We start from the raw sequence: 104,423 nt of genomic DNA on the forward strand, positions 1-104,423 counted from the left end.
AGCATATTAATCTCAAAGAAGTTGTTCCTCCCCGTTGTTATCTGTTTCTGTAAAAGCCAACTGTGTTCAAATACATTCACAAGGTAGAAATCCCAGAATCCACCTTAATTCCCTTTCTTCCCTGGATATATTCCTTTCACTGAACTTTTCCCTATGAAAACTTAAAATCTAGTAGGAGCTCTTACAAGGCATATCTACTAATTTATGCTGTTGATAAGTGAATAAGAATAGCCATGTTTATGATAGACAAATACAGAATGACATAATGATCACAAACTTCTCAATATTATTTTCATATCCATCCTTGTAATTCCTTTGTCTGGATAATTAGTCATTAGGGTGTTTAACTTATTAACTATCATATCCTCTGTAATAACACAATGATTCTCCAAAATCCCTCCATGTTTTTTCTAAAAATATTTGTTGAGTGAGTGAATGAAATAAATACCGAATTAAGTTTCATATTTCTAGTTATTCTAGTTATTCTAGTTATTGTTCACTAGCACATATAATTTATACAAATGTAATTACATTTACATAAATGTAATTATATGTGTCCAATTTTATATAAACATTTGTTTTTTGCTTATAATATTATATGTCCCCACAAAATAACCTTCAGTGCATATGGCTTTCTTACTCATTCTAAGATGAACATGTCTGTATAGTGGAGTTAAGTACTAGAGAAATGTATGAATCACCCAGCAAAATACCTGGCAAAAGTTTATATTCAGGAAGTTCAAGCACTCATAGAGTGTTCAGTATCTGCTTATTTTATTTAGCTGCTATTAATTCCTATAATTATTCAATTAAATAAGTTTAGATTTTCAGGTAAACAATTGTATCTGTACAGATGCAATCTCCTCAGTGATAACTCATGTGCAATTTAAGTTAGTGTGTTGTAGAAGGTTTCTTGGTTTTACATCACATATCATTGAGAATACTTCAATAATTTCATAATTATTCTTTCTCTTCTTCTTGAAACATCATCTTCTAGTTTCCCTAACAATAAAATCCCCAGTTTTACTCCTTATACCTAGTCTTTCTTATTCTCACTTTATATCTTCTATTTCTCTGTCTCTGTTCTCAATGGTAGCCTTGAAATGGTGTGACTATTCTTCCTTTATCTTCCAAGACCTATTATCCTTAACTTTCTTTTCTAGTTATGGGTCTCAGGGGGCTAATCTCTGTGGACTATATCATGTGAATTACTCTGCTGTGTGGCATCTGGTTGGATTCAGGTAGTGGTGGAAGAGAGCAATTATAGTTTTTGCAGTTCCCTTCCTGGCTTGGGACCTTGTTTTAAGCAACTGCTTTGTCCTTCCATTACTACATCTCTTGCCATTGGTTTCTTACTCCACAGTTCCTATTTTTACCAGTCTCTGAGAACATTACTGCTTTCCTTTATATCATAGCCTAATAGGTTAGTAATGGCCTACACTGTTCTTAGTCTGGGGGTTTCACCATTCCATTTAATTCCCTTCATACTGTCCAGATACTTGCTAAGTATTCTTTTCATTAAAATGTCTTTGTTTGCAATGAAATACCACCTCACACCAGTCAAAATGGCTAAAATTAACCATTCAGGAAACAACAGATATTGGTGAGGATGTGGAGAATGAGGAACCCTCTTATACTGTTGGTAGGAAGGCAAGCTGGTGCAGTCACTCTGGAAAACAGTATGAAGGCTCCCCAAAAAGTTAAAAATAGAGCTATCCTATGACCCAGCAATTGTACTACTGGGTATTTACCCCAAAGATACAAATGTAGTGATCTAAAGGGGCACATGCACCCAAATGTTTACAGCAGCAATGTCCACAATAGCCAAACTATGGAAAGAACCTAGATGTCCATCAACAGATGGATGGATAAAGAAGATGTGGTATACTCAGCTATCAAAAAATGAAACTTTGCCATTTGCAATGATGTGGATGTAACTAGAAGATATTATGCTAAGTGAAATAAGTCAAACAGAGAAAGGCAATTATCATATGATCTCACTAATATGTGGAATTCAAGAAACAAGGCAGAGTATCATAGGGGAAGAGAGGGTAAAAATGAAACAAGGTGAAGTCAGAGGGGGAAACAAACCATAAGAGACTCTTAATCATAGGAAATAAACTGAGAGTTGCTGGAGGGGATGGGGTGCGGGGATGGGGCAATGGATAATGGATATTCAAGAGTGTATATGTTGTAATGAGCACTGTGTATTATATAAGACTGATGAATCACAGACATGTACCCATGAAACAAGTAATACATTATATGTTAATTAATTGAATTTAAGTTTAAAAATTTTAAAAAATAAAATGTCCCTGTTGAAACAATTTAGGTGACTTTTGTTATCCATATGGAAACTGAGTGATTGAATCTGATTTAAAAATGGGCAGAAGATCTGAATAAACATTTCTCCAAAGAAGATGGCCAACATGTATATGAAAAGATTCTCAGCATAATTAATCATCAGGAAAATGCAAATCAAAACCACAACGAGACATCACCTCACACTTGTTAGAATGGCCATTATTAAAAAAAAAAAAAAAGAAGCAGCAGCAGCAGCAGCACTGGCAAAGATGTGGAGATATTGAAATCCTTGAGCACTGTTGTAATGTAAATGTATGTAATATAATACATAGGAAAAGGAAAATGGTGCACCCACTATTGAAAGTAGTATGGATCTTCTTCAAAAAATTAAAAATTAATTTTTAAATATAATACAGCAATTCTTTTTCTGGATGTTTATCCAAAAGTATTGAAATCACTATCTCAAAGAGATATCTGTATTCCCATGTTCATTGTAGGATTATTCACAATAAACCAGATGTGGAAGAAACCTAAATGTCTATTGATAGATGAATGGATAAAGAAAATGTGGTATATGGGGGCGCCTGGGTGGCTCAGTGGGTTAAGCCGCTGCCTTCGGCTCAGGTCATGATCCCAGGTCCTGGGTTCGAGCCCCACATCGGGCTTTCTGCTCAGCGGGGAGCCTGCTTCCTCCTCTCTCTCTGCCTGCCTCTCTGCTTACTTGTGATTTCTCTCTGTCAAATAAATAAATAAAATCTTTAAAAAAAAAAAAAGAAAGAAAATGTGGTATATGAATATTATTCAGCATTAAAAAAGACAGAAATCCTGTCATTTAGTACAACATGGAAGAAACTTAAGGACATTATGCTAAGTGAAATAAGTCAGACATAGAAGGGAAAATACTGCATGATTCCACTTACAATGAGACATCTAAAGTAATCAAACTCAATGAAATAAAAGGCAGAGTGGTAGATGCCAGAGGCTGGAAGGATATCAATGGGATTTGCTGTTCAAGAAGTATAATATTTTGCTTATACAAGATGAACAAATTCTAGAGATCTGTTGTACAACATTGTGCTTCTAATTAATAACACTGTACTGTATACTTAAAATTTTGTTAAGAAGGTAGATCTCATGTGTTGTTTTCAAATTACCACAAAAAAAAAAAAAGAAAAGAAAATCCAAGGGTAGCTTCCATGCTATAGCAGATAGCAATGTTAAATATACTTTTGACAAACTCCAAAAAGAGAATCCTAAGATTTTGAAACAAAACTATGACCTATTTTCTTGGTATCTCTCATCCACAGAAAAGACAGCCCCTGGCTTGTTAATTGAGCCCTGGCTGAGACTGAATACCTAACCATAGGCACCAAATAACCATGCTACTTGTGATGGTCTATGCTGTGGTAACAACAAAAATATGACAGAACATTAGGAGCAACATTCTACAATTAAACAGATATAATATAGTGAGAATAGGTCAGAGCAATTCCAGAAATACACATAAATTGTCTCTGCAGGTGGCTTAGACTTCCATGTAACCTACCAGTATTTTTAAATAAACCTGTCAATCCCCACTTTCAGACTCACAAGAGGATTCCAAAATGAAAATAGGGAAAACATTCTCATACATCCCAATTTATGTGTGAGTACACATATTCTCACAGCAGCAGAAAGTAGCCATTGTTACAGCTCCCCTCAAGGTGGTCTCTGAATGTTAGTGGTGGAACATAATCTTTACAATCGGTAGAATATCAATATGCTTCCATTTTTATGGAGAAAAAGGGTGGTCTGCTTTACAGATCTATAGATTCATAGGCAAAGACTAATGGATTGACTGGTTTGTCAAAGATTTGGAAATAATTAGAGGGAAGTTTAAATGTAAGAAGGTTTGAGGTAGAAGTATGTGAATAAACCTTTTGGAGGTTGCATAGATTATGAATATATTCATATTCTTTGGAAATTCCCTCCAGAATCCATGTGCTATAGACAAACTGTCTCAATAATAATGTGACTTGGGGGTGCTTGGGTGGCTCAGTCAGTTAAGCATCTGCCTTAGGCTTGGGTCACGGTGTCAGGGTCCTGTGGTAGAGCCCTGTTTCAGGCTTCCTGCTCAGTGGGGAGTCTGCTTCTCCCTCTCCTTCTCTCTCTACCATCCTTGTACACTCTCCTTCAAATAAATAAACACAATCTCTTTAAAAAATAATAATAATAAGGTGGTTTGGATAAGCAGTCCTGCAAATGTTGGTCTTTTTCCAGACCCTTCAGAATTTGATCTTAAAGCTCATGCACAAAGGAGTAGTGGAGACTGGGGTGGAAACTACATACGAATACACGGCACAGACTTCACCTCACCAGAGCTCATTTGGTTACTCCACCTTAATTTGTTAATAACAGGGATCACCCCCACTTCCTTCCCAATATAGTAAACTCCCAAGGGTTCTAGCTAGCCAAAAAGTAGAAAAATTGTTTTGGTTACCTTCCATCCTAGATGACACACCATTTTTTTCTTCATAGAAGTAGTTAGAATTTCCAAATAACAGATTTCCCTCTCACCTTCTCTGCAGTATTTTTGCCAGATCACAAACTGTGCACATGAAACCTTAGTAAAAATGTTGGTATTGATATTAACATTGTGCATGACCAGGGAACATATTTACAATGAAGGAAATGCAACAGTCTAAGATTCATAGAATTTGCTGATTTTTACCAAATTCTCCCTTAGCTAATGAGAGCTTTTCAGGGTTTTAGCTGGAAGACAATATCCTATATATTTTAGGTCTTGTATTAAAGGATGCAGTGTATGCTTCAAATCATTAACCTAATATATAGGCCTTTTGTATTTTATTTTGAATACATGGGTTCAGATCTCAAGGGGTTGAAAGTGGGAAAGAGTCCCTTAACAAGTATGCCTCACTGTTTCCCTTAGACAAGTTTGTTTTCCATTATTACAACCTGGAGACAGGTGGTTTGGAAGTTGCATTTCCAAGGGAGGAATGATTCCCCCCAGGGACAGATCCATGATTTACTTAGATTACTAACTGTGAATTATTTTGAGCTTGATTATTTTAAGTTCCTCTGCTTCAGAATTCAGTCAAAGAAGGATTTACTCTCTTGTCTGTGGTCACGGGTTCAAAATACCAAAGATAAATTTGGCTGCTGACATTAATTTGGAGTGCTTGAAGTTTTGGATCATTCTGTCAGGTAAAGAATCCTAACCAGAGGAGATGCTGCCAGAAGATAAGGGGAACAAGGAATGTCTATGAACAAAATAAGTAAAAGTATTAAGTGCAGTCTCCTGATTAGCTCCAAGACCTGAGAATGTGAGAGCTATGTAACAGTCCTCCGGTTTATGAGACTTGGTTTCTGCTTATTAAGGATGAGAGTTTCTTCATCTGAACAGTTTTGCAAATGACTGCTAATGAAAGTCCATTCTCACTGTGTATATACATATGTGTATATTATTTTTATTTATTTCTTTTTTTGTTTATTATCCAAATATATGCTGCAGTTAGGCTGACTAATGCAGTTGGTATCACCCAGGAATTTTTGCCAGCTGCCTTCTGGTGTTATTCAGGCAAAGGAAGAAAACTGTAGATAATCAGCAGGAGGGAAGAAAGCAGGTGAGCAGGGACTATATCTGTGCAGAAACAAATCTCTGTGTTGTGGGTAGCCAGTCTCAGAAACCAAATGGATGCATGAACTTGGGTGGTGCTCAACACCATGAATGGCTAGTCCTCCTCTCACTGGATCTTAAGCCATTTGCTGTGTTCCAGTACAAAATATACTAGGGGAGCACATTGGTGGCTCAGTGGGTTAAAGCCTCTGCCTTCGGCTCAGGTCATGATCCCAGGATCCTGGGATGGAACCCTGCATCAGGCTCTCTGCTCCACAGGGAGCCTGCTTCCTCCTCTCTCTCTCTCTCTGCCTGCTTCTCTGCCTGCTTGTGATCTCTGTCTGTCAAATAAGTAAATAAAATCTTAAAAAAAAAAGGAAAATATACTAGGGATAAAGCAAAGATAAACAACTCTTCTAAGGACATAATCAAATCGTAAAAGTCAAAACACATCAACATGAATCACCTTTTAAAAATGTTAACATTTAACAAATACATTTTTAACCTTCACAAAAAATTTAAGAATTTATTTGCATTTTTGGTAATGTACATATTCAAAAACAAATACATATTATATATGTCATGCAGTTATTTTTAAATTGAAAGTAATTTTCAATATGCCATACTAACATGAATATGAATTTCAAAATTTTCTGTAAGCCAATAGATGTCATTTATCACCTCAATTATACAAGAAATACTGAAATTAAAACTTTTATTACAATATGTCATTAAGTTTATAAGGGGTAAAGTAAGCACAGCCTTCATTTGTTAAATTAATGCAGAGCTGATTCAAACATGGATTTTAATTAGTGTTTTCCATGATAAATATTTACTAAAGCATGCCATTAGTCAAGCAAATCTGCTAATATCTTACATCCTTGGCATAATACTTAATTGATAAATTTAAATTTGTAAATGATACAGACTGAAAAATAATACAATGATCTTATATTCCAAGTAATTATTTGTTTTTGTTAGAAAACTAAAACTTTGATTATAAAGAGTGATTATAGATTATAGACATTAGTGATTTTTCAATATAATAAATTGACATTTCACTTTAATGTTATCAATGTGAATTAAAATTTCATGTAATTTTTTCTTTATTTCTTAATTATTTCTTCTATAAATGATCTGATCACCTTTAAGATATTGCTGACATTCTCTGTCCCTGAGAAAAAATAATACTCAATTAATCTCTTTTGTTTGAGGGCAGTCCCCAGACCCTTGCATTAAAAGACACACAAGAGTGTTAGTTGATTGCAGGCAGGTACACAGGCCATAATTATCTATGTATTGAATGGAATTTGTAGACCTTCCCTACTTTGATGCACTATAACAGTTATTATCAATTTAGGCTCTAACCCCAATAACTTTGGACAAGCAGAAGGGCTTGTTTTCTATGAAAAAAAGAAATAATCACTCTTCTTATAGCATACTAATCTTCTATGGTGGTTCCTTGATTTGTATATTCTTGGGGAAGTTGTGAATTTTATTCTTCTATATTCCCTACATCCATCACATTCAACTAACATTTCGTGCACTCCTCAGGATTCAGCATATTGTTAGTCAGCATATTCTTAAGGTTAAGCATAAAGAAATAGAAGATTCATGAAATCATTAGTGTCCCTGTGTCATAAAAATAAGAGGGTATAGGCATCTGGGAAAAGACAAAGGAACACTGGGACATGTTCACTAGTTGATGATTGTGCTGAATTCTAGGCTTTATCTCTAGGCTAAGGTAGAGGAATGGGAATTTTGAAAATGGGATGGAAATAATCTGTTTTCATTAAGGTCACTGTGGCTAGAATGAACAGGATTGCCCATCAAGGCCTTTGCCACACTTAGAAAGATCTATTCCCTCTTTTTCTTCTTTCCTGTTTTACCAAATTTTCGATAAGAAAATAAAAAACATTTTGTGACCAAGAAGATAGCAGTTGCCACACAGGCCAATAGGAACCCAATCACATCCAAAGAGTGGTACTGGAACCAGGTGAGGTTGTGAGCCGCTGGCCGCAGGTGCTTGGCTCCTTTGTGGCGCATGACAAACTCAATCCAGAAGACTGCTCGATCCAGGGGCTTTACAGGTTGATCATGGTGAATCCTTGATAACCTTGTTGCATTCTCTTTATAACTGGTAGGCAAAAATAGAGAAATTAGAGAGTTTTTGTTTTCATTATGGGTAATACCTGATACATGTTATATGTTATATAAGCCAAAGACCATAGATAGTAATTGAGAAAAAATTCACTCTTGCTGAGACATGAAATTTGTTGGTTACATAGCATCTTAAGAATTGTGAAAGGAGGATGTAGAAGAAATACATTCTTAACTGAATGTGGTGAAATGCAGACATAAAAAATGAAATGGGTGTGTTGCACATGTATGGCGTAATTTTTCCAAGGAGAACTTTTGATATTGAGTATAGTTTCCAGGATCGTTCCAAAATCAAGACTGAATAACCCAATATTGTACAGAAATATACATAGGAAGTTCCATAAACATGGTTTTTAAGCTCTGGCTACTTCATGATGACAGACAAGAAGCTGATAATTGACATTAGTAAACCATTTCTGCAGGGTCTAATATCTTGGCACTGTGATAATTCCCCCATTGCACATATTGTGTCTTTGTAATGCAAAGGACAGTGTCTATATTGGTAATATCAAGATTGGTAAAGATACTAGAGTAATTTTGGAAATGGCAAGGATATGGAACTTTGAATTTTTAAGATGAATAGAAATATTTTACTAGAATTAGAGTCCCCAATCAATGAGGCATCAAAGTAGCAGTGGTTGTATGGAGTTAATTCTAATCTCTCAAACAATAATGGTTATGGTATGTTTTGAAAGGCAGGTTTTATCTTCACTTGACATTTCCTAGTTAATGAGCCAGAATTAGTGTATTTCCTTTTGGTTTTGTTATAAATAAGCCTTCCAGCTTGGGAACATGAAGATGAGGGAATGTAAGTGATTTGTGAAGAGATGTCCTGGTGTGAGTTAGCCATTTTTGGGACTGGAGAAGAAGTGTGGTCATCATTCACCAGTGAACATGGTATGCTAGATCCAGTAGGAGGGAATAATTTATTTGTGTTCTTTTATGCATGCAATGAGGAATAATAGTTATACTCTTTTAATTGGATTGAAATATAGGTAGGGTTAAAGCAGTAATTTCACCTGATTCACCCTAAAACATTCCAGGCAAACTACAGTAGCAGTAAAAACCTGTCTTTCCAAATCATATTTTTGTTCAAGTTTTTCTCCTTTTATAGTTAGAGATTTAAAATCTGAAATACATATATATTAGCTAGATAAACTTTTACTTGTGAATCTAAATAAAAATAAAGTATGCTTTCCTATAAATAAGAAAGGTCTATGCTTATATTTAAAATGACTATTTAACATTTTATTATACACTAATGTTATATGCCTTTTATCTTAAAATATAAGTAATTAAAATTACTATGGTTTATGTTTTTAAGTGTAATCTTTTATGTTCCTGAATTCCATTAAGGAGTAATAAATGGAACACAAATACATCCAGATATACACTCTATACTAAACTCTATTGTTCCCAGATGATTTCTGAGTTAGAATTAGTTTTACAGTTAATGTTAAGATTTTTTTAAAGATTTTATTTATTTATTTGTCAGAGAGAGAGAGCGAGCGAGCACAGGCAGACAGAGTGGCAGCCAGAGGCAGAGGGAGAAGCAGGCTCCCTGCTGAGCAAGGAGCCCGATGTGGGACTCGATCCCAGGATGCTGGGATCATGACCTGAGCTGAAGGCAGCCGCTTAACCAACTGAGCCACCCAGGTGTCCCAAGATTTTTTAAAAATAAATAATTTTAGGTATTTTCTTGGAAAATCCTGAGTCTTTATGGTTCTGTCTTTTGCATCAATAGTTTTCAAATCAACAATAAAATTTAATGGCATTCCATGAAATAAGGTAGAGTTCTGAAAAATTACAGAACTTACTCTTATTTAGTAAAATGAACCAAATTATCAGCAGTAACAAACCAATAATAGTCTAATGCATTAGCTATCAAGATCATCATTTACGAGAAACTGAAAATCATAGTCAGCCTAATTGAAGCTCTTAACACTAGTTCCAGCTCCTGAAATAATGGTATCTATAATATTTTGAAAATTATGACTTAAACATTCATTTTTTAAAAGATATTTATTTATTTGACACAGAGAGATATTTATTTATTCGACAAGTAGGCAGAGAGGCAGGCAGAGAGAGAGGAAGGGAAGCAGGCTCCCTGCTGAGCAGAGAGCCCGATGTGGGCCTCCATCCCAGCCCCCTGGGATCATGACCTGAGCTGAAGGAAGAGGCTTTAACCCACTGAGCCACACAGGTGCCCCTTAAACATTCATCTTAATAAAAGTCACTTGATTGGAATGTGTGTGAGAGGCAGCAACAGACTACTAGCATTGAATTTTTAGTTTGGAATCAAGGCAAAGATTCCCTTTTGGAGAGCAATACATTGACCCTTTTGTCTAAAATACTCTGCAAGTAGGGCTTAGAATAGATGGTTTTACATCGATTAGTTTCACCAAAAAAAGCTACACAAATTGCATTTGAGTTGACCTTCTTATCTACCTCCTGAATTTCAGCATTAGGCCATACAAATGGGATGTTTGAACTATCCTTTGAGTTTTGCCTCTCAATGAAAATAATTGAGTCTGAGATAACGTGGAAACAAATTTAAATATAAGGCACTTATACACATTCGGAGTAAATACTGGGAAATCTAGATGAAAAATATGCCTTGATAACATATGATATTAGGAAAGAACTATAAAAATGATTGGCTTAGAATGTAATTAGGCATAATACATAGTTCAAAAAAGAGGAGAGTTGAAATAAAATAACAATGCAGGGGTTTGGGGTGCCTGGGTGACTCAGTGGGTTAAAGCCTCTGCCTTCAGCTCAGGTCATGATCCCAGGGTCCTGGGATCCAGCCCCACATCTTAGGATCCAGCTCCCCGTAGGGCTCTCTGCTCAGCAGGGAGTCTGCTTCCTCCTCTCTCTCTGCCAGCCTCTCTGCCTACTTGTGATCTCTGTCTGTCAAATAAATAAATAAAATCTTTTAAAAAAAGAATGCAGGGGTTATGAATAAAAGATTTAAAAATTAGGTTATAAAACAAAAACTGATGATAAAGGGTACAGGTGAGCTGTTGAAATAAATTGGCAAAAATACCTCTTAAAGGATTAATAATGAAATTAGAAACTGTAATTTTCTAATGTCAAAGAATAAATTTACTAATTAATGGATTGAGGAAATCCCAGCGAATTAAGAAAAGTAGAAAATGATTAGGACACTTAGAAAATGATAGAGAACAAGAACCAAAATATTTTAACATATAGAATGCTGAAATTTGGTGTCTCTGAAATAGACATAAAAAGTGAAACCAACAAACATTTTGATAAATAACAAAAAAATTTTCTGAGAAGAAAAATAATTTTTAGTCCAAATTAACAGTATTGAAAAAACATACTATAACCCAAGGGAAATATAGAAAATAACTTATCAATATACATCATTAATTAGGTTTCTACACTTTAAAAAAAATTATTTTTTCCAGACTGAAAAAAAAACAAACATAAATGATCAGACAGGCTTCAAATTCCTATAGAAGGATTTAAAGCCAGAAGACCATGAGTCATATTTGCACAATTCTGAAGAAAAGAGAGCTAAATATCTTAGATTCAGAGAGGTGAGATATCTTCCTTTTCATTATTTTAAGATTTTATTTATTTATTTGACAGAGAGAGAGCGAACAAAAGCAGGGAGAGCAGCAGGCAGAGGTAGACTGGAGAAGCAGGCTCATGGAGCAGGGAGCCCGACACAGGGCTTGGTCCTGAGCTAAAGGCAGACGCTTAATGACTGAGCCACCTAGGTGCCCTGAGATATCATTCTTATATTAAGGCAATCAGAAAATATTGTTAAACTTGATCTCAGGAAATTTGATATCCATGAGTCTTTATTGAAAGGAAATTTCATACATTATATTCAGTTAAGAATGATTCTAAAATATTTTAGAATAAAGAATCTCAGAATTAATGGCAAATGTTGATTCCTTTAAGATAAAGCAAAAAGGCTAAATTTGAGGAAAATAAGCGGCTAAATATTGACAAATTAAAATCTTAAGTAGTACATATTAGAGATGAGATTATTTCTATTTTTTGGAAATGAGATTATTTCTATGGCAGTTCAACTGTTTCTAAAATCAAAAATGCGTAAAAATGAAAACTTAAAACTCGATTCATGTATTAATTATTAATCTTAATGAGATTTTTCAGAGAAAAAAAAGATATAATGATATGTACCTAAAGTTAAATATAGTTTATAGATTCATTTCAATTAATCTTTAACTAAGACAAAATTCAAAATTTTGTTTAAGAATTCATATATAGTAATAACCAGTATTTATAAAGTTATTACCTACTCAGTATCTCTCCTCCCTGTGTATATGCATATAATGCATGATGAATGATATATAGCCAATGTTAATGATGGCCATTTTTGAATGATAAATGAATTATCATTATCAAAGTGAATTGTCACTTCCAATTTTGTACTTACTGAATGGTTATAATATTTAAATAGGTATATATATTTGTGTCTATATGAACAAGCAGATTGCTCAAAAAATGTCTAAGAATTTATGTGATCATTAAAATGATTGATTTTGAAAAAAAAGGGTTGATAAAATATTTGAAGTAATAGTATTTTTTTCCCAATTTCAGCAAATTACTTCAATGTTTGGAAAATGAAATAATAAAGTGGTTTTCATATTGGTCATGTTATAGTTGTTACTTGAAATTAAATCTGTTAACAAAATCATGAGACATTGAACACGTCCAAGTATGATGGGTAGCATAATCAATGGTAAGGCTTTAAAAACAGTAATACTTACGAAGGTTCATTAATGACTGTTCTCAAGGCATTGAGCAGATCTTCACTGGTCATTGTGTTTATGTCCACCTCCACAGCCGCTCCTTTGGCCTTCATGTGAGCGATGTTATCAGGTTGATCAGCAAACATAGGAAGTCCCACCATAGGAATCCCATGGTAAATAGCTTCATAGATCCCATTGGTTCCACCGTGAGTGATAAAAGCTTTTGTTTTGGGATGACCTAGTTTAGGAATTGGGTGAGGATTTCATTATAATAAGGTAACAGAATTTTAGGGAGAGATAGGGGAAAATTACAGATTAACTCAACAAAGAAAGCATTTTGTTTTGAGAGCACATGGACTCTTGTTATCTCAGAAAACTATGACCCCAGGAAACTAGGGAGGAATTAGCTTCCTTTGCCTTGTCTGGAAGAACTTTACTGAGGAGGAAATATCTGAACTGAGACTGAAACTTGAAGAGTAATGAGAGTCTTAACTGAAATGCTCTTTTGTGAATCAAAGAAAGCATTGAGTCTATAAAATTAACTGTCAATTCTCAAATTATTTCTGCTTTAAAACTGCAAGTAAAATGTGATATTTTATTTTTTTCTAGCTTTATTTATTTTTTTAATTTTATTTTAAATTCCAGTATAGTTAACATACAGTGTTATATTAGTTTCAGGCATACACTATAGTGATTCAACACTTCCATACATCACCCAGTGCTCATCACAAGTGCACTTCTTAATCCCCATTGCCTATTTTATCCATCCCCCCATGCACATCCCCTCTGATGACCATCATTTTGTTCTCTAAAGTTAAGAGTATGTTTCCTGATTTATCTTTCTCTCTCTTTTATTTTTCTTTTGCTCTGTCTTTTGTTGTTATTCCTTAAATTCATATTAGTGAAATTATGTAGTATTTATCTTTCTGACTTATTTCTCTTACCATTATACTCTAGCTTCATACATTTCCTCGCATATGCAAAGTTTTGATGGCTGAATAATATTATTTACATATACAGATCAATCAATAGATTTATATATCTATTATCTATCTATCCATCTATCTAATCTATCGTCTATCTATCTATATCACTTCTTTATTCATTCATCAGTCAATGGACATGAGCTGTTTCCATATCTTGGCTATTGCAAATAATGCTGCTGTTATATAGGGGTGCCTATATACCTTTGAATTAGTGTTTTTGTATTCTTTGGATAAATACCCAGCAGTGTGATTACTGGATCGTGGGGTAGTTCTATTTTTTTTTTTTTTAACTTTTTGAGGAAACTCCATACTGTTTTCCACAGTGGTTGCACCAGTTTTCATTCCCACCAACAATGCAAGAGAGTTCTTTTTTTCATATCCTCTACAACATTTGTTGTTTTTTGTTTTTAATTTTAACTTAAAATGTGACATTTTAAACTATTAAATATTTATTGAATTATTTGCTGTTGAACAGTTGCTTTACTTGTCCATTATCCAAAAGTACAGTTTTCTTTCCCTCAGTCTTACCAAGAAGATCATTTTGGGGTATCCAATCATAGAGACGAGTGTTGTGTCCTAATGTGGCTGGTTTCTTTCCTTTGTATCTCCATAAAACCTGTCAAAGACAGTGCTTTAATTTTGCAAGTGAAAACACATAGTGAGGTCATCTTAATGCTGTGGAGTTTATAAATCATGTAGCCTGCTACTGCTTTATGTGATAGTGAGAGAAATGAACATAAGGGTTAGTTTGCAAACACGGAGATATAGTAGGTCTGTTTATATCAACCCTGTCAAAAAGGGCTTGAACTAATCTATTATGTATAGTTTTATCATTTTTATATTTATTACTTACAAGTTTTGAGGTATGAGATTATAAGTGAAGGTATATAAAATAGAAAGACTAGTTTCATCAATCAGAGCATGGGGGTTTAAAAAGCATTAAAATAAACATGAATATTGTGTGAATTTACTAATGTCATAAGGCTATCCTAACTTTCATGTTTCAATTATAATGCTTTCCAAAACTATAATTAGTTTTAAATTTTTGTTGTCTGGTTGTTGAATGATTGTCTTTCCTTCTTTCTTTCCTCTCTCCTTCCCTCTACTTCCCTCTCCTTCCTCCCTCCCTTCCCCCCTTCCTTCCTACCTCTTTCTTTCTCTAGCACTTTCTATAGTTTTCGAGGGAGGAAATAAATTTGCTTTATTTCATTTTTTAATGAAGTATCATGTTAGGATGTTAGCCTTTTGTTATATACTTTTTGAAGGTGGGGGGACCTCTGTAAGACTAAGTTCAGATTAAATATTAATAGATGGCAAACTTATTTTTAATTGTTTATTTTATTCAACAATTCCATACCTCATCCACTGATCATCATGACAATGCACTCCTTAATCCCCATCACCTGTTTAACCCATCCCCCCACCCACCTCGCCTCTAATAACCATCATTTTGTTCTCTATAATTGAGTATGTTTCTTGTTTTTTTTTCTCCCTTTTTCCCTCGTGCTCATTTGTTTTGTTTCTTTTTTTTTTAATTTTTTTTTAAGATTTATTTATTTATTTGACAGACAGAAATCACAAGGAGGCAGAGAGGCAGGCAGAGAGAGAGAGGAGGAAGCAGGCTCCCCGCGGAGCAGAGAGCCCGATGTGGGGCTCGATCCCAGGACCCTGGGATCATGACCTGAGCCGAAGGCAGAGGCTTAACCCACTGAGCCACCCAGGTGCCCCATTTGTTTTGTTTCTTAAATTCTACATATGAGTGAAATCATATGGAATCTGTCTTTCTTTGACTTATTTTGCTTAGCATTATACTCTTTAGCTCCATTCATGTCTTGGCAAATGGCAAGATTTCATTCTTTTTTATGGTTGAAAAAATATTCTATTGTGTATGTTTACCACACCTTTTTTTTTTCAAATTTTTATTTACATTTTCATTAGTTAACATATAGTGTAGTGTAATATTGGTTTCAGTAGAATTTAGTGGTTCATCACTTACATAATACCATATCTTCTTTATCCATTCATCTGTCCATGGATAAATATAATGCTTCCATAATTTGGCTATTGTAAAGCTGCTATAAACATTGGGGTGCATGTTTCCCTTTGCATTAGTATTTTTGCATCTTTTGGGTAAATACCCAGTAGCACAATTACTGAATCATAGAGTAGTTCTGTTTTTAACTTTTTGAGGAATCTCTGTACTCTTTTCCACAGGGGCTGCACCAGTTTGCATCCCCAACAGTGCAAGAGAGTTCCCTTTTCTCCATATTCTCAGGTGGCAAACTTTAAAAAAAAAAAAGTTTAGAAATGAAAATTCATAGGTTTAACAGACCTAATTAGTATGCTTATCTTTATGGAGTTTTATATATTTGAACTAATATACCAACATGAAAAGTTCTGGAGTATTCCATAAATAGGTGTATATAAAGAGTAGAAATCTGGAACTATAATGACAGCAAAGTTAAAGTAAATTGAATATCATAAATCAGAAAATATATATTATTTGATAATAATAATATTAGGATTTTTAACTGTTTTTAACTGTAGAAATTCCAATTTAGAAAATCTAGGCTTCTACTTCTAAATCAACTAGATCTTGATATATTGTCAATAAAACTTAAAAATAGAAATATACCCTTGAACATAATTCCTATCTACTCTGTGTATAACATCTCTCTTTTCCTGGACCTTGGATCTAACACACTTGAGAATTTGGGGGAGTACTCAATGCAGGTCATAAGATTTCAAATAGCAAAAAGTTATTGGGATCTTAACATTTTCATCTCTATTTCACTGAAAATAAATGATTGTATAAGCAGATGTATTTCCATAATAATGCAAAGGCTTACTAGGCAAATGATTACATGTGCCTCAATAGACCATTTTAATGTTTTAAGGAATTTGTATTTGAAGGTGGTACCAGTTATGCTCAGTGCTTCAGCTCTGATCTAGAAAAAGTACTGTTAGTCACATTTTCACTCCAATTGGCAAAACAGCTATTCACCAGGACCCAAAGTTGTACTAACCTTCTGTGGAATCTGGGCAAGGGCTGAGGCAATGAGATTGGCTTTTTCATCTGTGAGGTTTTTGACCATTGATCCCAGAGAAAACACCACAACACCATCTTCACCTGAACTTTGGACAAATTCTTCCATTTCCTACAACGATAAAATTCTCTTTATCACAAACATGTAGGATCACGGCGGGGGCGGGGGAGAGTTCACCTATTCTTCTAAATAGCAGAGTCAAGAGAAGTGTCAGAAATGTTAGACTGGTTCTGTTTTCTGCCACAGAGAACCATCTAGTATCTTTTTTTTTTTTTTTAGATTTTATTTATTTGACAGAGAGCGAGATCACAAGTAGGCAGAGAGGCAGGCAGAGAGAGAGGAGGAAGCAGGCTCCCTGCAGAGCAGAGAGCCCGATGCGGGGCTCGAACCCAGGACCCTGAGATCATGACCTGAGCCGAAGGCAGAGGCTTTAACCCGCTGAGCCACCCAGGCGTCCCCCATCTAGTATCTTTAAGAGGAAATATGTTTCTGGAAAACTGTGGCTTAAATATATAATAAGTGATCACAAATAAAGGCAAAGAGGCAAACCATTATACAAAGTGAATAAGCAATAAGAGACAGCTCTTCTTGTGATTCATGGAAATCTTGCCCTCAAGGCTTAATTTTATGAACCAGCAGAGATGTTTGCAAACTCAAAAATATTCCTTGTAAGGAAACCCAAAAAAGGGTCCTAACTAGGCTTTTAAAATGTGTATCATGTCAGTTTATAGCCAATAAATTATGAATAAATCAATCTAACTCCCTGTTAGGCATTCAGGATATTTTTCTCGTGTTTATTCTTTCATGATTAATGAGGCTAAAAATGATTTTTTTTAAAGATCTTATTTATTTATTTGACAGACCGAGATCACAAGTAGGCAGAGAGGCAGGCAGAGAGAGAGGAGGAAGCAGGCTCCCTGCGGAGCAGAGAGCCCAATGCGGGGCTCGATCTCAGGACCCTAGGATCATGACCTTAGCCGAAGGCAGAGGCTTTAACCCACTGAGCCACCCAGGTGCCCCCTAAAAATGATTTTTTAAAGAACTGAGATATATAGTAATACATGTTAAAAGTAAACTTCTATTTTTTAAATCATGATAACATTTATGAAACAGTGCTTCTCTACCTTCCCACAAGTAGTTGAAGCACCTTAATTTGAAACTTCTCTACAAATAAACTTCTCTACAAATAAAATCCCCTGGGTCTCCCCCTAGTTATAGTTGTGCAAGTTGGGCACTGCAAAGTCTGGTCTGAGGTCTTTTACATTCTAATTTATGTGAATATCAACTTCTAGAGATGTGTCATGCATTTCCTGTGCAATTATTTGTGGCTTCCCTGCAATATTTCTCAACATATTTATTCATTTCTCAATTATATTTATTTATTTATCAATGTATTTCTCAATTTAAGGCTAATAAAATTACTAGGAGGATGATGTCATAAATAAAAGCTGACTGCTCCTTTAGTTTAGATAATGTTAGGAGACTATCTTTGAAGTCCCAGGAACTGGTATTTTACCATTTTGATTCCTCTCCCTAAGAGAGTGATTTAATAAACACACACACACACACGTACATATATGAAGACTTACACATCTAAAAGTTGGATCCTTGTTTTGGCTATCTTTCATTGCTTTTTTTTCTGTGTGTGCAGTGACTGGCATAATTTTTTCATCAGAGGGATAAGCTGTGATTGATGTTCATATTGCCCAAATGTTTGTATTAGTAACAGGGTTTGGAATGGAATAATTTCCCCCCTCTTGTAAAACATGTTTGAATTGTTTTGTGAAATTGTGTAAATGAAAAGTGAAGATGGGAAGATGAATATAATAGTGTGGCATGGGGTATTATCCACTGAACCAAAGAATATGCCCTCTTTCTATACCTTTGTTTAGATATTGGTTTATTTTTTGCCATAATAACACTCAATAGAGCTGACCTGCAGCTATAACTTCACTGGTAAGAAAAGCATATTCAGAATCATAAAATAAAATTTAAACTTAAATATACATCTTACCCTAAATAGAAATCAAAAACTATCCTGAGAACACTATTTAACCTACAGACTTCTACAGAGGTTATGTTCGCTTATCTACAACCCAAGCAAATGAGTGTCCGCCTCCTCAATCCCTTGATAACAGTAGTTAATGATAAAGATAGTTAAATACAATATTCCAATATTTTTTGCCATGTTTATCTATTTTCTTCTACTTCTCAATATGGCCTCTTCAAACATTTTTGGTTGTCCGTATTTATTTGTTGGTGACTTTGGAATGTGGTACCATTTTCATTTCAGAAAAACCAGACATCATGATCTTAAAGAAAGAATTCAGTGTTTGGGTCTCTAAGTCCTATGACTTCTTTATTTTTATGACTCCTAATCTGTTTCTAATGCTCTTTGCTAAAACCTAGACCTTGTATTACCCAAATGATTACTAGAAATATTCACTTGAAAATTTCTTTGGCTCCTTAAAGTGAATAGGTCCAAAACTGAATTCATCATTCTCATCTCAAAAAAGTTTTTTCCTTAAATTAATTTTTATCTTGGTAACAATTACTATTTCCAAGAAGTGCTACCTGATTTCATGTTTCTGTCAACACTTACGAAACTCTGGAATCTATGTGAGAGTTCTCATGAAAGCATCTTTATCACTTAAGCAATCATAGTAACTTTCCCAATTCATAACTCCATCATTCTTGTTAGGAAAACTATAGGAATCTCCTAAGTAATTTCGAAGACTTTGCTTCCTGTTGCTTCAGTCTAGTACCCAAACTGTAGACACACTGATATTTTAACTTGCCCCTTGAATCACTTCTTCCTTTAGCCAAAATATCAAAGTGAAGTCCAAAAAAGGTAATATCAGTCATAAGAGACCCCTATGATTTGTAGAGTTGGAGTAATAAATAGCATTTCTCTGTTACTGAGGCAGTACACTTTAAAGAAAAATCAACATTATATCATAAGGTACAAAAGAAATCCTCCACGTAATAGACCTACCTTAGGTAATGGTTTGGCAGGTTTACAATGCAGCCCTCCTACAAACTCAAAGTTAGGTAAGTATGGACGAGGAAACTCAAAATCCCAGTATGTCCTAATTAGCCAAATTTCTGCTTTTCCCATAATCTCACATAATGTAGTGGGTCTTCCTGAAGAAAATGAAAAAAATTGTGTGGAGGTTATTAGTACATATGCTTTTGGGGATACAATTTATACTAATTTACTGACAAGCTATTAAGAACAAAATAAATCTAAGTCTTCTAGATTATTTATCACATCTAGCTGTTAAAAGGAAGGGAAAATTAACATGTTAAGGAGGGGAAAAAAAGAGAATGAATGAAGAAAGGAAGAGAGGGAGGGAGGGAGGGAAGTAAAAAAAGAAAGAAAAAAAGGAAGAGAGAGAGGGAAGAATAGAGGGAAGGAGGGAGAGAGGGAGGGAGGGAAGAAAAAGGAAGAGAAGAAGGATGAAAAGTGACAAAGAGGAAGGTTGAGAGGATTTTTGGGTAGGGAAAGTAATGTGCAAGTGTAGTTTGACAAGAACAAATTCAATAAAATTTTAACCAGAACTCCATTTACTGATGAACTTAATACTCATTGTTTCTCTCCAATTAAATGACAGATAATAGGTTAGCCCCACTGTATCAACATCAAATTCCCTCTCAATGGTTTCTAACTTCTAATTAGGAATGTATCTCCACCTTCTGGCTTGTTATAGTCTCTGGTTCACTCATAATGTTAAAGAACCCCACCAGCATTTGTTTGCTTCATCTTCCTGAATCAAGTCCCATCACTTTCTACCACAATTGATTTGCCACTATTTTCTTAGTTGAAATTCCCTGAATAATTCATACCCAATACAACCCCCTTTGGAATGTGAAATATACATATGCATACCATCAATGTCATAGTTATTTCAGTGTTACCTTTAAATGATGTTTTTTGAAAGGGAGATTCTAAGTATTAACTTTAGAAGATTTACAGAGGGGAAGAATGAATATTTGCAAGTGACCAAGTCAACAATATTTGGACACAGAAAACATGTTTTGCATCTAAATAAATAAAAACTCGTATAAGAATTCTCCTTTCTTAAAGATTACAACCAAAATTGGTGATCATATACAACTCAGACTGGATAGCTTCTTTTTAGAGTCATTGCTTTGTAGTGTTTGAATTTACATCTGAGGTTATAAATGCAAATGTCTTAATTTGATGATGAGGAAGAATTTCTCAAGGACACTCAAGTTGAAATTGCCAGAGACTGGATAAAAACACCACTTCACAGCTTCTACATCAATATATTTAAGTACTTTAGAGGTTTGTCCCATGTGTGTGATGTCCTTTCTTGATTATCAATGCCTTAGATGAAATTATTGTGTATAACTTATAGACCACATTTTGAGAAATACTTAAAGTATTTACCAAAATTCTATATTTGAAGCAGTGATGCATGGTTACAAATATAAGGTCAATGAAAAGTAAAGAGAATAAAATTGAACAAAAGTATACAAATATCGGCAAATAATTTCATAAGACAATTTAAATGTTATATTGAGGGATTATAAAACAAAATATAGAATTAAATTTTACCACCAAGCTTTTCCTATAATTAAATGATTCACACAAGCCATATTATGAACACAGTGGAGAATTATATAAATGAGGTATTAAATTTGAGTTACCATGTAAATATTATTAATGTTTTAATATAGTGTTATAAACCTACATGATGAGTCTACTAAGGTGATTTTTAATTTCAAAGAGTTCTTAGAGGTAACCTGACTTTATAGCAAAATGCTTTACAGTAAGCCAGATAGATAGGAGTGAATTTCAGTAGAGGACATTTACCAGTTTCTCAGAGATAAGTCATGTTAGCTGGGTAAATATCTAGAGAAAACCTTTCAAGGCTAAAGTTATTAATTTCTTTTTGAAGATGTGTGAGGAAACTAACATATATAATTTCTGGATCATTGTTTAAAAATTAATACTTTACTTTTTCAGAACAGTTTTTGGATCAGAGTAAAATTAAAGGAAAGGTTGAGATGTTTCATATCCCCTTGTCTTCACACATGCATAGACTCTCCATTATTAAAATCCCCAAACAGAGTGATTCATTTGTTATAATTAATGAACTTACACTGGCACATTGTATCATCTGAAGTCCATAGTTTACATTATAGTTAACTCCTGGTGTTGTTAATTTTATGAGTTTGTACAAATGTATAATATATAATGATATTTTCACTGCCCTAGAAGTCCTCTCTGTTCTGCCTATTCATTTTTCTTCCCACCCTACTCCTGAAAATCATTAATTTTTTTTGTTGTCTTCATAGTTTTGCCTTTTCCAGAATGTCATATAGTTGGATTTATATAGTAGTAGTCTTTTCAGATGGCATTCTTTCACTTAGTAATATGCATTTAAGGTTTTTCAATGTCTTTTTATGGTGTGATACCTCATTTATTCTCAGCATCAAGTGATGTTTCATTGTGTAGATCTACCAGTTTATCCCTTCACCTACCAAAAGACATCTTGATTGCTTCCAAGTTTGGGCAAATATGAGTAAAACTGCTATAAATATCCATGGGCTCATTTTTCTGTGGACATAAGTTTTCAGCTCATTTGGGTAAATACCAATGACTATGATAGTATGGTAAGAGTATGCTTAGTTTTGTAAGAAACCAACAAAGTGTCTTCCAAAGTGGCTGTACCATTTTGCATTCTCATTAGCAGTAAATGAGTTCTTTTCCCACAACTTGCTAGCATTTAGTATTTGTCACTATTCTGCATTTTGGCCATTCTAACAGATGTGTAGTGTTACTCATTATTTTAATTTACATTTCCCTCATGACACATGATATAGAGCATCTTTTTGTATGCTTGATTGCCAACTATATATTTTCCTTGATGAAATGCCTGGCTTTGCCCCATTTTTGATGGTGATATATGTTTTCTTACAGAGTTTTAAGATCACACACACACACGCAAACACACACACACACATACACATCAGAGGGAGAGAGAGAGAGAGAGAAAGAAAATCTTAAGCAGGTTTTATGCCCAGTGTGGAGCCTGACACAGGACTCAGTCTTACAACCCTGAGATTATGACTTGAGCTGAAATCAAGAGTTGGTTGCTTAACTGACTGAGCCACTCAGGCACCCTTAAAAATATTTTAGATAACAGTCTTTATCAGATGCACCTTTTGCAAATATGTTCTGTCAATCAATGTCTTATCTTTAAATTTTCTTAACATTGTCCTTTATACAGTGGAAGTTTTTAATTTTAGTGAAGCCCAGCCATATTCATTATTTCTATTGTGTGCCTTTGGTGTTGTGTATAAAAAATCATTATTATACCCAAGATAATCTAGAGTTTTCCCTAGGTTATCTTCTAGGAGTTTTATAGTTTTGCATTTTACCTTTAGATCTATGATTCATTTTCAGTTAAATTTTGTGAAAGGTGCAAAGTCTGTACCTACATTCTTTTTTTGCATGTGAATGTCCAGTTGTTCCACCATCATTTCTTGAAAAGACTATCCATTGTACTAGTTTTGTTTCTTTGTCAGTAATCAATTGACTACTTTGTTTGGGTCTATTTTTGACCTCTGTATTATTTCCTTTTCTTGTCTTATTCCTTAGCTAGAACATTCAGTATTATGTTGACAAGGTGTAGAGAGAGATGACATCTTGCCTTTATCTAATCTTGGAAGAAAAGCTTTCCGTGCCCCATTATTAAAGATGATTTTAGCTGTAGGTTTTTTGTTTCGTTCTGTTGTGCATTTCTAGCTATAGGTTTTTGTTTTGTTTTGTTTTTCTAGTTGTGGATATAATTTATCAAGTTGAAGAAGGTCCTTTATATGCCTAATTTACTGAAAGTTTTAAACATGAGTGGTTTTTGGATTTTGTCAAATAATGACAAATTTATTCATCAGCAACATTCTGAAACATTAGTTAAAGCTCAGGACAGCTATGACTCTCAATTCTGTGTTTAGGTTTTACTGCTGGCAGAGGCAAACAGGGATTTTCTTGCAGTTTTAGGTTGGCTAATAGACCATCGGCCTCCTTCCACTGGCATCAAGGTATTTACATAAAAATGACCCATCTGAGGGGGAATCTAAGCAGTAAAATCAAGTAAAAATGAAGATTACTGAATGTTGAACCAGTCTCGTATACCCAGGATAAATCCTACTTGATGGTGGTATATTTTTTATACACATTGTTGGATTCAATTTGTTAACATTTTGTTAAGGACTTTTAGATTTATGCTTATGAGAAATATTGGTATATACTTTTCTTTTATTGTAATGTATTCATCTGGTTTTGATATTTGAGTAATGTTGGCCCCATAGAATGAGTTAAGAAGTATTCTTTCTGCTTCTATGTTCTAAAAATGATTGTAGAAAATTAGTATAATTTGTTATTAAATATTTGGTAGAGTTCACCAACAAACATACCTGAGCCCAATGCTTTCTGTTTTGAAAGGGTAATTATTAATTCAGTTTAGTAGATATAAGCCTTTATAGATTGTCTACTTCTTGTATGAGATTTGGCAGATTATGTATTTTAAGGAATTGAATTTTTCAAGGAATTTGTATTTGCATTGATTTGTAATACATATTTAAGTGTTAGTTACAGGTCAGTAAGATAAACAGACCTAAAGAAAATGGAATTGCTATTCACCTCAGAAAAGGTCTGAGGATAAAGGCTAAATGATTCATCAGTTTTAGAGAACATTATGGCAAGGATATAAGTGCAAAAAATTTAGCACAACATGTTTTGTAATACCAAAGTTGGAACAACCCAAGTAGCTCTAATGACTAGACCAGTTCAAAGATTTGTTACATCCATTAAAATGAATACTACTATATGAATGTAAAGAACAATGTAAATTTCAAAGTATTTTATAGACAGATGTAAAATCTAGATTTGGTGAAAAGAAAGGCAAAAATGAATATTTAGGGGGAAGAGGCAAAATGGCAGAGAAGTAGCAGACTGAAATGACATCAGGTCACAGGAGTTCAGCTAGATAGATATCAAATCATTCTGAACACCTACAAACTTAACAGGATATCAAAGAGAAGAAGAGCAGCAATTCTAGGAACAGAAAATTGACCTCTTTCTGAAAGGTAGGGCCTGCAGAGAAGTGAATCTGAAGCAATGGGAAGATAGCCCACAGGGGGATGAGCCAGCTCCCAGCAAGCAGTGAAGAAGTGGAGCACAAAATCAGAACTTTTAGAAATCTGTTTCACTCAAGAGGGACATCACTTGAGAGGCTAAGCAGGGGTGGAGCCTTCATGGGGACAGTGTGGTCTCAGGTCCCACAGGGTCACAGAAAGATCGGGGGTGTCTGAGTGTGATAGAGCTCCCAGGTATAAGAGCAGGGAAGCCAACTACAAAGATAGAGCCAAGGAGTGAGCTCTCAGCTCAGGGTTACCTTAAACTGTGATCTGCTGCATACTCGGGCCACTGCTCTTTGAGCAGGGACTCCACAAGTGGTAGATCTGGGGAGACTCACCTTCCTCCTCTGGAGGAGCAGCATAGCAGGAATCCGCTGTGTTTGGAGACTCCAAATGGGGTTGTGCACCAAAGATAGAAACACTCAGTAACAGGCCAGGTGAGCTCAGAGCACAGCCAGAGAACAGGGAGACAGGAGTGATTGACTGCCTTTCTCTGAGGTCACATGGAGGAGTGGGGCCCTGAGTTTTTGGCTCCTCTGGGCCAAAGATTGGGAGCCACCATTTTCATTCCTGTCCTCCAGAGCTTCACAGAAAAAATTCAGGTAACAAAAGCTCCCGAGAGCGAATCCGAGCAGATTTCTTAGCCTGGACCCTGGCAAGGGTGATGCAATTCCACCTCAGGCAAAGACACTTGAGAATCACTGCACCAGAACCCTCCCCCAGAAGATCAGCAAGAACATCCAGCCAAGACCAAGCTCACTGATCAAGGAGAACAGCAGAACTCCAGAGCTAGAGGAAAGCAATTCATGGAATTCATGGCTTTCTCCCCAAGATCCTTTAGTCTTGCAAAGTTAAATTGAATTTTTTCCACTTATTTTTTTCTTATTCTTTTTTTTAACTTTTCTTCTTTCCTCCTTTAATGTTTTTTAACTAGTTCATCTTAACAATACCTTAATTTAAAAAAAAAAAAACCTTTTTAAACCTTTCTTATTATAGTCATATTTTATCCTTCATTGTATATAACCTTATTTTTTTGTATACATACAGGTTTTTTTTTTCTTAAAATTTTTGGAATATAATTTCTTCTAATAGATCAAAGTATACCCTAAATCTAGCACAGGGTTTTGTTCTAGTCTCCAGCCTGAGCACATTCTCTCCTCTTTTTTTATTTTTTCTTTCTTTTTCCAAGCAACTTAACATATCAATTAGTTTTTTTAGAATTTTTTTTTTAGTTTTCATCTTTACAGTCATATTCCATCCCTTCATCATGTTTATCCTTATTTTTGTATATACATAAGTTTTTCTTTTTAAATTTTGGGAGGTAGTTTCCTCTAAGAGATCAGAGTACACCCAAAATCAAGTGGGTGGCTCTGTTTGCTTCACTAGTCTAACACATATATATTTTTTATTTTTTTAATTTCTTTTAAAAATTTCTCCTCCCCTCACTTGGAATCTCTTCTATTTGGTTAGCATACATTTTTCAGGGGTCTTTGCCACCCTTTTAGTATTTTATTCTCTCATTCATATATTCTTATCTGGATAAAATGACAAGGTAGAAAAACTTATCACAAAAAAAAAAAGAAGAAGAAGAAGAACAAGAACAAGAGGCAGTACCGACAGCTAGGTACCTAATCAATATAGACATTGGTAATATGTCAGATCTAGAATTTAGAATGATGATTCTTAAGGTGCTAGCTGGGCTCAAAAAAGGCATGGAATATATTAGTGAAATCCTGTCTGGGGAAATAAAATCCCCTGCTTGATAAATAAAAGACCTAAAATCAAACCAAGTTGAAATAAAAAAAGCTATTAATGAGGTGCAATAAAAAATAGAGGCTCTTACTGCTAAGATAAATGAGGCAGAGAGAGAATTAGTGATATAGAAGACAAATGACAGAGAATAAAGAAACTGAGCAAAAGAGAGACAAACAACTACTAGACCATGAGGGGAGAATTTGAGAGATAAATGATACCATAAGATGAAACAATATTAGAATAATTGGGATTCTAGAAGAAAAAGAAAGAGAGACAGGGGCAGAAGGTATATTGGAGAAAATTATAGTAGAGAATTTCCCTAATATGGCAAAGGGAACAAGCATCAAAAACCAGAAGACACTGAGAGCCCAACCTCAAAATCAACAAAAATAGGTCCATACTCTATCATTTAATACTAAAATTTACAAGTATTAGTGACAAAGAGAAAATCCTGAAAGAAGCTTGGGACAAGAAGTATGTAACTTACAATGGTAGAAATATGAGATTGGCAGCAGACCTATCCACAGAGACCTGGCAGGCCAGAAAGGACTGGCATGATATATTCCCACCACTAAATGAAGAAAACATGCAGCCAAGAATACTTATCCAGCTAGGCTATCATTGAAAATAGAAGGAGAGAGAAAAAGCTTCCAGGACAAACAAAAATTTTTAAAAATTATAAACACCAAACCAGCCCTACAGGAAATATTGAAAGGGGTCCTGAAGCAAAAAGAAGCCTAAAAGTAGTAGACCAGAAAGAAACAGGGACAATATACAGTAATAGTTACCTTATAGGCAATACAATGGCACTAAATTCATGTCTTTCAATAGTTACCCTGAATGTGAATGGGCTAAATGCCCAAGACACTGGGTATCAGAATGGATAAAAAAGCAAGACCCATCGATATGCTATTTACAAGAAACTCATTTTAGACCCAAAGACACCTCCAGATTTAAAGTGAGAGGGGTGGAAAACCATTTACTATGCTAACAGACATCAAAAGAAAGATGGGACAGCAATCCTTACATCAGATAAATTAAATTTTAAGCCAAAGACTATATTAAGAGATGAGGAAGGGCACTATATTTTACTGAAAGTGTTTGTCCAACAAGAAGATCTAACAATTTTAAATATCTATGCCCCTAACATGGGAGCAGCCAATATATAAACCCATTAATAACAAAATCAAAGAAAACACACCAACAGTAATACAATAATAGTAGGGGACTTTAGCACCTCCCTTACTGATATGGACAGATCATCCAAGCAAAAGATCAACAAGGAAATAAAGGCCTTCAATGACACACTAGACCAGATGGACATCACAGATATATTCAGAACATTGCATCCCAAAGCAACAGAATACACATTCTTCCTTAGTGCACATGGAACATCCTCCAGAACAGATCACATCCTGGGTCACAAATCAGGTTTCAACCAGTACTAAAAGATTGGGATCATTCTCTGCATATTTTCAAACCATTATGCTCAAAATTAGAACTCAATCACAAGGGGAAATCTGGAAAAAACCTCAAATACATGGAGGCTAAAGAGCATCCTACTAAAGAATGAATGGGTCAACCAGGAAATTAAAGAAGAATTGAAAAAATTCATGGAAACAAATGAAAATGAAAACAAAACTGTTCCACATCTTTGAGTCACAGCAAAGGCGTCCCTTAGAGGAAAGTATATAGCGATACAAGATTTCTCAAGAAACAAGGAAGGTCTCAAGTATAGAACTTAACACTACACCTAAAGGAGCAGGTGAAAAAACAGTAAAGAAAAGAAAGTAAAGAAAGCCTAAGCCCAGTGGGGGAAAAGAAATAGTAAAGACCAGAATAGAAATCAATGAAATAGAAAGCAGAAGAACAGTAGAACAAATCAATGAAACTAGGAGCTGGTTCTTTGAAAGAATTAATAAGATTGATAACCCTGGCCAGACTTATCCAAAAGAAAAGAGAAAGGACCCAAATAAGTAAAATCATGAATGAAAGAGGAGAGATCACAACCAACATCAAAGAAATACAAGCAATTGTAAGAGCATATTATGAGCAACTAACTATACGGCAGCAAATTTGACAGTCTGGAAGAAATGGATGCCTTCCTAGAGACATATAAACTACCAAAACTGAGCCAGGAAGAAATAGAAAACTCGAACAGACCCATAACCTGTAAGGAGATTAGAAGCAGTCATCAAAAATCTCCCAGCAAACAAGAGCCCAGGGCCAGACAGCTTCCCAGGGGAATTCGACTAAACATTTAAAGAAGAATCAATACCTATTCTCCTGAAACTCTTCCAAAAAATAGAAATGGAAAGAAAACTTCCAAACTCATTCTATTTGGTTAGCATTATCTTGATCTCCAAAACCAGACAAAGACCCCAACAAAAAGGAGAATTACAGACCAATATCCTTGAGGAATACAGATGTGTAAATTCTCACCAAAATACTAGGCAATAGGATCCAACAGTACATTAAAAGGATTATTCACCACGACCAAGTGGGATTTTTTCCAGGGCTGCAAGGTTGGTTCAACATCTGCAAATCAGTCAATATGATGCAATACATTAATAAAAGAAAGAACAAGAAACATATGATCTTCTCAATAGATGCTGAAAAAAAATTTGACAAAGTGGGGCATCCTTTCTTGATCAAAACTCTTCAATGTGTAGGGATACAGTGTACATACCTTAATATCACCAAAGCCATCTATGAAAAACCCACAGCAAATATCATTCTCAATGGGGAAAAACTGAGAGCTTTTCCGCTAAGGTCAGGAACACAGCAGAGAGGCCCACTATCACCACTGTTATTCAACATAGTACTAGAAGTCCTAGCATCAGCAATCAGACAAGAAAAAGAAATTAAAGACAGCCAAATCAGCAAAAAAGAAGTCAAACTCTCCCCCTTTGCAGGTGATATGATACTTTATGTGGAAAACCCAAAAGACTCCACTCCAGAACTGCTAGAACTCATATAGGAATTCAGTCAATTGCCAGGATATAAAATCAATGCACAGAAATCAGTTGCATTTCTATATACCAACAGCAAGACAGAGAAAGAGAAATTAAGGAGTCAATCCCATTTACAATTGCACCCAAAACAATAAGATACTTAGAAATAAACCTAACCAAAGAGGCAAAGAATCTGTACTCAGAAAAGTACTAAATACTCATGAAAGAAATTGAGGAAGATATAAAGAAATGGAAAAACGTCCCATGCTCATGGATTGTAAGAAGAAATATTGTGAAAATGTCTATGCTACCTAAAGTAATCTACACATTTAATGCAATCCCTATCAAAATACCATAATTTTTTTTCAAAGAACTGGAACAAATAACCCTAAAATTTACATGGAATCATAAAAGAGCCCAAATAGCCAGAGGAATGTTGAAAAAGAACGCCAAAGTTGGTGGCATAACAATTTCAGACTTTGAGCTGTATTTCAAAGCTGTCATCATCAAGAGAGTATGGTTCTGGCACAAAAACAGACACATAGACCAATTGAACAGAATAAGGAGCCCAGAAATGGACCCTCACCTCTATGCTCAACTAATCTTTGACAAGCAGGAAAGAATGTCCAATGGAAAAAAAGAGAGTCTCTTCAACAAATGATGTTGGGAAAATTGGACAGCCACATGCAGAAGAATAAAAATGGATCATTTCCTTACACCACACACAAAAATAGACTCCAAATGGATGAAAGACATCAATGTGAGAAAGGAATCCATCAAAATCCTTGAGGAGAACACAGGCAGCAACCTCTTTGACCTCAGCCACAGCAATTTTTTCCTAGAAACATAGCCAAAGGCAAGGGAAGCAAGGGCAAAAGTGAACTATTGGGACTTCATCCAGATCAAAAGCTTTTGCACAGCAAAGGAAATAGTCAACAAAACCAAAAGACAACTGACAGAATGTTAAATGATACTTGCAAATGACATATCAGATAAAGGGTTAGTATCTAAAATCTATAAAGAAGTTATCAATCAAACTCAGCACCCAAAGAACAAATAACCCAATCAAGAAATGGCAGAAGACATGAACAGACATTTCTGCAAAGAAGACATCTAGATGACCAACAGACACATATCCCTTGGCATCAGGGAAATCAAATCAAAACCACAAGGAGATACCACCTCACACCTGTCAGAATGGCTAAAATTAACAAGTCAGGAAATGACAGATGTTGGAGAGGATGCAGTGAAAAGGAAACCCTCCTACACTGCTGGTGGGAATGCAATCTGGTGCAGCCACTCCGGAAAACAGTATAAAGGTTCCTCAAAAAGTTGAAAATAGAACTATCCTATGACCCAGCAATTGCACTACTGGGTATTTACCCTACAGATGCAAACGTAGTGATCTGAAGGGTCACGTGCACCTGAATGTTTATAGCAGCAATGTCCACAATAGCGAAACTATGGAAAGAACCTAGAAGTCCATCAACAGATGAGTGGATAAAGAAGATGTGATATATATATATAGGAATACTATACAGCCATCAAAAGAAATGAAATCTTGGCTCTTGCAACAACGTGGGTGGAACGAGAGGATATTATGCTGAGCGCAATAAGTCAATCAGAGAAAGTCAGTTTTTATATGATCTCCCTGATATGAGGATTAGAGAGACAGAGTGGGAGTTGAGGAGGGTAGGGAATATAAAATGAAACAAGATGGGATCAGGAGGGAGACAAACCATAAGAGACTCCTAATCTCACAAAACAAACTGAAGTTTGCTGAGGCAAGGGGGAGAATGGAGAGGGTGGTTGGGTTATGGACACTGGGGAGAGTGTGTGATATGGTGAGTGCTGTGAAGTGTGTCAGCCTGGCAATTCACAGACCTGTATCTCTGGGGCAAATAATACATTATATGTTAAAAAATTATTAATAAAAATGAATATTTATTAATCCCTCCTATTGACAAAGAAAAAAGTTGTATATAAATACTTTTATTTAGTAATGCATAGATAATGTCTTGATGTAAATACAAGCATAGTTAATATTACTTACATAGGAAAAATATGAAGCCCATTATCATTCATTATATATAGTTTTGTTCTGTTTCCATTTTTTAGCCATTTGTACTAGTTATTTTTATTTTTATTTTTTTTTTAAGATTTTTTTTTTTATTTGTCAGAGAGAGAGGGAGAGAGAGCAAGCACAGGCAGACAGAATGGCAGGCAGAGGCAGAGGGAGAAGCAGGCTCCCCGCCAAGCAAGGAGCCCGATGTGGGACTCGATCCCAGGATGCTGGGATCATGACCTGAGCCGAAGGCAGCTGCTTAACCAACTGAGCCACCCAGGCATCCCGCATACTAGTTATTTTTATTATGAAATTGAGAATGAAGTTATACTCATGATGATTCAGAATTCTCTGATAAAGAACAGGTGGGAATGCAGGATTGAAAATCAAGAAAAGTACATACAGCAAATAAACAAACAAACAAACCTGTTAATGATGATAAAATTAAAAATTTGCCATAGATCCTAAGGACTACATTTATTTCGTAATATTTAAATACAGAATCTTATACCTTTCCCCTATTTATGCATACCATGACAAATGGCCTGAAAATTTATTGATTAGAACTCAAATTATTAGTATATATTTATCTTTCTAGGTCTTGCATTTATTTCTGAGAATAGAATTGATGCCAAAACCCTGTCTTCTTTATTTTAAATCCATTCAGCACTACACACTGCTTACACTCAGGTAGTGCTTTCTGGTTCTTAAATTATTTATGGTGAAATCAGAATAGTATAAATTTAAATCATGTATAAAGCTAAGGATTTTAAAAATGGATTCTTTTGAATATTAGCTTGTGAAATAAAGCATCTATTGGAAAGTCAGTGTTATGGACTGACTTGTGCTCCTCTAACATTCATATGTTGAAATCTGATTATATTTTGAGATAGGTCCTTTAAAGTCAGAGTAAACTCTTAAATTCAAATGAGGTCCTAAGAGTAGGCCCTAATCCAATATCACTGGTCTCCTCATAAGAAGAGGAAGAGACACTGGGTTTATGCATGCACAGAGGGAAGACCATGAAAAGATATAGCAAAAAAAAAAAAAAAAGAGAGAGAGAGAGAGAGAGAGAAAGAAAGGCAGACCATGTACAAGCTAGGAGCATGGGCCTCCAGAGAAACCACCACCTCTGGCAACACATTCCTTGGTCTTAGACTTCTAGCATCCAGAACTATGAGAAAACAAATTTTTGTTGTTCATAACACTTAGTCTGTGGTATTTAGTTGTGGCAGACAGCAAACTAATATAATCAGGGAGTTAAGTTAGTCAATATTTCTAATACCCAACTTTTGCTTGTCAGTTCATGTTTCTTCATGATTCTCAAAAACAATTGGAGTAGAAGCCAGCCTCAGTTGATGGAATCAAATGAGAGTTATATATATAAAACTTGCAAAGCAAAACCATTCTTTATTAGAAAAAGCAAGCAATTAAAAATAGAATATGTATTGTATAATTAGTGAAGTAAAAAAATGCTGTCTTTCAACAACTCAAGCTATAAACTTTTTTAGTTTTCTATTTAATTTTTCAGGTGTCTGTGTAGTACTCCCTTAGGAAGTATAAAACATCTAGAAAGCTTTTCAGTATGACCAGCTATGATGAAAGAGTTCACATAAGACTTAGTGAAGTTTCATCCCACATTTATGAAAGAGATAAGAATGGCAGGGACTCTGGTCCAACAGAAGAATAATATACATTTTAAATAATAATCCATGAATCTCAAAATTCATGGGTCAAAATTCCAAGTAAACCATATGCCAAAGCTAATCCCATAACTAATGTAGTTCAGGTTTCAGCTTATTACTGGAATCAGGCAAGGATATTATCTTACCCTTACAACAAACATTACACTTTTTTTGATTAATAAAAAGTCAAATCTCCTCCGCTATGAAAACTCAGTATACAAGACTTATTTGTGATATCCTATATCTGATTTAAAAAAATAATCTTCCATTAGACTGGCATTTATTAATGTGTTTTATATTTTGTTTTGCTTTGATAAGTCTATTATGTATTGAGGTATCTTACAAAATTGTTAGATGACTGTAAAAAAAAGGGTGAACATGACAATATCTTTCTTGCCTCTCCCTCCCAATTAGTTATTGATAATAATAGTTCATTGCCATCACCTACAAAGTTTTATGTGGGCCTGAAATTTTTAAGACTTTACATTTTCCTAGACTTTTCTTAAACTGCCTAAGTTTCTTTACAAAACTACTTTTAATGAAAAGCTGTCTCTTACCTAATGCTTCACTGTAAAACTGGTCCCAAACCTGAGTGTCCAGTTGGTAGATCCAGAAGTTAATGAAGATGGAAAACATTACATTTTTTACCCTTTGCAGAAAGGTCATTCTGTCTGTTAGTCCTGCCATGGAAACAGGCACATAGGAAAGTGGAGCTAGAAGTTTCCCACAGTATTTCTCCACAGTGTCACCTATAGAAAACCTTAGTGTGTACACAAAAGGGACTTTTAGTAACTCAGCAATCAGCTCTCCACAGGGTAATGCAGGATCTATGACCATTACATCATAGTTGGTTTCCTGGAGTTTCTTCATGAATGACTTGTTGTAGACTACACTCTCACACTGAAGTTTTAATATTCCAGTTACCTGAACAAAGAATTCTTGCAGTTTTATGGCTGACTGCCATCGTGACAATGTTGGCATAACATTAGCAGCCATGTCTAAAAAAGCATTCAATGTTTCTTCAGCCTCCTCTTTGTTATGTGGTATAGGGATTACCTCAAATTTCAATGTGGAAGGCTTGCTGTAGTCAATGATGAAACTCTCTGGAGAAACCAACACAGTCACCTTGTGGCCCCTTTCCGTGAGCTTCTCCAGAGTAATCCTCATATTGAGCCAATGGCTCATGTCACAGGGCCACACCAGGACCTCCCCACAAAATCCACAGCTAGCACAGCAGAGCTGCAGCAGTACAATTGCTGAAATCCATTTCTTAGACACCATAACAGCAGTTCCCTCACACACTGCTCTACAGAGGTTAAATGTTTGCTGGGCATGGAAGGGAAGAGGCAGTTTAGATACAGATCAAGTTAAAAATTAATTTCTATGGACTCTGAAAAACAATCTGAAGGGTTTGAAGAGGTGGGGGGGTGGGAGGTTGGGGGAACCAGGTGGTGGGTATTAGAGAGGGCACGGATTGCATGGAGCACTGGGTGTGGTACAAAAACAATGAATACTGTTATGCTGAAAATAAATTTTAAAAATGATAAAAAAAATAATTTCTAGAGTTAGGAAATGACTATGCATAGAGGACTTTGTCAATGTTGTTGACAGGGCAGAGTACTATAGAATATTTGTTCAGGAGAAGATATGAAATATTTAAATATTTTGGAGGAAGTGACTGCAGCATTGTAGGAGTTAGTTTTAAATATATTAAAATAAAAATGATATATTTTAATTGACAATTTTTAAATATAATAGAAGAACCCATTTAATTAAGTCTAGTATATAATATGGTAAATCTTGTGGAACATGGATGACTGATAATTTGGGGAAACAAAAATGTAGGTCTTGACATAAAGTTGGTCACATACTAGTATATAGATAAGAGGCATGCATCACATAATAACAGGAAGAATATGCTAAATATATTAAGGTACAGCATTTCAGGGCCGCAGATGTTGTCACTCCAACGTGAAAAAAAAAAATCACACAAAACTTCAGGATGTAGGATGCATTTTACCTGAGACCAGAAACAAAGGTGACAGAAGGAGCATTTTGAAAGAGAATGGAAGAAAAGGAGAAAATGAATGCTGATATGGAAATAATGGCCATTTACATATGCAGTTATCAGTTCAGTATGTTTAGAGTGAAGGCTTACACAGAACAATACAGACAAGGAAAATACTAGTTAAAACAGAACAGTTTGGAGAGTCTTGAATGCTATATTTTGGGATCAATTTTAATTTCCACAAAGAGATATAATAAGATTTACAAATCAGGTTTGAAAAATGATCATATGTGTCCTCTAAGCAAACTATTCTAGCTTCTAAATGGGATTTGAGTGGTAGAGAAAAAACAATGTGTAAGGGGCTAAAAGTAAATATTAAGAAAGCAAGGTCTGATGAGAGTATCAGGAAGACTATAATATTGGTTTGTGAATGGAAAGCATAGAATGATGGCCTTATGATTGATGAGAAGTGAGAGATGACTGGTAATTAAACAATGAGGAAGTGCTCAGTTTATAGTTTGAGCAACCCGAGTATGATAATGACTAAGCAAAACCATGGTGTTCTAAATGAATAGTAGCTATGGAATGATTTTTGACCTGCAGTGTATGAGTTTGATTGGACATGTCTGTGGAAATACTGATTTTTTTTCTGTGAACACTAAAATCTGAAGGGGAGGATAAAATTTAGAAATACAGATTTTGCTTGCAGTCATCCATCTATATTTAACCCAGTTTCAATTCCTCTACAAATCCTTTAATACTTCATACTTTCAAGAAGCAATTTTTATGAAATGATCTCACTGATATGTGGAATTTAAGAAACAAGGCAGAGAGGATCATAGGGTGAGAGAGGAAAAAATGAAACAAGATGAAACCAGAGAGGGAGACAAACCATAAGAGACTCTTAATCTGGGAAAACAAACTGAGAGTTATTGGAGGGGAGGAGAGAGAGGAGGAGAGGTGGTGGGTGATGGACATTGAGGGTGGTATATGTTGTGGTGAGCACTATGTGTTGTGTGAGACTGATGAATCACAGACCTGTACCGCTGAAACAAATAATACATTAAATATTAATTAAAAACAAACAAAAAAACAAAAAGAAACAAACAAAAAACAATTTTTAACACACAGTTTATGCCAGTTTCTGTACTGTGCACAGGGCATAAACAAGAAAGATCACTTCCAGTTCAAAATGACTTCACAGATTACTGCAGAAAACATCAGTTAAACTAGTACATATTCTACAAACATGAGGGAGATGGATCTTAGATGGTCAGGATGAATCGAGGAGGGCAAGCACAGGAAGGAGGTTACTTGGTGGAGGAAGAAAATGATGAATTGATGCTTTAGCTAAATCTTTAAGAGCGGTATTTAGCAAGTTGAAAAATATCACTAGGAAGTAAAAAAGAACACTAATATATCTGTGTTCTAAAAAGTATGACAAAGTTATATCAATATTATGTTCAATTACATAATTATATCAAAATACTTGACAGGGACATATTGAAATTTTAAATGCCTTGAAAGTTTTTCTGTGTGCTAAAGAGAAGATCCAAAGTAGAATTGTTTAGAAGATGCAAAGATAAATCCAGGGTCAAATCTCCAATCAGCCCTGAACAATTAGAATTTGTTTATAAGGAAACAAGTCCTATGACTGCGAACCAACAAAACCAACAGCAACCACAGATATTACCACAGTGATTTGAAATATTACTATTATTTGAAATAAAATATAAAATTATTTTGTTTAATACATTTGAGTATGAAAGCAAAACCTGAAAACATAAGCAAGGAACAAGAGTTTAAAAAGAATAATTGTGAAAATTTGCTAAAGAGCCAAAGAGAATTTCTAGAAATTACAAATTCAACAAATGAAATTTAAAGAGTAAATTAGACACAACTATAGAAATAAACAGTAACCCTGAAGATAAATCTAAAGATATTATTCAGAATTAAGTTCTGAATAAAAAACATAGAATAGGCAATATGATAGAACAGTTAAGAGACATGGAGAATAGACTAATACCCAAATCCAGTTGTTGGTTTGACCTACCTGGTGTCTCCTTTCTCAACTCCCTATACCACATAACAAAGAGGAGGCTGAAGAAACATTGAATGTTTTTTTAGACATGGCTGCTAATGTTATGCCAACATTGTCACAATGGCAGTCAGCCATAAAACTGCAAGAATTCTTTGTTCAGGTAACTGGAATATTAAAACTTCAGTGTGAGAGTGTAGTCTACAACAAGTCATTCATGAAGAAACTCCAGGAAACCAACTACGATGGTTGGTGTTTACCAAAGAATCCATGACTAAGTGACAGAATACTACCTAAACACTATTAATAACTGGCATGGGCTTTCTGTTTGGGATCCCTCACTCCACAGTTATAGAAAAACAATATAACTTTCTCTACTGTTTGCTTTTGAAGGAATTTATTATCATTTTCCACTCAGGAAAAGAAAATCAGTGTTACCTGATTCAATATCAAATGATTTTTTTTTTTTTTGGTCTTCCCATTGACTTCCTTTTTTAAAAACAGGGAACTAAGGCTTGAGTTAATCCTAGAACCACAAGGATTTCTATAAGATATTTAGTGAAATTAGTTGTGTGTACTTTGGGAATAAATAGACCTATGTTTATGTATTGTGCAAAATGATGTTTATGAATAAGACACTTAATTTTTCAGCTTGTATTTCATTATCCATAAAATGGAGTTAATAATATTTTGTTAGAGTACTGTGAAAATCACAATAATAACAAATGTTTAGAAAGGTGCTTCAGTGGAAGGTTAAATAAATCATCATAGATTTAAATACTAAACTGAAGGTTGTGCCACAAGAAACCCATCCACAGGTTAACCACTTGGACATTGATTTTGAGAAATAGATGAATGACATTTACACATTTCAAAGTATAACAGAATTCATAATATTATTTCAAACAATAGTATTATTAACATAATCACAAAATCAAAAATTGATGAGTAAGAAAAATGTGCTTAGTATGGAAAAAAGAAATTAAGACTGAAAGCTAGATGTTGATTTTTATTTAGCTGGCTGAGTTTGGAAAGATGTGGAGAGAAAAATCTAGAAAAATGCAAACCTTAGAGTTTAAAAGGAACAGTACATATAAGATGATTTTTAAATTTTTCTCAAAAATTAAGTTTTTATTCAATTCTAGTTAGTTAAAAGTGTAATATTAATTTCACCTGTACAATATAGTGACTCAACCATTCAATGCAACACACAGAGCTCATCACAAGTGCCCTCCTTAATCCCCAGCACCTATTTTACCGGTTCCCCCAGCCACCTCCCCTTTAGTAACACTCAGTTTGTTCTCTATAGTCAAGAGTCTGTTTCTTGGTTTGTCTCTTTTTTTTTTCTTCTTGCTCATTTGTTTTGCTTCTTAAATTCAACATATGAGTGAAATCATATAGCATTTGTCTTTAACTTATTTCACTTAGCATAGTACTCTCTAGCTCCATCCATGTCTTTGCAAATGGCAAAATCCCATTCCTTTTTATGACTGAGTAATATCCTATTGTATAGATAGACCATATCTTCTTTATCTATTCATCAGTTGATAGACATTTGATTTGGCTATTATAAGCAATGCTGCTATGAATATCAGGGTGCATGTATCCCTTTGAATTAGGATTTTGTTGTTGTTCTTTGGGTAAATACCTAGAAGTGTAATTGCTGGATTATAGGGTAGTTCTATTTTTAACTTTTTGAGGAACATCCATGCTGTTTTCCAGAGTGGCTGCACCAGTTTGGATTCCCACCAAAAGTGCAAGAGTGTTCCCTTCTCCCTATCCTTGCCAACTCCTGATGTTTGTTGTGTTGTTGATGTTAGCCTTTCTGACAGGTGTGAGGTGGTATCTCATTGATTTCTGATTTGTATTTCCCTGATCATCAGTGATGTTGAGCATCTTTTCATTATGTCTGTTGCCCATTTATATGTCTTTGGGAAAATAATCTATTCATGTCTTCTGCCCATTTTTTAATTGGATTAATCATTTTTTGGGTACTGAGTTTTAAAGTTCTTCATGTATTTTGAATACTAACCTTTTATCGGATACATCCTTTGCAAATATCTTTTCTCATTCCATAGGTTGTCTTTTAGTTTTATGCATCATTTCCTTCACTTTGAAGAAGCTTTTTATTTTGATGAATGCTAATAGTTTATTTTTGCTTTTGTCTCCCTTGTCTCAAAAGATATATCTAATAAGAAGTTGGTATGGCCAATGTCAAAGAGGTTACTGCCTATGTTCTCCTCTAGGATTTTTGTGGTTTTCTGTCTCATATTTGGGTCTTTAATCCACTCTGAACTTATTTTTGTGTTTGATGTAAGAAAGTAGCCCAGTTTCATTCTTTTGCAGGTTGCTGTCCTGTTTTCCTTACACCTCTTGTTGAAGAGACCTTCTTTTTTCCATTGGATATTCTTTCCTGCTTTGTCACAGATTAATTGACTATATAGTTGTGGGTTCATTTATGGGTTTTCTATTCTGTTCCATTGATCTATGTGTCTATTTTTGTGTGAGTGCCATGCTGTATTGATCTTCCATTGTATCATACAGAATCATTTCATTGCTTTAAAAATCCCCTGTGCTCTATCTATTCATCCTCTCCTCCCCCAATCATTGACAGCCACTAAAACTTTACTGTCTCTGTTCTTTACCTTTTCCTTGATATCATATAGTTGGAATCATACCATATGTAGTCTTTCCAGGTTGGCTTCTTTCACTTACTCATATACCTTTACAGTTCCTCCATGTATTTTCACAACTTGATATCTCATTTCTTTTTGGTATTGAATAATAATTCATTTTTTCCTGGATCTACCACAGTGTATCTATGCACTCACCTACTGAAGAACATGGTGGTTGCTTCCAGTTTGGGCAATTATGCATAAATATGTTAACACATTAGTATGCAGGGTTTCCTGTGAACATTAGCTTAAACCCTCCTGGGGGAAGTGCCAAGGATCATAATTCCTAGATCATATAGTAAGATTGTTTAGTTTTGTAAGAAAATGCCAAACATCCTCCAAAGTGACTGTACCATATTGCACTCCTACTAACAATGAATGAGAGTTCCTGTTATTCCACATTCTCACCAGCATTTGCTGTAGTCTGTGTTCCAGATTTTGGCCATTCTAATCAGTGTGTAGTTGTAGCTTATTATTGTTTTAATTTACACTTCTCTAATGACAAACAATGTGGAGCATCATTTTATGCATTTATTTGCCATCTGTCTATCTTCTTTGACAAGGTGTCTGTTAATGTCTTTGGCCCATATTTTAATTGGGCTATATGTTTTCTTATGTTGAGTTTTAATAGTTCTTTTTACACTTATAACTGTTCTTTTTTTTTTAAAGATTTTATTTATTTATTTGACAGAGAGAGATCACAAGTAGGCGGAGAGGCAGGCAGAGAGAGAGAGGGAAGCAGGCTTCTTGCTGAGCAGAGAGCCCGATGTGGGACTCGATCCCAGGACCCTGAGATCATGACCTGAGCCGAAGGCAGCGGCTTAACCCACTGAGCCACCCAGGCGCCCCGCTTATAACTGTTCTTTATCAAACATGTCCTTTGCAAATATTTTCTCCTAGTCTACAGATTGTTTTCTTATTCTCTTGACATTGTCCATCACAATGGGGATTTTTAATTTCAATGAAGTCCAGCTTAAAAATTATTTCTTTCATGGATTTTGTCAGAAGGGAAGACAGCATATTACAAAGTTAAAAAGAACTACGTTTGTCAGGTTAATGAGGCACATGTAATTAAAGTGTAGAATTTTTCCCTCATATAGAGGAATTCCTTCCTAATCTATAAGTGGCATCATTCTAACATTGCACCATTAAACTGACAAGTGGATCAAAAATTTTTTTCAAATTTCTGTTTGAAGTATTATTTTCATGAAACATATAGCATGGGCAGGTATCTAATTTCTATTATCTTTACTAAGGGCTAGAAAACTAGGGATCCAGTATTTCTTTGGAGGCCCCATTGTCAAAAGTTAATAAAAAGCACGCCAATGGGGCATCTCGGTGGCCCAGTTGGTTAATTGTCATGATTATGTCCCACTCCCTCTGCCTTTATTCCCCCATCTTTCTCCCTCAAAACAAAAACAGATTGCCTTTGTGTTTTCCATTTTTCATAGTGTCCAAATGGTCTGAAATTTCATATTTAGTGCACATTTATTTAATCAGTGAAATATATAAGCAGTAAAAGGCCTGAGCTATACAGAATAGTTGGCCTGATCTAAAAATACTAAATTCTAAAACCAATTACTAATTTTTAAAGAAATTCATGAATACTACATGAGATACTCAATTATTAATTTTCATTTTCTTTTTTTCTCTTTTATATAGGTATCCAGTGCAGAAGAGGCATTTTATTGAAATTTCAAGCATCTTGTTGCAGTATTTACGATTATTAGATGGAATATTATTTTCCTAGAGAATGATCTTCTCTAGAAAGTAAACTTTTTAGTAGTATCTTGGAAGATGTTGGGAAAGGAGAGCTAGTCTATTCATTTGACTTTTCAGAAATATTTAAAAGGTAACAATTTTCCTGAAGAGTAAAAAATCATGTATGTTGGAAATGCATATATAGATAATATATATAAGTGGAGACAGGAATGTTGTAGCTATAAAAATGAACTACAGAGGAGGGAATGAATTTATTGCTCAAGATTTCTCTTGGGCAATAGATTTCTCCAAGAGAGAGAGGTTTCTGCTTTACTAAGCAAAGAATTTGTTTATGTTTGTATTTGTATCTGGGTATAATATTTACAGGCCTAGATACTACTCTGCAGCATGTGTTGGAGTGTATAATATTTTCCTCATGATAAACTTGTGTCCATGAACTTTGGACATATTAATCAATCAAAGCTGATGTCATAAGCAGATCTGCCAGAGGACCTAACTATTACAGGCTCATGAAAGTTAATTGTTAATTTCTATGTATCTTTCCAAGCTGGTTATTATATTACCGATAGCTTGAAATTAGTCAAGGTGGAAGGAATTACACCACAGATATTAATAAATGCTATACAAAAGTGTTGTTTTTTTCTTTTTATACCACAGAAAGCCAATTGTTAAACATTTACGGCCTATCACTGGATACAAACATGCAAAAAAGAAAGTGCATATGTAGAGGTAGAAGCAAATTAGAGATCCAAGATTTAACAAATGGATTACCTCAAAACTAGAAGTCTTTTTATTAGTTATCTATTATCAAATGACTAACTATCCAAAGCCTTATCATCTTAAAACAACAACTTTCTATTTACCTCTGATTCTGCTCACAATTCTAGTCTACATAGAGCTGTTATGGGCTGACCTTTTTCATGCACATGTGAATCTGAGTCATCAAAGGGCTAGCTGATACTTGAGGTCATCACATGAGTGTTTTGCAGTTGTTTTTGTGGGTAAATATCCTGAGTTGTGAATCCCTTGCCATTCAGCATGCTAGAAGGTTAAATCACAGGACAAAAAGTTCACAGCAAAATGTGTTGACTTTGAGGACATCGTGCTAAGTAAAACAGGTTAGGGAAAAATAAATACCATATGATCTCACTTATATGTAGAATCTAACAACAAGAAAGAAAAAAAAACAAGCTTATGTATACAGAGTACAGTTGCTGGTTGCTGGAGATAGAGGTGGGTGATATAGGTAAAAGGAGTCAAAAGCTCCAAACTTCCAGTTATGTAATATGCAATACAGTATAATTAATTATAGTCACCATGCTGCATGCCCCATGCATGCTGTAATGTACAGCTTGGTAACTATAATTAATAATACTGTATTGCATATTTGAAACTTGCTAGGAAAATAAATCTTAAAAGTTTTCATCACACAAAGAAATTCTGTAACTATGTATAGTGATAGATGTTAATTAGACTTACTGTGGTGATTATTTTGTAATATATGCAAATATTAGATCATTATGTTGTATACCTGAAAATAACATAATGTTGTATGCTAATTATACCTCAATTAAAAAAATAAAAATGAAAATTTTTAAAAATTTAAAAATTATGCAGGGCCAGAATTTGGTCTATGGAATGTTCTTTCAAACCTTATAACTCTTTTAAAGGAAACTTGACAGAGATTTTCTCAAATTTGGCAATAATCTTGAAAGTTTACCTGACATGACCCAAAAGCAAGTTATAAAGCAGAAAATTTTTTTTCTTTAATTATCAACAGTAAAAAATAAATTTTGATCAAACATGCTAGAGAGCAGGTAGAATTATCCTTATTCTCTATAGAATATAGAATTATATAAAATGTCATGTGAATAAGGCAATCAAAAAATATTCAGCCAAATAAGTTATGAGAAAAGGTCATAAAGAAATGCCAGGAAGTAAATTTAAAATATTATTGTTTTGGATTTTGTGATGCTTATGGTATTTGTCAGTTTTTATAAAATCAATATCTTGTAATGGTTTCTTATTCTAAGTAAGTATTTCCATTAATGTATAGATTTTTAAAATGTCACAGAGCAGTGAGAGTAAGTTGCTTGGAAGAGGCCACTTGTATTACATTCACTAAAGTCACATTGGCCAAAGCAAGACAAATAGCCAAGACCAGAGTCAGCATGAGAGATGACTTCATATGGGAATGCATTACAGGGAAAGCAGAAAAATCATAATAAAAAGGACCTTTAAAAATGAAAAAGAGTAGCTATAAAGAAGATACTTAAGGGGCATCTTGTGGTTCAGCCAGTTGAGCAACCGTCTCTTGATTTCACCTCAGGCATGGTCTCATGGTCATGAGATGGAACCTTGCATAGGTCTCTGAAGGGAGTCTGCTTGAGATTCCTTCCCTCTCCCGCATCCTCTCCCTCTACCCCTCCCCTGGCTCGTATGATCTTTCTTTCTCTCTCTCTCTCAAATAAATAAATAAATCTAAAAAAAAAAAAAAAAGACACTTAAAAAGTCATTTACCAGAACTCTAAGTAAATACATTTGACAACTTAAGGGTGGATAAAATTATATTATCTATCTATCTATCTATCTATCTATCATCTATCTATTTCTATCTATCTATCATCTATTTAACAATAGCCAAAATTGACAGAAGTCAAAAAAGAAAGTGTCTAAATTTTAAGAAGTATATATATTGCCAAACACTCTCCTGAAATAAATCCCTCAACTCAAGATATTTTACAGAAAAGTATAACAAGCCCATACTAACATCATCCACAATGGTGAAAGATTGAAAGTTTTTCCTCTAAGACTAGAAAGCACAAGGATACCAACTCTCATCCTTATTAGCATTCCTGTTCAACATAGTATTGGAAGACCTAGTAAAAGCAGTCAGAGAAGAAAAAGAAATAAAAGACATCTGCATTAGAAAAGAAGTAGTAAAATTTTCTCTGAAATCTCAATGAAGATGACATTTTATACATAGAAAATTTTAAAGACTCCACCAAAAATCTGTTAGAACTAATAAATGAATTTAGTAAAGATGCAGGATACAAAATCAACATACAAACTAAGTTGTTTTCATACACTAACAACAAAATAGTAGTAAAATTAATTTTAAAAATTATTTTTATCCTATTTACAAAACAGCACCAAAGATAATAAAATACTTGGAATAAATTTAACTAATAAAATGAAAGATTTGTACATGGACAACTTTATTATTTTTTAATTTTAATTCCAGTATAGTTAACATACAATGTTGTATTAGTTTTAGGAGTACAATATAGTTATTGAACAATTCTATATATTACTTAGTGCTCATCATGATAAATGTACTTTTAATTCCCTTCACATATTACATCCATCTTCCCATTAATCCTCTCTAGTAACCATCAGTTTGTTCTCTATAGTTAAAAATCTCTTTTTTCTTTTTTCTCCTTTTTCTTTCTTACTTTGTTTTGTTTTTTTTAAATTCTACATGCAAGTGAAATCATATTGTATTTGTCCTCTGATTAACTTATTTCACTTAGCAAAAACAAAAAAAACTTATTTCACTTAGAATTATACCTTCTAGATCCATCCAGATTTTTGCAAATGGCAAGATTTCATTCTTTTTCATGGCTGCATAACATTCTAGTGTGTGTGTATGTGTGTGTGTGCGCGCACATGCGCACATGTGCGCTTGCACATGCATGTGCACGTGCCCGTGCCCACACATGTATGCCACATCTTTTTTATCCATTCATTTATTAATGAACACCTGGGTTGCTTACATAATTTACTATTATAAACAATGCTTCAATAAACATAGGGGTGCATATATTTTTTTGAATTAGTGTTTCCATATTTTTTGAGTAAATACCCAGTAGTGGAATTATGGGATCATATGGTAATTCTACTTTTAATTTTTGGGAGTCTTCCATTCTGTTTTCTACAGTGGTTACACCAGTTTGCTTTCTTATTAAAGCAAGAGTTCCTTTTTGTCTACATCCTTATCAACAATTTTTTTCTTGTGGTTTTGATTTTAGCCATTCTGACACCTATGAAATGATATGTCACCTAACCTGGTTTTGATTTTCATTTCTTTGATGATGAGTGATGTTGAACATCTTTTTATATGTCTGTTGACCATCTGTATGTCTTCTTATTTAACATTAGCCAAAATTGACGGAAGTCAAAAAAGACATATTCATATTCATGAATATGTCTAATCATGCCTTCTGCCCATTTATTAATTGGATAATTTGTTTCAGGGGTGTTGAGTAGTATAAGGGCTTCCTATATTTTGGATACTAACCCTTTACTGGATATATCACTTGCAAATACCTTCTCCCGTTCAATAAGTTGTCTTTTAGTTTTGTTGATTGCTTCCTTCACTGTTCAGAAGCTTTTTAATTTGATGTAGTCCCAATAGTTTATTTTTGCTTTTGTTTCCATTGTCTTAGGAGACATACTTAGAAAAATGTTGCTATGACCAATGTCAGATAAATTACTACCTGTGCTCTCCTCTAGGATTGTTATGGTTTCAGGTCTCACATTTGGACCTTTAATTGTACATGGAAAACTTTAATACACTGATGAAAGAAATTAAAGTAGACACAAATAAAGGGAAAGATATCTTGTGTCCAGGATCATACAAATTAATATTGTTAAAATGTCCATAATACCCAAAACAATCTATAGATTCAGTCTAACCCTTATTAAGGTTCCAATGGCATTTTTTACAGAAATAGAAAAAAAAAATTCCCTAAAATTTTTATGGAACCACAAAAAATCCCGAATAATCAAAATAATCCCAAGAAAAAAGATCAAAGCTGGAGGCCACACACTTCCTGATTTTAAACTATATTTAAAAGGTACAGTAACTAAAATAATATGACACTGACATAAAACAGACACATAGATCAATAGATCAGAATTGAGAACTCAGAAATAAACCCATGCATATATGGTTAACTAGTATTTGGCAAGGAAATGGAGAATACTCAATAGAGAAAAGATAGTTTCTTCAATAAATGAAGTTAGGAAAACTGGATATTCTTATGCCAAAGAATGAAATTGGATCTCTATCTTACACCACTCACAAAATGGTAAAGACAAATATACGACCTGAAACCATAAAATTCCTAGAAGAAAACATAGAATCAAAGTGTCTTAATAACCCATTGGTTTGACAATGATTTTATGAATGTGACACCCCAACCACAAAACACAAGGGCAAAAATAAACAAGTGTTACTATATCAAACTCAAAAGCTCCTACACAGAAAAAGAAACAAAGTGAAAATTTAACCTACAGAATGGGAGAAGATATTTGCAAACCACATATCTGATAAGGTTAATATTCAAAATAAGTATGAGACTCACAGCAGAAGACCCCAAATAATCTAATTAAAAATGGGAAGAGGACCCAAAGAGATGTTTTTCCAAAGGAAACATAAAAATGGCCAACAAGGACATGAAAAGGTGCTCAACATCACTAATCACCAGGAAATGCAAATCAAAACCACAATGAGTTATCATCTCACACTTGTTAAAATGGTTGTTATAAAATGGTTGTTATAATGGTTAAAATGGTTGTTATAAAAAAGACAAGTGATAAGTGTTGGCAAAGCTGTGGAGGAAAGTGTTGGTAAAGCTATGCACTGTTGATGGGAATGTAAACTGGTGCAGCCATTGTGGAAAACAGTATAGAGGTTCCTCAGAAAATTAAAGGTATGATACTGTATGATCCAGCAATTTCACTTCTGGGTATATATCCAAAGGAAATTATACTGTCTTGGAAAGACATTTACACTCGCATGGTTATTGCAGCATTCTTACAACAGAATGGAAACAACTGAAGTGTCCATTGACAGATGAATGAAAAAGTTGTGATAAATGTATCACACAATGGGACAGAAATTAGCTATGAGAAATAAGGGAAACTTCCCATTTTCAACAACATGGATGAACCTTGGGAGTGTTATGCTAAGTGAAGCAAGTCAAATAGAGAAAGACAAATTCTGTCTGATCTCACCTGTATATGGAAACTAAAAAATGCTGAACTTATCAGAGAGTAAAATGGTGGTTGCCAGGAGTGGAAGTTGAGAGGTGGAGGAAATGGGTGAAGGTGATCAAAGTGTAAAAAATTCCAGTTACAAGATAAATAAGTTCTGGAGATATACTGTACAACATCATGGCTATAGTTAACAGAACTCTATATCTGAAAGTTGCTAAAACAGTAAATTCTACCACACACACAACACACACACACACACACACACAAAACTGTAGCTATATGAGGTGATAGAAGTGCTAACCAACTTTATTGTTGTAGTCATTTCACAATATATTCATCTATCAAATGATTACTTTGTACACAAATTTGCACAGTATTATATGTCAATTATATCTAAGTAAATCTGGAGAACAAAGAACAGAAAATTGTACTAAACCTTAAATATCAAAAATAAAAAAGTTTTAGAAGTGCTACAAGCACAAAAAAGAAGGGAAACAAAGGTTATTTTCATGAACTGTCTATAATATGGGTCTAAAATCTTCAAGAGATTGTACAAAAGTATGATATTTTTTATTCTACTTCTATCCAGCCTTTCATCTATGAATAAAAATGTATCCAACAAAATATTAATGATTTATGCAAAAATGATTCCAGAAATAATTATTCCAGAAATAATAATTATTCCAGAAATAATTCAGTAATAGGAAATCTATTCATATAATTCATCTATTAACTTGCCTAGAAAATCAAATAATTCTTGCCATAGGTGGAAAAAGAAGTTGACAAAACTTGACACAGTTCTGATTTACAAAAGAAAATGCAAAGTGTAATAGTAATTAAGTAATTGATATTTTCTTCACATGGTTCATAAATAAGCAAGTTAATTAATGAATAAAATTTAGTCATTTCAACTAAATTTGAAAATAAAAGATGAAGGCAACTATCTTCATTATTATTAATTAAGTCTGATTTTATCAGAAGTAAAATTAGACAAGAAAAGGTGACCAGTGACATAAGAATTATAAAGGGAGATGTAACTTATTTCTAGTATCAGTTTAATGAACATGTGTCTGGATAACTACTGTAAAGCATAGGATAATATGGACAAATACCAGGATATGAAATTGAAATTGAATGGTAACTAAAATTTATGTATACAAGCTATGACTAATGGAAAAGAAAAGGAAGAGGGAACACATTTATAAGGCCAACAACAAAACAAATCAGTTGGCTGAAATTTAACAACAAATATGTAAAACATATTTATATAAGAAACATTGGTAAACACTCCAAAAGACGCACAGATGATTTTTTAAAATAATAATATATCCTTGGAATGGTGACAATTAAAATTTAAAATTTAAATTTAAAATTGGTCAGTTTAAACCAAATTTTAACTTTAAATTAAAATTAAAATTTGGTCAGTTTAAACCAAATAGTTGCACTTAACTGTATGCCAATGCAAATAACACTAGTTTTTTCCTCCTCAAGATCTAGTTAAGATTATTTCTATAATACCATAAGCAAGCAGGAGAGGCCAAGGGTACTCAGGACCTGTATGTCATTGCCTAAAGACAAAACTCAGGACCACACAATTCTCTGTGACAAAAAAGACAGTTTGCACCAAAATATTTAAAGATTTTTTAACTTGAAAAACAAAAAATAAAGTCTATAAAGTTGAAATAATGTCACAGCAGTGCCCTCAAGAAAGTTGGGTGAGAGCATGCTCACAGGAAACACCAGCTTACCAAGCAAACAATGGGAGCTGAGCAGACTTGTTTTTTTTCTTTTCCCTATCTGTGACTTCTCAAATTAAAATCCTGGAAATTATGGACTGGTCATTATTGCTGGGAATGTGAATTTCTTTATGTAGTGGATTCAATATACATAGGGTCTTCTCTGGTTCAGTTACATATTTGGTGATTTTAGCAAAGTCGCTTAATCTTTCTGAATTTTGACGGCTCCAAGGTAAGAGATAAAGATCATTCTCGGCTTGTGTATTGGATTAGTAATAATGTATGCATTGTACCAATGAAAGCTCTTGATAGGTGTATAGTTAAGAGTAGCTATTTATTAAGTTAATAGCAAAAATGGTGCAATTAGCAAGGGCATTAGCTGCAGAATCACTGAGTAGAGCTAGATCAGAGCTGCTTGATGGAGCACAAACTGAACATGAGTGACAATGTAATCATGTTACTTTTAGAGTTAAATTTATTAGAGAATGAATCTTAAAAGCCCACAAAAGGAAAATGGAAAGAATCAGAATGAAGAGCGAAAACTAAGTGGTAGGAATTACTGACTCGGAAAAGGTCTGGAGAGCAGCTTTCTTAGAAAAGGGATCCCAGAAATTGTTTGATGTGCTGGTTAAAGAAATATATACATTTGACAAAGCAAATCACACTGTATACTTAGTGCACTTCCTTTTACCATGTATAAATTAGCTCCTAATCTTTTTCTAAAAATGAGATGACCCTACACATCAATAGCATGGTTAGAATTTTTTCAAAATGCAAAAAGATAATAAATACGAAGTGTTAGTGAGAATGAAGAACGATGGGAATCCTTGTAAATGGCTGATGGGATTATTGATTGGCACAAGCAACTTGAGAAACTGGATGTTAGCAGTGTGTACTAAAACTAAACAAATGCATACTCTATCACCTAATATGACGCAAGCATATTTACCAAAAGACATGTACAAGAATGTTCATAGCAATGCTTATCATAAATAGCCAAGACCAGGATAGTCTACACATTTATCAACAGCAAAATGGATAAATAAAATGTAGTATGTTAATTCAATAGAATCTACATAACTCTGAGAATGAACCTCTATATACCTCTATATATACCTCTATGCAACAACTTGGGTGAATATAAAAACCATTCGCAAAAGAAACAAAATACACAAGAGTACACAACGTGTGGTTCATTTATACAAAGTTTAAAATCAGGCAAAATTAATCTGTAGTGCTAGAAGTCAAGTGATTATTTTTAGGAATTGTAGGGACTGGTGTGAGGAGAAAGAGGCACTATGGGAATAATTTTTTGCTTCTTGATTTGGGTGCTGGTTGCATGGGTAGGTTCACGCTGTGAAACTTCAGTAAACTGTAAAATTAGGATTTAGGTCTTACTTCAAAAGATAGGTTACACAGAATTTTAAAAACCTTACAGCACTGACCCCAGGAAAACTGCATGTGAGAAGGAATTAGAAGCCTTATGTGAAGGCATGTCCTATAGCTGTAGTGAAGGCAAGTCCCAAATCCTACCCACATTAGAGTGAGCTATGTGCCAGTCAGCAGATCGCTCAGAGGCTGGAGAGATCGAGCTCGGTACAATTTGAAGGTACCTTGCAGAACACTGGGCTTGAGCAAGATTAATTAGAGATTCACTCCCTTATATGAATAGCAATGATTGTCATATTTCCAGATAGGCCTGCTCCATTAGGTGTGAGAAGCACATTTAAAAATGAATTGATGAATTTTATTTGCTTCATCCATAAAATTTAAGATCTCCATGGCAAGCAAAACAGGATTTTTAAACAGTATAGTTAGATTATTTCCTTCTAACTTATTTGTTTCCTTCAATATAGATATCTGGGATTTTTCTTAACCACACTTAAACATGCTATTTTTCTGGTTGATTTTTCCCAGAGAAATAAAGAATAAACATGGAGATGGAAACTCTCCTGAAATCTGATGTTATTAAATTTCCTGTGTTCTCCTCTGTTTGATAATAATATCAAATGGAAGGTAACTGACCTAGTCACTCTCGGTTTACAGCTACCAGGTGTCCCTAATACTTTAAGAATGTAATTGCAATCAAAGACAAATTGGATTAGTCTATTCCCAAAGCTTCAATTTGAAATAAAATATGCAAGACAATTATTTGTTGTTCAAGTATGTTTAGTAACATGAGGAGTATAAAGGATTGAAGTAAATATGATATCTAATTTCTCAGGACATAGGATTTCTGAAACTAGGTCATGATCCTGTGAAAATGAGAAGACAAGAACATTCTGTTTTACAAAGGCTTTCCATACATTATATAATCTGGAGTTAGTACATTCCAGAGGCCCTTTATTCTTTGCTTATCTGTACTGACTACTTAGTAAGCTTCAAACCCTGGGCTTTTGTCATTTCAGAGTTCTTATGTAGTTTGCTGTAAACAACATTTAACATAAGTACAATTCCTTATAACTGACATAGCATACCCAGATACCATATGAACATCCCAAAGAGTACAGTGGAATAATTGCCCCCTTTTAAAAATGTAGAAATGTCGTGACTCAGAGTTTAAATCACTTGCCTGAAATTACACAGCAAATGGAACTTGAACCCAGAACCTCATGTACTTTCCAAGAACCTCCACTATCTTACTTTTTGTAATCCTCTTACTTAAGGAATAGAGACTGTTATCTCACTCAATACCTGCAGTAGTTGGTATGTGGGCATCTATGGGCAGACACAACTATTATAGGACACATTTCAAATGTCTTGGGAAAAAAAACCTAAATTTAAATCAAAATATCTCATTGAGGCTTATGAAATTTGGAATCCGAAGAAAAATAAAATATAGTTAAGTGACATTATAATGAGTATAAAAACACATTTTACTTCCAAAATTCTAATTACCATATCTTTAAATGTATATACAAATTTTAATTATCTTGCATATGTTTTATTTACATATGTGTGGTATGTTTAACATCTTCCCTCTAGACAACTCCATGAAGAAATTTAAAAGTTTAAGTAATGAAAAATTGGATGAAGTATATTCCAAAATCCAGGAAAGAAAAGATATATACACAAATTCTGCTTGTGAAATGTAAGATTAAGGTCACGATACAGTGAGGCTGTTCCTGCTTCTATGGCTTGCCACAGATCCTTCCACTTGCTCTTATGGATGTCTATAATGCTTTTCCTCCAGGGATCCCAATGGCTCTCACACTCACTGCCCTCAGGTCTTCATTTGAATGTCACCATTTGAGACCTTCCCTAGACACTGTATTTAAAAGTGTAACCCTCCTCCTCTTATTTTACTACATAGCATATATGCATAGCATATACACTATTGTGATATACACTATGTAGTAAAAAAATCAAAGAGATTTTGATCTGTTTTGTCAACTGTACCCAGAAAAGTGACAGGTAACGAGTTGGTGTTCAATAAGTACTTTTATTTTTATACAAAAAAAGCATGGTAGAAGAAAGGGAAGAGGGGAGAGAGGAAGGGAGGAAGGGAGAGAAGAAGGGAAGGAGAAAAAAAGGAAAATAAAGAGTAGGAGGGAGGCAGGCTGAAAGGTATGTAAAGGACAATATTTTGTGTATTATCTTTGTGAGAAAGTACCATTGGTAGTATCAACGGTTAATTTCTGCTGTTAATTAATATACCTGGTGCTTACTACTAATAAATCTAGAGAAAAAAAAAAAACTTCAGGAGAGAAGAAAATAGAAAAATGAAGGAAGGTTCATGAGAATCAGAAAGATAAACAACCATCCGGAGCTGTTTGCATAACTTACTTGATCCTCACAGGAATGTGTGAGGCAAGGAAACTTGAGGATTACCCAAGGATACAGAGAAATTAAGATGGAGATGAGAAGCCAGTCGAACACCCGAGGAGCCTCAGGACAGAGAGATAGTGAGAAATGGGGGTGGTTATAAACTCAGGTTTCTAGGATTAAGCAATCCTAGGCTTTTTGAAGTTTTCTGCAGACAAAGAAAAGAATGAGGAATGAAGGAGGGAAAGGAAATCATGCATCACTTCAAAATGTTTGCCAGGTATTTTTTTAGCAGTACCATAATTCATCCAAGTAAAGGCACTTTCGTTTATATTTGAAGACTGATTTACTCATTGAAAAGCCATTGTCTAAATTCCTATTTAGACAAGTTCATTTGCAGTGAAGCACTAGCATTCATATTAATACCACCATTACATTTTTAAGAAATTTATCCAAAAAGAATCATCTTGTATGAGAGTATGATATATAGTAAGTATATTTACCTCAGCCTGGCATGTGCGGTGGGACAGAAACCATTTACTGTTTTACTAACAAGAATAAATGGGGTATGTGGAGACATTAATAAGGGAATATTTTAGAGACTTACCTAGAACTTTGCTGTAGTATGAATTCCATTCTCTCCAGTAGGACTGAAATATGTAGTCTTGCAGAGGATAAGAGAGAGTATTTTTAACCCTCTCACCAAAGGTCATCTGGTCAGTGAGCTCTGACAAAGCTGCAGGTACATAGGAGGCAGGTGCTGGGATTTTCCCACAATGTCTCTCAACTGTGGAGGCTGGAGAGAACCTCAATGTGTATACAAATGGAATTCCTAATTTCAGAGCAACCAGGTCCCCACAGATAGTTACTGGATCTGCTACTAACACATCAAAACTACCTTTCTGAAGTCTTGCCATTAACTTGGGATTGTTTAATACTCCATCACAGATTTGTATATTGATTCGAAAAAAAGTATCTAGAAGATTTCCTAGCTCTTTATAGAAAGTCCAGAGTGTGAGAGGAGTTGGTCTGTGGTCCATCCACAGCATTATCATATGTTCAATTAAGGAATCTAAATTGCTGTCCGTATAGGAGACAGGTATCACCTCAAAATTCACGGGAGAATCAGGATTAGAGTTGATTAATAGAATTGTTGATGAAGCCAGTACAGTCACATTGTGATTTCTTTGAATCAGCTCTTCTAGAATGATCTCAATATTTAACCAATGACTACCATCCGTTGGCCAAATTAGCACATTTCCACTTAGAACAATTTGAGTCAAAGTCAAATTGAAAACCAGCAGCTGGACAAACTTCTTAGGCATGGTGATATCCATTATGAAAACCATCCTACTGTAGATCTTTTAACATAAAAAGAAATTTTCAAAGTTTATTTAGGTAGATTTTTTTTCAAATAAATGATGTTTAATGTGATGGGTATACTCATTCATAAGTCACTTGATCTATAGATTAAAAGGAAACTAATATAATTCAAACCATTATATGCAATAATATTATTATTCTAACAACAGAAGTAAATCAAATCCTATTTGAAAGCAAAAGAAGAAGTCAAGTTATAAGCCTGGTGTCTATGTACTCTGTGATAATAATTATAAATTATATATAATTATATATGTACAATTATATATATAATATATATAAATTATAAATAATTATAAAATGTGTCTTTAATTTATCTTTCCTAAAATTAAGTTAAACAAAAAATAATAGCAGTTGTTACTGCTAAAACCACTGTCTCAAAACTTAGAGTAACTTTAAGTTAGATATCTTATTACAAGGCATTTTTTTTAAAAGATTTTATTTATTTGACATAGAGAGAGACAGACCACAAGTAGGCAGAGAGACAGGCAGAGAGAGAGGGAGAAGCAGGCTCCCTGCTGAGCAGAGAGCCCGACGTGGGGCTGGATCCCAGGACTCTTAAGATCATGACCTGAGCTGAAGGCAGAGGCTTAACCCACTGAGCCACCCAGGCGCCCCTCAAGGCATTTTTATATACATTGTCTAATTCAGTCCTTTTCAGAGTCTTGTGCATCATACATTACTTGCTATATTTCATAGATAATGAAATTAATATTGAGTTGCATATCCAAAAACATATTACAACATAGGGCAACTGAGACTATTATCATAACATCATTTGAGAATTGCTAGATTTCCATGGTCTTATGCCTCATCTTTGTAAGTTTTAGAAGCTTTGGCAATGCACAATGACAAGCATTATTATTACTTCTCCATGGCTCATATTTAGGAAGAAAAACTAAAAACAACCTTCAATTAGAAGAGATTTTCTCAAAGATTACAAGATATTTTCAATTAATTGGATTATAGGACAAATTTTACACATTTGTCAGAGGAGAGTTTTCTGATAAAGCATATCGATAATCATCTCCTCTTTGCAGGGAATTTTTCATTTTCTTTCATACGATATTTTCATATGCAAATCAAGAAGATAGGGCCTAGCACCACAAGAAGTCACACGCTTTTTCATTCAGAGCTGTGTAGTAGTTTAAATTGGGTGGACACTAGAGTTCAATTGCCCCAGATTCAAAAACTATTCCTTTACAAGCCTTATGACCCTGGAATAATACCTGGACCCTTTCAACCTTGGATTTTTCATGCAAAAATGAGAGATAGTGATGTTATATTACTTTGTGGATTAGCAATAATATCTGCAAAGTTGCTTTGTAAACTGCTTAGTTCAAAGCAAAAGTTTAGTAATGTAGTTTAATAAATTTGCCTGAAGATAGATCAGTGAACCAACAGGTTAGCTACAGAATGACCAGCCAGACCCAGATATAATGATATCTGTCTGTTGAGATTTTTAGTAAATGCCAAACTCTATAAGGGCAACCATATACTGATGCTATTTTAAAAGTTAAGGAAATCAAAGAAGCTAAGAGTTGCCATTAAAAGTAGAAAATAAGAACAAATAATGTAATTAAAAGGATAGAAACCAGGAGTTAAATGTCTCCTCTTCCTGTAAGCATTTCAATGAATAGCTAGAATTTAGCTATGCTAATTCATTTCTCATTGTCTCTTGGACTGGGAGGTCGTCCCAAAGATGGCTTGGAAACCATCTTTCATACTATTTTTGAAAATTTATAATCAACTCCTTAGTAAGCTTAGAGTTTTAGCTTCACATTATAGCTTCAACTTTTTTTTTAGTTCCTTGAATGCATTTAGTTAATGCATTCTTGAAAGCTTAAAAGTCAATGTACTTTTTCTTCCCCTTTGTTTTATTGTATATTAACTGAGTATCTTTTTAGAATCTTCTTTTAGCTCAGGGTCTCACATCAAATCCTTCACCACTTTCTTCATTGTAACCTCAGGCAAATTTCTCAGCCTCCTCATTACAAAATGGTAGAGAATGCTGGTGCCTGTTTCTTGTAGATGTGAGGACTGAATGAAAAAAAAAATTGTGTACATTATTTGGAACATCATCCGTGCTCAATAAACGTTAGCTATATATGATAAAGTAAGGAGAGACTCGTACTTTAAAAACTACCAGTTTAAACAGATCTTATCACTTAGATGCACTTCCTTTCTTCTGCTTCTCAGATAATGGTCCTCTGCGGTGCTTGAGTTTTGGTCCAGGTTTTCCTAAACACCACAAGTTCCTCTACAGGTGTCAGTCATGCTCAATCTTGAGGCACATCAAAAATGATATGTTATGGGATGTCTGGGTGGCTCAGTTGGTGCCTTCAGCTCAGGTCATGATCCTAGGGTCCAAGGATCGAGTCCCGCATCCGGCTCCTCACTCTGCAGGGAACCTGCTTCTCCCTCTGCCTGCTCTGCCTGCTTTTCCCCCTGCTTGTGCTCTCTCTCTCTCTCTCTCTCTCTCTCTTAAATAAATAAATAAGTAAAATCTTTTTAAAAAATGATATTTACTAACAATGTATTCAGTACCAAGGTTCACAAGTGACTTATTTTAAGAAATACATACATAGAAAATTCAAAATTATTTCCATAAAAATGATCACCTCCATTCCCTTTCATTGAGTGACAGCAAAGAGTGACAGTGCCCTTGAAATTGTGCATGTCCCATAGCAAATTCCTTCTTGGATGGCATGCTTATGGCTGTCATCCCACTCATGGGTCATTATGAAAAAGGGGATGCTACCAGAGGTCATTTGAAAGATTCTAACCAAACAAAATTAATTTACATCAAAAAATAGAGGAAGGAAGGAAGGAAGAGAAGATAGAGGGAGCAAGAAAAAGACTGGGAAGAAAGAGGGGGAAAAAAAGTCCTAAACTAACATGTAGTACTCTTCAGGTAAAGAACCCCAATGCATTTTTCTCTCCTTTAAAATGACTACTGGAAATCAAGCACTTTGGGAATATACACATTCACATTTGTTTCATTTCTAGCACTTTATTTTATGTTAATTACCTTTGATCAGTGTTTAGTTCATGTAAAGATCTGAATATTATAGTCATAATTTTTTTGAAGATGCGTTGTTTTTTCTATTTAATATATTTATAGGAAAGTCTATTGTTATTATAGACAGCGTTAATTCTTAGAGCGTAATCATCTGATTACTCATGTATAATAATACATTATGTACTCATATAAATCTAGCATATAAAGATCATTCACACAAAAAAGCTATTTGTTTCTATACTGGCTGAAGGATAAAACTGTTGATAGCAATAGGTAATGTTTATGGATTATAAATATTTTTACTGGCATTAAAATGCTACATTTTTTTTTCTTAAATGTTTCTCCAATTTTGGTGGGTTTTTTTGTTGTTAATATGTATATGAAAACAAAATTTACCTGGTTCAGCTTTAAATAAATATATTTGAAATCTGCAGAAGCCTTTTCTTACTTTCAGTTAAACACAGCGTTTTAAGTTCTATTAGGACCAGATACCTATCCTCAGGCAACTCGCCCCAGGCAACAGTCAAATGGAAACTTTTGCCTAAGGAAACAGCAAGTTACCTAGTGATAACACAAACCAATTAAACTCCAGTTAGCAAATTTAATATAAATAAGAAATAAAACAGCAGACTTCAAAAGCTAAATCTAGGAATAGGAAAAGTAACTGAGAATGTTTAAACCTAAAATATTCTGAATAATGGATTTACACCCGTAATTTTAAAAAAGAAAGAAAATTTTTCTAGCAGTTTTGGTATCTGGATTTCATCTGAAAATATTTTCTCCTACTAGTCAGTATATAATTTTATTTTAGCAATTGATATTTCACAACCTCAATAATCTCATCTGTGATAGTTTTCTCTTCACAAATTCATTGCAAAAATTAAAAGATATAACATGTGCTGGACTTATTACAGTGTCTAGTGCACAGGAAGAAATCAACAAATACTGTTATTGCTATCATGATTTTGAACCATGAGTTTGAACCAATACCCAAATGCTGAAATAAAAGAAATAATTTAGACATTATAATATCTGATTCCTAGTAATTAGCAGAGATTAAAGACTCATTCTCAGATTATTGCATTCCACTGCAGAAAAGTAATCTTACAGAAAGTTGTCCTACTTATTTACTCAGGTGTGACAATTTGAGACCTGAGTGGATATGGGTTCATTGCAATGACTTTGTTTAGAGCATTAAAAAAAAAATCAAGTTATACATTGGAAAGATGTGATTTTTAAAAGTCGGTTCCATTTATCATTCTCATTTATCATCCTCATTTATCATCCTACATGTACAAAGGCTTGCACGAAAATGAATCACTCTGTCACTTCAGTACTTTTTTTTTCTTACCTGGTCTTTTGAATATGAGTGTGTTCATGTCCCTGACATCAATAAGAATATCGTTCATAAAACAAACTTAAATAGTCATTTTAAGGGGCACCTGGGTGGCTCAGTGGGTTAAGCCGCTGCCTTCGGCTCGGGTCATGATCTCAGGGTCCTGGGATCGAGCCCCACATCGGGCTCTCTGCTCAGCAGGGAGCCTGCTTCCTCCTCTCTCTCTGCCTGCCTCTCTGCCTACTTGTGATTTCTTTCTGTCAAATAAATAAATAAAATCTTTAAAAAAAAAAAGGAAAAAAAAGTCATTTTAAGTCAAAAGAGTGTAATTTGATTAGAAACATGATATTATCAAAAGCAGAGGATAAGAAGATTTTTAGAAACTTCATTACATTCCCATGAACAAATTGTTAAGAAAGATTAGTCTCATGTCTTATGATTGGGAAAAATCATGTGGTTTCATTACCAGTATTCACTTACAAGCACAGTACAATGGAACATGTGATTCTGAGACTGCCAGCATGAGGAAGGTTTATCTGGGGAATAATGTCACTAATATGAATAAGAAGCATTGTGATCTTGATAATTATTATTCCAAGATTGAGGACAAGTCGTTGATAAAAACATAAGTAATGAGATAAAAACATAAACCTATATCGTGACTAAGGTGTTACATACACATTCCTCTATTTCATTAACAGAGATGCTGCACATATTCAGATATCTCTGTTTACTACACCTATGAGCAGATTAGAGAGTTTCTGCAGATCCTGACAGCTTCATAAAATTGCCATTTCTTCATCTTTTTTCTTCATTTTTAAAGATCCAGTTTTAGCCCTACAATATTGACCATTCACTTCTATTTTTGTAGGCTAGTTTATAATCAATGTAGTACCTATGCTTATTTTCTCTGAGTAACAGAACAGCTCAGTTTTCATTTATATCCCAGGCGATAAACATATATTTTTGAATTTGGGGACAAGTATTTAGCATACCCAGAGAAGATGATGAGCCAATTATAATTAATGCTTCCTTTTAAAAAATATTTTATTTATTTATTTGACAGAGAGATCACAGGCAGGCAGAGAGGCAGGCAGAGAGAGCAGGGGAAGCAGGCTCCCTGCTGAGCAGAGAGCCAGACATGGGACTGGATGCCAGGACCCTGAGATCATGACCTGAGCCGAAGGCAGAGGCTTAACCTACTGAGCCACCCAGGTGCCCCACAATTAATGCTTCTTTTAATAATCCTTGCCAAAGAAACCACACTTATATGGTCAATTAAGTCATTATAAAAAAGCCAAGAACACACAATGGGTAAAGGACAGCCTCTTTAATAAGTGGAAAACTGGACAGCTACATGCAGAAGAATGAAAGTGGATCACTTCCTTACACCACACACAAAGACAAACTGAAAATGATTTAAAGACTTGATCAATAAGAACTGAAAGTGTAAGACTCCTAGAATAAAATATACGTGGTCAGCTCCTTGACATCAGTCTTGGCGATGATTTTTTGGATTTGGCACCAAAGATAACAAAAGAAAAATAAGCAAGGGCAACTACATCAAACTGAAAAGCTTCTACAAAGCAAAGAAAACCATCAACAAATGGAAAGGCAACCTGCCCAATGGGAGAAAATATTTACAAATCATACATCTTATAAGAGATTAATATCCAAAGTATACAAAAACTCATTTAACTCAATAACAGAGAAAAAAAAAAAAGGCTAGAGGACATGAATAGAGATTTTTCCAAAGAACAAACAAATGGCCAACAGGTACATGAATAGGGGTCAACATCACTCATCATTGGGGAAATGCAAATCAAAACCACAACAAGATATCATCTCACACCTGTTATTTATTGATTTTTTAAAAAAAGTTTTTATTTAAATTCTAGTTATTTAACATATAATGTAATATTGGTTTCAGGAGTTGATTTCAGTGACTCATCACTTACATATAACACCCAGTGCACATCACAAGTGCCCTCCTTAATACCCATCACCCATTTAGCCCATCATCCCCTGCCCATTTCTTCTCCAGCAACCCTCAGTTTTTACTCTATAGTTAAGAGTCTCTTATGGGTTGTTTCCTTCTCTTTTTTTCCTTTCCCCTATGTTCATCTGTTTTGTTTCTTAAATTCCACATATGAGTGAAATCATATGGCATTTGTTTCTCTGACTGACTCACTTCATTTACCATAATACACTCTAACTCCATCCATGTTGCTGCAAGTGGCAATATTTTATTCCTTTTGATGGCTCAGTTATACACACACACACACACACACACACACACACACATTTGGGCTCTTCCCATAATTTGGCTATTGGCTATTGTTGATAATGCTGCTAAAAACATCAGGGTGCATGTGACCCTTTGAATCAGTATTTTTGTACCCTTTGGATAAATACTTAGTAGTGCATTTGCTGGGTCATAGGGTAGCTCTATTTTTAACATTTTGAGAAACCTCCATACTGTTTTCCAGAGTGGCTGTATCATTTTCCATTCCCATCAACAGTGTAAGAAAGTTCCCCTTTCCCTTCATTCCCACCAACATCTGTTGTTTCCTGTGTTGTTAATGACCTCACACCTATTAGAATGGTTATTATCAAAAAGACAATGTACAACAAGTATTGGCAAGGATATGGAAACAGGGGAACCCTTGTGCACTATTGATAGGAGTATAAACTAGCACAGTCACTATGGAAAACAGTATAGAGATTCCTAAAAAACTTAAATAGGACCACCATATGATCCAGTAATTCTACTTCTAGATTATACCCAAAGGAAACAAAACCACTATTTCTAAGAGATAGCTACATCCCCATGTTCACTACAGCATTATTTTTATCTACAATGGAGATTAAAATTATAAATTATAATAATTATTTATTCAAACATAAAAAAGAAGAGAATCCTGCCATTTATGGTAATGTGGGTGGACCCTGAGGGCATTATGCTAAGTGAAATAAGTCAGAGAAAGACAAACAATGTATAATTTCATTTATATGTGGAATACGCAAAAAAAAAAAAATAAAAGCACCACAACTCTGATACAGAGAACAGATTGGTGGTTGCTAGAGGTGGAGGGTAAGGGTGGAGGAAATGGATGAAGAGGGTCAAAAGGCACAAACTTCCAGTTACAAAATAAATAAATCCTGGGGATGTAATATATAGCTTGGTGACTATAGTTAATACTGTATTGTATATTCAAAAGTTGCTAAAAGAGTACCTCATAAAAGTTCTCACCACAAGAAAACATAATGTAATTATGTACGGTCACAAGTGTTAACTAGACTTACTGTGGTGATCGTTTGTTTATATATACATACATAGAATCATTGTGTTTTACACCAGAAAATAATATATACCAATTATAACCCCCCCCCAAAGAAACCATCTTTATCTCTTCTTCAGGCCTTTTAACATGTCCTAACCAATTAGCCATCAGCTTTTATTAATTTTTCATGATAAACAGCTAAAGCAAATTGAGTGGTTTCTAGCTCCTAGACAGTATTGTAAGATCCTTTTATATGTTAACTAATTTAGTCCTTACAGTAGCTCTGTTAGAGATGGGGTGAATAAATGCAGATGTAAAGAGAATGAATTGCTTCTCCATCGTCATACACTTATAAGTGGAAATTGTTTATCAAGAGCCTGCACTCCTGATTGCCTTACTATGGGAGTCTCATCTGCATTATTTTTCTCCACTTATAAGCTACTTCACTAGTACATGCTCTTACCACATCTTTCCTGGAGTTATGCAGAAGCTTATAAGCTAACATCTTTTCACACCAGGTCCACATCTATCCAGATATTTTATGTAAGATGCAATCTAGTCATAATACATCCCTTTAAACTGTTCTCAGTTGTTTGTTGACAAAAACCAAAATGCTTAGCATGACATAGAAGAGACTTTGAAAATACTTATTTGAATTAACTAATTTTTGCAAGCCTGACATCTTCATTGTTCTTTCTCATGCCTCCCCACCTTGCACTTTGACCTTCATAAATAAAGAAGCATCAGTAATACCCAGCACACATAATGCTACTTTCAGATTCCACATTGGACAGTTTCTTTCTCCACTGTGGTTTTGCAGAAAGATTCATATTAACTATTTAAATTTTTTCTTGTGTATCACCTCAACTCTAGAATGTCACTCTCTCCTATTACATTCTGCCCAACTCTTTTATACTCTCTGTTCTTTATACATATTTTCATTACCCACATTGTTCATACTGTAAATATCCCCTCTCTTGTATGACTTCTCTGCTTGACTGAAATTCTTGAAGTCAGGATCTTCATCTTAGTCCTTTTTGTAACTTCCCTACCTAGGGGGCACCTAGTAAACAGTAGGAAATACATGAACAATGAAACAATGATCAGAGATTATCCATACTCATGTAAGTTTTTAAACACACACAGACACACATACACGTCTATATTAGTAATGGACTTATAGGAAGTCTAATCTCTTCCAACTTTCTCTACTCACCACTGAAATTTCTAGGCAATTTCTATCATCAATGCAATATCTGAATGAGAATTTAGTCCTGTTTTAAAACTTGCTCTATGTCATCCATAAAAGTACTTAGCTGGTATCTTTAAGTCCATAAAATTGGAAAACAACACACTATAGTTACAAAGCATATTGTTTTTTGTCTTCCTCCCTGTTCTCAAATGATACTAATAGATAGTTAGCATATGTAGGATTGAAAAAAAAAAAGCTACAAGGAAATTAAGAGGTGATACAAAACTCTGTTCAAATTCAGATATTAATTTAAAAAATTACATACCCAAAGCTTCACTATAGTAGGAATCCCATGATTTCCAAAGAGTGTCAAACATGTAGTCCTGCAGATGGTAGGAGATGAAATTTCTTACTCTATCAGTGAAAGACATCTGGTCGGTGAGTTCTGATAATATAGCAGGTACATAGGAAGGAGGGAATGGTACCTTCCCACAATGCTTTTCCACTGTTGAAGCTGGAGAAAACCTCAAGGAGAACATAAATGGAATTCCCAGTTTTAAAGCTACTATATCACCACAAGGAAATACTGGATCTGATATTAGGACCTCAAATTTGCTTTTCTTCAGCTTGTCCATCAGGTTTTGGTTTTTGAGAACACCATCACAGATTTCTCTAGACAGTATGTGAAAGTCCTTGAGGACTCTAGCTATCTCCTGATAGAATCTCCAAATGGTTGAAGGAGATGGCCTATTTTCCATCCATGTCAAGACAAAGTCCTTGATGATTCCTTCTATTCTTTCTTTGCCAAAGGGCACCTTATATATTTCAAACATCAGAGATGGTTTAGAGGCCGGAGAGATGAAAAGTGCACCAGAGGCAACTAAGACAGTCACGTTATGCTCTTTTTTAATCAATTCATCTATAATTATCTTAATGTTCAACCAATGACTCCCTTCCGTTGGCCAAATCAGAACATTGCCACCAAGAGTGATTCCTAAGAGACTAAACTTAAGAGAAAACAGCAGAATGTTCTTGTTTAACATGATGTATCTTGATGTAGAAGACTTGATGAAATGTGACATAAACGAATCTCTCTGCTTTTCAAGCAAAAAGAAAAGGCACATTATTTTTCAGTTTTGATTCAGAACAATTGATACCCTTAAGAGCCTTCTCTTGACCAAATAATATTACTCATAGTATCACCTATTTTATGATAATTACAGGCTTGGGGTAACATGTGTCTTACTTCTCTATCTGTTGCTTTAGCTTCGGTTATGATTCTCACTCTCCGATCATTTTCTTAAACATGATCCTTTAAACCTTTCATTGCATGTCATAATTGTGAAATTCTTATTCTTAAATTCCTTGAAGTCACTCTATATCTTAACTCTACACTCAGGCCTGGGTACTGAAATATTAGAGTAGGTCAGAACTTGCTCAGAAATGTAGACATACCAAGGCTATAGATTTTCCAATATTTAATACATTTAATACAATGTCATTAGCAACAATTAAATATTATTAAAGTAGTAATTGGTTCTTTTTTTAAAAGATTTTATGTATTTACTTATTTATTTATTTGAAAGAAAGAGAGACAGACAGAGGTAGAGAGCAGGTACAGGGAGGAGAGGGAATGGAGAGGAGAGGGAGAAACATGTTCCTTACTGATCAGGGACCCTGATGCAGGATTTGATCCCAGGACCCTGGGATCAGGACCCAAGCTGAAGGGAGATGCTTAACAAACTGAGCCACCAGGTATCCCTGTAGTAACTGGTTCTTAACAGATAAGATTGTTGCAAAGAAAATACTTATAAAAATGTGAAGTATAAGCAAATAGAGAAAGTGTAATTTTTATTACTACTTTAATAATATGTTTAGGAAAATTTTTTTTAATTTTTATTTTTTTAAACATTTTATTTATTTATTTATCTGACAGACAGTCATAGCAATAGAGGAAACACAAGCAGAGGGAGTGGGAGAGGGAGAAGCAGGCTTCCTATGAAGCAGGGAGCCCAATGTGGGGGCTCAATCCCAGGACCCCGAGATCATGACCTGAGCAGAAGGCAAACACTTAACCTACTGAGTCACCCAGGTACCCCATGTTTAGGAAAATATTTTGTGTTAATAATCACTGAGAAAAAATTATAAGTAAATGACTAAACTGTGTGTAAGTATGTATGCAAGAGATGATGGGTAATGTTACTAATCAATAGGAGGTCTTTGAGGAGAATTTCTAATTCAACCTTTCTTCTGTGGAAAGTGCCATTCAAAAGTCAGCTGGTCTGTGTGAGGAACAACTACTACATATTTAGACCAAACCTTTCATAATTTCTAGTATTAATTAAGCCCTTACTGTGTGTCAGACATTGCGCAAAGTGTGTTACATGTTAAGCTCATTTATTTCTCACTAAAAAAAAAAAATTCAATGAAGTAGATCCTATATTCTCACATCAAAGAAGAAACCATTGCTCAAAGAAGTTTAGTAATTTGCCGAAGTCATATAGTAGAATAAGAAAAAAAGTGGTGTAGTAGCCTTTAGGCTCTTCGGCTTCCAGAGTCTATTGTATTAACCACTAGGATACATTGTCCTATCAGAGTCTATCATGTCTCCTTACCAGTTGTAAGGAGTCTACCCATATAAACCATAAAGTACCCCAAACATGCTGACACAATATAAAATGCACACTATAAGTTTGTGTAACTCCCACTGGGTAATGTAGGACAAATCAGGAATAAAATAATCTCTGAAAATTGTGCATATGTATGCTTATGTCCATGTATACATGGAGTTTTTTGTTTTAATAGACCTGTTGAAATTAGAAATCTTATATTTTTTAGTGATGTTTTTTCTGAGCTCCCCTATCACCAAAGGTAATCTATAGTGAAACCCTGATTGCTTCTTTAAAATAGTAACTAACTTTTACAAAGTACTATTCAGAGTTCGGCAGAGTAATCATACTATTCATGGTATGGATTTCAATTCAAGGCTCCATATACTAAAATTTTATAGTATGCACAAAATTTCTGGCTGCTCGTGTCAGCCTGATCCAGAGTTACTTGACAGGATACTTTAAAACAGTTGTTGTGACTCACTAGAATGAACCACTGGTAACAATTTACTATTATTATACTCATTTTATTCACTACAAGAGAATAGATTCAGTTTTAAACAATTAAAATGTAGTCTTTGTTCAGTTTATTTGGGTTTATTGGGTGCCTACTAGACAGAGAACTCACAGCTAAGTGAAAGATGAATCAAAGAGATAATTCTTACATCTATTTTATGCTCTCAGTGGAGATAATTGCATGTGTAACTACAGTAAAAATCAGCATAGTATTAAGTCAGCATGATAATATAAGAATTAGATATTAGAATAAAAAACAAAGAATTTTAATTTAGCATTAAGCTGCTTAATATTGATGAGACCCACTTTTCTCATCTATAAAATAGAAATTAGAAACAATCCAAAAGGCTCTTATGAGTATTAAATAATACAAGATAAATAATAAAACATTCATTAATATATAAAATGCACAACTATTCAATAACTACTACAAATTATGTGATAATATAAGCAGTATATAAGATAAAAATTATATTTAAATAAATAAAATAATATTGATTAATCTACAAGCATAGTGCCAGAATGAAAGACATATTTAAAATCTATTGTCTTCCTCATTTAATTCTTTCTCCTAACTAGAGAAAATGACAGGTGCCTTCAGATGAAATGACACAGGTAAAACCCATCACAGCTCTAATAGAGATTGCTTTCTGTTGTTTGGAAGTTGAAGGTGGGGGGTAAAGATAGGGAAGTTTTCATTAGAGATGTGGTATTTGATGCTCATCTTGGAGTTTGAAGTGACTGGACATGAGTAATAAGCAATGTGCATAATGGAAACCAGTGTTATATCATAAATAAGCTTTGGTTTTTGAAAAAGGATCTCAATAATGGAACAGTATTAAGAAACTTCTCAAACTATTGAAGTTTAATTTTTGATTTGTGTTCTTAAATTTAATAGAGAGCTAAATGAAGAAATTATATGGGCCATAAAGTCTTAAACAGGTTGTTTTCTGAAAACTAAAAATGTGATTTTAATTATTCTGACCCTAGGATCACTGAAATGGTAATCTACTCTCTCCAAAAAATTTTTGGAGATTACAGCTAACAATATGACTAATATATTAATGAAATCTGATGAGTTCAAAGGAAAAGGTAATGTAATTAAAAAGAAGTTACTATATACAAATATTTTTATCCTAGGTCATGATAATAAAAGATGCTTCAATTAACTGAACAAAAAGGGGGTACACATAGTATTTACATTACCAAAACTGGTTATTGCTTTTGCATCAGGATTTTCTTTACAGAAACTTTAAATATCCCTTTTTAAATAAATAAATTTGACTTTGCATTAAACTTATTTGACATATATAAATTTAGAATATATAAATATAAAATATATAGACATAAAAAATCCATTACACAACATTAAGAAAATAAAATACCCACCAAAGAATGACATATTGATTCTTATTATGCCATGCTCTCTGAAAGACTATAATAGTCACTTGTGAGAATCATTTTTGTATTTTTTTGAATACTCTCTGTATTCACTTTATGTGTTAGCTAGTGAAGGACCAAATAAACTTTCCATTGTAGGAACTAAAGGTAATAGATAAACCTTTAAAGAGGACAGTGAGCCAGCACCTGTGTGTCTCACTTAGTTAAGTGTTTGCCTTCTGCTTGGGTCATGATCCCAGGGTCCTGAGGTTGAGCCTGGCATTGGGCTCCTTGCTCATAGCAGGGTCTGGTTCTCCCTCTGCCCCCGCCCCTGCTTATGCTCTCTCTTTCAAATAAATAAGTAAAATCTTTAAAACATAAAAAAATAAAGAAGCCAATGAGCTCACACTGGGATAAAGCATTCACCTTACTGCTCAATAGAACAGTTCCCTCAATATCAAATTATTCTGAAGTATAACACCTGGGGGGGAAACCAAATTTTTTAAAAATAGAAATGGACACTTTTTTAAAGTAATGAAACAAGCTAAAAGTTAACCCACAACCTTGTAATGATTGATATTTCTTTTAGAAGAAAATATAAATCCAAATATACATCATACATTGCTTTTACATTACTTGTCATAAGGTTTTTAAATTTCTTACCTGAAGTTTTCAGCCAGAACCTTAATAACACTCATTCAGTATTTGAAAGTTGAATTTAAATAGATGGTAGTTGGGTAAACATAATATGGAGAGAAATGTGATCTTAAAGAAGAGATTGAACAGATTTGTTTACTCCTAAGGCATTCCACTCCCATTACATTATTAAGTAGATTAACCTTGTGTTAAAGGTGTTCCCTTCTATTGGTTTTCTGGCAACTACTTGCATTAAATATTGCCTTTGCTATTATGGTCTCTGCAGCCCTTCACCCTTCCCCACCCAACCAAGTATGTCTGGATATATATGAAATAATGACTGGTAATAGTTAATAATCATTGATTATTAATAAGAAATATGGTAAATATTTCCCATACCCATGCAACATAAAATTATTATTGTCACTACTAATTATGAAAATAATTTTTTTAGTTGAGTTCTTTTTTTCCTGACTTGTGTAATGATCAGAGGGGATTATGTTAATTCACACAGTAGGAGCTACACCAGAAGTGAATTTCTCTGTATAAGGAAGAAACATCTCAAAAATTCTGGTGTTCTTATTGATCTTTGCATCTATTTTTTTAAAAAGGTACTACTTTATGTTGGTTCATAACCCTCTCAAGAGCTTCCTTTGCGTAATCTGAAATTGGCCCCTGTATTCAGAGGGCAAGGAGATACCAAAGAAAGAGGCAGTTCATGCCAGGTTAGCAGGTGGCAATTTTAATAAGCAAAAGGAATTTACACATGAGGCTTCTCTTGGGTGGCAGCAAGATTAATGGATCCTCACACCCACCTGCAAAATCTTAAAAGTTTATAAAGAGGTCTTAACTGAGTTCAATCACATATATCCTGTAGGATCTTCTAAGACTACATAATTATCTCAAAGCAACATCTTTAGAACAGTAAGTGGAACACACATTCCAAGGATAGGGGACAAGGTGAGGAACCTCTGAGTTTTGGGGTCCAGCTTATAGATCACCTGAGGGTCATGTCTTTTCTATGATCTTCCCCAAACATTCCACCTCTCATGACCAGATCTTACAATATCACAGGCCCCTCTTCTGGAATGGGCCCTGAACAGGCAGTCAAGGATTTCACTAGCATGTGGGTGACTGGTTTAACAGCTGTTTGGCTGTGGTGGAAGCAAACACCATAGCAACAATATAGGCACATCTAAGAGAAAACACAGATTAGAACAATAATTTCCAAAGTCAGTGACAACTTTTTCTACAAGAGTTGATTTGAACTACTGATTTGTCAGTTCCCCTAAGCTGCAGGTCAGATCACTCAAGACATTCACTTGTGTCCTCATGTGATATATTGGTAGGCTCATTCATCAAGTATGACCAGACAACAGTCTGTTTGGATACTGGCACAGGTGTCTCCTTGTGAGACAGTGATAATGTCTAAAATCATTTCATTTTGGAAAACAGATTTTCTCATCAGAGACATTTCAGTATTCAGTAAGGACAGGATTGGTTGGCTGTCATTTAAGGTTTACTGCATGAATTTTGTAAGGGCTTCTATATGTGTTAAAATGCCTACGTGTGTTAAAATGCTGGGATGCCTGGGTGGCTCAGTCAGTTAAGTGTCTGCCTTCAGTTCAGGTCATGATCCTATCAGACTCCTTGCTCATTGGAGAGACTGCTTCTCCCTCTGCTTGCCCCTCCCCTGCTTGTGCATGCTCTCTCCCTCTCTCTCTCTCTGACAAATAAATAAATAAATAAAATCTTTTTTTAAAATGTCCTCCAGGCCAATGGAGAGAAGAAAGCAGTGAAACTATCATAACAATGAAAACACAGAATGCTTCTTACTGGTCCTGAGGACATGGAAGTTGGCAGCTTTAGAAACTTGAACTGGTTGTACATATAATACATGTTGGCCAGGGGATACAGCACCGTCAGGCATGAGAAAATGGGTTCTGGCTGGGTCTGCCAGATCAGGGCCCACAGTTCCTTTTAATGGTGCATGTTCCATTCCGGGCATCCTGCATTTTAGCAGGTGCAGCCTGAAGCAGGACATTAAGATCTCAGAGGAGATTGAGTATTTCCCCCTCTCCCAGGAGTGGGAAGTAACACCCAATTTGGTGGGATGTTCCACTGTAAATTCCAGTAGATGACACCTTTTCCAAGTAGCATAACACATTGATCCACAGTGAGAGCTGGGGCAGTGTCTGTTTCCCATGATTTCTATAACTTTACAGTATTGGGCACTTTGGCAGGGGTTCCTGATCTGGCAAATAGAGCAATAGGCCCTACTAGTTGATCATTCAAATGTGTTAAAGCCTGGAGTAATATTTAAATCCACCCAGCTGAGGTGGTTTTACCTGCTAACAATTTAATTTGCTGCTTTAATATTTCATTATCTTTTACTATCAACCCTGCTGAGTGTGAGTTATAGGGAAGATGGACCCTCCACTTAATGTCATGTGCTATTGCCCATTCTTGCAAATCATGACCTTTGAAATGTAACCCCAGATCACTATCCATACATGGTAGTCAGTTTCTCCTATAACCAGTGGTGGCAGCCTGGTTTGCATGGTGGTAAGGGAAATCGTGGGTTAGACCAGATGCAAACCAAGACAAATTTAGAACCTGCACTCTGAAGGAGAGGGCCAATATGATGAATTTGCCAAACCCTCACCACCTGGGAACTAAAACGGGGGGCCTAGATTCTTTTGGCAGTTGCCTTGGCTGCTCAGAATACACAGGACATGCTCTACTGCATTAACTAAGTCATCGTACTGCAAGAACAATCTGACCTCCCTGGCAATACACCATCCTATTCAGGCACTCTGATGACCTCAATCTGTTGTATCTACTGAAGGGTCAGTAGCTAAGACTTGTACCTGAGCTAAAGCATCAGTTTCTTGATTGTCAGTGCCTTATGAGCTGGGATGGGAAAAGCTATGAGGGCTGCCTCAGGCTCTTGCAGACAGACCCGAATGTCTTTCCACACATTTTTTCCCCCCAAACAGCTGGCTTATGATCATCCACACTTTAATTTTCCATTGTCTAAAGCTAATCCTTTTAGAAAAGCCCAACCGTCAGTGCAAAGAGTTAACAACAAATCACCTGCCAGACTGCTCTGACCTCAGCCCACTGGCTGTTGCATCTGCTGCTCTATGAGAGACTCTAGGGGGAGGAGAACAGCTAGGAGCTATAGTTCTATGGGGGTATATCAGGTTTCTGCCCCCTTCCAGAGCTGGGGCCAAAGTCACAGGTGTATTCTCCCTTTCTGTTGTCTCTGCCACAATGTCCAATCCATACCTTAAAAAGTTACATTCATATCTAACTCAAATGGTAACCCTGCTTAGGAGATGGCCAGAGCTTCAATGTGTTTCACCAGTATTTTGCTTTCTCAAAAGCAGCTTGCTGCTTTGATTCCCAGTCCTACATGTATCTTTTATTGACCAGGCAGTATAAGGGACAGAGGTGCATTGTGCCAGGTGAGGAATAAAAATCTTCCAAAACCCAAATCTCTACAAAGGCTTGTACCTCATTAACATTTTAAGTGTTGGGATAAACTTGCATATTATCAATCACAACTTTTGGAATAACATGTGTGTCACTAGACCAGACAACACCCAAACCTTACTGTGGTGTCTGGGCCTCCAGTTTTCTGTGGATTCATTTCTCATCCTTTCCCTCACAGATGTTCCAGCAAAGCCTGCAGTGTGTCTTGCAGCAGAGGCAAATCTTTATGTGTTGATATTATAACATCAATTTAATGGGCACTTCTTACTAATGTGGGAAGAAGAACAGAGACAAGTCCCCAACTACCATCGCATGACACATGGTGGGGCTATATAGGTAACTTTGGGGGAACACTGGAAACTTCAAATAAAAACAAACCTATGGGGGAGGGGGTAAGATAGCAGAGTAGATGGGAGGCCCTGGGCTTGCCTCATTTTTGAACAAAGCTGTTCAATATCGAAACATTTTGAACAGCTAGGAAATTGATTTGAAGAGTCCAGCCAGATAGGAAGCAGTGCTCCTGGGGAGAGGGAAGACAGAAGCCTGGGAGTGGAAGGTGAACAGCATAGTGCTTGGCGCCCCCTGGGTCACACTGGGAGAGAACATTCCCTTTCTTAGAGCACATTTGGAAGAGGGTATATTGCTTCTCTAGGACAAGGCACCCGGGGATTTGGAGGTACCATTGAGCAGCCATTCAATAACAAGGGACAGAGACATGTGCAAAGGACAGATAATCTGGTCACAGCTTCTCACTGTGCTTTACCATAGACTCCAGGCATCCTTGTGGCCATGTGACTGCTTTTCTGAGATAGAACAGTGCTGAGTGCTGCACTGTGCGGCTCTCCTGCAGGGGAGGGGAGCAGATCCATGTCTTGCTGGGTCCTTAAAGATTTGGAGTTTTTAATCCTAGCCACCAGCCAGAGATAAAACAGAGGACTATGACTCCCAGCATGCAGTCAGCCTGGGCATGGACAGGTTGAGGGCAGGGATCTTACTGAGGTCTGGGACACAGCAGGGGAGATTTTTCGTTTTTCTGTGAGTGCCTCCTGAACAGTGGCAGCCTTTAGGTCCTATCCCTTTGGATGAGAGGGTGGAATCGTGCCATTTTCCAATGCCACCCTTCCCCCAGCATGGTGGGGCTTCAGAGGGAAACACAGCGCCTCCGGTGGAGGCTGGAACTGCTCACACCAGACATTACCTCCCTGCACCCTGAAGGGGCATCTTTACTAGGGCAGGTCTGACTGTGATCCTGCGTAGTGGATCTCTTTCCCAGAGAACCAACACAGGCCCCCATGTGTACCAAGTCTACTGATCACTGATTTCTCCAAAGTGTCAACTTTAGTTCTGATGGAAATAGGACCAGCCCCCCTCCCCTTAATTTTCCTTTGGAATCAGGCTTATAGTTTTTTGTTTATCTATTTGTTTTCTTTTTTTGTTATTCATTGACCTTTTTCTCTTTTTTTGGACCAGATTTCTGATTTTGCTTATTTGTTTGTTTTAATCAGGCTTATCTTAACAATCATATCAAAACACACCTAGATAAAGGCTCAAACACTATTCACTGCAAGCAAGGAGGAACTCTGTAAGGGACTAACCTGTGAAAAAGAGCAGCCAAAACACAGCAGTAGAGTGTATACAGCATACAGCAGAAACACATCCTGAAGCACCAGTCCCTGGATAGTGTATGACCCCTTTTTGATATCACATTACTCTCAGGAGTAAGAAATATAACAAGATTTCATAACATGCAAAAGGCAGAAACTTAGCCAAAATGACACGATGGAGGAATTCTCCCCAAAAGAAGATTAAGAAGAAATCACAGACTTAGTTAAAACAAATATAAGCAATATATCAGAACAAGAGTTTAGAACAGTCATAAGAATACTAGCTGGGTTTGAAAAAAGCATAAGACACCATAGTAACCCTTGCTATAAATAAAAAGACCTAAAAACTAGTCAGGCTGCAATAAAAAATGTTATAACTGAGATGCAAAACTGACTGGATGTAATCACAACAAAGATGGAAGATGCAAAGGAAGGAAGTGATGATAGAAGATAAAATTATGGAAAATAATGAAGCTGAAAAATAAAGGGAAAGAAAACCGTTAGATCACAAATATAGACTTAGGGAACTCAGTAATTCCATAAAGTGCAATAAACCCTATCATAAGAGTCCCAGAAGAAGAAGAGCAGGAAAGGGAAGCAGAACAAATTACAGCTGAGAACTTCCTTAATCTGGGGAACAGGAATTCAAGTCCAAAGCCATAGAGAATTCTCCAGAAAAATCAACAAAAACAGGTCAACACCAAGACATATCATAGTGAAACTTGCAAAATACAAAGATGAAGAGAGAATTCTGACAGCAGCTAGAAACAAAAGATCTTTAACCCACAAGGGTAGACTCATAAGGCTAACAGCAGATTTATCCATAGAATTGGCAGGCCAGAGAGAATGGCATGATATATTCAACATGCTAAATAGGAAAAATATGCAGCCAAGAATACTTTATCCAGCAAGGCTGTCATTCAGAATATAAGAAGAGATAAAAGATTTTCCAAGACAAGTACAACCTGAAGGATTTTGTGAACAATAAACCAGCTCTGCAAGAAATATTAAAGGGAAGTCTTTGAGTGGGAGACCAAAAGCAACAAAGACTAGAAAGGAACAGAGACAATCTACAAGAACAGTGACTTTACAGTTAATACAGTGGCACTAAATTCATATCTATCAGTAATTATTCTGAATGTAAATGGACTAAATGCTCCAATCAAAAGACATAGCATATCAAAATAGATTAAAAAAAAATAAGACCTACTGATATGCTGCTTATAAGAGACTCATTTTAGATCCAAAGACACATCCAGACTGAAAGTGAGGTGGTGGAGGACAATTTATCTTGCTACTGGACATTAAAAGAAAGCTGGTGTATGTGTACTTGCATCAGACAAATGAGATTTTCAACCAAAGACTGTAGTAAGATATGAAGAAGCACACTATATCATAATAAAGAGGTCTAACCACAAGAAAATCTAACAATTGTAAATATGTATGCCCCCAATTTTGGAGCAACCATGTATGTAAATCAATTAGTAACAAACTTAAAGGAACTCATTGATAATAATACAATAATAGTAAGGAACTTTAAAACCCCACTCCCAGCAATGGATGGACAGATCATCTAAGCAGAAGATCAACAAGCCAACAATAACACTTTGGAGCAGATGGACTTAATAGACATATTCAGAGCATTTCATCCTAAGACAGCAGAATAAACATTCTTTTTGAGAGCACATGGAACATTCTCTAGAATAGTCCACACACTGTGTCACAGTTAGGCTTCAAATGGTACAAAAAGATTGAGATTGGTGTGCCTGTGTGGCTCAGATGGTTAAGGGCTGTCTTTGGCTCAGATCATGGTCTCTGGGTCCTAGAATTGAGCCCCACTGCTTCTCCCTCTGCCTCTCTCCCCTGCTCATGCTCTCTCTCTCTCTGTCTCTCTCTCTCTCTCTCTCTCTCTCTAAAATTAATAAGGAAAATCTGAAGGGAAAAAAAAAAGATTGAGATCATACTATACATATTTTCAGGCCACAAAGCTATGAAATTTGAAGTCAACAACAAGAAAAATTTGGAAAGACCACAAATATATGGAGATTAAAGAACATCCTACTGAAGAATGAGTGGGTCAACCAGGAAATTAATAAATTAAAAAAAATACATAGAAGCAAAAGAAAATGAAAACATGACAATCCAAAATCTTTGGGATGCAGCAAAAGCAGTCCTAAGAGGGAAATAGATAGCAATACAGGCCTTCCTTAAGAAGCAAGAAAAGTCTCAAATATACAACCTAGCCTTACACTTAAAGAAGCTGGGAAAAGAGCAGGAAATAAAGCCTAAAACCAGCAGAAGAATGGAAATTATTAATATTAGAACAGAAATGAATGATATAGAAATTAAAAAACAACAATGGTAGAACAGATCAATGAAACTAGGAGCTGATTCTCTGAAAGGTCCAACAAAATTGATAACCCCCTAGCCAGACTTATGAAAAAGAAAAGAGAAAGTACCTGAATAAATAAAATCATGAATGAAAGAGGAGACATCACAACCAACACTCCAGAAATACAAATAATTATAAGAGAATATTATGAGCAATTATATGCCAAAAATTAGGCAATCTAGAAGAAATAAATAAATTCCTAAAAGCATATAAGCCATCAAAACTGAAACAGGAAGAAATAGAAAATCTGAGCATTTCCATAACAAACAAAGAAATTGAATAAGTTATCAAATATCTCCCAACAGGGGCACCTGGGTGGTTCAGTGGGTTAAGCCTCTGCCTTCAGCTCAGGTCATGATCTCAGGGTCCTGGGATTGAGCCCCACATCTGGCTCTCTGCTCAGCAGGGAGCCTGCTTCCCCCTCTCTCTCTGCCTGCCTCTCTGCCTACTTCTGTTCTCTTTCTCTCTCTCTGTCAAATAAATAAATAAAATCTTTAAAAAAAATCTTCCAACAAATGAGAGTCTAGGGCCAGATGGCTTCCCAAGGGAATCCTACCAAACTTTCAAAGAATTAGTATATATTCTTCTGAAACTGTTGCAAAAAATATAAAGGGAAGGAAAACTTCCAAACTCATTCTATAAGGCTAACATTACCTTGGTTCCATAATCAGACAAAGGCCCCACTAAAAAGGAGAATTATAGGCCAAGATCCTGGATGAACATGGACACAAACCTAAGTGAATCCAACAGTACATTAAAAGGATTATTCACCCTGATGAGTGGGATTTATTCCTATATATTCCACAAATAGAGCATCTTTTCTTGATGAAAACCCTCAATAAAGTAGGAATAGAAGGAACATATCTCAATATCATAAAGGCCATATACAAGACACCCAGTGAATATCATCCTCAACTGGGAAACACTGAGAGCTTTTCCCTTAAGATTAGGAAAATGACAAGGATGCCCACTCTCACCACTTTTGTTCAACATAGTACTGGAAGTCCTAGCCTTAGCAATTGGTCAACAAAAAGAAAAGGCATCCAAAAAAGCAAGAAAGATGTCAAACTATCACTATTCACAGATGACATGATACTGTATGTTAAAAACCCAAATGACTCCACCAAAAACTGTTAGAACTGATGCATGAATTCAGCAAGATTTCAAGATATAAAATCAACATCAGAAATCTGTTGCTTTTCTATACACCAAAAATGAAGCAGAAGAATTAGAAATCAAGGAATTGATTCCATTTACAACTATGCCAAAACCCATAAAAGACCTAAGAATAACATAACCAAAGAGGTAAAGATCTATACTCTGAAAACTATAGACACTTATGAAAAAATTGAAGATGACAAGAAATGGAAAAATTTCCATGCTTATGATTGGAAGCAATGTCTACGCCACCTAAAGCAATCTACACATTCACTGTAAACAGAATAACACCAAATAAAATAACACCAATGTTTTTCATCAGTGTTTTTCACAGAGCTGGGAAAAAATTGTAAAATAACACCAGTGTTTTTTACAGAGCTCGATCAAACAATTCTAAAATTTGTAAGGAACCAGAAAAGACACTGAATTGCCAAAAGAATGTTGAAAAAGAAAACCAAACCTGGAGCCATCACAATTCTGGACTTCAAGCTACATTACAAAGCTATAATTATCAAGACACTATGATTCTGGCACAAAACAGACACATAAATCAATTAAATAGAATAACGAACACAGAAATGGACCCCCAACTGTATGGTCAACTGATAGTCAACAAAGAAAGAAAGAATGCCCAATGGAAAAAAGACAGTCTCTTCAATAAATGATGCTGGGAAAATTAGACAGAAACATGCAGATGAATGAAACTGACCACTTTCTTCCATCATACACAAAAATAAATTAAAAATGGATGAAATAACTAAAAGTGAAACAGGAAACCATAAAAATCCTGAGAGAACACAGACAGCAACCCCTTTGTTCTCTTCTGTAGCAACTTCCTACTAGACATGTCTCCAGGGGCAAGGGAAACAAAAGCAAAAATGAACAACTGGGACTTTATCAAGATAAAAAGCTGCAGAATGAAGGAAACAATCAAAAAACTAAAAGGCAACCTACAGAATGGAAGGTATTTGCAAATGACACATTGGATAAAGGGTTAGTATCCAAAATATATAAATAAGTTTACAAAATCAACACCCCCCAAAAAATAATCCAGTCAAGAAATGGGCAGAAGACATGAACAGATATTTCTCCAAAGTAGACATACAAATAGCCTACTGACTCATGAAAAATACTCAACATCACTCATTATCAGGGAAATACAAATCAAAACCACAATAAGATACCTCCTCACACCTGTCAGAATGACTAAAATTAACGACTCAGGAAACAATAGATACTGGCAAAGATGTGGAGAAAGTGGAACCCTCTTACACTGTTAGTGAGAATGCAAACTGGGGAAGCCATTCTTGAAAACAATATGGAGGTTCCTCAAAAAGTTAAAAATAGAGCTACCCCATAACCCAGCAATTACACTACTAGGTATTCATACAAGGATACAAAAATACTGATTTAAAGGGGCTCATGCGCCCCAATGTATATAGCAGTCCTATCAACAATAGTCAAATTATGGAAAAAGCCCAAATGCCCATCAAATGATGAATGGATAAAGAAGAGGTGGTATATATACAGCTATAATGGAATATTACTCAGCCATCAAAAAGAATAAAATCGTGCCATTTGCAATGATGTGGATGGAGCTAGAGTGTATTATGTTAAGTGAAATAAGTGAGTCAGAGAAGATAAACACCATATGATTTCACCCATATGTGGAATTAAGAAACAAAACAGCTGAACCTAGGGGAAGGGAAGGAAAAATAAAATATGATAAAAACAGAGAGGGAAGCAAACCATAAGAGACTCTTAAGTATAGAGAACAAACTGAGGGTTATTGGAGGGGAGGTTAGGGACTGCTAAATGGGTAATGGGCATTAAGGAGAATACTTATTGGGGTGAGCTCTGTTTTATATAAGTGATGAATCACCAAATGCTACTCTTGAAACTAATATTACACATATGTTAACTAATTTGAATTTAAACAAAATCTTTGAAGTTAAAAAATCTATATTAAAAGTTTCAGCAAGGAAGAACAATGTAATTTGATAGGGCAATGCAATTTATTTGGCATTACATTCTGATAAGGTATAATAATGTTCTAAAGTACCATAGCAATTAGTTATAATAGCTCAATTTCTCTCTAGAATTGAAAGATTTTTTTCATAAAGACTAATTTTATTTGAATTGTTAAAAATTTAGGCAAAAGATAAAAAAAAATTTAGGCAAAAGATACTTGAGAGTCATGATAAAATATGACAGAAGTTTCAACAACATAGTGTAGTATGATATTAAGACAAAATGAAGGACAATAAACAGAATTACTGGAACAAATTAAACATTCAATGAAATTATTTTTATGATAAATATGAGACACATTGCCTCTGAAGAGCCTCTTAAAATTCAAATAATAATAAAAATCAGAGTCCTCTCATGTCTTTGGCTGAATACCGATCTTCACATGCATGTGACAAGCCTCCTGAGACTGGGGAAGAACTGGAGAAACAGTGGGTGGTATGGCAGTAGTCCCTATTTCCTCCACCAGACTGGAAAGACCTGCAAACACTTCAAGAAGAGTCCTTAAAAGTGTGCTACCTCAGTGGTGGGGTAAATTTTACTCTAAAATAAATATGTTCTGAAGATGAATTAATTAACTTCAAATTCCCAATGTCTTCTCTTCTAGAACAAAAACCCTGTATATCTAAAAAAAAAATACCAAATAATGAAAATAAAATTCCATCACCTAACAAGGTAAATTCGCAATAAAAAGTTATAAGACATTTAACCAAGTATAAATATATGACTTACAGCATATACTGTATAATCTCCCATTCTGTAGATAAAGTCATAGTGCTGACAGATGATAGAATTAGTTGACAAGGACTTTAAGACAACTATTAAAACTAGCACATGGCCAAAAATATACACATAAGCAAGTGAAGAGAGAGTAAAAAAGCTAAAGAGACACATATTAAAGTTCTAGAGATGAAAAATACAACATCTAAAATGAAAAATGCATTGGATGGGGGGCACCTGGGTGGCTCAGTCAGTTGAGCAGTCAACTCTTGACTTTGGTTCGTCATGATTTCAGTGTTGTAGGATCCAGCTCCCTGTCAGGCTCCATGGCTTGGTGTGGAGTCAGCTTGAGATTCTCTCTCTCCCTCTACCCTTCTTCCCACTTGTGCTCTCCCTATTATCTCTCTTTAAAATAAATAAATAAAATTTTTAAGAAAAATAAAAATAAATTGGAAGGATTAATAGAAGATTGGACACAGTATAGAAAAAAAATGAATGTGAAGACATAGTAATAGAAATTATACAAAATGAAATGCAAATAAAATTAACTATTCTCCATTAAAAAAAAAAAGAAAAAGAAAACACAGCAGCCTGCCATACAGATAATTATGGAATTATGGTCCTGAAGGAAGGAGTGGATATAGAAATAAATATTGCCAACTTTTTTCAAGTTTGAAAAATCACATACATACATAGATCCAAGAGGTCAATTAATCAAATTTTTAAAAAAGAAAAAAAAATCACTTCTAATGCCTCATAATTAATATGTTGACCATTAGTGACTAAAAAAAATCTCAAAATCAGGAAAGATTAAAAAAAATTATCTAACAAAGGAACAAAGAAAAGAATTAAAACACATTTCTTATTATAAGCAATACAAGTTAAAAAACAGTAGAGTGATGTCTATAAAGAAGTAAAAGAAATTAAAACTTCTGTATTTTAAGAGTTTTATATATTACTATATTAATAATCAATCATATAATAATTTTATATAATATATTGGTATATAATTAATGCTCTATCAATATTTTATGAATTATTTTATCATAAAATTGATTATTTTATTATTAATTAATTAGGAGTTAATTATATTGTTATAATAAAATATTAGTATTATATTAATATAATACAATCATATCAATTCTATTTTATTTTATGTATGATTATATTATTAATTATATGTTATATAATATATGTGATATATAAATATATTTATTGATTGTATAATATTAATTCTATTAATATATTAATTGTATGATATAATTATATATTAATTATAGATATATTATCTATCAATTATATAATATATAATAAATGAAATAAAAATAAAAATTAGAAAAACATATTTTATAGCAAATACATTTTTTCACTTTTTAAAATAAGGACTAATTAAAGGCTTTTTTTCATAGCTACAAGAATTAAGAAATGTTCAATAGGGAAAATTATCCCCACTGGAAATTTGTTTCTATACAAATGAATGAAGAATACCAGAAATGGTAAATACATGGGTGAATATGAAAGACTTTTTTTCTTATTTTATTTAATATATCTAAAAGTTAAATGACTATTTAAAATTAAAATAAAAACAAAGTATGGTGAAATTTGTAGCATGTAGAAATAAATTGTATTACAAAATAGTACAAACTCTGTGAAGGGGTACAGGAAGTATACTGCTTAAAGTTATTATACTAAAGATGATACTTGTTATACACTTCAGAATGGCCACTCAAAACAAAATTGAAATAGCTAATAAGCCAATAAAAATGATAACACAGAATCATAAAGAATATTCTATTAGTCCAAATGAAATAAGAAGGAAAAACAAAGAAGAGATAAAATAAAAAGAATATAAATAGCAAGATGGCAAATTTGAATTCAACATATAATCACATTTAATGTGACCAATTATCTGTAATCTAATACATAATTAATCATCTATAATGACATTAAACATGAATCATTCACTCCTCCTAATTATAAATTAGATATTGTCAGATTGGATTTTTTAAAAAGGAAGATTAAGCTGTATGCTATCAACACACACCCACTTTACAAAGAAAAATGTTGAATACATGCACCATGATTATGTTAATATAGTAAAAGCTGGAGTGGCTATCTTAATATTAGATAAAGTAAATTTTCAGAGTAAAGAATATTATTAGGGATAAAGAGGTTCACTTTATAATTAAAAGTGTTAATTTATCAAGAAGACAGCACAATCTCATTTCTTCTTATTTGCCCCATATAACCGTGAATTCAGTTCTTTGCATTCTCTTGAATTTCTTTGTACTACTATTATTTTTGTTTTTCTTATTAAATAACATATAGTGTTATTTTATATTTTTAAAATCTTTATATAAATATTGTTACTTTTGTTATATGTGTACATATATGCATACATGTGTTTTATATGTAGAGCAAAGAAAATTGTTAACATATGGTTAGAACTAACCATTAATTGAATAAAATATTAGAAAAACCCTCATGAAGTTGAAAAACATAAAAAAGAAAGAAATGAAATATTTAATAACTAATGGCATGTGAGTCATGAAGGGCAAATGGAGTTCAAGTGCCATAGGATAATTTATTGTTCCAGAGAAAAATGGAAATACTGATTAATTTTATGCATTGATGAATTTAATAAGAAAGTTTAAAAATGAAGAAATAAATTAATCAAAATTGATATAATAAGGAAGAGTAAATGAATTTGTCCTGAGAACCATATAAGAAATTCAATCAGTAATTAAATAAATTCCAAAAACATTCCAGTTCCAGGCCAGAATTCTGAGCAAGTGTTACCAAATACTCAAAGACCGGATCATTTTAAATTTCCCTTCTGAGGGTAGGTAATCATGATACCAAAACATTACGTATAGTACAAAAAAGAGAAATGACAGGAAAATCACATTAATAAGGCAATTAAGAACACAAATATTAGCAAAACTTTTTCAATTATGTGTAATAATCTTCAAGTACAAGTCAGGATTATTCCAAGAACACAAATTTAACACTTAAAAATCAATTAATAAAATCCACAACATTAACAGGTTAAAGGAGGAGAAATAATAGGGGAAGTTTTATAGATGTAGAAAAAGCCATTAGTAAAATTCATCATCTATTCATGATTTGAAAAAAAATGTAGACTACTAAGATTCAAGGGAATTTCTTTAACCTGATAAAGGATATCTACAAAAAGCAGACTCTTCTAAATAGTTCTTAAAGATGTTAAAACAAGCAAAATTAAGCCATATAGGTGTAGTGATTAATTTTTATCTCATAAAATTATGAAAACAAAAAGATTTATTATCAAAAGTGAGGCTAATAGTAACCTCTGAAAGAAAAAGAGGAGGAAGTGACTGGTGATGAAAGGGTTTTCTAAATGACCAGAAGTGTTCTGGTTCTGAAATGAAGGGTGGTTATATTGGTGTACACTTCAGAACTATCACTTAGAATGTTGGACAAATTATCGATCTTTATCAGTCTGTTCTCCTGTGACAATGTCCTTTGAGCTTCCCTTTACAGTGGAATCTGCCAGCAGATTGATTAATCTGACTTCCTGAATTTCGGCTCTCATTTTCCTGCCCCAAAATATTTTCAAGAGAACTATAATCACTTCAGTCAAATTCAATGCATATTCCCTGTCCCTCAAACACCCATACAAACACACTACCCTGCAGACCCATTTTTCTATCTACGTAGCTGTCCAGTATGAATACAGAATCTTGCATTTAATTCTGGCCATACCACAATGTAATAGAAAGAACAATATATGCAGTCAGTTCACAAAGATTCAAATTTTAGCTTTACTGCTACTACTACTATTCCTACACACACACACACACACACACACACACACACATTCTTGGACAAGGTTTTAACATGAGAGCTTTAGTTCCCTTACATGTGAAATAGTATAGTGTCATAGAATTGTGAAGATTATGTAAGATGTATATTAAATTTATTTATGAGAATATCCAAACCGGTTTTTCTGCAATTTGAATCTATTTAGACTCCTAATTGAACAGTTTTGAAATAACAAATTTCTAAGGCCTGGAAAATGTTCTCTTTTATTAAAATTGCAAATGTGTTGGGGCGCCTGGGTGGCTCAGTGGGTTAAAGCCTCTGCCTTAGGCTCAGGTCATGATCCCAGAGTCCTTGGATCAAGCCCCTCACGGGGCTCTCTGCTCAGCAGGGAGTCTGCTTTCCCCCACTCTCTCTCTCTGCCTACTTGTTATCTGTTAAATAAATAAGTAAATAAAATCTTTAAAAATAAATAAATAAATAAATAAGTAAAATTGCAAATGTGAATGATTTCCAAAAAGCATATTGAAACAGAATAATGTTAGGACAATGACACCTTGTTTATAATTGCTTTGCTCTCAATACTGTTGTTGGACTTTTAGATATCTCATGGAACTAGGGAGTGAAATTCTATTGGTGAAATGAAACTATTTTCTAACTGTATTTTGAAACTCAATTTTATTTCAAAAGTCTCAAAAATTACATTAGACAATCTTAGGTATTTATTAAATTGTAATGAAGGTATCTTTAGAAATGTTAGTAGCTAATAATAATTAATAATTTATATCATTTTACTGCTTTAAATTATTTTATCTAACATGTCAGTTAGTCCTTTATGTTGCTAATGAAATCTGCTTAAGCTTTTAATATGCTTGTTATTTTAACTTATAAATTGCTGTGGCCCCCTAATCTAAAAAGACCTTTCTTGCCAGATAGCAAGGAAACTAGTGATGAGGGGACAGCCGTGAAATTTTCTATTAAATATGTTGTGTATGTTCATATTGGTTTTATGTATCTATGTACATATACAGGCATACACACATTTTTTGATATCATGTATTTGTGTTATATACAAGAATATTTGTGTTCTATGTTTATATAAACACAACAAATCTAGTATATACACAAATACATCTCAATGAACTTTATTTTTATCCCATTAACAAACTTGGGAAAATTCGAATAAATCAGACTGGTCGCCTGGTCAACATTACCCACTACCGCCCACGTGGTGGCAGCAGATCCTAATGCTAGAAGGATAAGACGCAGGAAAAGAAGTCCCGAGTGGGATCCAGGTTTAACCTAAGGCCTAATAGTCGCAATTGCCAAGTGATACACAATTGTAGATTATAGTTTCGAAGGTGCTTTACAGTTTTTTGCTGAATTGTCACAAATTTCTGTGATCTCTATTTTATAGATGAAGAAATCAAGGTCAGAGAAATTAAGAATTTCCTGGCAACTGAAAGCTTTGGAATTATGGCTCATTACCACCAATTACGTATTTCTCATTCTCTAGGCCTCTGAATTGTTCTTTCCCTTTGTCTTCAAATTTTATTAGCTTTCCAGTTGCAGATTTACTCCTATCACACAGACATGATCATGGCAATCAGTGAAGGATTTCAAAGTTATTTAATGAAAAATTTGATAACTTTTTTCTTCTTCTCAAGCTTTCTGTACTCCTGCATCCCCATGGCTAATGTTGATCATTTGTCGTGTATTTTTCCTGACTATTTACACACTCCTACAGTTACATACCCACACAACTCTAATACGTATGTGTGTGGGGACATGTATATGTGTGGATGCTGTCTATATATATATATGGATCGCTGAAGGCCATTACAACATTAGTTTCTACTCTGAGTGATGCATGCAGTGTTACAAATCATATATATATATATATGATTTGTTGATCTTTTGCTGTCTATGACATGTTTTTATTAAAAAGATATCACATTATGCCCATTAATCTTGAGAAAGTAGCTTGGACAACTGCCAGCTGGTCTGTCCACTATCACCTTGGCCATATTTCCTATTGAACACACAAGATTTCACAGAATACCAAAATCAGATGGGGTCTGTCTGTGACTAGATAAGTGAGACAAAACTGTGATCACTCTGTAATCTAAGCCCAGACAAAAACAAGAATACCGTGGAGGAAAAAAATAAATATCCTTCTCTCTCAGCTAACATGGGTGACTGGTAGTTCTCTATCAATGACAGCTTTAGCCTCACTCCATCCTTCCCACCACCTAAATTAAATGTCAAAATATTCATCACAGAATCACTTCCATTTTCTAACTGGCCCACTGCAGGATAAACCCCTGCTTCCTGACCCCTTTCCTGATTCACTTAAAACAAACCCAACCAGTTTCTCGATGCAGTAAATAAAAAATCTCACTTTTTAGAAAAGTAATGCCTACACACAATGTAGGGCTCAAATTCACAACCCCAAGATCAAGAGTTCAATGCTCTACCATCTGAGAAAGGCAGGCGCCCCAACAGATCTCACCTTTTTGACAGGTGGCTCTTAGTGCTCTACAATTTGCTTTTTTCATTTGCTATACATCATGAGCTTCCTCAAAGTCAATATAATTGACCTATTCTAGAGTTTAGGCTTACTACAGTTTTGTACCAAATCCATACCAGTGGACAAAAATACAATTTTTGTTACCAATGCAAACAATACAAATGTTACTATTGCTTCTATTTCTAACAAAGAGATTTCCCTATAATGACATAGGTGAGTTAAAAATATGACATATTTTAAATTTTTAATCATAATAAACTTTTTTGAAAAAAGCCTGTTATAGTTGTATTCTATCTTCAGAAGTAGATGCCACAATAATTTGTCATTATAAAGATATTAGGTGAAATGATCTTGTACTCTCTTACTAAGCAATTTTCTATTAGTGTGCTTGAGCATCTTTTTCTGTGTCCATTTGTTTATTTAGTTAATATTATTTAGTACCTGCTACTTATTTTTCTACATGCTGAGCATGTAGTAGTATATAAGCAGATAAAGTTCCTACTCTCTTGGAGTTTATATTGTTTGGGGGAAAGACAGACTCTAAACAAATAATGAAATTAACATACATTAGATGATGATAGGTGGTGTGGGAAAAATTAAGGTTGGTTAAGGAAAAAGGCCTGGAGAGTGAGCTCTTAGATTTATAGGGTGTTCAGAGAGGCCCTCTAATAAAATAATATTTGAAACAACTGAGGGAGTGAGTCATCAGGACGTCTGAGGCAAGCAGGTTACTACTACAGAGAAGAGCTCTAACCTGAACAGGATAATGCTTAAAATGCTCTAAGAATCTTAAGAGGTCAGACAGGACTGGAGAGGAGAGTCAAGGAGATCAGAGAGATCAAAGGAAAGATACATGGATCGCTGAAGGCCATTACAACATTAGTTTCTACTCTGAGTGATGCATGCAGTGTTATAGGAAGATTTTAAGCTGGAGGGTGGCAATATTGGATTCATGACTTTCTGGGAGCTTTCAGCTCTTGGGTGGAGGCTAAGGGTTGAGTGTAGAGTGCAGGGCTGAAGCATAGAGACCACTTAGGAAATTGTTGCTATAATGAAAGCCATTAGTACCAGAAGCTTGGAGAAAAGTATTAGTGGGAGATGTGGGGAGAAGAGATCAGATTTGGGATATATTTTGAAGGCAGTGCTGCAAATCTTGGGGAAAAGCTGGGAACGATTCTAAGGTAATTTTACTTGAACCAACTCTCATGACAGAGTTGACATTTACTGAAATGAGGCAGGATGAGGTGGATGCAGGTTTGGAGGGTGAACTCAAAAGTTGAGTTTGGGACACATTATATTTGACATGCTTATTAAACACTCAGGTAGACATACTAGATATACTTTTGGAGAAAGAAGTTTAAGTTCGAAGAAAAAGTCCAGAATGAAATGTAAACTCAGAAGTCATCAGTTTGCAGATGATTTTTAAAGCAATGAAATCAGATGAGCTCATCTACAGGGTTAAGAGTTGATAGAGAAGCAATCCTAAAACTGAGTTCTGGAAGACTCCAGTATTTAGAGGTTGTTGAGATGAGGGGAAATCAGCAAAGGAGATGGAAAGGGAGCAACCAGTGAGGTAAAAGAACCAACTGGGAAAACAGGCATACCTTCTTGTATTGTATTTTGCTTTATTGTGCTTTGCAGATACAGCTTTTTTTTTCTTTTTACAAATTAAAGGACTTTGTTGGGTACCATTTTATAGTGGTATCCTCAAGTCTATTAACACCACTTTTCCAGTAGCATCTGTTCTGTGCCATATTTTGATCATTCTTGCAATATTTCAAACTTTTTCATGATTGTTTTATTTACTATTGCGATCTGTGATCAGTGATCTATGATGTTACTATTCTAACTGTGTTGGGGTGCCACAAACCACGCTCATACAAGACAGTGAACTTAACTGATAAATTTCATATGAGTCTGATGACTCCATCAACCAGCTATTCCACCATGACTCTCCAACTCCTTAAGCCCCCGTGTTCCCTAAGACACAACAATATTTAAAGTAGGCCAATTAAAAATCCTACAATGGCCTCTACGTGTTCAAGTGAAAGCAAGAGTCAATCACTGAGGAAAACTTGACTGTCATCTTATTTTAATAAATTACCACTGCCACCTCAGTCTTCAGCAGCCACCGCACTGATCAGTCAGCAGTCAACCTTGAGGCAAGACCTTCCACCAGCAAAAAGACCACTCACTGAATGCTCAGATGATAGTTAGCATTTTCTTGGCAATAAAGTATTTTTAAATTAAGATACGTACATTGTTTTTTAGACATAATTCTACTGAAAACTTAATAGACAACAATATAATGTATGTATAGTATACATGTAATATGCACCGAAAAACCAAAAAATTCATTTGACTGGTTTTATTGGGAAATTGGCTTTATTGCAGTGGTCTGGAATCAACCCTGCAATATCTCTGAGGTGTAACTGTTGTGTTCCAAAAGTGAAATGGCAGTTTTCAAAAAGAAAATAACGATTAACTGTGTTCAATGCTGATAATTAGCCAATTAAGATTTGCCACATAATTTAGCAATATGAAGGCTTTTGGTGAACTTGGCAGGAGTAGTCTAATGAAGTGGTGGAGGTGAAAGCCTCACTGAGTATATTCAAAGAGTTAGTGATGGTGGTCAACACCTTCCAAGATCTGTTCTAAAGGGAGAAGAGAAATGAAGTGATTACTGGAGACCAATATAGGGGAAAGAGATTTTTGTTTGTTTGTTTGTTTGTTTGTTTTAACATGGAAGAAATAACATTCATGGAATGAGGGAATGATTGTGAAGGAAAGAGGGAAATACTGGTGCAGTGACACTTTTGAAGAGGCAAGACAGTAAGTGAGCATGGGAACTAATGAAATTCTGGAAGGGATGGCATCGTATGACCAAAGGGGCAATATATCCATAGGGAAAAGTAGGGAGAACATGAAGAGTTGTGCCTACACTTGTTGACTGGAGTTTGTGGACATTCTCTTCTGATTGTCATGAAATGAGAGGTGGTTTTGGACGTCTGAGAACACCACAGGAAGTATGAAATAGTTTTTTAGAAGAGTGGAGAAGTGATTGAAACCAGAATACTGTAGAAGTGTCAACTCTTTAATCATGATTATGAATATAAATTGTATTATACACCGTAATTGTGTGGATTTTTCCAGCCCCCTTCTGCTGCCAAGATTGGGGTTTTGCCAGAGCAATATGTGGAGAGGTTAGATGAGCTAATGTGTATATGATCAGAACAACAGAGTGATTAATATAATGGTCCATGAAACCTCTGCTAGGTAAATAATAAGGATGTGAGAGGACCTGATCAACAGTGATGAGAGGCAAAATCAATGGATTGTTTATCCCAGCATGTTCAAAGATTGCTGAAATTATACTAGAGTGAGTTAAATAAACATTTGGATATCTCCTTCCCCAAAATTTCCTAGTCATATTTTTCACACTTTTTAAGATTTGTTTTGTCAATTTTTATATTTTGAGTAATAGTCTTTTAACATTTATATGTGTTACAGATATTTTGATTAATACATTACATTTATCTTTTCTATTTTAAGAATCCTTTCCATTCTAACTGGTGTAAGGTGGTATCTCAATGTGGTTTTAATTTGAATCTCCCTGATGGCTAGTGATGATGAACATCTTCATGATGAACATGAATGGCCAAAATTAGCAAGACAGGAAAAAACGTGTGTTGGAGAGGATGTGAAGAAAGGGGAACCTCTTACACTGTTGGTGGGAATGCAAGTTGGTGCAGCCACTTTGGAGAACAGTGTGGAGATTCCTCAAGAAGTTAAAAATAGAGCTTCCCTATGACCCTGCAATTGCACTACTGGGTATTTACCCCAAAGATACAGATGTAGTGAAAAGAAGGGCCATCTGTACCCCAATGTTTATAGCAGCAATGGCCACGGTCGCCAAACTGTGGAAACAACCAAGATGCCCTTCAACGGACGAATGGATGAGGAAGATGTGGTCCATATACACTATGGAGTATTATGCCTCCATCAGAAAGGATGAATACCCAACTTTTGTAGCTACATGGATGGGACTGGAAGAGATTATGCTGAGTGAAATAAGTCAAGCAGAGAGAGTCAACTATCATATGGTTTCACTTATTTGTGGAGCATAACAAATAGCATGGAGGACATGGAGAGATGGAGAGGAGAAGGGAGTTGAGGGAAATTGGAAGGGGAGGGGAACCATGAGAGACTATGGACTCTGAAAAACAACCTGAGGGTTTTGAAGGGGCAGGGGGTGGGAGGTTGGGGGAGCCAGGTGGTGGGTATTAAGGAGGGCATGTATTGCATGGAGCACTGGGTGTGGTGCAAAAACAATGAATTCTGTATGTTGAAAAGAAAGTTTTAAAAAAATGAAAAAAAAAAAAAAAAAAGAATCCTTTCCAAGCACATTAACATGCATGCTTTATCATTCATTTCATTAGTTTCTGCTCAGCACTGCTCATTTCATCCTCTCTTATTTTGAGATCTTTATACTGGTTGGGTTATTTTTGATTATACCTACTTCTAATAATTTTCTCAAAATGTAAATGAATGGAACACTATTTGAACCATTAAATGTTCCCCAAATATTTTACTTTGATCTTACTACATGAATAGTATTTTGGCAAGGGCTAAGATTCTTAGGGCACAAATACTTATTTTTTTTTAAACTGTAAACATTATAGTTTCCAGTGTTACAGACGAAAAATCCATAAGTGGTTTCATTTTCCTCCCTTTGGAATCAAAGCAACCAATTTATTCTGACAGCACGTAAGGTTTTTTTCTTCAAATTTTGAAATCTTTCCAGTGTGAGCTTTTGTTTCCTAAATCTGCCTTAAATTCACTGTAATATTTCATCTGAAATTTCAATTCATTTTCAACACAGCAAAATATCTTTAAAATAATTTTTTGATTATTGATTTTGTTTTTCATGTTTCTTATGCCTCTGTGACTCCCTTATTTTTCCTTACAGAGTGCTCTTTATCTCTTCTCCATCTCTCTAATACCTTATCTTGTCACTTATATTTTCCTTTGGTATTTTTATTTACAGGAGAGTTCTTTCATTTAACTTTTAAGATAATTTGATTTTCATGGATGTCTATTTCTGTTCTGCTGTTGAATTTTTAAATTAGGAAACTATGATTTCTTTAATTGTTCTTTGTCACATTTCTAAGAATTTTTTTGTTATATTTTAAAATCTCCTATTTTGTTTTGTTTTCCCCATCAAATCTGTTTAAGTAGGATCTTGTTCTGTGGGTTCTTTCAGTATTACTTAAGGAAGAGAAGACCTTCTTGTTGGTGTATTTTCATGTGGCCTTCCTGCTTGCAGAGACTAAATCCCTTAAAGTGTTCTTTCATGACAACTTACTTATGCTGGTCAGGCTGCCCATTTTCTTGTATCACTCTCAATAATCACTGGCTAACTGGTTCCAAAAATGTTTTGCTCTATTTTAGTTTTGAACTCTAAGAACTACTACATGTATTTCTTATTTTCTATATTTCTTACAGATTTGTTTTTCCAATCCCCAAAATATTATTAGTTTCTTGTTTTAAAATTTTACAGTTTTAATTTTATCCTAGTTCGATTCCTTATAGGTTTTTATGACTATTTATATTTAATCACTAAGTGAATGAGCTATCTGATTTGGTGTTTAATTGCTTATCTCTCCATTTGTAAAATGGACCTAATAATGGACCTATTTAAAAAGGTTTTTTTTTAAGATCAAATGAAATGATACAAGGTCTGTCCAGTGCTTGGCATATAGAAAATAATCCAAGCTAGTTATAATTGTTACACTTAAGATTTTAATAAGCATATCCTCAAGACTTCAGTTAGTAAACACTTCCTGATAGCTCATTCTAATCTCCCCCTTGTTTGTTTTGTTGTGGTTTTTTTTAGATTTTATTTATTTATTTGAGAAAGTGAGAGCGATCATAGAGGAAGAGGGAGAAGCAGATTTGTCACTGAGCTGAGAGCCCAAGGCGGGGCTCATCTCAGGACCCTGGGATCTTGACCTGAGCAGAAAGTAGATGAAGGCAGACACTTAACCAACTGAGCCACCCAGGTGCCCCCAACCCCCTCTCCTTTTATTCATTCATCTTTGTTGCTTCTCTCACCCTTCATCTTACTTGTTTTGCAAAATTCCAACACTGATTAAATTTGACATTCCCCCTACTTTGTGCCCAAACAAGATTAAAGAAAAAAACACACTACCATGGTAACTGGTCTTATTTTAAGTTAAGGCCCTGACCATGCCCGCAGCTGTTTTCCTCTATTTCCCTACCTGCCACTCTTATGGCAGGTAAAATCTTCTGGAAAACCATTTTACATCTCTTTTGCTGTTTTCTTGTGCTCTACTCTCCATTTTATTTTTTAAGCCCCCACTCCTCATATTCTTTTTTGTTAAAATGTTTTAACTCATGTTATTCAGTATGGAGGGAAAGGTACATTAAGCAATATATTTAATCAATTTGGAAATGTGGCAACTATATTTGCATGAATTTTATAGCAAGTATACCAAGGTTCAATTTTGTGAGGGCTTCATGTTGATGTAAAATGATCATACATATTGGGGCTGTTTGTCAATACTTTGAGTAAGACTTCTTATCCATTAGGGACACACCAGTTTACTGAGGATCCTCAGAGGACTGTTGAGGAGAACTTATTTTTGCAGTCCTTAGTGAGATCTCTAGCCCCACGCCCTCAAATAAGCTTCAGATTCCTGAAGAGAATAGCAAAAAATAAAATCATTATAAAAGTGAAAATTTACATCATACCCCGTGTAACAACAATGGACATGTATACTTCTCTTCATTGCTTTCAGTGTAGATAAGGAGAAAGCCCTTTCTTTTTTCAAGTGAACATTGTTCTGAAAAGTAACTAAGTGTCCAACAGATCAGCAAACTTCCAGGTATGAAGATACCATTCTTCTTTCTTCACGTTTAATCAAGGGGGCACTGGATTTTATCACTAAGCTTTTAAATCTCAAATTTAGCTTTAGCATTTTGGAAGAAGTATATGATTTAGGATTACACAAATATAAGTCAACAATTTTATAAAAACAAGTAATCATTGACAACAAAAATGTTGAAAGCCTTAAATATTCAGCCTTTAGGATTCTGACTCAGAGACCCCCATGGAGCTCAGAAGCATCTGGAACCAGACTTAAACTGGCTGACTTAACCTGAATACCACCATTTCTCCAGTTTTATACTGTAGACTTCTGAAAAGTTTGTATATATAGATGAATTCAAGTTAAATCGTATTATTTTAATCAGAAAAATTTTAAGTGGTAAACTTGTTTTGCTATCTATTTCAGTGTAAGTGACCATGTATAAATCAATTGTAGCCAAGAAATTCATTTGTAAATCATGTATTTTAGAGCATATTTTCCGGTCTTCTCTGTTCTATAGTTCTCACCCAGCCTAAACAAAACACTTTTCCTGGGAATGATTATCTTCATGAAATACTGTACATAACAAATGATTCTATATGTCTTAATCACTGTGCAACAGTAACTCTCTGGAATGTGTGCTCAGAGTTCTAACTTGGAAGTGCCAAGCATGGTGGATGTTTCTATTGGTGACTGTATACCCCGTACTTTTTATTTGGACAAACAACAACACAGGCTGAAATATATTAACATTTCCATCTCTACCAACTTATAAGTCAGGAAAATAAATTAATACACCAATGTGAAGACAAAGTAGGAAAGAAGAGCCATTTTATAAATTACTATTTCTGATTTTTTTTTACTAAAAAAAAAAAAACAAAAAACGATAAAATAAAAGCCTGAAACTGGCCTACTGCTAACATTTGTGAGGCCAGAACAAGAGCACAAGTGGTATCCCTGGCCCACAGCTCCATCTAGCTCCATTTACCACCCAAAAGGTCTCATATAAATGTATTTGGACCAACTAAGCCACAAGTTCAAGCTCTGTCCACAACACTCCCTCTTAGCAAAAAGTTACCACTTGGGCATCTTTTAAGCCTGGGGTGTACATACCTGCGACAGAGGTCTGCCCTGGGGAGGACTGACCTGGGAAGAACTTTTATAGATCTGAGAGTAAGTGAGGACTATATGGTCAGGGAATTCCAGGATTTAAGACTCCTAAGACATGGTCTGGAAGGCGCGACGGAGTTCTTGTCTCCCCAGACTCCTTGCTACATAGAGAAAGAAAGGTGCAACCAGAGAAAGGCCAAGAGTATGGCTCTCTAAATAAAGCTTGTGAGCAAGTAATGGCCAAGAATATATTTCTTCCAACTAATGTATGACTGACTAAAAGGATGAAGATTCTGGAGGATGAAATATATGAGAAGATGAAATATATGAGAAGATGAAAGGAAAAGAACTGTTGGGCCGTGAAATCCCAGTCTAGTAGAGCAGAACCTTGCTCTTCCTTCCCTCACAGCAAAAATCATCTGCCTGACCACTTACCTGTAAATTTTTATTCGTAAGGAGAGCTCACAGCACTGTTTGCTGTGATTTCAATACTGAATAGAAAATACAGGGGAATAATCAATAATCCTTCCTAAAGAGTCAGTTGTTCTTCTTTTACTTAGAATCAATAGAAAAAAACCATCATAATTTTTAAAATCTAAGGATTTTTTTCCCAATGAATGAAATAAAGGGAGATCAAGATTTCACCTATAATAGGAAATTTTGTTTCAATATTTATCTTTAACACTATTGTAGTGGTTTTAGAAAACGTAGATGTAAACTTTTAATATTCATTTCAGTAAGAGTGGTATTCTTTACCTCCCCTTGAGTATGGGTAGGCTTGTGACTATTTAACCAAAAAGACACATTGGAAATTAGACTATTTAACTTTTTAAAAAAGATTTACTTATTTATTTATTTGACACATAGAGAGAGAGAGAGGGAGTGCATAAGCAGGGGTACCAAGAGAGGGAAGAATAGGCTCCCTGCTCAGCAGACAGCCAGATGTGGAGCTCAATCCCAGGACCCTAGGATCATGCCCTGAGCTGAAGGCAGACATTTAACCAACTGACCCACCCAGGCACCTGACACTTTTACTTTTCATGCCAAACCATAAAATGCTATATAACTGCTACCTTGTTTGCCAGAACACTTGCTCTTAGAGTTCTGCACTATCATGTAAGAAGTCAAGCTGATATGGGAAACAGAGGCAGAGGAAAATTTATTAAATTTCCTTACCTACTGACAAGCCCTTAACACAGGCAGAGTGACTCTCCTTTAGGGACTCAACTATCCCCACCTTAAGGCTTTGCTAAGGGCAAAGGACAATCTTAGCCTGACCAACCCCCTACCCCCATCCAGGACCCTGTAAGTCTACTTTAACAAGTCCTTTGGAAACTTTATCTCTAAACCTCCAAGATGGTGTCAACAATCATTCCCAAGCATATGGCCCACTGATATACATATAAAAGGTCTCATGAGAAGGTTTGTTTTTTTTTTTAAGATTTTATTTATTTATTTGACAGACAGTGATCACAAGTAGGCAGAAAAGCAGGCAGAGAGGGAGAGAGGAGAAGCAGCCTCACCGCCGAGCAGAAAGCCCAATGCGGGGCTCGATCCCAGGACCCTGAGATCATGACCTGAGCTGAAGCCAGAGGCTTTAAACCACTGAGCCACCCAGGCACCCCATGAGAAGGTTTTATTACTGATAATGAATAGCCTTTTCCCCAGACAATAGCTAGACCCTCAAGGTCCTAGAAACCTTGCTTCCAAAATTCCTTAGAGACTTACGCCATCCCTAACCCCCTCCCCAACTTACCAGTATATAATAGACCACTCCTCACATCCCTGGGGCAGCAGCTCTTCCTGTTCATGGGTCCTGTCCCCATGCTTTAATAAACCACCATTTTGCACCAAGGATGTCTCAAGAATTCTTTCTTGGTCATTGGCTCTTTCTTGGTCATTGGCTCTGAACCTCACCCCACAAAACCTCACCTGTGTTCTAGAACTTCATCAAAGCTACAGTGAGGCTGCCATGCTGTTGAGGAGGCCCACGCTACAAGGGAAGAACATGTAGCTCCCTGGTTTCCCTTACAAGTTGAGTTTAGTCTTCAAGTCAACACAACCTAGGCTCCCAACCTGAGATTAAAAATGCCCTAAGAAAATTTCAGCACCCAGCTACTTGAGATCTGAGTCTTCCCAGTTGATGCCCTAACATCACAGAGCAGAAAGAAGCCATACTCTCTCTATTTTTGTCTGCATCCCTGATCCACAGCAACTTTGAGGATAATATAGTTCTGTTTTCCACCAGTACATTTTTAATAGTTTGTTACATAAGAATAGGTAATAGACAACAATTGCCTCAGTGTATGTATGTGTTCTGAATATGTATGAATATATGTCAACTATTATAATAAATAATTCAGCTATTTATAACTAGATTATAGAGTCAAATGTATGTTTAGTGAGATGGAAGGGACAGGAAGGCACTAGCACTAATACTGTGGGACAAAAAAAAATTGAAAAGGAAAGAAAAAAGAAGAAATTTTCTTCCATTTAGAATTTTTACAAACAGCCCTTATTCATCTGTATCATGACTTTGTTAATCATTTCACATGGCATTTGATTATCAAGTCAAAAAGAGACAATATGCATTAATTCAGTTTGAAAATCATTCATACCTCTGTAGTGTTTCATTATATTTTCACTTCAGAAACTCATCATATTGGCATTCAGAATCCCAGGTTCTTTTGTCTCTAAAAGTAAGTCACAAAACATAAAATCTGACATGTGTTTATTTTAGAGGTTTCACTTATTCTTCAGAGGATGGGGGAGTATTAAAAGTTGGCTGCTCTACCATTGTTTTTTGGCAATCACATCACAAAATATCTCATTATTACTTATGTCAGGACGTTCTCATTATCTGGGAAATTTCACAGGAGAAATGCTTTCAACCAAACACACCTTGGTAATTGAATGGGGCAGATTCAACCCAGCTACAAAACAAGATTTTGCCTAAGGCAATTCAGAAATGCCTCCCAGTTCCAAGCATGCCTGTGTTTGTCATCTTTCTTTTCTTTTTCTTTTTTGTTTTCTTTCTTTCTTTTTCTTCTTCTTCTTCTTCTTATTTTTTTTAATGTGTTCTTAGGTACATTTATACCAAATTAATCATATTTAATTTTGTTTTCTTAGAGAAAAATCTAGATGAGACATTTCTAGACAAGCAAAAAGCCAAAATGATTTTTGGGGATTAGGCAAGTCACATAAATGTGTAAAGCAACAAGAGGGAGTAATGGGGCTTGTACTGAACTGGAGACTATATGCTCCAACTACAGATATTCAAATTCCTCAAAAAGTAAAGATCAAAGAAACAAAACCCCAGCACTAATAACAACACCAAGAATTTTGCTGGCTAAACAAAATACTTCAAAAGTAAAATTCCAGACATGAAAGTCAAGTTTTCCTCTTCATTGCAGACAATAATTAGTCCCATTTTAAAAAGTGAATTATTATATTAAGGATGCAAAAATTAGACAAAAAGGCTTTTTATACCTAAAAATTAAACATTTTATATATAATTCTTCAATGTAATGAGAGGAACACCAATTTGTTTAAATAACTACATATCTCCTATGAACTAGGGAGGGTCTGCTGCTTCCCAATATATTAAAAGTTGATAACCAGGGCGCCTGGGTGGCTCAGTTGGTTAAGCAACTGCCTTCAGCTCAGGTCATGATTCTGGAGTCCCGGGATCGAGTCCCATATTAGGCTCCCAGCTCCACGGGGAGTCTGCTTCTCCCTCTGACCTTCTCCTCGCTCATGCTCTCTCTCACTGTCTCTCTCTCGCTCTCAAATAAATAAATAAAATATTTAAAAAAAAAAGAAAAAAAAGTTGATAACCATTTTGATTCAAGTGAAAATCACACAATGAAATATAAATATAGATTATGCTTATAAATACAGATTATGCCTATTTTATGCCATAATAACATAGGGGTAAAGAAAGTATTAAACACATTATGAGAACACTATTTCTTCTCTATTCATTCATCTACTTTGCAAGAACTATAGTTGCCCTTACACTCCTCCAGGATTTTTCTGGTCCAGGCTCCTGTTGTAGTTTCTGATTTCCTCTCTTTCTTCCCCAGTCATGGTGGCATATCTCCTCTGATTGTCATTGTAATCATTGTAATCATTGACAGTGCCCATCTAAAGGCCATGATTCCTGACATGATCAGTATTTGGGTAAAACTAAGAAGAAGAAGTTTTTTAGTTGTATCTGACTTTGTGGTGTGAAATTCTGAATGACAGGGATACAGGGAAATCCAAATGATAGTTCCCATGCAGCACAAAGAATTACTCCACCCTCATACGCTGGTGCACCATCTATGAGCCAAAGCTTGGGCTTAGACTTTCTTTTGCTATTGAGTAAGCATATTTAAATCTTTAATGCCACTACAAACATAACTATGCAACTTGCAGGTAAGTCTAAACTCACTATCTGTATAACCATGTATTAGAGGTTCATTATAGCAGAAAGATTTTGGGGGGGTATTTTCCAATGTCATCTTTTCTCAAAACCTCTACCAATAAAACCCAGGAGACAAAGCTTCCAACCTAGAAGTTATAAGCCAACCCATTTATGACTCTTATCAACGAAAATTTGGAAATATATTTATCTCAATGTTTAACAAAATAACAAGACAATTGTCTTATATTCTAGAATCAACAAAATATATGAATAGTACCATAATCACTTTTCCAATTTATATTTGTAAAAAACTTTGCAGTTTAAATAAATATATTCCACAACCTTTTAGTGGATGCTTAGCTTGTGACTTTACTGTGCTAGGAACTGGGGGAAAAGATAGAAATAGATAAGAGATAGTCATTTATAGACAATTAAAACAAATTACTTATGTATCAATGCATAATTCAGAGTGGTAAGAAATACAAGAGGTTAAAAAATGTGCTCTGTGTTTCAACAAGAAAGGATAACATAATAAACATATGATACATACATACATGTATATAGAAACTTTCATACTTAAGACTGTGACTTTCCTTTACATTTCCTTCTATCTATCCAGAAATGTGTATGTGTACAATATGTGACGTGAAAAAGATGAGGTTAAATCAATGAGGGAAGGGTGATCTCATCAATTAAGTGGTATTGAGAGAACTATTTAGCTAGCTCATTTGCTCTGAAAAGTCACATGGATTTGAAATGTGGCTAAAAGTTCCATATAGGGAAAAAATCAGTAAAGAATGTGAGGACCATTGTTTAATAGTTGTACCTGGCATAATTGTACCATGACATACCTGGAGGAGCAGAACAGAATATCTTGGTGGCCAGAAGAGCTGTCAGAAGGTAGAAGAGTACACCTGAACAGAACCTGCCCAGTTATTTTCCCCCAATTTACTACAGATATATGACTTAACCCCAGCTTCCGAATTAGTAAGGTAGAAAAAAGAGACTTTGAGTTAACTATCAGAATTCCTTCCACAGGAAAAAAACACAAAGAAGAGGAATCACTCCCTACTCAGACTCTTTCAGTATTTGTTCTCTTTTTTTTCCTTTGGATTAATCATTCTTTCAATATTTGTTCTCTTTTTTCTTTTGCTTAATCATTAAACTATGATCTACTAAGGTTAAGGTCATTCCTCTTGAATGAGATTGGCAGTTTAAATCACGATTATCCCTGGTGCCTCCTGTATAAAACCATTCTTCCAATACCAGTCTATCCTTTGGAACTGCTGATGGGAAGTTAGATTTTACCTTTAGAAACCTATGAAATTACCCAAACAGCACATTGAGTAAGTCAACTGAAAAGCCTTTCTATAATTTACCCTATGTTCTATTTCTCAACCGAATTAGTCTAGCCCAGTCCAGTCCAACCAATTACCATCAGGTGATCAGAGATTCTGCAATAAAATTAAATGATATAATTAGGATAAAATGCAAAAAAATGCTAAAAATGCTAATAGCATAAAGGTAACCCTAATTTGACTATGTTCTCATTCTTTTGTCAAATTTCTAAGGGAAGTTGAAGGCTAAACATTAAATCCCATTGCAACTCCAAGCCCAAAGAAACTAACTAAATTTTTTATTTGCCTTTTGATAGAAGTCCATAATCCAAAGTCCAAATTTCTCTCAATTTGTAATTCTCAAGAGTCACATCCAGATGGATTCTTAGTAATTTTGTAGATCCTGGGGCTCTTTCAGTAGTTGTAACCTAAATTTTGTTGTTAGAATGACCTAGTTTCTTCAAGGTCTCAGAAAATCTAAGGAAAGTTTCTGATGTGAACTTCATTTAGAAGTTCAAAGAGTTAGTAGCACACAAAATAATATCAGAATCCCATAACTGCCTATACTACATTTAGAAAAAAAACTATTCCCTAAAGCAACTATTCCAGGCAAAAGTGGGCTTCTGAACACTAATATTTAGTATTCATCAAGACCATAAAAGAAACTCATTGGTATTCAAGGAAAGGAGAAATTATTCCTTGTTTTAACCTTTCCAGGATGTCAATTACTTTGACAGTTACCCAGATACCATGTGAATTTTTCAGGATTCTCCAGAGAAACAAGAACCAATATATGTATGTATGTATGTGTTTATATTCATATATATACACATTGTTGGGTCCCCCAATAATGGGACCATGGTCAAAGGAGCGAGACTGATACAAAGCAAAGGTCAAGCAAAGCTTTATTTTGCGCCAAGCATTAAGAATCAAACCGACCGTCAAACAGACCAGTCGGGGCAGCTTCTTACAGAGAGGGCAATCCCTCCCTGCCTCACAGACTAACTTTTATAGAGCAAAGACCATGTGGTTGAGCCTGGCCACACACAGGTGGCCAATGAGATTGTAACACACAGAGAAAGCTGCACAGTCATGCTAGGTCACACATAAGCGACCAATTGAATTACAATTTACCATAGTAGACATTTGAACTAGCCTATCACGTTGATCAGAATTGGCACCCAAAAGGCGGGGCCCACACTCCTTGGTAGCTAGGAAGACAGTGTGCGTGCTCTACTGATTGGATGTCTCCACCCGACCCAACTCATCCCTGCATTTGGGCTTTTATCTCCACCTGACCTGACCCACTCTTGTATTTGGGCTTTGTTACCTGGGACTGGTTCCCCAGACTTGTTTTTAAGTAAGTTCCCCTGGTGGGGGCAGGGTCAATTTACGTTTTATAGCATAAGCAACAAAATGGCTGTTCAACCGAGGTGGGGCCACTCTGGCTAAATAGACCCTTACATTCCTCCCTTTTCTTTGGCGATTAGTCAAATCCTTGACTCTTCTAGTGTCTTTTCATGGCTGCCAGCCTGTTTTTAATGACTCCAGTGTGATTTACCCAGAAACAGCATTCCTCTCCTAGGACTACACAGAGCCCCCCTTTTCCTAGAAATAGTATGTCAAGCCCTAATTGTCTATGTTTCCCACCTATATTTTAACAATAGGAGCAACAGTGAACTCAATGAACTCATTATTTTGAGTCTTAGCTTTAGTCCACGATCGGCAGGGTCCACCAACAGTGGCATCCATCTCTGGGGGGCACCCTCATCCTTGGCTCATTTGACGTGACTCGTGTGAATCCAGGCCCTGATGCCTTCTACTTTTATTGTTGTGGGGGTGGTCAGGATGACAGCAAATGGTCCCTTCCAGTGAGGCTCCAAGCCTCCCACTTGGTGGTGGCATATCCAGACCAAGTCTCCAGGTTGGTAAGGATGAGGTTCCACCTCCATCTCGGTCTCAGTGTGGGCAGTTCGGATCCCTGTGTGGGTTCTTTTTAAGATGGACTGTAATGCCTGCAGTGACTGAAGTAAGGACTGATCAGTCATTCCCGCTAGGGCAACCTCTTGTAGCTGAGGTTGTGGGGGTGGGGGGGTTTCCCAAACATTATTTCAAATGGGGTCACCTTGTTTAAGTATGGTGTACATTGTGCCCCGAGGAGAACGAAGGGAAGGAGATCCACCCATCCACACACAGCCAGTCTCCAGAATTAGCTTTGTCAAGGTCCCTTTAAGAGTCCGGTTCATTCTCTCTACTTGCCTGGAGCTCTGGGGCTGGTAGGCACAATGTAGCTTCCAACTAGTGTCCACGGCCTTGGCCAATGCCTGCGAGACTGAACTCACAAATGCAGGGCCCTTGTCTGACCTGATCACTAGAGGTAACCCAAACCTCTAGTAGCTTTTTGGCTACCACTCCTGCCATCTCATGTTTGGCAGAAAAAGCCTCTACCCAGCCTACCATCTGTATAGATGTTGGCAGTCTTACCCTTGGCCATCTGCAGTGCCTTGGTGAGTGCAATCAACTCTGCTTTTTGCACTGAGGTTCCATGGCTGTCGTCTAGAGTTCCTGCTCAGGAGAAACCACCGCAGTCCCTGTATACCTCTTTCCGTCAACCATGTAGCTACTCCCGTCTGTGAACAGAGTCATCTCCGCATCCGGGAGGGGAGTGTCTCTGAGATCCAGCCTTATTCCTGTGACCTGGGTTAGGACCTCCCCGCAGCCGTGTGGATGGTCAGCCAGCAACTCTGGTAGCAACGTGGCTGGATTTAGCACCACCGGGGGCCGGAAAGTCACTTTCAGTTCATTGAGGAGAAGGGCCTGATAGTGACACCTGTCACTCAGGTGTTCGTCATCCATCAGTCAGGTGGAGTCCGGAGAAGGCCCTCAATAGTGTGAGTGGCAGTCAAGATGAGATTTTTACCCAAAGTCAGTTTACTTGCATCCTTGACCAGGAGGGCCGTGGCAGCAATTATGCGGAGGCAGGGGGGAAACCCAGCCGCTGCTGGATCTAGTTTCTTGCTAAGAGAGGCTACTGGCCTTTGCCAGGGCCCCAGAGTCTGAGTCAAAACTCCTTCAGCCACCCCTGCCTCTTCATCCACATACAAGTGGAAGGGCTTGGTAACATCTGGGATGGCCAATGCTGGGGCACTCAGTAAGCCTGTTTGTAATTCCTGAAATGCTCCTTCTGCCTCAGCTATTCATTCTATCATGGTGAGTCCTCACTTAGCCAGTTCATGGAGAGGTCATGCCATCTTCTCGAACCGCGGTATCCAAAGCCTGCAGTAGCCCACTGTCCCAAGAAATTCCCTTGCGGAGATCAAAGCCTAAATAAGTGGCATAGCTCTGACAAAGCTGTTTTTTCTTTTCTGACACCCGCTACCCTTTCTCCTGCAGAGTCTGTAAGAGAGCTCTCGTCCCCCACAAGCATGACTCAGTCGTCAGTGGCTATTTCCACTATTCCCACTAACCCAGTTAGATTCTTCCCTTCAAATCCTTCAATTTTCTGCAGTTTCCTCCTTATATCTGGGGCTGACTGACTGGCAAAAGCACGATCGTCTAAATGAGCTATCGCGCAACTTCTCTGAAGTTTACCTCAAGTTATCTAGCTTAGGTAAACAAACATTTAAAGACAACCAAATCTAGAATTTAACATACATAAAGGTGTGTTATTAAAACATAATTTTTCTCTCTGAAATAACCCTCATTTCCAGAGATAGCCAAATCAGGACTAATTTATTTGAAAAATAAGTCCAGTTTTAACAAACTTGGCCTAATTATTTACATAAGCTCAGCAAGAACAGTAAGTGATCATATAGATCTTTTAGAATCTGCTTTGCTGGAAAACTTCTTATAAGAAATCTCTAGGTTGAACTTTTAGTAGCCTCTCCTGTCCAGAAGCCAAGCCACGTAGTTGCCATCAGACATGCCTGGAATACCTGTCGATTTGGGCGAATTCCTCTTCCGGAGGTTCCCAAAGTATCCTGCCAGGAAGTGACATTCTTTACTCACCTGGTGAGGCTACTGGGAACTCTGTAAGCAAGGTATCAGGCCAACAGTTCCAAAGGGCTTTATGGCTCCAGGTTTTATAAAGTCAACCTTAGTTCCTTTAAGCTGTCTGGTCATATCTGAGTCTTTTCAAATATGACATTCCAGT

General features: G+C 35.2%; 1 protein-coding gene across 5 annotated transcripts; it reads right to left on the minus strand.

The window, feature by feature from the left end:
• Window positions 1–6,417: 6,417 nt before the first annotated feature.
• On the minus strand, window positions 6,418–64,727 carry LOC125093785 (UDP-glucuronosyltransferase 2A1). 5 transcript variants are annotated; one of them, XM_047719447.1, is made up of 7 exons: window positions 63,981–64,727; window positions 54,047–54,678; window positions 19,860–20,008; window positions 16,844–16,975; window positions 14,346–14,433; window positions 12,850–13,069; window positions 6,418–8,057 (listed from the first exon to the last, which is right to left on the minus strand). In XM_047719447.1, the coding sequence occupies exons 1-7, from the start codon at window positions 64,694–64,696 to the stop codon at window positions 7,778–7,780; spliced, it is 2,217 nt and encodes a 738-aa protein (XP_047575403.1). In that variant the 5' UTR covers window positions 64,697–64,727; the 3' UTR covers window positions 6,418–7,777. The 5 variants fall into 5 exon arrangements, with proteins under 5 accessions (XP_047575403.1, XP_047575404.1, XP_047575406.1 ...); XM_047719448.1 differs by lacking the exon at window positions 16,844–16,975; XM_047719450.1 differs by lacking the exon at window positions 54,047–54,678 and having other exon boundaries at window positions 63,979–64,727.
• Between the last annotated feature and the right edge of the window lie 39,696 nt (window positions 64,728–104,423).

This window comes from Lutra lutra, chromosome 2 (genome assembly GCF_902655055.1).
Source record: "Lutra lutra chromosome 2, mLutLut1.2, whole genome shotgun sequence".
In the NCBI taxonomy this organism is placed as follows: domain Eukaryota; kingdom Metazoa; phylum Chordata; class Mammalia; order Carnivora; family Mustelidae; genus Lutra; species Lutra lutra.

Excerpts from the sequence above, each read along its gene's own strand:
- LOC125093785 (XM_047719447.1), bottom strand. The coding sequence starts at position 64,696 with ATGTTAAACAAGAACATTCTGCTGTTTTCTCTTAAGTTTAGTCTCTTA. Across the intron at positions 16,976-19,859 it reads CTGCCAAACCATTACCTAAG|GAAATGGAAGAATTTGTCCA; the intron begins GTAGGTCTATTA and ends TTATCGTTGTAG. Across the intron at positions 14,434-16,843 it reads TTGCCCAGATTCCACAGAAG|GTTTTATGGAGATACAAAGG; the intron begins GTTAGTACAACT and ends TGTCTTTGACAG.